The 144,179-nt window shown below is 48.4% G+C and overlaps 1 long non-coding RNA gene across 1 annotated transcript; it reads left to right on the forward strand.

Moving 5' to 3' along the window:
• Positions 1-55,503: 55,503 nt before the first annotated feature.
• On the forward strand, positions 55,504-94,599 carry LOC147096592 (uncharacterized). The gene is made up of 4 exons (XR_015074945.1): positions 55,504-56,043; positions 57,950-58,102; positions 65,868-66,328; positions 94,195-94,599. It is a non-coding gene; the product is annotated as an uncharacterized LOC147096592 (long non-coding RNA).
• Positions 94,600-144,179: the final 49,580 nt, after the last annotated feature.

Raw genomic sequence — 144,179 nt, forward strand, 5'->3', positions numbered from 1 at the left:
AGGGAGGGGTAGGGGGGAATGGTTGGGGGTATGTCCCTTTAAGGTGGTGGAGGTTTTGGAAGTTCTGGGGGTGCATATGGGGTGCAAGAAAGACAGGGAAGAAGTGGATCGATTAAATTGGGAAGCGAAGGTTATGAAAATTAAAAAGATTTTGGGAAGATGGGAAAGAAGGTGGTTGAAAGTACAAGGAAGAGCGACTGGTTTCTGCTCTCCTGCTATCTAAGCTATGATACTTATTGACGGTGGAGGATATTCCTGAGTGGGCAGAAAAGTCCATCCGAGAGGCTTGTGTGAGGTTTATATGGGAAGGGAAACCAGCCTTGTTGGCTTACAATACCATCATTGGATGGAGAAATCAGGGAGGACTCAACTTCCCAGATATTGATTTGAAGAAAAAGTCCTTTAGAATCAAATGGGTGAAGAGATTTCTTCAGAAGTCAAATTCAAGTTTTTGGAAGAGTTGTTTTGAGCATTTTTTAAAACGAAGTGGGATAGGAGGGTAGGGGATATTGTATATGGAATACAATAATAGGTTTTTGAAATCGATTAAACTTCTCCCTCGGTTTTATTCTGGGGTTGTAGAGACTTGGGCCCAATTTTTAAAAAGTGTGCAGTTTATGCCCAAGGGGGCTGAGGAATTTTTAGAACAGCCCTTATTTTTGAACAGGTGGGTCAACATCGAAGGAGAGGTTTTATTTAATCAAGCTTTTATAAAAGCTGGGATTATATCGGTGAAAGATGTATTATACGAGGTGATTCCAGGTTGTTTGCCAGAAGCGATAGTGAGGGACATGGTGTGGGAGGGAGATCAGGAGGTAGAGGAAAAAGCAATAGGAATTATGTATGAGAAGATTGTGAGGGCAATGCCACAGGATTGGATGGAAGAAATAAATGCGGAAATCTCCAAAGGAAGTAAAATGCATCCTGCTTTTCCAAGCTTTGTACTGGAGAAAGGGGGAGAGTTGGTCCAATTTGACAACTGTAATACTCGAGATTTCTATGAGGTATTCAGAGAATGGAGATTCAAGACACCTGCTGGTCAGGAGTTTTGGCAGAGTATATACCCACAGCTGGACTTCAACAGGATTTGGAAGGGAGTGTGGGCGAATTTTAAATGCCCAGAATGGATTGAACTGGATTTCAAATTGGCTCATAACCGGATTTTTACCATGACGTTCTTGTGCAAGATTGGACGAGTGGAGGCGGCAACTTGCCCAATGTGTGGGACACAGGATGAGACTCTGTTTAAGGACAGTATTTTACAACCAATTTTTAAAGTACAATCGATTAATATATGTTACAGGTGACAAATTAAACTTCAGGTTTTGATGTTAAAATGTGATGGCGGAATGGCTGTGCAGGGCAGTGGAATTGATTTGTATCATACAATGTAATGATCACGATGTTGTAAATGTTCTTAATGTTCAATAAAGTATAATATAAAAAAGTGGGCAGCACACTTGCTCTCTGAGTCAGAAGGTTGTGGGTTCTAGTCCCACTCCAGGGACTTGAGCACATAAAGCTAGGCTGACACTCCAGTGCAGTGCTGAGGGAGTGCTGCACTGTTTCTGATGAGACTTTAAATTGAGGCCCCGTCTGCTCTCTCAGGTGGATGTAAAAGATCCCATGGCACTCTTTTGAAGAAGTGTAGGGGAGTTATCCCCGGTGTCCTGGCCAATATTTATCCCTCAACCAACATAACAAAAACAGATTACCTGGTTATTATCACAATGCTGTTTGTGGGAGCTTGCTGAGCACAAATTGGCTGCCATGTTTCCCACATTACAACAATGACTCCACTTCAAAAGTACTTCATTGGCTGTAAAGAGCTTTGAGATGTCTGGTGGTCGTGAAAGGCGCTATATCAATGCAAGTCTTTCTTTCATATATCCGTTTTCAATTTCCCCCCACTCTCTGTATCCTCCTGGTTTTTGACTGTATTCTGTACCTGACATTTGTCGTAAACCTCCTTTTTCTGTTTTATTCTAACGTCTACATCCTTTGTCATCCAGGGAGCTTGAGCTTTGGTCGCCCCATCGTTCCTCCTTATGGGAATATGCTTGGTTTGTACCTGGTGTCAAATTTTGTTTTATAACGCTCCCGTGAAGCACGTTGGGACATTTTACTACATTAAATACGTTCTATAAAAACAAATTGTTGTTAGTGTCTGAAACTAACAAATTCCACAGAGGAAAAATAACAGTATTTTTACTCCCAAATATGAAGTATTTTGTTCCACGAGATTTATCTGCTTTTATTGATGAATTTGAAAAGTCTCTATTAAAACCTGAGCCAGTGTGTTGTGAGACAAAGAGCCTTGTGTCCAATGCGGGGAATAAAGGCCCACAGCCTCCCCGGGCCCCGGGCCCTGAACAAGGGACTGGAGAAACTCGCTGCCCTGCGGATCAATCAGCCAGCACTAGTCCCGCCCCTCGGGCTCCCCGATTGGTTGGAGGACCCACCGCCGGCTCCCTATTGGTCGGAAGCTCCCGTCAATCACCCGGGCGGTGTTAGCTGAGCATGCGCGGACCTTGGCAGCTGCCGCTGACACATCAGGTGAGAGAGCTCAGGGAGCGGGTTAATGAACCCCAGGGGAGGCTGCGAGATTCTCAGCAGCTCAGCTCTGCTCGGTGCTGCGTGAACGGGCTGCTCCACACCCCGGCTGCTCACGGAGAATGTCAGTGCGGAAGGCCCAGTGCAGAAGGCCCAGGGTGGAAGGCCCAGAGGAGAGTGTCCTAGGCGGGGGGCCCAGCACGGAGGACCCCAGGTGGGTGGCCCAGCACGGAGGACCCAGCGGAGAGTGTCCTAGGCGGGAGGCCCAGCACGGAGGACCCCAGGTGGGGGGCCCAGCACGGAGGACCCCAGGCGGGGGGCCCAGCACGGAGGACCCCAGGTGGGAGGCCCAGCACAGAGGACCCTAGGCGGGGGGCCCAGCACGGAGGACCCTAGGCGGGAGGCCCAGCACGGAGGACCCTAGGCGGGGGGCCCAGCACGGAGGACCCTAGGCGGGGGGCCCAGCACGGAGGGCCCCAGGCCGGGGGGCCAGCACGGAGGACCCCAGGTGGGGGACCCAGGGCGGAGGACCCCAGGTGGGGGGCCCAGCACGGAGGGCCCCAGGTGGGGGGCCTAGGGCGGAGGACCCCAGGCGGGGGGCCCAGCACGGAGGACCCCAGGCGGGGGGCCCAGCGCGGAGGACCCAGGGCGGAGGACCCCAGGCGGGGGGCCCAGCGCGGAGGACCCCAGGCCGGGGGCCCAGGGCGGAGGACCCCAGGCGGAGGGCCCAGGGCGGAGGACCCCAGGCGGGGGGCCCAGGGCGGAGGACCCCAGGCCGGGGGCCCCCAGGCCGGGGGCCCAGCACGGAGGACCCCAGGCGGGGGCCTAGGGTGGAGGACCCCAGGTGGGGGGCCCAGCACGGAGGACCCCAGGCGGGGTGCCCAGGGTGGAGCGGCTGGTCGACAGAAGCGGAGTCGGGAGATGCTGTGGGTGAGCATGCTGCACGGTTTCTAAAGTTGAAGAACGGTCTCCGGCCCGAATGAGTTCCAGCGGCCCCGCCTGTGCTTCGTCTGGCGGCAGCTGTGAGGCTTTGTTTCGGTGATGGGATCGGGTTTGTGTGCTGCCATTTTGGTGGAGGAAAGACAGACTGTTCCTATCTATAGTCTGGTGCTTGAACAGCCATAAGATGGGAAAAGAGAACGGGATACAAGTGAAAAAGGAAAATAAAAGACAAAACAAGGTATATCGGCAAGGAATAACCAATGTCTTGATGGCTGGGTCCTGTGAGTGATAACAGCAAGAAGAAGGAAATTTGAGTACTCGTTTTCCTCTTTTACGGGATTTGAGAAAGTGGTCGGCTTCTTTTCTGTGGAAAGGTTGAAGACTGTGGATAAGGATTATGACATTATATGGTTGGATAACATCAAGTGAAGACCAGGAGTTATTAGAGTGCCAATAGGACTGGCGTTGAACTGGTATTACTTGTTTTTGAAGAAGTTTCGGGTTCTGGTTAAAAGTAGTTTACTTGAAGTCTTAAGTGATTTTTTGATATGGTTGTAGGACTTTGCATATTGTGGTGTTATTTAGTGTTAAAGCCTTCCTTAATCGAACGAACGAACGCTCTAGTGAACGCATGCATGCGGATACAAATATATGCACGCACGCACGCATACACAATGGAACTTACGTTCGACCAAATGAAGGGCCCGCTCCCCAGGACGGGGGTCACTCGGTGAGTGTGAGGCCTGCCGGACAGATGACTGAACGCACGCATGCACTCAGGTAGACAAATGATACGCACACATGCACAATGGAACTTACGTTCAGTCGAATGAAGGGCCCTCGCTCCCCAGGATGAAGGCCCGCTTGGTGAGCGTGAAGCCTGCCGGACGGATGAACGAACGCACGCATGCACGCAGATAGAAATGACACATGTATGCAGTCATGCACAATGGAACTTATGCTTGAGCGAATGAACGGACGATTGGAGGAATGAATGATTGAACGATGCCAGTTGGACTGGTGTGTACGGATTCTTGGTTTATTAAAGGACAGGTGAGGTCTCTCTCTCTCTGTGTCCAGGAGGAGAGAGCACATCTGTTGCTGCTGCAGCTACTATTGGGGTGCCAAAGGAGAGGAGAGAGACCAGGAGACCAGACCAGAGCTAACAACAAAGGGAAGCCATAGGGAGGGGTGTTTGCTAGTGGTGTGTGTGGCCTAGTTTTTACAAGAGCCACACACACTCACACACACCCCCTAGATGTTTTCTTCTTCTTCTTTCCTCCCCCCCACTTAAATACAAAGTCTTTATGAGAGTGCACCATGAAACACCCACCTGTAGAAGTTTTCCAACAGTTCTCCCTCCTTCTGAACAGATGTAGGATGTTCATTTTTCTCACCTCTCTCCCTCTCCTGTGTGATGAAATATTCCATTCATCACTGCCTGTGACTGTGGTTGGTTTCAGTTTCATTTCCCTTACCTCAGTTCCGTTTCCTCACCATTGTATTGTATATTGTAATGTATTGTGTGTAGGGCTCTGCTCATACCTGGCCCCTATGTATGCAAGCTCAGCCTGCCTCATATCCAGTACTGCAGGCCTCCGGATGGAAGATACCTCTCTCCACTCTGTGTTACCTTCTAAGTTAATAAAAGCCTTGTTTTGTTTCGCTAACATCGAGTCTCGGAATTATTGAGGCACATCAATTTTATTAACTTATTTTTCAACACAATGGATCAACTCCTGAAACCCGAACGTTTGGATTTGGACCAGCATGCTTCGGACGCATCGGCATGCTTCGGACACTGGTTTATGTGTATGGAATTCTTCCTGGACAATTCCGCAGCCGTCAAAGACGCTACGGATGCTGCGAGTATGAAACTCGGAATTCTGCGGAATTGGGTAAGCCACCGGGTTTACCCCCTCATCCAAGACGCCGACACGTACCTGGCCGCCTGCGACATCTTAAAGGCGCACTACCAGCAGCCTATGAATGAGGTGTATGCTAGGTATCTGCTCGCTACTCGCGCACAGCGACCTGGGGAGTCGGTGGAGGAGTTCCTAGGCACCCTGAAAATGCTTGGCAAAGACTGCAAGTGCCAAGATGTAAAAGCCGCAGTGTACACTGACGAGCTTGTTCACGATGCCTTTATCACAGGCCTCAGCTCCACTTACATCCGGCAGAGACTGCTGAAAAAAACGGGATTGGACCTGAAACAGGCTGCGGACACAGCGCGATCCCTGGATGTGGCCCAGAGAAACTCGGACGCCTACTCTTCAGCCCGCGCCGTCCACGCCACCACGTGTGCACCAAGGGCGCCGCCATCTTGGAAGGCATCTTCCCCGCCCGGCAGCCCGACACCGTCGGGGCCCCGCTCTCCCCCCAGAAGCCCTACGACAGCCGCGACGCGTCGGGGACCCAACTGCTACTTCTGCGGGCAGCCAAAGCACACCAGAAACCTGTGCCCGGCGAAAGGCACCACCTGCTTTAAGTGCGGTAAGAAGGGGCACTTCGGGAAGGTGTGCAGAGGGAACCCCGCCGGAAAACCCTCCACCGCCGCGTGTGCGCCGTGGGAGCGGCCATCTTGGACGCCATCTTGCCCGACCTCGTGGGGTCCGCCATCTTATGAGCAGACAGCATGGACGCCATCTTGTCTTGATCAGGGCCCTACAGTGGCATCGGTCACAGTGCACCAGACCAGGCCGCACCCGCTATCCAAATCAATGGTGGACATCGAGGTAAACGGGTGCCGGGTTAAATGTTTAATTGACAGTGGAAGCACGGAGAGTTTTATCCACCCTGAACTGGCACAACAACTCTCCCTAAAGGTGGTCCCTACTCGGGGTACCATCTCTATGGCTGATAAAACCCAGACATCGACCATTCTGGGTTACTGCACGGTACAATTGTCCATTAACGGAACTGTATACGATAATTTTAAAGTATTAATCATGAAGAATCTATGTGCGAGCGTGATCTTGGGCCTGGATTTCCAGTGCAACCACCAAAGCATCACGCTCAAGTACGGTGGGTCCCAGCCGCCCCTCACAGTGTGCGGTCTGGCTACCCTGAAGGTAAAGCCGCCTTCGCTATTCGCGAACCTTACCCCTAACTGTCGGCCGATAGCGACCAAAAGCAGAAGGTACAGCTGGGAGGGCAGGCGGTTTATCGCGACCGAGGTAGACAGGCTCCTGAAAGAGCGCATTATTGAACGCAGCAGCAGCCCGTGGCGCGCCCTAGTGGTAAGGGGTAGCGAGAAGAAACGGATGGTGATCGACTATAGCCAAACGATCAACAGGTACACCCAACTAGACGCCTACCCGCTACCCCGCATATCAGAAATGGTGAACCAAATCGCCCAATACCGGGTGTTCTCCACCATCGACCTCAAGTCAGCGTACCACCAGCTCCCTATCAGACCAGAGGACCGCCCGTACACCGCCTTCGAGGCGAACGGATGCCTCTACCAATTCCTCAGAGTCCCCTTTGGGGTGACGAATGGGGTCTCGGTCTTCCAGAGGGAGATGGACCGCATGGTCGATGACCACCACTTGCAGGCAACCTTCCCCTACCTCGACAACGTCACCATCTGCGGCCACAACCAGCAGGATCACGACTCGAACCTCGAGAGGTTCCTGAAAACCGCACAAAAACTCAACCTCACCTACAACGAGGACAAATGCGTTTTCAACACCACGCGCCTATGCATACTAGGCAGCGTGGTGGAGAATGGGGAAATCGGACCAGACCCCGACCGATTGCGCCCCCTATGGGAGCTGCCCCTGCCCAACACTCCCAACGCCCTGAAAAGGTGCCTGGGGTTATTTTCTTATTATTCCCAATGGGCTCCCAACTACTCCGACAAAGCCCGCCCCCTCTTGAAAGCATCCTCTTTTCCGCTCTCTGCTGAGGCCCACGCTGCCTTCAAAAGCATTAAGCAGGATATTGAGTGGGCCACGCTACAGGCAGTGGACGAGAACACTCCATTTCAAGTGGAAAGTGATGCGTCTGACTTTGCCTTGGCGGCCACCCTCAACCAGGCGGGGCGGCCCGTAGCTTTCTTCTCGAGGACCCTCCAAGGGCCCGAGATCAGACACTCCTCCGTGGAAAAGGAGGCCCAAGCCATCGTGGAGGCAGTGCGCCACTGGTGCCACTACCTAGCCGGCAAACGCTTCACCCTACTTACCGACCAGCGGTCGGTAGCGTTTATGTTCAATAATAAACAGAAGGGGAAGATTAAAAATGATAAGATTCTTAGGTGGCGGATCGAGCTCTCCACCTTCGAGTACGACATCATTTACCGGCCAGGGGCCCTTAACGAATCCCCAGATGCCCTCTCACGAGGGATGTGTGCCAGCGCCACCGGGGATCGGCTACAGACCCTCCACAACGACCTCTGCCACCCAGGGGTCACGCGGCTATTCCACTTCATAAAGTCCCGTAACTTACCCTACTCGATTGAGGAAGTTCGGTCTCTGACCAGGAACTGCCGCACTTGCGCTGAGTGCAAGCCTCGGTTCTACCGCCCAGATAGAGCCCACTTAATCAAAGCTACACGGCCCTTTGAGTGGCTCAGCTTAGATTTCAAGGGCCCCCTCCCGTCCGTCGACCGCAATGTTTACTTCCTGAACATTGTGGACGAATACTCCCGGTTCCCATTCACCTTCCCCTGCCCAGACATGACCAGCGCCACGGTCATTAAATGCCTCAACAGCCTGTTCTGCCTGTTCTGTATGCCGAGCTACATACATACGGATAGGGGGGCGTCCTTCATGAGTGAAGAGCTACGCCAGTACATGCTGTCCAGGGGGATCGCCACGAGCCGTACCACCAGCTACAACCCCCGGGGTAACGGTCAAGTGGAGCGAGAGAACGGGACAGTATGGAAAGCAGTCACTCTAGCTCTAAGGACCAAGGGCCTCCCTATCTCCCGCTGGCAGGAAGTCCTCCCAGATGTGCTCCATTCGATACGGTCACTATTGTGTACTACCACTAATGCCACGCCTCATGAACGAATGTTTGTCTTTCCCCGGAAATCCACCTCAGGCATATCCATGCCGTCATGGCTCTCCACCCCAGGTCCGGTATTCGTGCGAAGGCATGTGAGGGGCCACAAGACGGACCCTCTCGTGGAGCCAGTGCACCTACTCCACGCCAACCCCCAATACGTGTATGTCCGGCACGCCGACGGAAGGGAGGACACCGTGTCCATAAAAGACGTCGCCCCAGCCAGTAATGACAACAACCACGGCAATAGCAGCAACAACGATCACAGCAACTCTTACCCACCCACTACTCTTTCATCACCCCCGGAAGAACATCGACCAATGGCACCCCCACCAACTACCCCTTCAACAACCCTGGCGGCACCCCCGGCAGAGACCCAGGAGGCTACCGGGGACACCCAGCCGACACCCGCGGCACCACAACAGCCACACCGGTCGCAGAGGACTATCAAACCCCCGAACAGACTAAATCTATAGAAGGGGTGAATGTGATGAAATATTCCATTCATCACTGCCTGTGACTGTGGTTGGTTTCAGTTTCATTTCCCTTACCTCAGTTCCGTTTCCTCACCATTGTATTGTATATTGTAATGTATTGTGTGTAGGGCTCCGCCCATACCTGGCCCCTATGTAAGCAAGCTCAGCCTGCATCATATCCAGTACTGCAGGCCTCCGGATGGAAGATACCTCTCTCCACTCTGTGTTACCTTCTAAGTTAATAAAAGCCTTGTTTTGTTTCGCTAACATCGAGTCTCGGAATTATTGAGGCACATCATCCTGTAATGGAGACCAGTTGGGGAAACAGTGATGGAATGGCTTCCCTTTGTTGTTAGCTCTGGTCTGGTCTCCTGGTCTCTCCTCTCCTCTCCTCTGGCACCCCAATAGTAGCTGCAGCAGCAACAGATGTGCTCTCTCCTCCTGGACACAGAGAGAGAGACCTCACCTGTCCTGTCCTCTCCTCTCCTCTCCTCTCTTCTGGCACAGCAGCAGCACCAGATTCCTGGCTGGCTATCAGGGATCCCGAGGTTCATTTTTTCTCTGTTATTTAAATCTGGTAGTACTTGTTACAACTCATCAATTACATGATAAATCCATTATATTCATTAACCACAATAAGGCTAAGCCTTAAAAAACAGCTTTAAGATTAACAGTACAAATACAATAATACATTTTTCTAGACAAAACCAATGTCAACAATACAGGTACCCATAGTAAAAAACAATACATACCAGTCCTACTGGCAATCTAGTAACTCGTCATTTTTGCTTGGTATAACCTGTTGTCCTTTTTAAAATTTTAACATTCAAGTACAACAGTACTTATACAACTCATCAGTTACATAGTAAATCCATTACATTCACTGACCAATTATGGTCAACAATATAAATACAACAATAAATTTTACAGGTAAATCAATAATATTTACAGTACAAACTGCAACTATTTAATAAACCAAGAATCCGTACACACCAGTCCAACTGGCATCGTTCATTCATTCCTCCATTCGTCCGTTCGTTCGCTCAAGCGTAAGTTCCATTGTGCATGACTGCGTACATGTGTGTCATTTCTATCTGCGGCAATGCGTGCGTTCACTAGAGCGTTCATTCGTTCGATTAAGGAAGGCTTTGACACTAAATAACACCACAATATGCAAAGTCCTACAACCATATCAAAAAATCACTTAAGACTTCAAGTAAACTACTTTTAACCAGAACCCGAAACTTCTTCAAAAAACAAGTAATACCAGTTCAACGCCAGTCCTATTGGCACTCTAATAACTCCTGGTCTTCACTTGATGTTATCCAACCATATAATGTCATAATCCTTATCCACAGTCTTCAACCTTTCCACAGAAAAGAAGCCGACCACTTTTTCAAATCCCGTAAAAGAGGAAAACGAGTACTCAAATTTCCTTCTTCTTGCTGTAATCACTCACAGGACCCAGCCATCAAGACATTGGTTATTCCTTGCCGATATACCTTGTTTTGTCTTTTATTTTCCTTTTTTCCTTTCACTTGTATCCCGTTCTCTTTTCCCATCTTATGGCTGTTCAAGCACCAGACTATAGATAGGAACAGTCTGTCTTTCCTCCACCAAAATGGCAGCGCACAAACCCGATCCCATCACCGAAACAAAGCCTCACAGCTGCCACCAGACGAAGCACAGGCGGGGCCGCTGGAACTCATTCGGGCCGGAGACCGTTCTTCAACTTTAGAAACCGTGCAGCATGCTCACCCACGGCATCTCCCGACTCTGCTTCTGTCGACCAGCCGCTCCACCCTGGGCACCCCGCCTGGGGTCCTCCGCCCTGGGCCCCCCGCCTGGGGTCCTCCGTGCTGGGCCTCCCGCCTGGGGTCCTCCGTGCTGTGCCCCCCACCTGGGGTCCTCCGTGCTGGGCCCCCCGCCTGGGGTCCTCCGCCCTGGGCCCCCCGCCTGGGGTCCTCCACCCTGGGCCCCCCACCTGGGGTCCTCCGTGCTGGGCCTCCCACCTGGGGTCCTCCGTGCTGGGCCTCCCGCCTAGGACACGCTCCTCTGGGTCCTCCGTGCTGGGCCCCCCATCTGGGGTCCTCCGCCCTGGGCCACCTGCCTGGGGCCCTCCGTGGTGGGCCTCCCGCCTGGGGTCCTCCGTGCTGGGCCCCCTGCCTGGGGTCCTCCGTGCTGGGCCTCCCGCCTGGGGCCCTCCGTTCTGGGCCACCCGCCTGGAGCCCTCCGTGGTGGGCGTCCCGCCTGGGGTCCTCCGTGCTGGGCTCCCCGCCTGGGGTCCTCCATGCTGGGCCCCCCGCCTAGGGTCCTCCGTGCTGGGCCCCCCACCTGTGGTCCTCCATGCTGGGCCCCCCGCCTGGGGTCCTCTGTGCTGGGCCTCCCACCTGGGGTCCTCCGCTCTGGGCCCCCTGCCTGGGGTCCTCCGTGCTGGGCCTCCCGCCTATGACACCCTCCTCTGGGTCTTCCACCCTGGGCCTTCTGCACTGGGCCCTCCACACTGACATTCCCCATGAGCAGCCGGGGTGTGGAGCAGCCCGTTCACACAGCACCGAGCAGAGCTGAGCTGCTGAGAATCTCGCAGCCTCCCCTGGGGTTCATTAACCCGCTCCCTGAGCTCTCTCACCTGATGTGTCAGCGGCAGCTGCCAAGGTCCGCGCATGCTCAGCTCACACTGCCCGGGTGATTGACGGGAGCTTCTGACCAATAGGGAGTGAGCGGGGCAGGGCTGGAGGAGCAAGCCGGTGGCGGGCGCTCCACCCAATCGGGGAGCCCGAGGGGCGGGACTAGCGCCGGCTGATTGTCTGATCCGCAGGGCAGCGAGTTTCTCCAGTCCCTTGTTCAGGGCCCGGGGCCCGGGGAGGCTGTGGGCCTTTATTCCCCGCATTGGACACAAGGCTCTTTGTCTCACAACACACTGGCTCAGGTTTTAATAGAGACTTTTTAAATTCATCAATAAAAGCAGATAAATCTCGCGGAACAAAATATTTAATATTTGGGAGTAAAAATACTGTTACTTTTCCTCTGTGGAATTTGTTAGTTTCAGACAATAACAATGATTTGTATTTTCGAATGTATTTAATGTAGTAAAATGTCCCAACGTGCTTCACGGGAGCGTTATAAAACAAAATTTGACACCAGGTACAAACCAAGCATATTCCCATAAGGAGGAACGATGGGGCGTCCAAAGCTCAAGCTCTGTGGTGTATGTGCCTTTAAGACCCCAGGTGTGCGTAATGCCGGTAATTGCCATTTGGGCTATATAAGCCTGTGTATTGTGTATATCCTTTAGAACCCCCCCCCCCAGACTTGCTTAGTAAATACCTATGAACCAACTCCTGTCTTCAGTGTCTTTATCTACACACGGACACTACAGTGGCGACGAAGTGGAAACGGACTTACCTGCAATTCGGCAGCACCTCAAGGACATCGATTCCTCCAGCGTCCAGAAGACTCAAGGAAGTAAGAGAAACTGTGGTTTCACCAGCTGGCCAAGCTGGTGACAGGTACTGCGCTAATCCTTCCTGGGCGTCAGGCTGGAGCTCCAGCGGCGGGCTCTACAGCTGAGACAGGCAGCGAAATCGGAGGCAAGCAATAACGGACTGGGAGGGTGCACTCGAGAGACAGCCGGCGCGGCAAGCAGGTCAGCGTTTAGACCTCCGTCGGGAACGAGTCTCCAACAGTGAATAAACGGAAACCACAGTAAAACAGCGTTGTTATCGGTAGCAGCGGCGGGAAAGCGCGGGAAGCGCCATATCGTTGCTACAGAGAGAGAAAAAAAAGCGCGGGAAGCGCCATATCTTTTCTGAAATGCCTAACTCTGGTAATATTGAGGCTTTTGATGGCGAAATAGAAGATTGGACCACATACGTGGAAAGAGTAGAGGTTTATTGCACTGCAAATGGAATAACAGATGAAAAAAAAGCTTCAGTACTTCTGAACTTAATGGGTGCGAAGACATACGGGCTGTTACGAAATTTAATCACTCCAGCCAAACCAAAGGACAAAACTTTTAAAGAAATTGTTGATACCCTGCAGGAGCATTTAAACCCAACACCGCTGCTGATAGCAGAACGATTCAAGTTCTTCAAGAGAAATCAACACAAGAATGAAAGTAACGCTGATTACCTAACCGAATTAAGAAAGCTATCAAAGTACTGCCAATTCGGAGCAGGACTATCGGATTATCTTCGAGACAAATTTGTTTGCGGTCTCTTAAGTGAAGGAACACAAAAAAGACTGCTTTCTGAAAAAGATTTAACATTGGACAAAGCTTTCAGTATGGCTGTATCATACGAAGCAGCAGCAAAAGGAGCTGCAGAGATACAACAAGAGACACAGGACTTCGGCACCCATAAAATGACACCGGAGTTCGAAAGATGTTATCGCTGTGGCAGATCCACCCATAACCAGAGGGACTGCTGGTTCAAGGGCAAAGCATGCAGACAATGTGGTAAGATTGGACATATTGCATGGGTATGCCAATCTGGACAAATAAATCCACTGACAGAAAACAAAAAATCAATAAAGAAAAGTACAGGAAGGTACAAATGATGACGGACAATAGCTCCGAAGACCAGAATAGCGATAGCGACTCCGGAAACAAGAGACTAAGCTGTCTCAAATTACATAATGTACTTGCCAAAGAGGATTACCAAACCATTTGGGTTACCCTCACAATAGCAGGGTCCCCAGTTAAAATGGAGCTAGATACAGGATCAGCTCTAACCGTAATAAATCGACGAGATTACGAGAGGCTATTTTCGCATATACCTCTAAAAGACACATCCATTATCTTAAAAACATATACGGGGCAGAAAGTCTACCCCAAAGGAAAAATAAGGGTGCCTGTGGTATACAATGGCAAAGAAATACAAAAGTTGTATTTATACATTCTACAAGATGGTGGTCCACCGTTGTTGGGACGTGAATGGATAAGGAAGTTACGTTTAGACTGGCACTCCATTCAGGCACTGACGGTGACCAGTAAGGAAAAAAACAATGATGACATCATACTTGAACGATTAAAAGATATCTGGGCCAACGCCAAAGAAGTGTTTCAAGAGAAACTAGGAACCTTGAAAGGCATCACCGCCTCAATAAAAGTGGAAGATACAGCAATTCCAAAATTTTTTAAGGCAAGACCGGTGCCATACGCGATACGTCCGGCAGTCGAGGCAGAGCTGGAGAATTTGGAAAAGGCAGGCGTATTATCCAAAATAGATTGGAGCGAATGGGCAACACCCATCGTTCCAGTCATGAAAAAAACATTGAAAAATAACTCTGAGGAACAGAAAAAAATTCGCATCTGTGGGGACTTTAAGGTGACTGTAAACCCGGTCCTTCACACGGTACAGTATCCTCTTCCGAGGATAGAAGATATTTTCGCCTCACTATCCGGAGGGAAACGTTTCACAAAAATTGACTTGGCACAGGCATATCTACAGATGGAGGTTGAGGAGACCTCTAAAAAGTATCTCACAATAAACACACGCAAAGGCCTGTACCAGTACAATCGACTGGTTTTTGGAATAGCATCAGCTCCAGCTATCTGGCAAAGAGCTATGGAGCAAGTCCTGCAAGGGATTCCGGGGACTCAATGCTACCTAGACGACATCCTTATAACAGGAGAAAACGACAACGAGCACCTTGCCAATTTGGAGCAGGTGCTCACTAGGCTGAAAGAACGGGGCCTACGAGCAAATCGCCCCAAGTGCGAATTTTTCCAAAATCATATTGTGGCCACATAATTAATAAGGAAGGGTTGCATAAGTCACCTGAAAAAATTGAAGCAGTTATAAAAGCCCCAGCACCTGAAAATGTTTCACAATTAAGGTCATTCCTGGGATTAATAAATTACTATCATAAATTTTTACCGAACTTATCAACTATTCTACACCCTCTTAATGATCTTCTACAGACAGGAGTGATTTGGAAATGGAACGAAGACTGTAAACGTGCCTTCCATAAATGTAAAGACTTAATCACATCCGAGAAAATTTTGGCTCATTACAACCCATCACTACCAATCAGACTGGCGTGCGATGCATCCCCTTACGGCATAGGAGCAGTATTGTCCCATAGATTCCCTGATGGCTCGGAACGGCCGATAGCTTTTGCGTCACGCTCATTGAACTCAGCTGAGCCTAACTATGCCCAGATAGACAGGGAAGCACTCAGCCTGGTATGGGGAGTGAAGAAATTCAACCATTACCTACAGACAAAAATTTACCTTGCTGACTGACCATCAACCCCTCATCTCCCTGGCAAAGGGTGCACATCGACTTTGCTGGTCCATTTATGGACTCAATGTTCTTAATCGCAGTTGATGCACACTCCAAGTGGCCGGAGGTAATAAAGATGTCCTCCACCACCACGGAAAAAACCATCACAGTATTAAGGACCATATTTGCCAGGAATGGGCTGCCGGAACAGATATGTTCTGATAATGGACCGCAATTTGTGTCCGAAGAATTCAGAAAGTTCTTAAAGAACAATGGGGTAAAGCACTACACGTCCGCCCCATACCATCCCACCACCAATGGATTGGCTGAAAGGTTTGTCCAGACCTTCAAGAAAGCCATCAAGGCCATGGGTAATGAAGACATAAAACTTCAGCACAAGGTGGATAACTTCTTATTTGCATATAGGAATGCAACGCATATGGTTACTAACCAAACTCCCGCCATGATGTTCTACAATAGAAACCTAAGATGCCGGCTGGATTTGGTCAAGCCCAACATCCGAAGGGACGTGGAGAACCGGCAGTTTCAGGGCATGAATGAAAGGCCAACTAGGGCCTTCCAGATAGGCCAACCGGTTTTGGCCCGGGACTACCGTACCGAGAAATGGCAGCCTGGAACTATCTGCACACGATTAGGACCACTGATGTATACCATGGACATCGGAGACAGCATAATAAGGCGCCATGCTGACCAAATCATCAAGTCATCCGAAAAGGGACAACCTACACCACCACTCTATACATCTAACGATGAAGTAGAGATACCCATATCTACCTCCGATCCGGTGATACTGGAGCCCGATGAACCCGACACTGGCCTTCAAGCCGAATCAGCCTTGCCAGAAGAACCTACTACACCACCAGAAACTACTACACCCCCGAGGCGTTATCCGGACCGAGTCAGGAAGCCTCCTGAGAGACTAACTTATAATTAATTAATACAGCAATGTATATTATTTTATATATAACATGTAATTAATAATTACTTAAAATATGATGTACTAGTTAGCTAGAAGGGGAGGAATTGTGGTGTATGTGCCTTTAAGAGCAATTATGGTGTATGTGCCTTTAAGAGCCCCAGGTGTGCGTAATGCCGGTAATTGCCATTTGGGCTATATAAGCCTGTGTATTGTGTATATCCTTTAGAAACCCCCCCCCAGACTTGCTTAGTAAATACCTATGAACCAACTCCTGTCTTCAGTGTCTTTATCTACACACGGACACTACAAGCTCCCTGGATGACAAAGGATGTAGACGTTAGAATAAAACAGAAAAAGGAGGTTTATGACAAATGTCAGGTACAGAACACAGTCAAAAACCAGGAGAATACAGAGAGTGGGGGGAAATTGTATAAGGATATATGAAAGACTTGCATTTATATAGCGCCTTTCATGACCACCAGACATCTCAAAGCTCTTTACAGCCAATTAAGTACTTTTGAAGTGGAGTCATTGTTGTAATGTGGGAAACACGGCGGCCAATTTGTGCTCAGCAAGCTCCCACAAACAGCATTGTGATAATAACCAGGTAATCTGATTTTGTTATGTTGGTTGAGGGATAAATATTGGCCAGGACACCGGGGATAACTCCCCTACTCTTCTTCAAGAGTGCCATGGGATCTTTTACATCCACCTGAGAGAGCAGACGGGGCCTCAGTTTAAAGTCTCATCAGAAACAGTGCAGCACTCCCTCAGCACTGCACTGGAGTGTCAGCCTAGCTTTATGTGCTCAGGTCCCTGGAGTGGGACTAGAACCCACAACCTTCTGACTCAGAGAGCAAGTGTGCTGCCCACTGAGCCACAGCTGGCACAAGGGAGAGAATACAAGAAAAGATTAGTGGGTAATGTAAAAGGGAACCCAAAAATCTTTTATAAACATATGAAAAGTAAAAGGATAGTTAAAGGAATGGTGGGGCCGATTAGGGACCAAATAGGAGCTCATCATACGGAGGCAGAGGGCGTGGCTGAGGTACTGAATGAGTACTTAGCATCTGTCTTCACAAAAGAAGAGGATGAAGTTAATGTTGCAGTAGAGGAGGGGGAGTAGAGAAATTGGATAAAGATGGATAGAAAGGAGGTGCTAAATAGGTTGTCATCACTCAAAGTTAACAAGTCACCCAGTCCAGGTGGATGCATCCTAGATTGCAGAGGGAAGCTAGGGTGGAGATAGCAGAAGCTCCGACCACAATCTTTCAATCTCCCTCAGATATATGGGAGTGGTGCCAGATGACTGGAGGATTGCAAATGTTACACCCTGTTTAAAAAAAGGGGAAGAGGGACAAACCTGGTAACTACAGGCCAATCAGTCTAATGTCAGTGGTGTAGGTGGGCATCCTTTACCTGGTTTACGGTAATTTACCTGGTCAGGCAGCCTTTGCCACTGCACTGTGACCAATTCCAATCAGCGGTTTCGAATCGCTAAACCCCCCGCCCCTCCAGTTCTGACTGGAGGAACTTATAATTAATGATATATTAAAAATGGACAAATGGTCTGGATGCAAGAAAGTCAAATTTTATTAAAACTAAAGAAACTACACCACACCATCAAAGTAATCACGGTAAAATTGCTTAACAGGGGAAGGCAGATGGCCAAAACGAGGGATAAATGGCTACAATGTTAACTTTACAATCTTAGCAACATTTCCCTTAAATTACCACACCTTTACTTCTCACTAGATTGTCTTGCTAGTGGGTCAAAGCCTTGCTCACCTGCATTCCAAAGAGTAAAAGAGACAAAAAAGGGACAGAGGACTTCCTGGGCTTAAACTTTATACCCTGACAGTCCCTGCTGTTTTCGCACCGAAAAAGTCCGTGCGCAATTTTGCGCCGAAAAGTCCGAATACACAAGAGAAGGGCTTTTAACTTCCTCCATTCATATATGGAGACATCACGTAGTAGAGTCAATTTCAGTGAATGGATGTGTGTAAACAACCCATTGTGCTTGCTGTCCGATGATTGGCTGATTCAAACGGGCTACTCCCCAGTGTAAACAAGCAGCTTGTAGGTTACCGGACCCGCCCAATACCACAGGGTGACTGACAGCTCGGGCTCCATTCAAACTTACTACAGGGCAGCGCTGAGCTTTTCATATGCTAACAGCCTGTCTGTCCTTTTCTGCTGCCTTTTAAAATTCTGTTTCCATGAGGTCTGTTCAGCCATTTTTATGCCCTGGGCAATTTAAACAGTCCAAAACTCAAGAGTACATCTTTTAATAAAATGTATAATCTTAAAGTGTGCGATTTTCACAAAGTTCTTTGATTCCAGTGTCCAAGTGCTGCCCAGCTTACGAGCTTTTTAACGCAGCCTTTTGCGGTTCTGGGTATGTTTTAAAACATTGTCCAACCCAGAGACAATTTAAATCACACAAGTCTTCGTCCACGATGTGGATTAATATTTCCCCATCTTCGGGGGCTGAGGGGATTTTGCGACCCCTACAGTGGTGGGTGAACGACTAGAGACCATTGTCAAGGACAAAGTTAATTCTCACTTGGAGAAGCATGGGTTAATAAGGGGCAGCCAGTATGGATTTGTTAAAGGTAAATCGTGTCTGATTAACCTGATTGAGTTCTCTGATGAAGTAACAGAGGGTTGATGAAGGTAGTGCAGCAGATGTTGTATATATGGACTTTAAAAAGGCATTTGATAAAGTACCACAGAAGAGACTTACTCTGAAAATAGAAGCAGAGGGAATTAAAGGGCTGATGGTAATTTGGGTATATAATTGGCTAAGGGAGAGGAGGCAGTGAGCAGCGCTGAGGGATGTTTTTCTGACTGGAGGGAAGTATGCAGTGGGCTCCACCAGGGGTCGGGATTAGGACCATTGCTTTTCTTGTTATATATAACTGACCTGGACTTGGGTATAGGTGAACAATTTCAAAGTTTACGGATGATACTATTTACTGTGTTGCCAAGTTTTGTGAGTGTAGTTGTAGCAGACTTCAGAAGGACAGAGACAGACTGTGAAATGAGCAGACACAAGGCAGATGACATTAAATGAGGAGAAGTGTGAAGTGATGCACTTTGGGAGAAACAACAGGGAGAGGCCGTATAATCTAAATGGGACTATTTTGAGGGGGTGCAAGAGCAGAGGGACCTGGGGGTCCATATTCACAAGTCTTTGAAAGTGCCACGGCAAGTTGGTGAGGCGGTTCAGGAAGCGTATGGGATACTTGGCTTTGTAAATAGGGCCATTGAATACAAAAACAAGGAAGTTACACTAAACCTTTACAAATCACTAGTTAGGAACATAGGACAGAAGGAGGCCATTCAGCCCCTCGAGCCTGTTCCGCCATTCAATGAGATCATGGCTGATCTGTGACCTAACTCCATACACCTGCCTTTGGCCCATATCCCTTAATACCTTTGGTTAACAAAAACCTATCAATCTCAGATTGAAAATTAACAATTGATCAAGCATCAATTGCTGTTTGTGGAAGAGAGTTCCAAACCTCTACCACCCTTTGTGTGTAGAAGTGTTTCCTAATTTCACTCCTGAAAGGTCTGGCTCTAATTTTTAGACTCTGCCCCCAGTCCTAGAATCCCCAACCAGCAGAAATAGTTTCTCTCTATCTACCCTATCTGTTCCCCTTAATATCCTGAAAACTTCGATCAGATCACCCCTTAACTTTCTAAATTCCAGGGAATACAACCCTAATTTGTGTAATCCCTCCTTGTAACTTAACCCTTGAAGTCCAGGTATCATTCTGGTAAACCTACGCTGCACTCCCTCCAAGGCCAATATATCCTTCCTAAGGTGTGATGCCCAGAACTGCTCCCAGTGCTCCAGGTGTGGTCTAACCAGGGTTTTGTACAGCTGCAGGGTTTTGGCCTCAGCTGGAGTCTTGTGTACAGTTCTGGGTGCCACACTTTAGGAAGGATGTCAAGGCCTTGGAGAGGGTGCAGAGGAGGTTGACCAGGATGGTACCAGGGATGAGGGACTTCAGTTATGTGGAGAGACTGGAGAAGCTGGGATTGTTCCCCTTAGAGCAGAGAAGGTTAAGAGGAGACCTAATAGAGATGTTCAAAATGATGAGGGGATTTGATCGAGCAAGTAGGGAGAAACTGTTCACTTTGGCAAGTGGGTCGGTAACCAAAGGTCACAGATTTAAAATAGTTGCTAAAAGAACTAGAGGGGAAATGAGGAGAATTGTTTTCATACAGAGGGTTGTTCAGATCTGGAATGCACCATCTGAAAGGATGCTGGAATCAGGTTCCACAGGAACTTTCAAACAGTAATAGACGAGTCCTTGAAGAGGACTAGTTTGCAGAGTTGTGGGGATAAAGCTGGGGTGTGGGACTAAATTGGACAGCTCTTTCAAAGACACGATGGGCCGAATCACCTCCTTCTGTGCTGTTAGATTCTATGATCAGTGTGAAGTCGCTGGTGTCTCTTCAACTCCCCGGAGCTTTTAAAGCTCTTCCCACAGTCAGAACATTTAAAGGGCTTCTCATCCGTGTGAACTCGCTGGTGCCCCTTCAGGTCCCCGGAGCTTTTAAAGCTCTTCCCACAGTCAGAACATTTAAAGGGTCTCTCGTTAGTGTGAACTCGTTGGTGCCCCTTCAGCTCCCCGGAGCTTTTAAAGCTCTTCCCACAGTCAGAACATTTAAAGGGCCTCTCGTCAGTGTGAACTCGCTGATGTGTCAGCAGGTTGGATGACTGAGTGAATCCCTTCCCACACACAGAGCAGGTGAATGGCCTCTCCCCAGTGTGAACTCGCTGGTGTACCAGCAGGCGGGATGACTGAGTGAATCCCTTCCCACACATGGAGCAGGTGAATGGCCTCTCCCCAGTGTGTAGGTGTTGGTGTGTCTTCAAACCCCTGGAGCTTTTAAAGCTCATCCCACAGTCAGAACATTTAAAGGGTCTCTCGTCACTGTGAACTCGCAGATGTACCAGCAGGTGGGATGAATCAGTGAATCCCTTCCCACACACGGAGCAGGTGAACAGCCTCTCCCCAGTGTGTAGGAGCCAGTGTCCCTTCAGCTCCTGGGGGCTTTTAAAGCTCTTCCCACAGTCAGAACATTTAAAGGGTCTCTCGTCAGTGTGAATAAGTTGGTGTCGCTTTAGTTCCCCGGGGCTTTTAAAGCTCTTCCCACAGTTAGGACACTGAAATGGTCTCCCATCAGTGTGAACTCCCTGGTGTCCCTTCAGATACCGAGCGCTTTTAAAGCTCTTCCCACAGTCAGAACATTGAAATGGTCTCTCGTCAGTGTGAGTAAGTTGGTGTCGCTTTAGTTCCCCGTGGCTTTTAAAGCTCTTCCCACAGTTAGGACACTGAAATGGTCTCCCATCAGTGTGAACTCCCTGGTGTCCCTTCAGATACTGAGCACTTTTAAAGCTCTTCCCACAGTCAGAACATTGAAATGGTCTCTCATCAGTGTGGACAAGTTGGTGTAGCTTTAGATCCCCGGGGCTTTTAAAGCTCTGCCCACAGTCAGAACATTGAAATGGTCTCTCATCAGTGTGGACAAGTTGGTGTTGCTTTAGTCCCTTGGGGCTTTTAAAGCTCTTCCCACAGTCAGAACATTGAAATGGTCTCTCCTCAGTGTGAACTCCCTGGTGTGTTTGCAGGTGGGATGAACAAACAAATCCCTTTCCACACACGGAGCAGGTGAACAGACTGTCCCTGGTGTGACTGCGCCGTTGAACTTTCAATGCAGACGGGGAACTGAAGCCCTTCCTGCCGTCCCCACCTTTACCCGGTTTCTCCCTGGTGTGATGGTGCACGTGTCTCACCAGGTCAGGCGATCGGCTGAATCCGCGTCCACACACCGAACACGTGTGCGGTTTGTCTGCGTTGCGATCCCTGCTCTCTCCTTCCATGTGCAAAGGCCGATGATATTCAGGTCCTGATGAATCGAGTGACTGTCAGATCTTGACGTGATGTTTGGTCTGAGCTTCCCGCCTATAACTGCTCCACTTCTATAACCCTGTAAATTGAGATCAGAAAAGGATCAGAGGCAAACTGTTGTTTAATTTTCCCCTTTCCGAACCTAGGGGCAGTGAAGCTGATTTTCAGGCCCCAGCTGCTGCACAGGTTGGTTGAAAGGATCAGCAGTAATGGCGGCGGTAATACCCACAAGGCCCCGGCTCTGCAGAAAGTGCTCTGTTGACTCTGAGTCCCGCGCATGTGCTCATGGCCCCCGTGCTCTCCCTCCTGCTCTAGTCGCCCGTCCCGATCAGTCTGCAACACGTATGCTCAGCACACAAAACCCCGCGGTTGGAACATCGGGCGTGCATGCGGAGCCGCAACATCTGGTACGCGTGAGCGGCTCAGGTGGAGGCGAGTCGGTGTTTCGTCTCAGCCGCCAGGGAGGTGCGCATGCGCAGGACGACCCAACATTCTTCCTGTCAGCAATCACTCCCTCGTTTCTTTAATAAAAACAGAAAATGCTGGAAATACTCAGCAGGTCAGGCAGCATCTGTGGAGAGAGAAACAGAGTTAACGTTTCGGGTCGATGACCTTTCGTCAGAGCTGCTTGCTCTTTAGTGTCAGCCAGTGGCTCAGTGGGCAGCACTCTCGCCTCGGAGTCAGAAAGTTGTGGGTTCATAGTCCCACTCCAGAGACTTGAGCACAAAAATCCAGGCTGACAGTCCAGTGCAGTGCTGAGGGAGTGCAGCACTGTCGGAGGTGCCGTCTTTCGGATGAGATGTTAAATTGAGGCCCTGTTTGCTCTCTCAGGTGGATGTAAAAGATCCCATGGCATTATTTCAGGAAAGAAAGACTTGCATTTATATAGTGCCACCAGATATCCTAAAGTGCTTTACAGCCAATGAAGTACTACAATGAAGTAGTCACTGTTGTAATGTGGGAAAGAGCAGGGGAATTATCCCCAGTGTCCGAGCCAATGTTTATCCCTCAATCAACATAAAAAATGATAGATTATCTGGTCATTATCACATTGCTGTTTGTGGGAGCTTGCTGTGCGCTAATTGACTGCCGCATTTCCTACATTACAACAGTGACTACACTGCAAAAGTACTTCATTAGCTGTAAAGTACTTTGGGACGTCCGGTGGTGGGGAAAGGCGCTATATAAATGCAAGTCCTTCTTTCTTCACTGGTCTCACCAGCGACCTCTTCTGGCGGTTGGTTGATTGACAGACGAGAGTCCGCGCATGCGCACAGGGAGCGGAGGTTTGGGCCGAGTCCGGCACAGCGACCCCTCCCGGTCACAAAGGGTAATGACCGCGCATGCCCAGAGGAGACCAACCCCCCTCCCCCCACTCGGATCCTGCCGGACGGAGTCGGCATGGGGCCATTCCGGGGAAAAGGCCTTGGTGTCAGTTCCAGAGTCACAATCGGTGACGCGAAGTGAGTTTTCTCCGCTCCGATTGGGTGGAGAATGGCGCGGGGTGGATCGGGAGAGAATCGAGAGAAATAGAAAAACCTCAGAGTCCGCGAGGCCCCGGACTGAGCGGCGGCACTTGGACGGTGCACGTGATCTCCTCGGCGACACGTCACCCGGGCCCGCGGCCTGATTGACGGCAGCTTCCGACCAATAGGGAGCGAGCGGGGCGGGGCTGGAGGAGCGAGCCGGCGGTGGGCTCTCCAACCAATCGGGGAGCCCGAGGGGCGGGACTAGCGGCACCCAGTGGGCGGGGCTGGAGGAGCAAGCCACCGGCGGGTCCTCCAACCAATCGGGTAGCCCGAGGGGCGGGGCTTGCGGCACACAGTGGGCGGGGCTGGAGGAGCGAGCCGGCGGCGGGTCCTCCAAGCAATCGGAGAGCCCGAGGGGCGGGACTAGCGCCGGCTGATTGTCTGATCCGCAGGGCAGCGAGTTTCTCCAGTCCCTTGTTCAGGGCCCGGGGCCCGGGGAGGCTGTGGGCCTTTATTCCCCGCATTGGACACAAGGCTCTTTGTCTCAGGCATAGGGTGACGTCGCACTGAAACTTTCCGCTCTCCTTTACAAAGATGGCTCTTTGTCTCAGGCACAGGGTGACGTCGCACTGAAACTTTCCGCTCTCCTTTACAAAGATGGCTCTTTATCTCAGGCACAGGGTGACGTCGCACTGAAACTTTCCACCCTCCTTTACAAAGATGGCTCTTTGTCTCAGGCATCGGGTGACGTCGCACTGAAACTTTCCGCTCTCCTTTACAAAGATGGCTCTTTGTCTCAGGCATAGGGCGACGTCGCACTGAAACTTTCCGCTCTCCTTTACAAAGATGGCTCTTTATCTCAGGCATAGGGCGACGTCGCACTGAAACTTTCCGCCCTCCTTTACAAAGATGGCTCTTTGTCTCAGGCATAGGGTGACGTCGCACTGAAACTTTCCGCTATCCTTTAGAAAGATGGCTCTTTGTCTCAGGCATAGGGTGACGTCGCACTGAAACTTTCCGCTCTCCTTTACAAAGATGGCTGCCGTTATCCTGGGCCTGTAAAGGGAAGAAATCCCCACAACTGCAAACACGGGATCTTCAGGTTATTATTGGGGGCTTGCCTCCTGCACGAGTTGTTTATGAAGCCTCCCCACCCACCTACCGGTCCATTACTCTCTCCGTCGCGATTTTTACCCGCTGCACCATCGCGCTCCCGGCTTCAGCCCCTCTCCACTCCAGCAACGCACTGCGCATGCTCAATATACCGGCCCCTCCCGTGCCTGCGCGCTGGGCTCTTGTAGTCTGGGTGCGGCACGTGGTTCACTGCAGGGAATGCTGGGTAAAAGACCAGATTAGTGAATGGAACATGATTTACTGTGATCAGATTGAGGACTGAACCATGTTCATTCTAGTAGTCATGGTTTGTTTCTGCTGATCTTAATAACTCCTGTATCTGCGCTGGAGATTAATATTCTGTTTAAATAGTGAATAAATAAAGCTCGAGGAACAGCACCTCATCTTTCAATTAGGCACTTTACAGCCTTCTGGACTCAACATTGAGTTCAACAATTTCAGACTTTAACCCTTACTCCCATTTTTCATGCTGTATGATTTTGCCATCCCCATTTGCAACATTTTCCAAGACTCGGTTTCACAGCCACATCTCTTTCCTCAGCAACTGTCTCCGGTTCCAACTTATTCCACGTGGATTCCAACTGAACTTCCACCCTTCCTGTTTCAGATCCACCCAGGATCACTTTCCTGCCTCTTACCTTAGTAATATCTGTTACATCTCCAGCTTTTTCCAGTTCTGATGAAGGGTCCCAGACCTGAAACGTTAACTCTGTTTCTCTCTCCACGGATGCTGCCTGGCCTGCTGAGTATTTCCAGCATTTTCTGTTGTTATTTCAGGGAATAAATAAGCTTTGTTTCAAACACACAGTGTGTCAAATATTTGATTTCTCCATGATAAGAGAAGACGAATTGATGTTCTGCTCCAGACTGTTTAATTTTTGGGCCTTTTCTTACTCTAGATTATTTCCATTCTCATCTCGTTCGCCTTCTACCACATCAAACCCCAAGCTTGATCCGTTTGAGTACACAACTTGTGGGTGTCATAGACTGAACTGTAGTCATAGAGTCATAGAGTTATACAGCACGGAAAGAGGCCCTTCGGCCCATGCCGGCCATCAAGCCCTGTCTAACCTAATCCCATTTTCCAGCGTTTGCTCCGTAGCCTTGTATGCTCTGGCATTTCAAGTGCTCATCCAAATGCTTCTTGAATGTTGAGGGTTTCTGCCTCCACCACCCTTTCAGACAGTGAGTTCCAGATTCCAACCACCCTCTGGGTGAAAAAGTTCTTCCTCAAATCCCCTCTAAACCTCCTGCCCCTTACCTTGAATCTATGCCCCCTTGTTATTGACCCCTCTACTAAGAGGAAAAGCTCCTTTCTATCTACCCTATCTATGCCCCTCATAATTTTGTACACCTCAATCAGGTCCCCCCTCAGCCTTCTCTGCTCCAAGGAAAACAAACCCAGCCTGTCCAGTCTCTCTTCATAGCTGAAGCGCTCCAGCCCAGGTAACATCCTGGTGAATCTCCTCTGCACCCTCTCCAAAGCAATCACATCCTTCCTATAGTGTGGCGACCAGAACTGCACACAGTATTCCAGCTGTGGCCTAACCAGCGTTTTATACAGCTCCACCATAACCTCCCTGCTCTTATATTCTATGCCTCGGCTAATGAAGGCAAGTATCCCATATGCCTTTTTAACCACCTTATCCACCTGTTCTGCTGCCTTCAGGGATCTATGTACATGCACACCAAGGTCCCTCTGACCCTCCGTCTTACCTAGGGTCTTAACATTCATTGTGTATTCCCTTGCCTTGTTAGTCCCTCCAAAGTGCATCACCTCACACTTTTCAGGGTTAAATTCCATTTGCCACTGTTCCGCCCATCTGACCAACCCATCTATATCGTCCTGCAGACTGAGGCTACCCTCTTCGCTATTTACCACCCCACCAATTTTCGTGTCATCTGCGAACTTACTGATCATACCTTTTACATTCACATCCAAATCATTAATGTAGACCACAAACAGCAAGGGACCCAGCACCGATCCCTGCGGTACCCCACTGGACACAGGCTTCCAGTCACAAAAACAACCTTCCACCATCACCCTCTGCCTTCTGCCACTAAGCCACATCCACTGCACTACCCTCATCCACACACCTAGTCACCCCCTCAAAAAATTCAATCAAATTAGTCAGACATGATCTTCCCTTGACAAAGCCATGCTGACTATCCCTGATTCTGCAAGTGGAGACTAATTTTGTCCCTCAGAATTTTTTCCAATAATTTCCCTACCACTGATGTTAGGCTCACTGGCCTGTAGTTCACTGGTTTATTCCTACTACCCTTCTTGAATAATGGTACTACATTAGCTGTTCTCCAGTCCTCCGGCACATCCCCTGTGGCCAGAGAGGTTCTGAAAATTTGTGTTAGAGCCCCTGCAATCTCCTCTTTTGCCTCACACAGCAGCCTGGGATACATCTCGTCCGGGCCTGGGGATTTATCCACTTTTAAGCCTGCTAGAACCGCCAAAAGCTCCTCCTTCTCGATGCTAATATGTTCGAGTATATCACAGTCCCCCTGCCCTATATCTATGTTTACATCGTCCTTCTCCATAGTGAAAACAGATGCAAAAAATTCATTTAGAACCCCACCTACATCTTCCGGCTCCACACACAGATTGCCACTTTGGTCCCGAATGGGCCCTACTCTTTCCCTAGTTATCCTCTTTCCCTTAATATACTTATAAAACACCTTAGGATTTTCCTTGATTTTGCTCACCAGTGTTATTTCATGGCCCCTCCTCGCTCTCCTAATTTCTTTTTTAAGTATCCCCCTGCACTTTTTATACTCCTCCAGGGCTTCCTCTGTCTTTAGCCTTTTGTATCTGCCAAAAGCCCTCCTTTTTTTCCTAATCCATTCTCGTATATCCTTTGACATCCAAGGTTCCCTGGGGTTTTTGGACCCACCCTTGACCTTTACAGGAACATGTTGCCATTGTACGATCTCAATTTCCCTTCTGAAAGACTCCCATTGCTCCGATGCGGATTTTCCTACAAGTAGCTGATCCCAGTCCACTTTGGCCAGATCCTGCCTTATCCTATTAAAATCGGCCTTCCCCCAATTTAGAACCTTTATTTCCGGTCCATCTCTGTCCTTTTCCATGACTACCTTAAATCTCACTGAATTATGGTCACTGTCACCAAAGTGCTCTCCGACTAACACTTCTTCCACTTGGCCGGCCACATTCCCTAGAATTAGATCCAGTACCGCCCCCTCTCTTGTAGGACTTTCTACATGCTGGCTCAAAAAGCTCTCCTGGATGCACTTTAAGAATTCTGCACCCTCTAAGCCTTTCACACTCTGACTATCTGAGTCAATGGGACTCTCTCTGACCTTTCTCCCCAGTCCATCTCCAGGACCAGTGTGTATCTGAGTCAATGGGACTCTCTCTGACCTTTCTCCCCAGTCCTTCTCCAGGACCAGTGTGTATCTGGGTCAATGGGACTCTCTGACCTTTCTCCCCAGTCCATCTCCAGGACCAGTGTATATGACAGCGTCGGCGGGAAACTCGAGTGGCAGAGCGGGGCTATAAAAGGCCCCAGAGACCAGGTAAAGCCTCACAGCGTCAGCGGGAATCTCGAGCGGCAGAGCGGGGCTATAAAAGGCCCCAGAGACCAGGTAAGGCCTCACAGTGTCGGCGGGAATCTCGAGCGGCAGAGCGGGGCTATAAAAGGCCCCAGAGACCAGGTAAGGCCTCACAGCGTCGGCGGGAATCTCGAGCGGCAGAGCGGGGCTATAAAAGGCCCCAGAGACCAGGTAAGGCCTCACAGCGTCGGCGGGAATCTCGAGCGGCAGAGCGGGGCTATAAAAGGCCCCAGAGACCAGGTAAGGCCTCACAGCATCGGCGGGAATCTCGAGCGGCAGAGCGGGGCTATAAAAGGCTCCAGAGACCAGGTAAGGCCTCACAGCATCGGCGGGAATCTCGAGCGGCAGAGCGGGGCTATAAAAGGCCCCAGAGACCAGGTAAGGCCTCACAGCGTCGGCGGGAATCTCGAGCGGCAGAGCGGGGCTATAAAAGGCCCCAGAGACCCAGGTAAGGCCTCACAGCGTCGGCGGGAATCTCGAGCGGCAGAGCGGGGCTATAAAAGGCCCCAGAGACCAGGTAAGGCCTCACAGTGTCGGCGGGAATCTCGAGTGGCAGAGCGAGGCTATAAAAGGACCCAGAGACCAGGTAAGGCCTCACAGTGTCGGCGGGAATCTCGAGCGGCAGAGCGGGGCTATAAAAGGCCCCAGAGACCAGGTAAGGCCTCACAGTGTTGGCGGGAATCTCGAGCGGCAGAGCGGGGCTATAAAAGGCCCCAGAGACCAGGTAAGGCCTCACAGTGTCGGCGGGAATCTCGAGCGGCAGAGCGGGGCTATAAAAGGCCCCAGAGACCAGGTAAGGCCTCACAGCATCGGCGGGAATCTCGAGCGGCAGAGCGGGGCTATAAAAGGCCCCAGAGACCAGGTAAGGCCTCACAGTGTCGGCGGGAATCTCGAGCGGCAGAGCGGGGCTATAAAAGGCCCCAGAGACCAGGTAAGGCCTCACAGTGTCGGCGGGAATCTCGAGCGGCAGAGCGGGGCTATAAAAGGCCCCAGAGACCAGGTAAGGCCTCACAGTGTTGGCGGGAATCTCGAGCGGCAGAGCGGGGCTATAAAAGGCCCCAGAGACCAGGTAAGGCCTCACAGTGTCGGCGGGAATCTCGAGCGGCAGAGCGGGGCTATAAAAGGCCCCAGAGACCAGGTAAGGTCTCACAGTGTCGGCGGGAATCTCGAGCGGCAGAGCGGGGCTATAAAAGGCCCCAGAGACCAGGTAAGGCCTCACAGTGTCGGCGGGAATCTCGAGCGGCAGAGCGGGGCTATAAAAGGCCCCAGAGACCAGGTAAGGCCTCAGAGCGTCGGCGGGAATCTCGAGCGGCAGAGCGGGGCTATAAAAGGCCCCAGAGACCAGGTAAGGTCTCACAGTGTCGGCGGGAATCTCGAGCGGTAGAGTGGGGCTATAAAAGGCCCCAGAGACCAGGTAAGGCCTCACAGTGTCGGCGGGAATCTCGAGCGGTAGAGCGGGGCTATAAAAGGCCCCAGAGACCAGGTAAGGTCTCACAGTGTCGGCGGGAATCTCGAGCGGCAGAGCGGGGCTATAAAAGGCCCCAGAGACCAGGTAAAGCCTCACAGCGTCAGCGGGAATCTCGAGCGGCAGAGCGGGGCTATAAAAGGCCCCAGAGACCAGGTAAGGCCTCACAGTGTCGGCGGGAATCTCGAGCGGCAGAGCGGGGCTATAAATGGCCCCAGAGACCCAGGTAAGGCCTCACAGCGTCGGCGGGAATCTCGAGCGGCAGAGCGGGGCTATAAAAGGCCCCAGAGACCAGGTAAGGCCTCACAGCATCGGCGGGAATCTCGAGCGGCAGAGCGGGGCTATAAAAGGCTCCAGAGACCCAGGTAAGGCCTCACAGTGTCGGCGGGAATCTCGAGCGGCAGAGCGGGGCTATAAAAGGCCCCAGAGACCAGGTAAGGCCTCACAGTGTCGGCGGGAATCTCGAGTGGCAGAGCGGGGCTATAAAAGGCCCCAGAGACCCAGGTAAGGCATCACAGCGTCGGCGGGAATCTCGAGCGGCAGAGCGGGGCTATAAAAGGCCCCAGAGACCAGGTAAGGCCTCAGAGCGTCGGCGGGAATCTCGAGTGGCAGAGCGGGGCTATAAAAGGCCCCAGAGACCAGGTAAGGCCTCAGAGCGTCGGCGGGAATCTCGAGTGGCAGAGCGGGGCTATAAAAGGCCCCAGAGACCAGGTAAGGCCTCAGAGCGTCGGCGGGAATCTCGAGTGGCAGAGCGGGGCTATAAAAGGCCCCAGAGACCAGGTAAGGCATCACAGCGTCGGCGGGAATCTCGAGCGGCAGAGCGGGGCTATAAAAGGCCCCAGAGACCAGGTAAGGCCTCACAGTGTCGGCGGGAATCTCGAGCGGCAGAGCGGGGTATAAAAGGCCCCAGAGACCAGGTAAGGCCTCACAGCGTTGGCGGGAATCTCGAGTGGTAGAGCGGGGTATAAAAGTCCCCAGAGACCAGGTAAGGCCTCACAGCGTCGGCGGGAATCTCGAGCGGCAGAGCGGGGCTATAAAAGGACCCAGAGACCAGGTAAGGCCTCAGAGCGTCGGCGGGAATCTCGAGCGGCAGAGCGGGGCTATAAAAGGCTCCAGAGACCAGGTAAGGCCTCAGAGCGTCGGCGGGAATCTCGAGCGGCAGAGCGGGGCTATAAAAGGCCCCAGAGACCAGGTAAGGCCTCACAGTGTCGGCGGGAATCTCGAGCGGCAGAGCGGGGCTATAAAAGGCCCCAGAGACCAGGTAAGGCCTCACAGTGTCGGCGGGAATCTCGAGCGGCAGAGCGGGGCTATAAAAGGCCCCAGAGACCAGGTAAGGCCTCAGAGCGTCGGCGGGAATCTCGAGCGGCAGAGCGGGGCTATAAAAGGCCCCAGAGACCAGGTAAGGTCTCACAGTGTCGGCGGGAATCTCGAGCGGTAGAGCGGGGCTATAAAAGGCCCCAGAGACCAGGTAAGGCCTCACAGTGTCGGCGGGAATCTCGAGCGGTAGAGCGGGGCTATAAAAGGCCCCAGAGACCAGGTAAGGTCTCACAGTGTCGGCGGGAATCTCGAGCGGCAGAGCGGGGCTATAAAAGGCCCCAGAGACCAGGTAAGGCCTCACACCGTCGGCGGGAATCTCGAGCAGCAGAGCGGGGCTATAAAAGGCCCCAGAGACCAGGTAAGGCCTCAGTGTCGGCGGGAATCTCGAGCGGCAGAGCGGGGCTATAAAAGGACCCAGAGACCAGGTAAGGCCAACCAGTCTCCGAACTCGGAACTCAGAGAGAAGGAGAGAGGTAAAAAGTAATCCAAGTGTGACGTCACCAGAAAGCGGGTAAGTGATTGGTTGGTAAGTATTTCGCTCTTTTTTAAGCTTAAACTCTGTGGTTTATAGTTTCTAAGGTGCGATATTCATCATCTAGAATCGGGGCAGAGGGTATTTAAAAATAATATTAATAAATTTAATTAATTACATAGAATGGGAGATCAGGTGATGTGTTGCTGCTGCAATATGTGGGAGCTGGTGGACACCATTGATGCTCACGGTGATCACATTTGCAGTAAGTGTTGGCTGCTCGAGGAATTCCGGCTCCGTGTTGAAGAGCTGGAGTCCGAGCTTCAAACACTGAGACACATCAGGGAGGGGGAGAGTTACCTGGACTCTGTGTATCAGGAGGTAGTCACACCAATTAGATTAATTAATGCAGATGTAGTCCGTGGCCAGGGTCAGGATGGTGTGACTAGAAGTGAGGCAGGTACGGGGATCCAGGAGGTAGTGTTGGAGGAGCTGCAGCCCTTGCTCTTGTCCAACAGGTTTGAGGCTCTTACTCCCTGTGGGGATGGGAACAGGGACTGCGGGGAGGATGAGCAACCTGGCCACAGCACCGTGGAGCGGGGGGCCATTCAAGTGGGGGGAGTTAAAAGAAATGTTGTAGTGGTAGGGGATAGTATCGTTAGGGGGATAGATAGAGTTCTTTGCAGCTGAGAGCGAGAGTCCCGATGGCTGTGTTGCCTGCCCGGTGCCAGGGTTAAGGACATCTCCTCTGGGCTGGAGAGAAACTTGGAGTGGGAGGGGGAGGATCCAGTTGTCGTGGTCCATGTTGGTACCAACGACATAGATAGGACAAGGAAGGAGGTTCTGCTGAGGGAGTTTGAGCAGCTTGGGGCCAAATTAAAAAGCAGAACCACAAGGGTAATAATCTCTGGGTTACTACCTGAGCCACGTGCAAATTTGGCTAGGGTAAATAAAATTAGAGAGTTAAATGAGTGGCTCAAAGACTGGTGTGGGAGAAATGGGTTTTGCTTCCTGGGACACTGGCACCAGTACTGGGGCAGGAGAGAGCTGTTCCGTTGGGACGGACTTCACTTGGCCAGTGCTGGGACTAGAATCCTGGCGAATCGAATAACTAGGGCTGTAGAGAGGGCTTTAAACTAATTAGTGGGGGGGAGGTTTTAAGAGAGCGAAAAATAAAAATGACAGTGGAGAAGGCAATAGAGCAAGGTAGCAGTGGGGGAATTAAAAACCAGAGCGTGTCAGGAAGAGACAGAATGTATAATGAAAAAGGTAAAGTAGTAAAAGGGGTAAAAGCAGGAATAAATTGTCAGAAAACATATTTGAAAGTTCTTTATCTGAATGCACGCAGCATTCGTAACAAAATTGATGAGTTGACGGTGCAAATAACTACACATGGGTATGATCTGGTGGCCATTACGGAAACATGGCTGCAAGATAATCATGACTGGGAACTAAACATACAAGGGTATTTGACAATTAGGAAGGACAGACAGGAAGGAAAGGGAGGTGCGGTTGCAATGTTAATCAAGGATGGAATCACTGCAATAGTCAGAAATGATATTGGGTCAAAGGATCAGGATAGTGAAACAGTTTGGGTGGAGATAAGGAATAATAAGGGGAAAAAGTCACTAGTGGGCGTCGTCTATAGGCCTCCTAACAGTTGCAACTCTGTTGGTCGGAGGATAAATCAGGAAATAGTGGGGGCTTGTAATAAGGGAACAGCTATAATCATGGGGGATTTTAACTTTCATATTGACTGGACTAATCAAATTGGGCAGGGCAGCATTGAGGAAGAGTTCATAGAGTGTATTAGGGACGGGTTCCCTGAGCAGTATGTTACTGAACCAACCAGGGGGCAGGCAATCTTAGATGTGGTCCTGTGTAATGAGACAGGATTAATAAAAAATGTCCTAGTAAAGGATCCCCTTGGAATGAGTGACCATAATATGGTTGAATTCCAAATTCAGTTTGAGGGTGAGAGAGTTGGATCTCAAACCAGCGTACTAAGCTTAAATAAAGGAGACTATGAAGGTATGAGAGTAGAATTGACTAAAGTGGACTGGGAAAACAGATTAAAGTGTAAGACGGTACAAGAGCAGTGGTCTACATTCAAGGAGCTATTTCACATCTTTCAAGATAAATATATTCCACTGAGGAAAAAGGGGAGTAAAAGAAAAGACAGCCATCCGTGGCTTAGTAAAGTAATAAAGGATAGTATCCAACTGAAAACAAGGGCATATAAAGTAGCCAAATCTAGTGGGAGGATAGAAGGTTGGGAAACATTTAAAAGCCAGCAAACAGTAACTAAAAGATTAATTAAGAAAGGGAAGATAGATTATGAAAGTAAACTAGCAAAAAATATAAAAACAGATAGCAAGAGTTTCTGCAGCTTTATAAAAAGAAAAAGGTGGCTAAAGTGAACGTTGGTCCCTTAGAGGATGGGACCGGGAAACTAGTGGTGGGGAACATGGAGATGGCAAAGATGCTGAACAAATATTTTGTATCAGTCTTTACAGTAGAGGACACTAAAAATATCCCAACACTGGACAAACAGGGGGCAATGGCGGGGTGGGGGGGGGCGGAGGAGCTAAACACGATTAAAATCACTAAGGAGATGGTACTCAGTAAAATAATGGGACTTAAGGCGGATAAATCCCCCGGACCTGATGGCCTACATCCTAGGGTCTTGAGATAAGTGGCGGTAGGGATTGTGGATGCATTGGTGATCATTTTCCAGAACTCCCTGGACTCAGGAAAGGTCCCGGCAGATTGGAAAACTGCTAATGTAACACCCTTATTCAAGAAGGGAAGTAGACAAAAAGCTGGAAACTATAGACCAGTTAGCCTAACATCTGTGGTTGGCAAAATGTTGGAGTCCATTATTAAGGAAACAGTAACAGAGCATTTGGATAAACATAATTTAATAGGACAGAGTCAGCATGGTTTTACGAAGAGGAAGTCATGTTTGACAAATTTGCTCGAATTCTTTGAGGATGTAACATACAGGGTGGATAAAGGGGAACCAGTGGATGTAGTGCATTTGGACTTCCAAAAGGCATTTGACAAGTTGCCACACAAAAGATTACTGATCAAGATAAAAAATTACAGGATTGGGGGTAATATGCTGGCATGGGTGGAAGATTGGCTATCTAACAGAAAACAGAGAGTTGGTATAAATGGTTCATTCTCGGGCTGGCAATCAGTAACTAGTGGTGTTCCGCAGGGGTCAGTGCTGGGACCCTAACTCTTTACAATCTATATTCACGATTTGGAGGAAGGGACCGAGTGCAACATATCCAAGTTTGCCGACAATACATAGATACATAGATACATAGAAGATAGGAGCAGGAGTAGGCCATTCGGCCCTTCGTGCCTGCTCCGCCATTTAATGAGATCATGGCTGATCCTTTAATTCAGTATCCCGTCCCCGCCTTCTCTCCGTAACCCTTAACCCCTTTTGCCCGTAGAAATATATCTAATTCCCTCTTAAATATATTTAATGAGCTGGCGTACACTGCCCTCTGTGGCAATGAGTTCCACAGGTTCACCACTCTCTGAGTGAAGAAATTCCCCCTCATCTCTGTCCTAAATGGTTTAGCCCTTATCCTTAAATTATGTCCTCTAGTTCTGTTCTCACCCGCCAAGGGAAACATTCCTTCTGCATCCAGTCTGTCTAGACCTGTCAGAATTTTATACACTTCTATGAGGTCCCCTCTCAATCTTCTAAACTCCAGTGTGTACATCCCTAAACTACATAGTCTCTCCTCATAGGTCATTCCCGCCATTCCTGGTATCAGCCTGGTGAATCGCCGCTGCACCCCCTCCATGGCAAGAACATCCTTCCTCAGATGAGGCGACCAAAACTGTACACAGTACTCGAGGTGTGGTCTCACCAGTGCCCTGTACAGCTGCAGCAAGGTATCCCTGTTCCTGTATTCTAACCCTTTTGCTATGAAGGCCAGCATACCGTTTGCCTTCTTGACCGCCTGTTGCACCTGCATGCTCGCCTTCAGTGACTGGTGTACAAGAACACCCAGGTCTCTCTGTACTTCCCCCTCTCCCAATCTATTGCCATTTAAATAATAATTTGCCCTCCCGTTCCTGCACCCAAGGTGGATAACTTCGCACTTGTCCACATTATAGTGCATCTGCCATTTATCCGCCCAATCGCCCAGTCTGTCCAAATCGCTCTGGAGCTTCCTGGTCTCTTCCTCTGAGCCCACCCCACCTCCTAGTTTAGTGTCGTCTGCAAATTTGGAAATGCTGCATCCGACTCCCTGATCCAGGTCATTAATGTAAATTGTGAACAGCTGGGGGCCCAGGACAGATCCCTGTGGTACCCCACTTGTTACTGCCTGCCATTCAGAAAATGAGCCGTTTATTCCAACTCTCTGTTTTCTATCTGACAGCCAGTTCCCTATCCACGCCAAAACTTTCCCCTTTATCCCATGAGCCTCAATTTTCCATGCTAATCTTTTATGTGGGACCTTATCGAAGGCCTTTTGGAAGTCCAGGTACACCACATCTACTGGCTCTCCCCCATCTATTCTACCAGTTACTCCCTCAAAAAATTCCAATAGATTAGTCAAGCACGATTTACCCTTTGTAAATCCATGTTGACTCTGTCCTATCCTGTCCCCATTTGCTAAGTGCTCCGCTATTTCATCCTTAATGATGGACTCCAGCATTTTGCCCACAACTGATGTAAGGCTTACAGGTCTGTAATTACCTGCTTTTTCCCTACCCCCCTTTTTGAATAGTGGGGTAACGTTAGCTACCCTCCAATCCATCGGCACTGTTCCCGAGTCTAATGAATTCTGAAAAATCATCCTTAGTGCATCCGCTATCTCTAGGGCCACCTCCTTCAGTACCCTAGGATGCATGTTATCAGGCCCTGGGGATTTGTCCACCTTCAATCCCTTTAGCTTCCTTAACACCATATCCTTAGAGATATTGATTTGCGTCAGTTCCTCCTTTGCCAATGTCCCTATTTTTCCCGATATCCCAGGGAGGTTTTTTGTGTCTTCCTTCGTAAAGACTGACCCAAAGTATGCATTTAGTTGATCTGCCATTTCCTTATTTCCCATTATATATTCCCCCGTATCTGACTGCAATGGACCAACTTTGGTTTTCACCAGTCTTTTCCTTTTGATATATTTATAAAAGCTTTTGGAGTTAGTTTTTATATTTTCCGCCAGCTTGTTTTCGTAAGCTATTTTGCCCCTCTTGATCATGCCCTTTGCCCTCCTTTGCTCTATCTTAAACTGTTCCCAATCTTCCGCTCTGGCGCTTTTTTTGGCTATTTTATACGCCCTATCTTTGGATTTTATGCTGTCTCTAATTTCCCCTGTTATCCACGGTTGAGTCACCTTTTTAGATTTCCTTTTATGCCAGATTGGTATAAACAATTTTTGCAATTTTGTCATTCTATCTTTAAATGTTTGCCATTGTTTATCTACCTCCAGTCCTCTCAGGAACGTTGTCCAATCAGACCTACTCAGTTCCCGTCTCATGGCATCATAATTCCCCTTGTTTAAATTCAGGACCTTAGTCTCTGAGTCAATTTCTTCGCTCTCCATTTCGAGTGAGAAATCGATCATGTTATGATCGCTCTGACCCAAGGGTCCCCGTACAACAAGATTACTGATTAGTCCCTTCTCATTGCACAGTACCCAGTCCAATATAGCCTGTTCCCGAGTTGGTTCCTCGACATATTGATCCAGATAACCATCCCTTAAACACTCAAGGAATTCCTCCTCCTCATTATTTTTACTGATTAGGCTAGTCCAATCTATATGTAAGTTAAAGTCACCTATGATGACAGCTGTGCTCTTATTGCACGCTTCTCTAATTTCCCTCGTGATGCCCTCCCTAACCTCTATTTTACTATTTGGAGGCCTATATACCACTCCTATTAATGTTTTTCGCCCCTCGCTATTTCTTAGCTCCACCCATATAGATTCTGTATTAACTGAGTTAATATCCTTCCTTTCAATTGCATTTATCCCCTCTTTTACTAGCAATGCTACCCCTCCTCCCTTTCTTTTTTGTCGATCCTTCCTAAATACTGAATACCCCTGTATGTTAAGCTCCCAGCCCTGCTCACCCTGCAACCATGTTTCCGTAATCCCAATTAGATCATAATTATTAACCTCTATTTCCACAGCTAATTCATCTACCTTGTTCCTGATGCTTCTCGCATTAAGGTATAAAACCCTCAGGCTTTTTTTATGCTCACATTTTTTATGAATTAGTTTGGCCCTTTGTTTTTTGTTCCTCACCCTTTTACCATTTATTTCTGTCTGCCTTTCACTTTCCTCTATTTCACTACATAGGTTTCTAGCCCCCTGCCATACTAGTTTAAATGCTCCCGAACTGCTTTATCAAAAATTACCCCGAGAACATCAGTTCCATCTCTGCACAGGTGTAGACCGTCCCTTTTGTATAGGTCACACCTACCACAAAACTGGTTCCAATGCCTCAAAAATTTAAAACCCTCCCTCTTACACCACTGCTCAAGCCACGTATTTAGCCTAACTATCCTGTTCTCTGTACTCTTACTAGCACGTGGCACTGGTAGTAATCCAGAGATTACTACCTTCGAGGTCCTACTTTTTAGCTTGGCTCCTAACTCCCTAAATTCTACTTGTAGGACCTCTTCCCTTTTTTTAGCTACGTCGTTGGTACCAACATGTATCACGACAACTGGCTGTTCCCCCTCCCCCTCCAGAATGTTCTGCACCCGCGCCGAGACATCCTTGACCCTTGCACCAGGGAGGCAACATACCATCCTGGAGTCTCGGTCGCGACCACAGAAACCCCTATCTATTCCCCTTACAATCGAATCCCCTATTACTATAGCCCTGCCACTCTTTTTCCCTCCCTTCTTTGCAACAGAGCCAGTCATGGTGCCATGAGCCTGGCTGCTGGTGCCTTCCCCCGATGCGTCACCCCCCCCGACAACAGTACCTAAGACGGTGAACCTGTTGCTAAGGGAGACAACCCCAGGGGATTTCTGCACTACCTTCCTGCCCTTGCTCTGCCTTTTGGTCACCCATGTACTGTCTACGCTGGCCTTAACCTGCGGTGTGACCAACTCACTAAATGTGCTATCCACACCCCTCTCAGAATCGTGAATACAAAGATGGGAGGGAAAGCAGTGAGTGAGGAGGACATAAAAATCCTGCAAAAGGACATAGACAGGCTAAGTGAGTGGGCAGAGATTTGGCAGATGGAATATAATGTTGGAAAGTGTGAGGTTATGCACTTTGGCAGGAAAAATCAAAGAGCAAGTTATTATCTAAATGGAGAGAAACTGCAAAGTGCTACAGTACAAAGGGATCTGGGGGTCCTGGTGCATGAAACACAGAAGGTTAGTATGCAGGTGCAGCAGGTGATCAGGAAGGCCAATGGAATCTTGGCTTTTATTGCAAGGGGGATGGAGTATAAAAACAGGGAAGTCTTGCTGCAGTTATACAGGGTATTGGTGAGGCCACACCTGGAATACTGCATGCAGTTTTGGTTTCCATATTTAAGAAAAGATATACTTGCTCTCGATGCGGTTCAGAGAAGGTTCACTCGGTTGATTCCAGAGATGAGGGGGTTGACGTATGAGGAAAGGTTGAGTAGGTTGGGACTCTACTCATTGGAGTTCAGAAGAATGAGAGGCGATCTTATCGAAACATGAGATTGTGAGGGGGCTTGATCGGGTGGATACGGTGAGGATGTTTCCACTGATGGGTGAGACTAGAACTAGGGGGCATAATCTTAGAATAAGGGGCTGCCCTTTCAAAACTGAGATGAGGAGAAACTTCTTCACTCAGAGGGTAGTAAATATATGGAATTTGCTACCCCAGAGAGCTGTAGAAGCTGCAACATTAAATAAATTTAAAATGGAGGTAGACATTTTCCTAGCAGATAAGGGAATTAGGGGTTACGGGGAGAGGGCAGGGAAGTGGACGTGAGTCTAGATTCAGATCAGCCATGATCCTATTGAATGGCGAAGCAGGCCCGAGGGGCCGTATGGCCTACTCCTGCTCCTAGTTCTTATGTTCTTATGTTTACGGGATGGTTTCCTGGACCAATATGTCGAGGAACCAACCAGAGATCAGGCCATCTTAGACTGGGTATTATGTAACGAGAAAGGATTAATTAGCAATCTTGTTGTACGAGGCCCCTTGGGTCGGAGTGATCATAATATGATCGAATTCTTAATTAAGATGGAGAATGAAATTGTTGACTCACAGACTAGGGTCCTAAATTTAAATAAAGGAAACTACGATGGTCTGAGGAACGAGTTGGGTAGCATTGATTGGGGAATGTCACTCAAAGGGTTGACGGTGGATAGGCAATGGCAAACATTCAAAGACCGCATGGATGAACTACAGAATTTGTTCATCCCAGTTTGGCATAGAAATAAAACAAAAAAGGTGACTCAACCGTGGCTAACAAGGGAAATTAGGGATAGCATAAGATCCAAGGAGAGGACATATAAATTGGCCAGAAAAAGCAGTAAACCTGAGGATTGGGAGCAGTTTAGGATTCAACAAAGGAGTACAAAGGGATTAATTAAGAAGGGGAAAATAGAATATGAGAGTAAGCTTGCAAGGAACATAAAAACTGACTGTAAAAGCTTGTATAGATATGTGAAGAGAAAAAGAACATAAGAACATAAGAAGTAGGAGCAGAAGTAGACCATACGGCCCCTCGGGCCTGCTCCGCCATTCAATAGGATTGTGGCTGATCCGAACCTTAGCCCTGCCGAGGACGCCTGGCCGGCGAACTGGCAAGAGTTGGAGGCCAAAGTCACCACTCGCTTAGGACGCTGGACAGGACTGCTCCGAGTGTTGTCCTACAGGGGTCAAGCGCTGCTCATAAACCAGCTGGTGGCCGCCATGTTGTGGTACCGGTTGGTCACTTTGATCCCTCCCCCTGCGTTTGTCGCCAAGATGCAGAAGAAGCTCATCGACTTCTTCTGGGACAAAAGGAAGCACTGGGTCTCTGCCGTGGTTCTGAGTCTCCCGCTTAGGGAGGACGGTCAGGCGCTGGTGTGCCTTCGCACCCAGGCTGCGACTTTCCATCTTCAGACGCTGCAGAGGTACCTGTACGTCGAGAATCCTCCGAGATGGTGTGCGCTGGCGACGTATTTTTTCCGCCAGCTGCACGGCCTCAATTACGACATGCAGCTCCTGTTTGTGAAAGTGGGCGGCACGCGTGCCAGCCTGCAGGAGCTGCCTGTCTTTTACCAGGAACTGCTATGGGTTTGGAACTATGTCGCTTCCAGGTGGAGCTCTCCCCCATCAGGAATGGCGGCTGTCCTTCGGGAGCCGCTGCTCAGGAATCCGCACCTCCACGACCGCGGGTTCAGGCGGCTGGCGGAGGGCAGGGCTGTGCCTGGCAAGGTGACCAGAGTCGGGGACCTGCTCGATGGTGGAGGAGCGGGCTGGATGGCGCCGGAGGAGTTGGTGCGGCGCATGTCTTGGGCCAACGTCCAGCTCGCGGTCAAAGCCATCGTTGAAAGCGACATTGCTCCCCGGCGCCACAAGGTGTGTCGAGGCGGCTCAAGCACGTGGGGCAATCCCGTCCGAGCTTTCCCCCGTTCGGACGGAATTCCTCATCGGCGCCCGGCCCCGAAACTCCCCTCGGGAACCGGCGCCTCACAACTTGAGCCGTCTCGAGGAAATACCCTCCGTGCCTTTTTCATTCCACACGGAGGTGTTTCCTGTACGGGCTGCTCCTGCACACTCTCCACTTTGCCATCTTCGCCTGCCGTCCGGACACGCCTTGGCGTGCCGTCTTGCCTTGAGGCGGAGGTCCCCAATGGAGGGCTCTCTATGCGGGAGTCCTCCCTTGTTCTATTGGGGACTTGGCCTGGAGGGTGTTGCACGGAGCAGTCCCGTGCAATATATTTTTAAATAGGTTCACGGACTCCCAGGCCGCCTGTTTTTTCTGCGGCCTGGAGGAGTCCATTTTTCATATATATACGGAGTGTGAGAGGTTGCAGCCCCTCTTCCATTACTTGAAGGGGCTGCTCCTCGATTTTTGGTTGCACTTTAGTCCCACGCTCTTGATCTACGGTCACCCGGTGCGGAGGGGAGCGGGCAGGTTGGAGGACCTCCTCGTGGGTCTGCTCCTGGGCCTGGTTAAAAAAGCCATCAATTGGTCCAGGCAGCGGGCGCTCGAGGGGGTCGTCCAGCCGGATTGCCTGCCTCTCTTCCGCGGCCATGTTCGCGCCCGGGTGGCCCTGGAGATGGAGCACGCGGTGTCCGCCGGCACGCTCGAGTATTTCCGCAACCGGTGGGCGCCGCGGGGACTGGAGTGCATAATTGATTTGTACAACCAAATTTTAATTTGATTTGTTAAGGTTTATTTAAAGTTTTATTAGTTACAGTCTATTTGTTTATGTTTGGTTCAACCAAAAGAGTGCCCCTCTGGATCCTTTGGATTGGTGGGAGTCTTACTTATAAGAGCTGGGTTTTACTCATAAGGGCTGTGTCGGTGATGAATGATGGTTGCCCTGTGTTAATATTATGTTCTGTTCTTACTTAATAAAAGCCTTGAATTTTAAGCCTTAACCTCTTGGATTCAGACCATTGTTCGGCACTTCAATTTTATTAAGTAACAACTTTTGGAAGATGGATCGATTATTGAAACCAGAGCGTTTGGATATCGCTCCCCATTCGGCAGATGCGTCGAAGAAATTTACGCATTGGCTTCGATGTTTTGAACACTTCATCGCATCATTCACTGATCCGACGGTTAACAAGTTGGGTCTTTTAACCAACTTGGTAAGCCATCAAACTTACTTCATAATTGAAGATATTACTACTTATGAAGAGGCCCTGGCAGCCCTTAAAGCCCAGTACCTTAAGTCGGTCAACGAAGTATACGCCAGGTATCTTTTGTCTACTCGCAGGCAATTACCCGAGGAATCTCTGGACGATTTCCTGCAGGACCTTAAGGCTTTGGCTAAGGATTGCAACTACAAGGCTGTCTCTGCCATAGTGTATCGGGAAGAAGCCATCCGTGATTCTTTCATACCTGGTCTCCGATCTAATTATATTAGACAGAGATTTCTCGAGAATGACTCGTTAGTTTTAAAAACGGTTGTCGCTACTGCTCGATCATTAGAGGTAGCCCAGAAGAATTTAGAAGTGTATGCATCAGCCCATGCGTCTCTTTCAGCCTCGTGTGCTCCGAGTATGGAGGCATCCATAACACCAAAGGAGCCTCCACTTAATCCTATTGTTGCGGCTGTACCCCATGGGTCTAAGTGTTATTTTTGTGGCCAATCTAAACATCCCAGGCAAAGATGCCCAGCCAGAGAGGCTACCTGTTTTAAATGTAAGAAACGGGGACATTTTAGTAAAGTGTGTAAGGGTAATCCTGTACCCGATGTTTTCTCTGCTGTTGCCTCGGTTACGGTTGACCAGCCCATACTGAGTTCCTTGTCGAAATCTATGATGGACATCAAGATTAATGGTCGTCCTACTGGGTGTTTGATAAACTGTGGCAGTACTGAAAGTTTTATACACCCCAACCTTGTTAACTCCTGTTCATTGAAGGTGTATCCTACTCGAAGTGAAATCGTGATGGCGTCTAAGTCCCTTACTTCGGAGGTAACTGGACATTGTAAAGTCACATTGACCGTTAAGGATACGGAGTATAAGGACTTTAAACTCCTCATATTACCTCAGTTGTGTGTGAACTTAATTTTAGGCTTGGACTTCCAGTGTCAGCATGAGAGCGTCACCCTTAAGTATGGTGGATCCCAGCCTCCGCTCACAGTCTGCGGCCTTTCTACTTTGAAAATAAGTCCACCTTCTTTGTTCATGAACCTTGCTCCTAATTGTAGACCTATAGCGACTAAGAGTCGACGGTGTAGTTCAGAAGATAAAAAATTTATAAAAGAGGAAGTGGAAAGGCTTCAACGGGAGGGAATCATCGAACACAGTAATAGCCCGTGGTGTGCCCAGGTGGTGGTGGTTAAAACTAATGAAAAGAAAAGACTTGTGGTTGATTATAGCCAGACTATAAACTTGTATACCCAATTAGACGCCTATCCTTTGCCTCGTATTTCTGAGATGGTGAACCAGATAGCTCAGTACTGCGTGTTCTCCACCATTGATTTAAAGTCTGCCTACCATCAACTCCCCATTAAAATAGAAGACCGACCTTATACGGCCTTCGAAGCTAATGGGCGCCTGTACCAATTCCTTAGGGCGCCCTTTGGAGTGACGAATGGGGTATCCATCTTACAATCCATCTCCCGTTGGATGGTGGATGAATACGCATTGGAAGCAACATTCCCGTACCTGGACAATGTTACTATCTGTGGGCGCGACCAATGGGAGCATGATCAAAATCTCACGAAGTTCCTAGAGACTGCAAAGAGGTTAAACCTGACCTACAACGAAAACAAGTGTACCTTCAATACTACACGTTTGTGTATTCTTGGTTGCGTTGTGGAGAATGGGGTAATTGGGCCGGATCCTGAAAGATTACGCTGTAGGAGTCTACGTACTCCTAGCAAAAAATACTGAACTCGGAGAGGTTCAACAGAAAAGGTTTAATTGTTGAGACTGCATGTTGAACACAAAAATGGCGTCAGAGACTACACCAAGTCCGACTGCCTTTCATCAGTCCACAGCTTCGACTGCTCCTCCCCCGCTCTGGGCTTAACTATGTTGCAGATCGAGTTTCTTAAAGGTGTGATCCTTCTTAAAGGCATGACGCCTGATTTATAGTCTACAGACCGAAAAGCGGATTGTGTCCTTTCTGTGATCGGTACGCCACACAGCTCCCCCAGAATCCGCTAGTAGGGAGTGTACGAACCGGCGTGGCGGCTTGATAGCACGTCCGGAACGGCTCTTGGCGGTTGGTGTCGGGAGCGGGGCGGTCGGACGCGTCGGGCTCTTAGGCAGTCTGCCCCGCGGTGGGGGTTGGCCCACTTGAACGGGTTCGTCGGGTTCTAGGTGCGCCAGCTTGAGCCGGTCGAACGACACCTTGTCAGTTCTGCCGCCCACTTCGAGGAGGAAGAACTTGTTCCCCGTCTGGAGTACCTTGTAGGGTCCGTCGTATGGGGGCCGTAGAGGTCCTCGGTGGGCATCATGGCGCATGAAAACAAATTTGGCCATGTGCAGGCTAGGTGGTACATAAGAACATAAGAAATAGGAGCAGGAGTAGGCCAATCGGCCCCTCGAGCCTGCTCCGCCATTCAATAAGATCATGGCTGATCTGATCCTAACCGCCAATCCCCTATCACAGAACCATCTCCTGAATCTAACAGAATTAGACACACAAAATAGGAGCAGGATCAGGCTACACGGCCCCTGGGCCCGCTCCGCTACCCACAGTGCCATGACCAATCCGAACCTAGACTCATGTCCAAATTCCTGCCCGCTCCCCGGAACCCTTAATTCCCTTGACTTCTAGGAATCTGTATATTTCTGTTTTAAATTTATGTAATGATGTAGCTTCTACAGCTTTTTGGGGCAGCATATTCCATGGACCTACCACCCTCTGAGTGAAGTAGTTCCTCCTCATCTCAGTTTTGAAAGAGCAGCCCCTTATTCTAAGACTATGCCCCCTAGTTCTAGTTTCACCCATCATCGGGAACATCTTCCCCGCATCCACCCGATCCAACCCCTTCACAATCTTATATGTTTCAATAAGATCGCCTCTCATTCTTCTGAACTCCAATGAGTAGAGTCCCAATCTACTCAACCTCTCCTCATATGTCCATCCCCTCATCCCCGGGATTAACCGAGTGAACCTTCTTTGTACTGACTCGAGAGCAAGTATGTCCTTTCTTAAGTATGGACACCAAAACTGTACGCAGTATTCCAGGTGCGGTCTCACCAATACCTTGTACAACTGAAGCAATACCTCCCTATTTTTATATTCTATCCCCCTAGCAATGAAAGCCAACATTCCATTGGCCTTCTTAATCACTTGCTGCACCTGCATACTAACCTTTTGAGTTTCGTGCACCAGGACCCCCAGATCCCTTTGTACTTCAGTACTTTCCAGTTTCTTGCCATTAAGATAATAACTTGCTCTACGATTTTTCCTGCCAAAGTGCATAACCTCACACTTTCCAGTATTGTATTCCACCTGCCAAATCTCTGCCCACTTACTTAGCCTGTCAATGTCCCCTTGCAGGTTTTTTATGTCCTCCTCACTCACTACTTTCCCTCCCATCTTAGTATCATCTGCAAACTTTGATATGTTACACTCGGTCCCCTCCTCCAAATCGTTAATATAGATTGTAAAGAGTTGGGGACCCAGCACTGACCCCTGCGGAACACCACTAGTTACTGATTGCCAGTCTGAGAATGAACCATTTATCCCAACTCTCTGCCTTCTGTTAGATAGCCAATCCTCTATCCATGCCAGAATATTACCCCCAATCCCGTGATTTTTTATCTTAAGCAATAATCTTTTGTGTGGCACCTTGTCAAATGCCTTTTGGAAGTCTAAATACACTACGTCCACTGGTTCCCCTTTATCCACCCTATACGTTACTTCCTCAAAGAACTCCAGCAAATTTGTCAAACATGACTTCCCCTTCATAAAACCATGCTGACTTTGTCCTATTAAATTATGATTATCCAAATGTCCTGTTACTGTCTCCTTAATAATGGACTACAAAATTTTACCTGCCACAGATGTTAGGCTAACCGGTCTATAGTTTCCAGTCTTCTGTCTACTGCCCTTTTTAAACAAGGGTGTTACATTAGCAGTTTTCCAGTCTGCCGGGACCTTTGCTGAGTCCAGGGAGTTTTGGAAAATTATTACCAATGCATCCACAATCCCTACCGCCACTTCCCTCAAGACCCTAGGATGTAAGCCATCAGGTCCAGGTGATTTATCCGCCTTGAGTCCCATTATTTTACCGAGTACCACTTCCTTAGTGATTTTGATCGTGTCTAGCTCCTCCCCTCCTTTAGCCCCCTGTTTGTCCAGTGTTGGGATATTCTTAGTGTCTTCTACTGTAAAGACTGATGTAAAATATTCATTCAGTGTTTTTGCCATCTCCATATTTCCCACCATTAATTTCCCGGTCTCATCCTCTAAGGGACCAACATTTACTTTAGCCACCCTTTTTCTTTTTATATAACTATAAAAACTCTTACTATCTGTTTTTATATTTTTTGCTAATTTACTTTCATAATCTATCTTCCCTTTCTTAATCAATCTTTTTGTTATTTTTTGCTGTCTTTTAAAGTTTTCCCAATCCTCTATCCTCCCACTAGATTTGGCTACCTTATATGCCCTTGTTTTTAGTCGAATACTATCCTTAATTTCTTTACTTAGCCACGGATGGCTGTCTTTTCTTTTACACCCTTTTCTTCTCAGTGGAATATATTTTTTTGGGAAGTTGTAAAATAACTCCTTAAATGTACACCACTGATCATGTATCATCTTACCCTTTAATCTATTTTCCCAATCCACTCTACTCAATTCCGCTCTCATACCTTCATAGTTTCCTTTATTCAAGCTTAGCACGCTTGTTTGAGATCCAACCTTCTCACCCTCTAATTGAATATGGAATTCAACCATGTTATGGTCACTCATTCCAAGGGGATCCTTTACTAGGACATTTTTAATTAATCCTGTCTCATTACACAGGACCAGATCTAAGGTTGCTTGTCCCCTGGTCGGTTCAGTTACATACTGCTCAAGAAACCCATCCCTAATACACTCAATGAACTCATCCTCAAGGCTGCCCTGCCCAATTTGATTTGTCCAATTAATATGATAGTTGAAATCCCCCATAATTATAGATGTTCCCTTATTACAAGCCTCAACTATTTCCTGATTGATACTCCGTCCAACAGAGTTGCCACTGTTCGGAGGCCTATAGACTACGCCCACTCGTGTTTTTTTCCCCTTATTATTCCTTACCTCCACCCAAACTGTTTCATTATCCTAATCTTTTGACTCAATATCATTTCTCTGTATTGCAGTGATTCCTTCCTTTATTAACATAGCCACCCCACCTCCCCTTCCTTCCTGCCTGTCCTTCCTGATCGTTAAATAACCTGGTATGTTTAATTCCCAGGCATTGTCACCCTGCAGCCATGTTTCTGTAATGGCCACAAGATCATACCTATATGTAGTTATTTGTGCCATTAACTCATCTATTTTGTTATGAATGCTACGTGCATTCAGATAGAGAACTTTCAAAGATGTTTTGTGACACTTAGTTCCTGCTTTTGCCCTTTTTATTTCTTTACCTTTTACTCCATACCTTCTGCCCCTTCCTGACACGCTCTGGTTTTTAATTTCCCCACTGCTACCTAAGTCTGTGACCTTCTCTGGGTTGCTGGTTCGCCGTGGCGGCCGGTGGGTACCGGAGCGAACTGTTGTGCTCGGTTGGCGAAAGCGCGGCATTGCTGGTCAGCCGACCAGGGGGTCGTGGCGGTGGGCAGGAACTCTCCAGGTACGCGCAGCGGCTAGCCGTACACGAGTTCCGCCGCCGAGGCTTGCAGGTCTTCCTTGACCGCGGAGCGTAGGCCAAGTAGCACCCACGGGAGGCGGTCGACCCAAGCCTCGTCCTCGAGGCTGGCGCGGAGGGACGCCTTCATGGACCTGTGGAATCGCTCGCACAGTCCGTTGGCTTGGGGGTGGTAAGCCGTGGTGTGGTGAACGGCCACCCCGAGGTTTCGGGCGATGGCAGCCCACAGATCAGAGGTGAACTGCGGGCCTCTATCCGACGTCATCACAGAATCACAGAAACCCCACAATGCAGATAGAGGCCATTTCGGCCCATCGAGCCTGCACCGACACATATCCCACCCGAACCCCGTAACCCCTACACCAACACATATCCCACCCTATCCCCGTAACCCCACGTATTTAATCCCCCTAACGCTAAGGGTCAATCTATCATAGCCAATCAACCTAACCCGCACATCTTTGGACTGTGGGAGGAAACCGGAGCACCCGGAGGAAACCCACGCAAACACGGGGAGAATGTCTGTGTGGAGTTTGCACAGTCACCCGAGGCCGGATTCGAACCCGGCTCCCTGGCGCTGGTCATGTCGGAGGGGACACCGAACCGAGCGACCCAGGTACCGATGAACGCCCTCGCGATGTCGGCGGTGGTGGTGGACGTCAGTGGAATGGCCTCGGGCCAGCGGGTGGTACGGTCCACGATTGTCAGCAGGTGCGTGTGACCTTGTGATGGCGGCAGGGGGCCGACGAGGTCGATGTGGACGTGGTCAAACCTTCTTTCTGGCACGGTGAACTCCTCGAGTGGGGCTTTGATGTGCTGGTGGATTTTGGCACGCTGGCAAGCTATGCAGGATCTGGACCAGACGCGCACATCTTTGCGCAGGCCGCGCCAGACAAATCGGTTGGCCACCAGTCTAATGGACGCGCGGGTGCCGGGGTGTGAGAGGCCGTGGACGATGTCGAACACCCGTTTTCACCAGGACGCCGGGACTACGGGGCGGAGTTGCGCCAAGGAGGTGTCGCATTTGACTGTGACGGCGGACGGGCCGCAGGCGACATCGGTCAGTCGCAGCCCTGGGAGGGTTGTGGGCGCGGAGAGCAGATCGGGGTCGGTGCGTTGCTCCGCTGCCAGTTGAGCATAGTCCACTGCCAGTTGGGCGCCATGGATGGCGAGGCGGGATAGGCAGTCGGCCACCACGTTGTCTCGACCGGAGACATGCCGGATGTTCGTGGTGAATTCGGACACCGCGGCGAGCTGGCGTTGTTGCCTGGCTGACCACGGGTCCGCAGATTTTGCCATCGCGAATGTCAGGGGTTTGTGGTCGACAAACGCGGTGAAGGGGCGGCCCTCCAGAAGAAATCTAAAATGGCGGACTGCCAGGTACAGTGCGAGGAGCTCGCGGTCAAAGGTGCTGTATTTGGCCTCCGGGGGGCGCAGTTGGTGGCTGAAAAAGGCCAGCGGTTGCCAGGCCCCGTCGACCCACTGTTCGTACACGGCACCGACCGCGTGGTCGGAGGCGTCCGTGGTGAGGGCCACCCTGGCGTTGGGCTGTGGGTGAGCGAGCATGGTGGTGTCGGCGAGCGCCTTTTTGGTCGAGTCGAAAGCGGTCAACATGTCCGCTGACCACTCGATCGTCATTCTGTCTTTCTTACCCCGGAGGGCTTCGTATAGGGGCCGCATGAGGGAGGCCGCTCCGGAAATGAAGCGGTTGTAAAAGTTGATCATCCCCAAGAACTCCTGGAGGCCTTTGATGGTGGTGGGCCGGGGGAACTGCTGGACGGCTTGCACCTTGGCGGGCAGGGGAATGGCTCTGTCCTGCGTGATGTGGTGGCCGAGGAATTCGATCCTGCTGAGGCCGAATTGGCACTTGGCTGGGCTGATGATGAGCCCGTGCTCACTGACCGCTGGAACAGGGTGCGGAGGTGCTCGATGTGTTCCTGCTTGGAGGAACTAGCTACCAGGATGTCATCCAGGTAGACAAAGAGGAACTTCAGGTCCTGGAGGACCGAGTCCATGAGCCGCTGGAAGGCCTGGGCCGCGTTTTTGAGGCCGAAGGGCATTCGGAGGAACTCTAATAACCCAAAGGGGTGATTATGGCCGTTTTGGGAATATCCGTGGGGTGGACTTGCACCTGATGGTAACCGCGCACCAGGTCGACTTTGGAGAAGACTGAGCGGCCGGCCAGTCTAGCCAAGAAGTCTTGAATGTGCGGTATGGGGTACCGGTCCGGCATGGTGGCGTCGTTTAGGCGCCGGTAGTCCCCGCAGGGGCGCCATCCCCCATCGGGTTTGGTGATGATGTGGAGTGGGGAGGCCCAGGGGCTGTTGGAGCGGTGGATGATGCCGAGCGGTTCCATTGTGGCGAACTCGGCCCGCGCGATCTCCAGCTTGGCTGGGTCCAGCCTGCGGGCGTGGGCATACACCGGTGTGCCTGTGATGGGGATGAAGTGTTCTACCCCGTGCTTAGCAACTTTCGCGGAGAAGGTCGGGTTGGTGAGGGCTGGGAACTCAGCCAGGAGTGCTGAGTAGTCGTCCGTTGAGCGGGCGCGGCACTGCCACGCCATTTCGGCGGGTTGTGAGGGGGCCATAGCGCCCGGGATAGGTGACATGGTGTTCATGTCCACGAAGCGGCGCCGAGGCCTGTTGACCAACAGGCCGTGGGCGCACAGGAAATCTGCACCGAGGAGCGGGGAGAGCACCTTGGCGGTGATAAACTCCCAGTGGTAGCGGCGGCCTGCGAGGTCGATGGTGACGGTGCGGGTGCCGTACGTCCGGATGTCGGTGCCGTTGGCGACAGCCAGCGCAGGGCCGCAGCCGCCTCACTGGATCTCGAGGGTGGACGCGGGGATGATGCTGCGCTGCACACCCGTGTCGCATAGGAAACGGCGTCCGGAGGCGCTGTCCGTAACGTACAGCAGCGCGCCTGCTTGCCCCACGGCCATAGTGTAGGCCAATGTGGGGGCGGTTGGAAACGTGCAGGGGTGGCTGCAGCGGCGTGCCCGTGCACCAAACCGGGTATGGAAGTAGCAGTAGCCCTGGGTCGGAGGGCTTGGGGGACGTGGGGGCCTCGTGGCCGAGCTGTGTGGCCACGCGATAGAGGGTGGAGCGCGCGCCGACGCTGTGGAGGCCAGGTCAGGGGAGACGGCGTGGTTGGAGCCGGCGGACAGGAGATTATCGGCTTCATCGGCCAGGGCCTCAAGGTCCATGAGGCTGGACACCACAACCGCCGGGCGGATGCTGGGAGGTAGTTGGCGGATAAAGAGCGTGCGGAAGAGGGAGCCGGACGGTTTCTTGTCGGTCAGAGCAAGCATGTGTGAGAGCAAGTCTGACGGCGTGGAGTCACCGAGGCCCGGGAGGTCGAGGAGGTGGCAGTTGCGCAAAAATTGGGAGGCTGTGAATTTTTTAAGGAGCGCGGCCTTGAGATGTGCGTACTTGCCTTCCTCCGAAGGGTTTTGTAGTGTTGTCCAGACTTTCGTGATTGTGGAGCTGCTCAGGGAGGTGAGGAGGTAGTCGTACATCATTGCGTCGGCGGTGATGCCGCGGAGTCGGAATTGCGATTCGGCTTGAAGGAACCAGGCGGTGGCTAGGTTCTCCCAGAACTCCGGCAGCTTCACAGAAACTGCGTTTGTGTCAGCCATGGTTACGCTTAGGAGTCGTCCTGAGCATCGGGGTCACCAATGTAGGAGTCTACGTACTCCTAGCAAAAAATACTGAACTCAGAGAGGTTCAACAGAAAAGGTTTAATTGTTGAGACTGCATTTTGAACTCAAAAATGGCGTCAGAGACTACACCAAGTCCGACTGCCTTTCATCAGTCCACAGCTTCGACTGCTCCTCCCCTGCTCTGGGCTTAACTATGTTGCAGATCAAGTTTCTTAAAGGTGTGATCCTTCTTAAAGGCATGATGCCCGATTTATAGTCTACGGACCGAAAAGCGGATTGTGTCCTTTCTGTGATCGGTACGCCACAACGCCCACTTAAGGAATTACCTTTACCTCACACTGTAAAAGCTTTAAGAAGGTGTCTGGGATTCTTCTCGTACTATGCCCAGTGGGTGGCTAACTACTCAGATAAAGTCCGACCTCTTATTAAGTCGACGTCTTTTCCGCTGTCGGCGGAAGCTCAGGAGGCTTTTTTTAATATCAAACGGGACATTGAGAAGGCAGTGGTATGTGCCGTGGATGAGAAGATCCCTTTTCAAGTGGAAAGTGATGCATCTGATTTTGCGTTGGCAGCAACTCTTAACCAAGCTGGTAGACCAGTAGCTTTCTTCTCTCGTACATTGCAAGGACCAGAAGTTCGACATTCTTCAGTGGAAAAGGAGGCACAGGCAATTATTGAAGCAGTCAGGTATTGGAGGCATTATCTTGCTGGCCGACGTTTTACGCTCATTACTGGCCAGCGATCTGTGGCCTTTATGTTCAATACTAAGCAGAGAGGCAAGATCAAAAATGATAAGATTTTAAGATGGCGAATAGAACTGTCAACATATGACTATGATATTCAGTACAGGCCTGGAGTATTCAATGAGCCATCGGATGCTTTGTCACGAGGAGTATGTGCTAGTCTGGGTATAGATAAGCTTCAAAGTCTCCACGACGCACTCTGCCACCCTGGGGTTACCAGAATGAACCACTTCATTAAGTCTCACAATCTACACTACTCTATTGAGGAGGTCCGGACAATGACCAGAACCTGTCGTGTTTGTGCTGAATGCAAACCCCGCTTCTATAAGCTGTCCGAGCCAGCTCATCTTATTAAAGCAACTCGACCATTTGAGCGTTTGAGTCTCGATTTTAAAGGTCCCCTTCCATCGAGCGACCGTAATGTCTATTTTCTTAATATTATAGACGAGTACTCTCGGTTCCCTTTTGTTATCCCCTGTCCGGATGTGACCAGTGCTGTTGTAATTAAATGCCTCTGCCAACTGTTTTCTTTGTTTGGCATGCCTAACTATATATATAGTGATAGGGGTTCTGCCTTTATGAGCGAAGAATTGCGACAGTTTTTGCTATCGAAAGGGATTGCAACGAGTAGAACTACCAGCTATAACCCTCGTGGTAATGGGCAGGTCGAGAAAGAAAATGCGACAGTGTGGAAGGCTATCGTACTGTCTCTGAAGTCGCGAGGCCTGCCAACCTCTCGCTGGCAGGATGTCCTTCCAGACATGCTGCATTCCATAAGGTCTCTTTTGTGCACAGCGACGAATGCCACCCCTCATGAAAGGATGTTTAGCTTTCCAAGAAAAGCTACCAATGGAGTATCGTTACCCACATGGTTGACGACCACGGGCCCTGTGCTGTTGCGCAGACATGTGAGAGGCCACAAGACTGATCCACTGGTGGAGGAAGTACAACTCCTCCATGCTAATCCCCAGTATGCGTACATTCAATATCTGGATGGGCGAGAGGATACGGTCTCTATTAAAGATCTTGCACCCGCTGGAGCTCAAAAAGAGTTTGACTCTGAGAGTAGTTTTTAATCATGGTATTGGACCTTTAGAGACACAAACTCTCAGTGTGGAAAACACTGATCATTCTGGGACTTTGAATGAACCGGAGTTAGTACCCTGGGAGGAGCCTCCGCAAGAGTTACGTCATTCCCAGAGGACTATTAGACCTCCTGACAGACTGAATCTATAGCAGGGGGTGAATGTGATGAAATAACTGTGTTCTGGCATTTGTATTGGCTGTTGTGTTGTACTTGTTAATGTCTGGAATGTTTTACAGGTGTAATCACTAATGCTCTGCCCTAGCCCGGCCCCTCTGGATTGGTGTGAGTCTTACTTATAAGAGCTGGGTTGTACTCATAAGGGCTGGGTCGGTGATGAATGATGGTTGCCCTGTGTTAATATTATGTTATGTCCTTACTTAATAAAAGCCTTGAGTTATAAGCCTTAACCTCTTGGATTCAGACCGTTGTTTGGCACTTCAGTAAGGGTAAACCGGGAGAGCTTCTTCTCCCCTCTGATATAAAGGGTTGACGTCCGCCTTATTCCCTATCAATCACTCAGAGTCCTGCGAGGCCTCCCGCCTGATCCATTACACCAAACGCCAGACCATCTCCTCCCGGGAGATCCAGACCGCCGTCCGCCTCCTGCTGCCCGGGGGAACTGGCCAAGCACGCCGTCTCGGAGGGGATGAAAGCAGTCACCAAATACACCAGCTGCAAATAAAGCCTCTCGTTCCTCCCACCTTAAAAACTCAACCCAAAGGCTCTTTTCAGAGCCACTCACGAGATCCAGAAGGGACTACTTATTTTCACTTGACTAATGACATTTGAAATATGGACAGCATAAAGAATGAAACTCTTTTAAAAAATGTTTTATCATCCTTTCTTTATTTAACCCTCACTTTCATTTTTTTGTCGTATGTTCAGATTTTGCTGGTGTGTTTTCGTAATACAGTATATCGTTAATTTAAAATAGATTGAAATTTAACAAATATATAACAAAATGATGCATTGTCACTGCCCTGTTTTGTACAAAGCACTCATTTATAAGCGGGTCGCTGAAAAGCTCAAATGAAATTAAATCTGTCAATTCAGGAACCAGTCATTTTAAAGGATCAATTTGCCATAATTCAAATTTAATAATGAATTATTCAGTCTCACAGATGCCATTTTAATGATTATTCAGTCCCACAGACGCTATAATTTTAATTAAAATGATTATTCAATCCCACAGATGACAATCTTTAGCAGTAATGATTATTATTTAGTCTCACAAATGCCATAGTTTTAATTATTCAGTCCCAGATACCATAATTTTAACGATTATTATTCAATCCCACAGATGCAATAATTTAAACAATAATGATTATTATTCAATCCACATGCAATAATTTAAACAATAATGATTATTATTCAATCCCACAGATGCAATGATTTTAATAACTGGCTAATATTCAGTCCCACAGATGCAATAATTTTAACAATAATGATTATTATTCAATCCCACAGATGCAATGATTTTAATAACTGGTTAATATTCAGTCCCACAGATGCAATAATTTTAACAATAATGATTATTATTCAGTCCTACAGATGCAATGATTTTAATAACTGGTTAATATTCAGTCCCACAGATGCAATAATTTAAACAATAATGATTATTATTCAGTCCCACAGATGCAATGTTTTTAATAACTGGTTAATATCCAGTCCCACAGATGCAATAATTTTAACAATAATGATTATTATTCAGTCCTACAGATGCAATGATTTTAATAACTGGTTAATATTCAGTCCCACAGATGCAATAATTTAAACAATAATGATCATTATTCAGTCCCACAGATGCAATGATTGTAATAACTGGTTAATATTCAGTCCCACAGAGGGCCATCACTTTAACAATAACGAGTCTGATTCACAGACGTGCTCTTATTCTATAAGCCGCCTTTTTCGTTGGTGTCCGAGGTTGGAGCGGATTGAAAAACGCGCCAATCAGAGGCGGAGATTTGCCGTGTTTTCAGCCAATCAGAAGGCGCGGCTGGGCGGGGCCGGCGGCTGCTATAAAAGCCGCAGCCCGGAGCGGGGAGGAGCAGTTGGAGAACAGAGTAAGAGAGGAGTCCGCCTGCCCGGGGAGAAGGGACAGCCCGGAGCGGGGAGGAGTAGTTGGAGACCAGAGTAAGAGAGGAGTCCGCCCGCCCGGGGAGAAGGGACAGCAGTCGGCCGGCACCTTGGGCAACAAGGGCTCGCGGGTGGGCGGGGCTATGACCTCACCCGCGCGCTGAGGCGGTTGAACGGCCGATCAGGAGCCACGTGACCCCGGAGCTGGCGGCGGCCTTTTAACAGTGGGTGGGGCCCCGAGTCGTTTCGGGCTGCGATTGGTGAGCGCAGCTGTCAATCTACGAGTCGCAGCCAATAGAAGAGATGGACTCCGTGAGGGACTTTAAGCGCGGGCTGCGTGACCGCAGTGCGCATGCTCGGTGCTGCTCGCAGTCCCCGGATGAGGCTCCGGTTTGTGGAAGGAGATAAAATGGCGGCGGGACTGAGGAGCGGCGGATGGTGCGCTGAGTGTGGATCAGAGAATCTCCGGCATTTACAGCAGCGCCGGCCTCTCTCGGGTAATCTCTGGGGGGGAGGAGGATCAATTTTTGGTCACTCTTATGCTGGTTTCTGAAACTCTCTCAATCCTCAGGCTTACTATTATTCTTTGCAACATTATAAGCTTCTGTCAATCTAATGCTATCCTTACCTTCTTTAGTTAGCCATGGTTGGATCACTTCCCGTGGAGTTTTTGTTTCTCAATGGAATGTATTTTAGTTGAGAATTATGAAATATTTCTTTACATGCTAGCCACTGCTTATCTACCGCCATACCTTTTAATCTATTTTTCCAATCTACCTCAGCCAACTCGCCCCTCACACCTATGTAATTGGCTTTATTTAAGTTTAAGACACTAGTTTCGGACTTAGGCAAGTCACTCTCTCTCAAAATTAATGTGAAGTTCTAACATATTATGATCACTCTGCCCCACTGGATCCTTTACTATGAGCTTGCTAATTAACCCTGTCTTATTACACAATACAAGTTCTAACATTGTTGGTTCCATGACATTTTGTTCCAGGAAACTGTCCCGAATGGATTCCATGAACCCGTCCTGCAGACTCTTGCTCCACAGCCCTGTAGGTTACGGCTCATCAAGTGTACACCCAAGTACTTTTTAAATGTGCTGAGGGTCTCTGCCTCTACCACCCTTTCAGGCAGTGAGTTCCAGACCCCTATCACCCTCTGGGTGAAAAAAATTACATCTGCTCTGCACCCTCTAGTGGATGGACTGGGGAGAAAGGTCTTTACTAGCCGAGGCATAGAATATAAGAGCTGGGAGGTAATGCGTGAACTGTATAAAACACTAGTTAGGCCTTGGCTAGAATACTGCGTGCAGTTCTGGTCAACACATTACAGGAAGGATGTGATTGCACCAGAGGGTGCAGAGGAGATTTACGGGGATTTTGCCTGGGCTGGGGAATTTTTGCTATGTGGAACGATCGGATAGGCTGGGGTTGTTTTCTTTGGAACAGAGAAGGCCAAGGGGAGACTCGATTGAGGTGTATCAAATTATTAGGGGCCTAGATTGAGTGGATAGGAAGGACCTATTTCCCTTAGTGGAGAGGTCAATAGCCAGGGGGCATAGATTTAAAGCAGATGGTCAAAGGATTAGAGGGGTTTTGAGGTGAGTTTTTTACACCGAGGGTGGTGGAGGTCTGGAACTCACTGCCTGAAAGGGTGGTAGAGACAGAGACACTCATCACGTTTAAAAACTGCTTGGATATGCACTTGAAGTGCCGTAAGCTACCAGGCTATGGACCAAGTGCTGGAAAGTGGGATTAGAGGGGATAGATCTTTGTCAGCCGACTCGGACAAGATGGGCCGAATGGCGGCCTTCTGTGCAGTAAGTTTCTATGATTGTGTAACCCGGGGAGGATGGGCCCAGTGAGATCAGACAGTGTGTAACCCGGGGAGGATGGGCCCAGTGAGATCAGGCAGTGTGTAACCCGGGGAGGATGGGCCCAGTGAGATCAGACAGTGTGTAACCCGGGGAGGATGGGCCCAGTGAGATCAGACAGTGTGTAACCTGGGGAGGATGGGCCCAGTGAGATCAGACAGTGTGTAACCTGGGGAGGATGGGCCCAGTGAGATCAGACAGTGTGTAACCCGGGGAGGATGGGCCCAGTGAGATCAGGCAGTGTGTAACCCGGGGAGGATGGGCCCAGTGAGATCAGTCAGTGTGTTACCTGGGAAAGATTGCCCCAGCTTCGGTTTGCCCAAGGCACAGGGAAATTGTACATTTCTATCCAGAACCTTGGTGATTTGCTGGAAGCCCAGGCGGGCATGGCGGGGATCTGAGAAAAGGGACAACATCAGACCGAAGTACTTGGACCCAAACTTTTATTTTTATGAAGCAGAAGAAATGTCTATATTATATTACTTCACACTGTTGATAGTTATTTTCTGTCCTGCCATAATTAGATTTCCTGGTGAAAGACTGAGTGATTGAGAGGTTCACAGCTGAGAGTAAACTGGGATTGTAGACTGAGGAACGACAGCAGGTGAACCAACACAGGATTGTGAGCACCAACCGGAGAGAACTCTTCCGATTCAGAGATCGATTGGGGGAAAAAGGTCAGAGAGAGTCCCATTGACTCAGATACACACTGGTCCTGGAGATGGACTGGGGAGAAAGGTCGGAGAGAGTCCCATTGACTCAGATATTGAAATAAAAAGTAGATTTGCCTTTCTAAATCTAGGCTTTATTAACTTTAAAAATCCAGTAGCACATCTTTCAACACCCAGTCCCAACCAAGGCTGTAGAGAACTGAATTTAAGATGGCCACCACAAATCACATGACATCAACTACCAATGAGTTTACAGCATATATCTCAAGGCAGGAAACAAACAACCAATTACAATACTTCTTACTAAACATGAAGAATAATCACCACATTCACTCCTCCTTTTAAAATATACTCCAACCTAAATAACCTTTTACAATTTACAATTAATTATTTACAACTAAAACAATACAAATATAATATTTCAACAATTTTAAAACATTACTATCAATTTAAAAGTCCATTTTCAGTCGGTCGACCGGATATCTTGTTCGTGTCGACCTTCTTAACCCTGGTGAAATTCCTTGCCCTCCCACACCAGGAGACACAGAAGTATCTTCTGCAGGAAGGCTATCCATATCCCGATTATCAACGGTTTCCGGATTGGAAATCCCATCAGGAGGTAAACGGGGACGGTCATGAACATCCAGCGAAGGCTGACTAATAGAAGTACAATTATCTGTAATAGGATTGGAAATATTTGTAGTATCTGTAACGACATCCACATTATCTGAATCATGACTATTGTTAATATCCTCAGAAGAGGGCTGGCCACCACAAGGAGCCAAGTCTTTAATTGAAACAGTACTTTCTTTCCCATCTTGGAATCGAATATGAGCATATTGGGAATTTGCCTCCAACAGCTCCACCTCCTCCACTAAAGGATCATATTTTGGCAATCTAACATGGCGTCGAAGCAGCACAGGTCCCTGCATAGTAAGCCATGAAGGTACCGAATATCCCGTAGTAGATCTCCGCGGATAGTTGAAGAGCCTTTCATGGGGGGTCACATTAGTAGCTGTTGAAAGCAATGATCTAATGGAATGCAGGGCATCAGGCAGTACCATTTCCCACTGTGTATTCTTAAGGTTCTGGGATGTCAAAGCCAACATAACTGCCTTCCAGATCACCCCATTGTATCGTTCGCACTGTCCATTACCCTGGGGATTATACGGGGTAGTTCTACTAGTAGAGATTCCCCGACTCTGAAGGTATTCCTTCAACTGGGAAGACATAAAAGAACTTCCCTGATCCGAATGGATATACGCAGGCATCCCAAAAATGACAAAAAGTTGAGTCAGACATTTGATAACTGTAGCAGCTGATACATCTGCGCAAGGAAAAGCAAAAGGGAACCTTGAAAACTCATCCACAACAGTAAATATATATCGATTTTGAGTCGTTGAAGGAAGAGGCCCCTTAAAATCGACGCTCAAACGTTCAAAAGGAGAAGTAGCCTTTATAAGATGAGCTCGTTGAGGCTTAAAGAAATTCGGTTTACACCGAGCACAGATAGAACATGATGAAGTCATCTGCTTGACGTCTTCAACTGAAAAGGGCAAATTCTTACTGCGTACGAAGTGTATCATCCGCGTAACCCCAGGATGGCATAAGGCATTGTGAAGATTAATAAGCGTATCTCCGTGAATCACAGAACAATAAGCCCTCGACAGCGCATCAGCAGCAACATTATCCTTCCCCGGACGATAAACTATATCAAAATGGTAACATGCCAACTCAATCCTCCACCTCATTATTTTATCATTCTTAATCTTTCCAAAATGTTTGACATCAAACATAAAGGACACAGACTTTTGATCAGTTCCCAACGTAAAATGTCGCCCCGATAAATAATGCCTCCATTTACGCAGTGCTTCTACTATTGCATACGCCTCTTTATTGAGGAATGCCTTTTTTCGCTATTGTTCAAGGTACGTGAGAAAAAGGCCACAGGTCTTCCATTTTGGTTCAGCGTAGCCCCAATTGCAAAATCAGAAGCATCCGTCTCAATCACAAAAGGAACCTGCTCCTCAATAGAATGCACAACTGCTCCAAGGATATCCTTTTTAAAATTATCAAAACACGTCCTGGCCTCCCATGATAGAGGATATGTCGTAACCCGAATAAGAGGCCGGATCTTCTGTGAAAAATTTGCAATCCAATTAGAATAGTAAGAAAACAGTCCAACAACTCGTTGCAAAGCCTTAGAATTAGTAGGACAAGGTAAATCAATCAATGGTCGCAGATGTTCTGGGTCTGGTTTAATCTTGTTTCCCGAGATAATGTACCCCAGTAGATTTACCTCAGTGGTCGAAAAGGTACACTTCTCTTTATTGAAAGTTAAACCAACTTTTTCCGCAGCTTGAAGGAATCTTTCTAAATTAGAATCATGCTCCACCCTTGATTTGTCACACACCGTGATGTCATCTAAGTATGAAAAGGTGTCAGAGAGAGAGTCATCACTTATAAAAGCATCCATTGCCCGTTGAAAACAAGCAACACCATTAGTAACACCAAATGGTATTCGGCAAAACTGATACAGCTTTCCGCCAGCCTCAAAGGCCGTATATGGTTGATCCCTCTTAACAATAGGAATCTGATGATAAGCACTCTTTAAATCAATAGTGCTAAAAACCTTATACTGAGATACTTTGTTGATAAGCTCATCAATCTTCGGCAAAGGGTACGTATCTAATTGAGTATACCTATTAATGGTTTGGGAGTAGTCTATCACCATTCGTTTCTTATGTCTCTCATTAGTGGTGACAACTACCTGTGCCCGCCAAGACGAACAACTAGGTTCAATGATTCCTTCCAATAAAAGACGTTGAACTTCAGAATTAATCAATTCTCTATCCTGACTGCTATACCTTCTTGACTTGGTAGCAATTGGCTTACAATCTGGCATCAAATTGGAAAAAAGTGATAATGGAGAAATGGAAGAGGTTAATCCACAAATAGATAAAGGTGGCTTAGTTCCCTCCAAACGAAAGACTGAGAGACTCGTGTAATTGAAGCACATCATGACCAATCAAAATATCCGCACAGAGATTAGGCAGAACAGATAGGCGTATATCAGTATACATATGACCTTGAAGAATCAATTTCACAAGGCAACAACCAGCTACTTGTGAAGTGAGAGTCGTCTGAGCCATACACACCTGATAAGTAACAGGCGAAATTTTCAAACGCTTCTCCTTCGCAAACTGAAGACTTATAGATACGGGCAGTACCGAGAGTTTTATAAGGGCCTTCACTTCTAACCCATTAACTTGGGCCGTAACTATAGCTTTGTTTAGGCCATGAGCAAATGCAGCAGAAATTGATGCAATAAACGCCCTATCTAAAGGCTGAATAGTCGCAGAGGAGGTAATTGAACCTGATGATTTACAAACACGTGCATAATGACCTCTCTTGCCGCATTTACTACACACAGCCTCCCGAGCAGGACACTTCAGACGAGGGTGCCGGACGTTCCCACAAAAATAACACTTCTAAATCCTAGAGGCAACAGCCACCGAAGTAGAAACTGTTTCAGAATCTAGTAAACCACTCCTATTAAGTCCACATAATTCCTTTTCATCTGGAACTGCCGAAACCACAGTTGCAGGCCGATTAAAAAGAGCATAAGAATCCGAACTTCTCTGAGCCACATCCAATGTAGAGGCTTGCTCGAAAGCACTCTTACGATCCAAAGTCTTATTTTCTAACAACCGCTGACTAATTGATCTAGACAGTAATCCATTAAAAGCATCCCGTACCGATTCTTCCTTATATTCTTCTGCTGTCACGGCCTTATAATTACAGTTAGCACTAAGGCGCCGAAGTGCTTGTAAATAAGTATCCAAAGATTCTCCCACCTGCTGCCTACGGGCAGATAGAAGGTGACGTGCAAATACCTCATTCTTTGGTTTAACAAAAATCTTTTCCAATGTAGAAATAGCCAATGCGTAAGTTTCACAGTCCAAAATATACTTATACACATCCGGAGCAATGTAGTTGATCAGCATATTCAGCTTATTTAGAGACTCTTGATCCAACGCACCCAAAAAGTTTTTTAATGTACGATACCAGTGTTTCCATTTATCATCCACTCCTGCAGAATTAGGGTCAGCATTGAATCGTTCCGGTTGAAGATATCGCTCCATTCTAACTTAAAGTTAATAAATTGAAATAAAGAGTAGATTTGCCTTTCTAAATCTAGGCTTTATTAACTTTAAAAATCCAGTAGCAGATCTTTCAACACCCAGTCCCAACCAAGGCTGTAGAGAACTGAATTTAAGATGGCCACCACAAATCACATGACATCAACTACCAATGAGTTTACAGCATATATCTCAAGGCAGGAAACAAACAACCAATTACAATACTTCTTACTAAACATAAAGAATAATCACCACAGATACACACTGGTCCTGGAGATGGACTGGGGAGAAAGTTCAGAGAGAGCCCCATTGACTCAGATACTCACTGGTCCTGGAGATGGACTGGGGAGAAAGGTCAGAGAGAGTCCCATTGACTCAGATACACTCTGGTCCTGGAGATGGACTGGGGAGAAAGTTCAGAGAGAGTCCCATTGACTCAGATACACACTGGTCCTGGAGATGGACTGGGGAGAAAGGTCAGAGAGTCCCATTGACTCAGATACACACTGGTCCTGGAGATGGACTGGGGAGAAAGTTCAGAGAGAGTCCCATTGACTCAGATACACACTGGTCCTGGAGATGGACTGGGGAGAAAGTTCAGAGAGAGTCCCATTGACTCAGATACACACTGGTCCTGGAGATGGACTGGGGAGAAAGGTCAGAGAGTCCCATTGACTCAGATACACACTGGTCCTGGAGATAGACTGGGGAGAAAGTTCAGAGAGAGTCCCATTGACTCAGATACACACTGGTCCTGGAGATGGACTGGGGAGAAAGGTCAGAGAGTCCCATTGACTCAGATACACTCTGGTCCTGGAGATGGACTGGGGAGAAAGGTCAGAGAGAGTCCCATTGACTCAGATACACACTGGTCCTGGAGATGGACTGGGGAGAAAGGTCAGAGAGAGTCCCATTGACTCAGATACACACTGGTCCTGGAGATGGACTGGGGAGAAAGGTCAGAGAGAGTCCCATTGACTCAGATACACACTGGTCCTGGAGATGGACTGGGGAGAAAGTTCAGAGAGAGTCCCATTGACTCAGATGATGTCCCCACACTATTACTGCAGATTTGGTTCCCCCAATCTATACATAGCTTAAAATCCCCCATGATTACTATATTACCCTTGCTACATGCACCTCTAGTTCCCTGAATTATACGCCGCCCTACATTACAACTACAGTTTGGGGGCCTATAATCACCTCCAACCAATGTTTTCTGCCCCTTGCTGTTTCTTGGCTCCACCCAAACTGATTTTTTAACTTTATTTTCGGAGCTAAGATCATTTCTCTCTCATGTCTTTATCCCATCCTTTATCGACATGAGACCAAAACTGTGCGCGGTACTCCGGGTGTTGTCTCACCAAAGCCCTGTCCAATTGTAGCAAGACTTCCTCACTGTTGTATCCCAACCCCTTGTAATAAAGGCCAACATGCCATCCGCCTGCCCAATTGCTCGCGGTACCTGCATGCTAACTTTGTTTCCTGTACGAGAACACCTAAATCTCTCTGAACACCAACATTTAATAATTTTTCACTATTTAAAAAAGGTTCTGTTTTTCTGTTCTTCCTACTAAAGTGAATACGCACACATTTCCCCACATTATATTCCATCTGTCACCTTAGACTGCCCATATCCCTTTGCAGGCTCTGTGTCCCCATAGCTTACTGTCCCACCTAGCTTTGTATCAGCAGCAAACTTGGATCCATTGCACTCGGTCCCTTCATCTAAGTCAGTAATATAGATTGTAAATAGCAGAGGCCCCAGCACTGATCCTTGTGGCACCCCACTAGCCTGCCAAGCTGAAAATGTCCTGTTTATCCCTACTCTCTGTTTTCTGTCAGTTAACCAATCCTCTATCAATGCTAATAGTCATAACGGCACAGAAGGAGGCCATTCGGCCCATCGAGTCAGTGCCGGCTCTCTGTGGAGCAATCCAGTCAGTCCCATTCCCCCGCTCTATCCCCGTAGCCCTGCAAGTTTATTTCCCTCAAGTGCCTATCCAGTCTCTCCTTGAAAACATCGAGTGTCTCCGCTTCCACCACTTCCATCGGCAGCGAGTTCCCGGTCCTCACCACTCGCTGCGTAAAAAGGTTTTTATTCTCATCCCCCCTGTATCTCTTGTCCAAAACCTTAAATCTGTGTCCCCTAGTCCTCGTACCATCCATTAGTGGGAACAGCCTTTCCCTGTCTAGTCTATCCAAACCCGTCATAATCTTGTTCACCTCGATCAAATCACCCCTCAACCTCCTTTGCTCTAATGAAAACAAATCCAGCTTCTCCAACCTGTCCTTGTAGCTAATATATTCCCCTCAACCCCATGAGTCCTTATCTTGCACAGCAACCTTTTATGTGGCACCTTATCAAATGCCTTTTGGCAATCCAAATATTTGACATCCACCAGTTCCCCATTATCTATCCAGCTAGTTGCATCCTCAAAAAACACTAATAGCATGATTTCTCTTTCATAAAACCATGTTGACTCCGCCTGATCATATGATTTTCTAAGTGCCCTCTTACTCCTCCCTTAATAATGGATTCCAGCATTTTCCTGACGCCAGGCTCACTGGCCTGTAGTTCCCTGCTTTCTCTCTTCCCCCTTTCTAGAATAGCGGGGTTACTTTTTCTACCTTCTAATCCGCTGGGACTGTTCCAGAATCTAGGGGATTTTGGAAGATCACAACCAATGCATCCACTCTCTCTTCAGCCACCTCTTGTAGAACCCTAGGATGTCGGCCGTCAGGTCCTGGGGATTTGTCGGTTTTTAGTCCCATTAGTTTCTCAAGTACTTTTTTTCTCGAAGGAACTTAAAGTAATTGATGTCAGTCCTTTCATTAGTCCCTTGGTTCCCTGCTATTTTTGGTACGCTATTTGTGTTTTCTACTGTGAAGACAGATACAAAATATTTGTTTAAAGTCTCTGCCATTTCCTCATTTCCCATTATAATTTCTCCTGTCTCAGCCTCTAAGGGACCAATGCTTACTTTTTGCTACTCTTCATGTTTACTTACTTTCAGAAGCTCCTACAATTTTTAAATGTTTCTTGCTGGTGTACTCAGTCGATTTTTCTCCCTTTTTTATCAATTTTTGGTCATCGTTTGCTGGTTAACAGAATTAAACTTCCCAATGCAATTTCACACGCTAAAGGTCTGCTTCTGTAAATAGCATTCAGGTACATTTATCATTTATTACTCGCTCAGGAACAAAGTTCGAGGTTGATACTATAGAAACTTGGGACCAGACAGCACAGAATGAGGCCATTGGGCACAGCGGGCCTGTACCGGCTCTTTGAAAGAGCAGGCCAATGTGTCCCACTCCCCTGCTCTGTGCCCAGAGCACTGCTAATGTTCTCCCCTTCGTGTGTTTCACTAATTCAGGTTTAAAAGTTACTATTGTCTCTGCTCCCATCACTCATTCAGACATTGCATTCCAGATCATAACACGATGCCTAAAAACAATCTTATCTTACCTCCCCTCTGGCATTTTGTCAATTACGTTAAATCCGTCTCCTCTGTTTACCGACCCTTCTGTCAGTGGGTACAGTTGCTCCTTATTTACTCTATGGAAACGCCTTCATGATTTTGAACACCTCTATTAAATCTCCCAATTAACATTTTTCTGCTCTAAAGAGAACCTGCGAGGAGTTGGCGGCAGCAGCAGCGAGGAGGCATAAATACAGCGGGAGGCCGAGGACAGCGCGGACCTGCGAGAAGTCGGCAGCAGCAGCAGCGAGGAGGCATAAATACAGCGGGAGGCCGAGGATAGCGCGGACCTGCGAGGAGTCGGCAGCAGCAGCAGCGAGGAGGCATAAATACAGCGGGAGGCCGAGGATAGCGCGGACCTGCGAGGAGTCGGCAGCAGCAGTGAGGAGGCATAAATACAGCGGGAGGCCGAGGACAGCGCGGACCTTCAAGGAGTCGGCAGCAGTGAGGAGACAGCTACAAGTCCAGCGAATTCCAAAAGTACAGCAAAATCGAGGAGAGACGTCACAGGACTGCAGGAAAGAGTCTGAGAGCGGGAGCAGTCAAACTGCAAAACCGCTAAAGTGACGTCGCAACCAGGGAAGGAGCTGATTGGGAAGTAGGACCTGGTGAGTATTTCTACAGTCCAGTCGTTAAAGTAAAAGTAAGGTCTCTAGTTTAGCATAAGTAGTGTTTAAAGGGAAGTAAGGTCCCGAGTGTATTTAATATTCTTTAAAGGGAGTAAATTAAGGGTAGGACATGGCAGGGCAGCTCGGCAGTGTGGAGTGCTCCTCCTGTGCTATGTGGGAAGTCGGGGACACTTTCGGTGTCCAGGGCGAACATGTGTGCAGGAAGTGTCTCCAGCTGCAGCTACTCGAAATCCACGTTTCTGAGCTGGAGCTGCGGCTGGAGTCACTGTGGAGCATCCGCGAAGCTGAGATCTTCATAGCTCGTCTAACGAAGTGGTCAGACGGAGTAAAAGAACTAGGAAGGTAGTGCAGGGTCCATCTCCCTCGCCAACAGATTTTCCGTTTTGGATACTGCTGGGGGAGATGCTTTCTTGGGAATGCAGCAAGAGCCCAGTCCGTGGCACTACAAGTGGCTCAGCTGCACAGGAGGGGAGGAAAAAGAGTGGGAGAGCAATAGTGATGGGGGATTCTATCGTAAGGGGAACAGATAGACGTTTCTGTGGCTGCAGATGTGACTCCAGGATGGTATGTTGCCTCCCTGGTGCCAGGGTCAGGGATGTCACTGAACGGCTGTAGGGCATTCTGAAGGGGGAGGGCGAACAGTCAGAGGTCGTGGTTCACATTGGTACCAAGGTCATAGATAGAAAGCGGGATGAGGTCCTGCAACAAGAATTTAGGGAGCTAGGTAGCAGATTAAAAAGCAGGACCTCAAAGACTGTAATCTCTGGATTACTCCCGGTGCCACGTGCTAGTGAGTATAGGAATAGGAGGATAGAGCAGATGAATGCGTGGCTAAAGAGTTGGTGCAGGAGGGAGGGCTTTAGTTTCTTTGATCACTGGCTCTGTTTCTGGGGAAGGTGGGACCTGTACAAGTCGGACGGTTTGCACCTGAACCGGAACGGGACCAACATCCTTGCAGGGAGGTTTGTTAGTACTGTTGGGAGTTTAAACTAACTTGGCAGGGGGATGGGATACAGAGTGGAGCTACAGTAGAGGGTGATGCACAGCCAAATATAGAGGAAAAAACAGGTCAGCCTGCAAGGCAGAGCAAATATGTAACGGCACAAGGGAGCATGGCAAGGCTGGATGGCATTTATTTTAATGCAAGGAGTCTTGCGAGTAAAGCAGATGAATTCAAGGTGTTGATGAACACATGGGAGTATGATATTGTTATCACAGAGACATGGTTGAGGGAGGGGCAGGACTGGCAGCTCAGTATTCCAGGGTATAGAATCTTCAGGCAAGACAGGGGTGTAAAAGAGGAGGGGGTGTCGCAATATTAATCAAGGAGTCAATTACTGCTGTAAGGAGAGATGATATCTTAGCAGGTTCTCAATGATTTATCTCCAGAAGGTTCCTGAACACCGGCGCTAGACTGATTCGCCTGTCGTTCATTGGTTTACCACACGCTCCGTTTTTAAACAAGGGGGTAACATTTGCAAATCCCCAGTCCTGTGGCACCACTCCCCTATCCAAGGAGGATTCAAAGATTGTGGCCAGAGCCTTCCTTCTCTCAGTAACCCAGGATGCATCCCATCCAGACCATGACACTTCCACTTTGAGCGCTGTCAACTGTTTCACTACATCCTCTTGGTCTATTTATATCCTGTCCAATTTCACTACCACCCTCTCCTTCACTGTAACATTAGCAGCATCCTCTTCTTTAGTGAAGGCAGATGCAAAGTACTCATTCAGTACCTCAGCCATGCCCACTGCATCCACCAGAAGATTGCCCTTTTGCTCCTTAATCATCGCACCTTTCCATTGACTCTCCTTTTAGGCTTTACATGTTTAAGAAAGATTTTAATGTTCCCTATTCTATTCCCACTAATCTTTCCTCAGTTTTTCCGTGCCCCTCTTAGTTTGTTTTTGATTTCTCCTCTGTACTTTCTGTATTCAGCTTGATTCCCTACGGTGCTGCTGTTGTTGTCGTGTGTTTATTATACCAGAGTCTGCGTGTGTCAAACAGCAGAAAACTCCATCTTACAAGGTCTCAAATTGGGTTATAACTTAATGCCGGCGAATAACATCAACTTAAGTTTGGAGAAATTACTGATCCGGGACTGAATTGCTTTCACATTTCCACAGTGGGGAAAGGGAAGGACGCTGACTGAGAGTTTGTTAGACACACAGCGGGACACGCGCACACGTGGAGAATTATAATTGTAAAACAGCAGTCAGATCAAACCAGTTATGTATTTAAGAGGTTTCCAGATACTGTAAGACCCCTAAAGATATTACGTCACCAATCTGCTTAAAGTGACCCCACTGTTAATGTTAGTGGAGCAGTGGTGAATGTCCTCCCCTCCTACAGTGCTCATTAGTCAAGTGCTGACACCATGAGCCATGTCCTCGGCTTTATTACAGGAGGAATAGCGAATAACAGCAAGGAAGTGATGTTCAACTGTTAGAACAGACTGGTTAGGCCTCAGCTGGAGTCTGGTTTTCAATTCTGGGCACCACACTTTAGGGAGGATATCAAGGCCTTGGAGACAGTGCAGAAGAGATTTGAGAGAATTGCACGAAGGATCAGGGACTTCAGTTCTGGGGAGAGGCTGGTTTGTTCTCTTTAGAGCAGAGTTGGTAAAACGAAGATTTTATAGAGCTGTTGAAACTCATGATTGGTTTTGATGAGTAAATAAGGAGGAACTGTTTCCATTGGCAGAAGGGTCAGTAACCAGACGATGCAGATTTAAAGTGAGTGGAGAAAGAGCCACAGGCGAGGTGAGGTAACATTGTTACACAGCGAGTTAGTGTGATCTGGAATGCATTGCCCGAGAGGGTGGTGAGGTAACATTGTGTTACACAGCGAGTTAGTGTGATCTGGAATGCATTGCCCGAAAGGGTGGTGAGGTAACATTGTGTTACACAGCGAGTTAGTGAGATCTGGAATGCATTGTCCGAAAGGGTGGTGAGGTAACATTGTGTTACACAGCGAGTTAGTGTGATCTGGAATGCATTGTCCGAAAGGGTGGTGAGGTAACATTGTTACACAGCGAGTTAGTGAGATCTGGAATGCATTGTCCGAAAGGGTGGTGAGGTAACATTGTGTTACACAGTGAGTTAGTGAGATCTGGAATGCATTGTCCGAAAGGGTGGTGAGGTAACATTGTGTTACACAGCGAGTTAGTGTGATCTGGAATGTATTGTCCGAAAGGGTGGTGAGGTAACATTGTGTTACACAGTGAGTTAGTGAGATCTGGAATGCATTGTCCGAAAGGGTGGTGAGGTAACATTGTTACACAGCGAGTTAGTGAGATCTGGAATGCATTGTCCGAAAGGGTGGTGAGGTAACATTGTGTTACACAGCGAGTTAGTGAGATCTGGAATGCATTGTCCGAAAGGGTGGTGAGGTAACATTGTTACACAGCGAGTTAGTGAGATCTGGAATGCATTGTCCGAAAGGGTGGTGAGGTAACATTGTGTTACACAGTGAGTTAGTGAGATCTGGAATGCATTGTCCGAAAGGGTGGTGAGGTAACATTGTGTTACACAGCGAGTTAGTGTGATCTGGAATGTATTGTCCGAAAGGGTGGTGAGGTAACATTGTGTTACACAGTGAGTTAGTGAGATCTGGAATGCATTGTCCGAAAGGGTGGTGAGGTAACATTGTGTTACACAGCGAGTTAGTGTGATCTGGAATGCATTGCCCGAAAGGGTGGTGAGGTAACATTGTGTTACACAGCGAGTTAGTGTGATCTGGAATGCATTGTCCGAAAGGGTGGTGAGGTAACATTGTGTTACACAGCGAGTTAGTGAGATCTGGAATGCATTGTCCGAAAGGGTGGTGAGGTAACATTGTGTTACACAGCGAGTTAGTGTGATCTGGAATGCATTGTCCGAAAGGGTGGTGAGGTAACATTGTGTTACACAGCGAGTTAGTGTGATCTGGAATGCATTGTCCGAAAGGGTGGTGAGGTAACATTGTGTTACACAGCGAGTTAGTGTGATCTGGAATGCATTGTCCGAAAGGGTGGTGAGGTAACATTGTGTTACACAGCGAGTTAGTGTGATCTGGAATGCATTGTCCGAAAGGGTGGTGAGGTAACATTGTGTTACACAGTGAGTTAGTGTGATCTGGAATGCATTGTCCGAAAGGGTGGTGAGGTAACATTGTGTTACACAGTGAGTTAGTGAGATCTGGAATGCATTGTCCGAAAGGGTGGTGAGGTAACATTGTGTTACACAGCGAGTTAGTGTGATCTGGAATGCATTGTCCGAAAGGGTGGTGAGGTAACATTGTGTTACACAGCGAGTTAGTGTGATCTGGAATGCATTGCCCGAAAGGGTGGTGAGGTAACATTGTGTTACACAGCGAGTTAGTGTGATCTGGAATGCATTGCCCGAAAGGGTGGTGAGGTAACATTGTGTTACACAGTGAGTTAGTGTGATCTGGAATGCATTGTCCGAAAGGGTGGTGAGGTAACATTGTGTTACACAGTGAGTTAGTGAGATCTGGAATGCATTGTCCGAAAGGGTGGTGAGGTAACATTGTGTTACACAGCGAGTTAGTGTGATCTGGAATGCATTGCCCGAAAGGGTGGTGAGGTAACATTGTGTTACACAGCGAGTTAGTGTGATCTGGAATGCATTGCCCGAAAGGGTGGTGAGGTAACATTGTGTTACACAGCGAGTTAGTGAGATCTGGAATGCATTGTCCGAAAGGGTGGTGAGGTAACATTGTGTTACACAGCGAGTTAGTGTGATCTGGAATGCATTGTCCGAAAGGGTGGTGAGGTAACATTGTGTTACACAGCGAGTTAGTGAGATCTGGAATGCATTGTCCGAAAGGGTGGTGAGGTAACATTGTGTTACACAGTGAGTTAGTGAGATCTGGAATGCATTGTCCGAAAGGGTGGTGAGGTAACATTGTGTTACACAGCGAGTTAGTGTGATCTGGAATACATTGCCCGAAAGGGTGGTGAGGTAACATTGTGTTACACAGTGAGTTAGTGTGATCTGGAATGCATTGCCCGAAAGGGTGGTGAGGTAACATTGTGTTACACAGCGAGTTAGTGTGATCTGGAATGCATTGTCCGAAAGGGTGGTGAGGTAACATTGTGTTACACAGCGAGTTAGTGTGATCTGGAATGCATTGTCTGAAAGGGTGGTGAGGTAACATTGTGTTACACAGAGAGTTAGTGAGATCTGGAATGCATTGTCCGAAAGGGTGGTGAGGTAACATTGTTACACAGCGAGTTAGTGTGATCTGGAATGCATTGCCCGAGAGGGTGGTGAGGTAACATTGTGTTACACAGCGAGTTAGTGAGATCTGGAATGCATTGCCCGAGAGGGTGGTGAGGTAACATTGTGTTACACAGCGAGTTAGTGAGATCTGGAATGTATTGTCCGAGAGGGTGGTGAGGTAACATTGTGTTACACAGCGAGTTAGTGAGATCTGGAATGTATTGTCCGAAAGGGTGGTGAGGTAACATTGTGTTACACAGCGAGTTAGTGTGATCTGGAATGCATTGCCCGAGAGGGTGGTGAGGTAACATTGTGTTACACAGCGAGTTAGTGTGATCTGGAATGCATTGTCCGAAAGGGTGGTGAGGTAACATTGTGTTACACAGCGAGTTAGTGAGATCTGGAATGTATTGTCCGAGAGGGTGGTGAGGTAACATTGTGTTACACAGCGAGTTAGTGTGATCTGGAATGCATTGTCCGAAAGGGTGGTGAGGTAACATTGTGTTACACAGCGAGTTAGTGTGATCTGGAATGTATTGTCCGAAAGGGTGGTGAGGTAACATTGTGTTACACAGTGAGTTAGTGTGATCTGGAATGCATTGCCCGAAAGGGTGGTGAGGTAACATTGTGTTACACAGCGAGTTAGTGAGATCTGGAATGCATTGCCCGAGAGGGTGGTGAGGTAACATTGTGTTACACAGCGAGTTAGTGAGATCTGGAATGTATTGTCCGAAAGGGTGGTGAGGTAACATTGTGTTACACAGCGAGTTAGTGTGATCTGGAATGCATTGCCCGAAAGGGTGGTGAGGTAACATTGTGTTACACAGCGAGTTAGTGTGATCTGGAATGCATTGTCCGAAAGGGTGGTGAGGTAACATTGTGTTACACAGTGAGTTAGTGAGATCTGGAATGCATTGCCTGAAAGGGTGGTGAGGTAACATTGTGTTACACAGCGAGTTAGTGTGATCTGGAATGCATTGTCCGAAAGGGTGGTGAGGTAACATTGTGTTACACAGTGAGTTAGTGAGATCTGGAATGCATTGCCCGAGAGGGTGGTGAGGTAACATTGTGTTACACAGCGAGTTAGTGTGATCTGGAATGCATTGTCCGAAAGGGTGGTGAGGTAACATTGTGTTACACAGCGAGTTAGTGAGATCTGGAATGCATTGTCCGAAAGGGTGGTGAGGTAACATTGTGTTACACAGCGAGTTAGTGAGATCTGGAATGCATTGTCCGAAAGGGTGGTGAGGTAACATTGTGTTACACAGTGAGTTAGTGAGATCTGGAATGCATTGCCTGAAAGGGTGGTGAGGTAACATTGTGTTACACAGCGAGTTAGTGTGATCTGGAATGCATTGTCCGAAAGGGTGGTGAGGTAACATTGTGTTACACAGCGAGTTAGTGAGATCTGGAATGCATTGTCCGAAAGGGTGGTGAGGTAACATTGTGTTACACAGCGAGTTAGTGAGATCTGGAATGCATTGCCTGAAAGGGTGGTGAGGTAACATTGTGTTACACAGCGAGTTAGTGAGATCTGGAATGCATTGTCCGAAAGGGTGGTGAGGTAACATTGTGTTACACAGCGAGTTAGTGTGATCTGGAATGCATTGTCCGAGAGGGTGGTGAGGTAACATTGTGTTACACAGCGAGTTAGTGTGATCTGGAATGCATTGTCCGAAAGGGTGGTGAGGTAACATTGTGTTACACAGCGAGTTAGTGTGATCTGGAATGCATTGTCCGAAAGGGTGGTGAGGTAACATTGTGTTACACAGCGAGTTAGTGAGATCTGGAATGCATTGTCCGAAAGGGTGGTGAGGTAACATTGTGTTACACAGCGAGTTAGTGAGATCTGGAATGCATTGTCCGAAAGGGTGGTGAGGTAACATTGTGTTACACAGTGAGTTAGTGAGATCTGGAATGCATTGTCCGAAAGGGTGGTGAGGTAACATTGTGTTACACAACGAGTTAGTGAGATCGGGAATGCATTGTCCGAAAGGGTGGTGAGGTAACATTGTGTTACACAGTGAGTTAGTGAGATCTGGAATGCATTGCCCGAAAGGGTGGTGAGGTAACATTGTGTTATACAGCGAGTTAGTGAGATCTGGAATGCATTGCCCGAAAGGGTGGTGAGGTAACATTGTGTTACACAGCGAGTTAGTGAGATCTGGAATGCATTGTCCGAAAGGGCGGTGAGGTAACATTGTGTTATACAGCGAGTTAGTGAGATCTGGAATGCATTGTCCGAAAGGGTGGTGAGGTAACATTGTGTTACACAGCGAGTTAGTGTGATCTGGAATGCATTGTCCGAAAGGGTGGTGAGGTAACATTGTGTTACACAGCGAGTTAGTGAGATCTGGAATGCATTGTCCGAAAGGGTGGTGAGGTAACATTGTGTTACACAGCGAGTTAGTGTGATCTGTAATGCATTGTCCGAAAGGGTGGTGAGGTAACATTGTGTTACACAGCGAGTTAGTGAGATCTGGAATGCATTGTCCGAAAGGGTGGTGAGGTAACATTGTGTTACACAGCGAGTTAGTGAGATCTGGAATGCATTGTCCGAAAGGGTGGTGAGGTTACATTGTGTTACACAGCGAGTTAGTGTGATCTGGAATGCATTGCCCGAAAGGGTGGTGAGGTAACATTGTGTTACACAGCGAGTTAGTGAGATCTGGAATGCATTGTCCGAAAGGGTGGTGAGGTAACATTGTGTTACACAGCGAGTTAGTGAGATCTGGAATGCATTGTCCGAAAGGGTGGTGAGGTAACATTGTGTTACACAGCGAGTTAGTGAGATCTGGAATGCATTGTCCGAAAGGGTGGTGAGGTAACATTGTGTTACACAGCGAGTTAGTGTGATCTGGAATGCATTGCCTGAAAGGGTGGTGAGGTAACATTGTTACACAGCGAGTTAGTGTGATCTGGAATGCATTGTCCGAAAGGGTGGTGAGGTAACATTGTGTTACACAGCGAGTTAGTGTGATCTGGAATGCATTATCCGAAAGGGTGGTGAGGTAACATTGTGTTACACAGCGAGTTAGTGTGATCTGGAATGCATTGCCCGAAAGGGTGGTGAGGTAACATTGTGTTACACAGCGAGTTAGTGAGATCTGGAATGCATTGCCTGAAAGGGTGGTGAGGTAACATTGTGTTACACAGTGAGTTAGTGAGATCTGGAATGCATTGTCCGAAAGGGTGGTGAGGTAACATTGTGTTACACAGCGAGTTAGTGTGATCTGGAATGCATTGCCCGAAAGGGTGGTGAGGTAACATTGTGTTACACAGTGAGTTAGTGAGATCTGGAATGCATTGTCCGAAAGGGTGGTGAGGTAACATTGTGTTACACAGCGAGTTAGTGAGATCTGGAATGCATTGCCTGAAAGGGTGGTGAGGTAACATTGTGTTACACAGCGAGTTAGTGTGATCTGGAATGCATTGTCCGAAAGGGTGGTGAGGTAACATTGTGTTACACAGCGAGTTAGTGTGATCTGGAATGCATTGCCCGAAAGGGTGGTGAGGTAACATTGTGTTACACAGCGAGTTAGTGAGATCTGGAATGCATTGTCCGAAAGGGTGGTGAGGTAACATTGTGTTACACAGCGAGTTAGTGAGATCTGGAATGCATTGTCCGAAAGGGTGGTGAGGTAACATTGTGTTACACAGCGAGTTAGTGAGATCTGGAATGCATTGTCCGAAAGGGTGGTGAGGTAACATTGTGTTACACAGCGAGTTAGTGAGATCTGGAATGCATTGCCCGAAAGGGTGGTGAGGTAACATTGTGTTACACAGCGAGTTAGTGATATCTGGAATGCATTGCCCGAAAGGGTGGTGAGGTAACATTGTGTTACACAGCGAGTTAGTGAGATCTGGAATGCATTGCCCGAAAGGGTGGTGAGGTAACATTGTGTTACACAGCGAGTTAGTGTGATCTGGAATGCATTGCCCGAAAGGGTGGTGAGGTAACATTGTGTTACACAGCGAGTTAGTGAGATCTGGAATGCATTGTCCGAAAGGGTGGTGAGGTAACATTGTGTTACACAGTGAGTTTGTGTGATCTGGAATGCATTGTCCGAAAGGGTGGTGAGGTAACATTGTGTTACACAGCGAGTTAGTGTGATCTGGAATGCATTGTCCGAGAGGGTGGTGAGGTAACATTGTGTTACACAGCGAGTTAGTGTGATCTGGAATGCATTGCCCGAAAGGGTGGTGAGGTAACATTGTGTTACACAGCGAGTTAGTGTGATCTGGAATGCATTGTCCGAAAGGGTGGTGAGGTAACATTGTGTTACACAGCGAGTTAGTGTGATCTGGAATGCATTGCCCGAAAGGGTGGTGAGGTAACATTGTGTTACACAGCGAGTTAGTGAGATCTGGAATGCATTGTCCGAAAGGGTGGTGAGGTAACATTGTGTTACACAGCGAGTTAGTGAGATCTGGAATGCATTGTCCGAAAGGGTGGTGAGGTAACATTGTGTTACACAGCGAGTTAGTGTGATCTGGAATGCATTGTCCGAAAGGGTGGTGAGGTAACATTGTGTTACACAGCGAGTTAGTGAGATCTGGAATGCATTGTCCGAAAGGGTGGTGAGGTAACATTGTGTTACACAGCGAGTTAGTGAGATCTGGAATGCATTGCCCGAAAGGGTGGTGAGGTAACATTGTGTTACACAGCGAGTTAGTGTGATCTGGAATGCATTGCCCGAAAGGGCGGTGAGGTAACATTGTGTTACACAGCGAGTTAGTGTGATCTGGAATGCATTGTCCGAAAGGGCGGTGAGGTAACATTGTGTTACACAGCGAGTTAGTGAGATCTGGAATGCATTGCCCGAAAGGGTGGTGAGGTAACATTGTATTACACAGCGAGTTAGTGAGATCTGGAATGCATTGCCCGAAAGGGTGGTGAGGTAACATTGTGTTACACAGCGAGTTAGTGAGATCTGGAATGCATTGTCCGAAAGGGTGGTGAGGTAACATTGTGTTACACAGTGAGTTAGTGAGATCTGGAATGCATTGTCCGAAACGGTGGTGAGGTAACATTGTGTTACACAGCGAGTTAGTGTGATCTGGAATGCATTGCCCGAAAGGGTGGTGAGGTAACATTGTGTTACACAGTGAGTTAGTGTGATCTGGAATGCATTGTCCGAAAGGGTGGTGAGGTAACGTTTTGTTACACAGCGAGTTAGTGAGATCTGGAATGCATTGTCCGAAAGGGTGGTGAGGTAACATTGTGTTACACAGCGAGTTAGTGTGATCTGGAATGCATTGCCCGAAAGGGTGGTGAGGTAACATTGTGTTACACAGCGAGTTAGTGTGATCTGGAATGCATTGTCCGAAAGGGTGGTGAGGTAACATTGTGTTACACAGCGAGTTAGTGTGATCTGGAATGCATTGCCCGAAAGGGTGGTGAGGTAACATTGTGTTACACAGCGAGTTAGTGTGATCTGGAATGCATTGTCCGAAAGGGCGGTGAGGTAACCTTGTGTTACACAGCGAGTTAGTGAGATCTGGAATGCATTGTCCGAAAGGGTGGTGAGGTAACATTGTGTTACACAGCGAGTTAGTGTGATCTGGAATGCATTGTCCGAAAGGGTGGTGAGGTAACATTGTGTTACACAGCGAGTTAGTGAGATCTGGAATGCATTGTCCGAAAGGGTGGTGAGGTAACATTGTGTTACACAGCGAGTTAGTGAGATCTGGAATGTATTGTCCGAAAGGGTGGTGAGGTAACATTGTGTTACACAGCGAGTTAGTGAGATCTGGAATGCATTGCCCGAAAGGGTGGTGAGGTAACATTGTGTTACACAGCGAGTTAGTGTGATCTGGAATGCATTGTCCGAAAGGGTGGTGAGGTAACATTGTGTTACACAGCGAGTTAGTGTGATCTGGAATGCATTGTCCGAAAGGGTGGTGAGGTAACATTGTGTTACACAGCGAGTTAGTGTGATCTGGAATGCATTGTCCGAAAGGGTGGTGAGGTAACATTGTGTTACACAGCGAGTTAGTGTGATCTGGAATGCATTGTCCGAAAGGGCGGTGAGGTAACATTGTGTTACACAGCGAGTTAGTGTGATCTGGAATGCATTGTCCGAAAGGGTGGTGAGGTAACATTGTGTTACACAGCGAGTTAGTGAGATCTGGAATGCATTGTCCGAAAGGGTGGTGAGGTAACATTGTGTTACACAGCGAGTTAGTGAGATCTGGAATGCATTGTCCGAAAGGGTGGTGAGGTAACATTGTGTTACACAGCGAGTTAGTGAGATCTGGAATGCATTGCCCGAAAGGGTGGTGAGGTAACATTGTGTTACACAGCGAGTTAGTGAGATCTGGAATGCATTGTCCGAAAGGGTGGTGAGGTAACATTGTGTTACACAGCGAGTTAGTGAGATCTGGAATGCATTGTCCGAAAGGGTGGTGAGGTAACATTGTGTTACACAGCGAGTTAGTGTGATCTGGAATGCATTGCCCGAAAGGGTGGTGAGGTAACATTGTGTTACACAGCGAGTTAGTGAGATCTGGAATGCATTGCCCGAAAGGGTGGTGAGGTAACATTGTGTTACACAGCGAGTTAGTGAGATCTGGAATGCATTGCCCGAAAGGGTGGTGAGGTAACATTGTGTTACACAGCGAGTTAGTGTGATCTGGAATGCATTGCCCGAAAGGGTGGTGAGGTAACATTGTGTTACACAGCGAGTTAGTGTGATCTGGAATGCATTGTCCGAAAGGGTGGTGAGGTAACATTGTGTTACACAGCGAGTTAGTGAGATCTGGAATGCATTGCCCGAAAGGGTGGTGAGGTAACATTGTGTTACACAGCGAGTTAGTGTGATCTGGAATGCATTGTCCGAAAGGGTGGTGAGGTAACATTGTGTTACACAGCGAGTTAGTGTGATCTGGAATGCATTGTCCGAAAGGGTGGTGAGGTAACATTGTGTTACACAGTGAGTTAGTGTGATCTGGAATGCATTGTCCGAAAGGGTGGTGAGGTAACATTGTGTTACACAGCGAGTTAGTGAGATCTGGAATGCATTGTCCGAAAGGGTGGTGAGGTAACATTGTGTTACACAGCGAGTTAGTGAGATCTGGAATGCATTGTCCGAAAGGGTGGTGAGGTAACATTGTGTTACACAGCGAGTTAGTGTGATCTGGAATGCATTGTCCGAAAGGGTGGTGAGGTAACATTGTGTTACACAGCGAGTTAGTGAGATCTGGAATGCATTGTCCGAAAGGGTGGTGAGGTAACATTGTGTTACACAGCGAGTTAGTGTGATCTGGAATGCATTGCCCGAAAGGGTGGTGAGGTAACATTGTGTTACACAGCGAGTTAGTGAGATCTGGAATGCATTGCCCGAAAGGGTGGTGAGGTAACATTGTGTTACACAGCGAGTTAGTGTGATCTGGAATGCATTGTCCGAAAGGGTGGTGAGGTAACATTGTGTTACACAGCGAGTTAGTGTGATCTGGAATGCATTGTCCGAAAGGGTGGTGAGGTAACATTGTGTTACACAGTGAGTTAGTGTGATCTGGAATGCATTGTCCGAAAGGGTGGTGAGGTAACATTGTGTTACACAGTGAGTTAGTGTGATCTGGAATGCATTGCCCGAAAGGGTGGTGATGTAACATTGTGTTACACAGCGAGTTAGTGTGATCTGGAATGCATTGTCCGAAAGGGTGGTGAGGTAACATTGTGTTACACAGCGAGTTAGTGAGATCTGGAATGCATTGCCCGAAAGGGTGGTGAGGTAACATTGTGTTACACAGCGAGTTAGTGTGATCTGGAATGCATTGCCCGAAAGGGTGGTGAGGTAACATTGTGTTACACAGCGAGTTAGTGAGATCTGGAATGCATTGTCCGAAAGGGTGGTGAGGTAACATTGTGTTACACAGCGAGTTAGTGAGATCTGGAATGCATTGCCCGAAAGGGTGGTGAGGTAACATTGTGTTACACAGCGAGTTAGTGTGATCTGGAATGCATTGTCCGAAAGGGTGGTGAGGTAACATTGTGTTACACAGCGAGTTAGTGTGATCGGGAATGCATTGTCCGAAAGGGTGGTGAGGTAACATTGTGTTACACAGCGAGTTAGTGTGATCTGGAATGCATTGTCCGAAAGGGTGGTGAGGTAACATTGTGTTACACAGCGAGTTAGTGAGATCTGGAATGCATTGTCCGAAAGGGTGGTGAGGTAACATTGTGTTACACAGCGAGTTAGTGTGATCTGGAATGCATTGTCCGAAAGGGTGGTGAGGTAACATTGTGTTACACAGTGAGTTAGTGTGATCTGGAATGCATTGTCCGAAAGGGTGGTGAGGTAACATTGTGTTACACAGTGAGTTAGTGAGATCTGGAATGCATTGCCCGAAAGGGTGGTGAGGTAACATTGTGTTACACAGCGAGTTAGTGTGATCTGGAATGCATTGTCCGAAAGGGTGGTGAGGTAACATTGTGTTACACAGCGAGTTAGTGTGATCTGGAATGCATTGTCCGAAAGGGTGGTGAGGTAACATTGTGTTACACAGCGAGTTAGTGTGATCGGGAATGCATTGTCCGAAAGGGTGGTGAGGTAACATTGTGTTACACAGCGAGTTAGTGTGATCTGGAATGCATTGCCCGAAAGGGTGGTGAGGTAACATTGTGTTACACAGCGAGTTAGTGAGATCTGGAATGCATTGCCCGAAAGGGTGGTGAGGTAACATTGTGTTACACAGCGAGTTAGTGTGATCTGGAATGCATTGCCCGAAAGGGTGGTGAGGTAACATTGTGTTACACAGCGAGTTAGTGAGATCTGGAATGCATTGTCCGAAAGGGTGGTGAGGTAACATTGTGTTACACAGCGAGTTAGTGTGATCTGGAATGCATTGCCCGAAAGGGTGGTGAGGTAACATTGTGTTACACAGCGAGTTAGTGAGATCTGGAATGCATTGCCCGAAAGGGTGGTGAGGAAACATTGTGTTACACAGCGAGTTAGTGTGATCTGGAATGCATTGTCCGAAAGGGTGGTGAGGTAACATTGTGTTACACAGCGAGTTAGTGAGATCTGGAATGCATTGTCCGAAAGGGTGGTGAGGTAACATTGTGTTACACAGTGAGTTAGTGAGATCTGGAATGCATTGCCCGAAAGGGTGGTGAGGTAACATTGTGTTACACAGCGAGTTAGTGTGATCTGGAATGCATTGTCCGAAAGGGTGGTGAGGTAACATTGTGTTACACAGCGAGTTAGTGTGATCTGGAATGCATTGTCCGAAAGAGTGGTGAGGTAACATTGTGTTACACAGCGAGTTAGTGAGATCTGGAATGCATTGTCCGAAAGGGTGGTGAGGTAACATTGTGTTACACAGCGAGTTAGTGTGATCTGGAATGCATTGTCCGAAAGGGTGGTGAGGTAACATTGTGTTACACAGCGAGTTAGTGAGATCTGGAATGCATTGCCCGAAAGGGTGGTGAGGTAACATTGTGTTACACAGCGAGTTAGTGTGATCTGGAATGCATTGTCCGAAAGGGTGGTGAGGTAACATTGTGTTACACAGCGAGTTAGTGAGATCTGGAATGCATTGTCCGAAAGGGTGGTGAGGTAACATTGTGTTACACAGCGAGTTTGTGAGATCTGGAATGCATTGTCCGAAAGGGTGGTGAGGTAACATTGTGTTACACAGCGAGTTAGTGTGATCTGGAATGCATTGTCCGAAAGGGTGGTGAGGTAACATTGTGTTACACAGCGAGTTAGTGTGATCTGGAATGCATTGCCCGAGAGGGTGGTGAGGTAACATTGTGTTACACAGCGAGTTAGTGAGATCTGGAATGCATTGTCCGAAAGGGTGGTGAGGTAACATTGTGTTACACAGCGAGTTAGTGTGATCTGGAATGCATTGTCCGAAAGGGTGGTGAGGTAACATTGTGTTACACAGTGAGTTAGTGAGATCTGGAATGTATTGTCCGAGAGGGTGGTGAGGTAACATTGTGTTACACAGTGAGTTAGTGTGATCTGGAATGCATTGTCCGAAAGGGTGGTGAGGTAACATTGTGTTACACAGCGAGTTAGTGAGATCTGGAATGCATTGCCCGAAAGGGTGGTGAGGTAACATTGTGTTACACAGCGAGTTAGTGTGATCTGGAATGCATTGTCCGAAAGGGTGGTGAGGTAACATTGTGTTACACAGCGAGTTAGTGTGATCTGGAATGCATTGTCCGAAAGGGTGGTGAGGTAACATTGTGTTACACAGCGAGTTAGTGTGATCTGGAATGCATTGTCCGAAAGGGTGGTGAGGTAACATTGTGTTACACAGCGAGTTAGTGTGATCTGGAATGCATTGTCCGAAAGGGTGGTGAGGTAACATTGTGTTACACAGCGAGTTAGTGTGATCTGGAATGCATTGTCCGAAAGGGTGGTGAGGTAACATTGTGTTACACAGCGAGTTAGTGAGATCTGGAATGCATTGCCCGAAAGGGTGGTGAGGTAACATTGTCTTACACAGCGAGTTAGTGTGATCTGGAATGCATTGTACGAAAGGGTGGTGAGGTAACATTGTGTTACACAGCGAGTTAGTGAGATCTGGAATGCATTGCCCGAGAGGGTGGTGAGGTAACATTGTGTTACACAGCGAGTTAGTGAGATCTGGAATGCATTGTCCGAAAGGGTGGTGAGGTAACATTGTGTTACACAGTGAGTTAGTGAGATCTGGAATGCATTGTCCGAAAGGGTGGTGAGGTAACATTGTGGTACACAGCGAGTTAGTGTGATCTGGAATGCATTGCCCGAAAGGGTGGTGAGGTAACATTGTCTTACACAGCGAGTTAGTGTGATCTGGAATGCATTGTACGAAAGGGTGGTGAGGTAACATTGTGGTACACAGCGAGTTAGTGTGATCTGGAATGCATTGCCCGAAAGGGTGGTGAGGTAACATTGTGTTACACAGCGAGTTAGTGTGATCTGGAATGCATTGTCCGAAAGGGTGGTGAGGTAACATTGTGTTACACAGCGAGTTAGTGTGATCTGGAATGCATTGTCCGAAAGGGTGGTGAGTTAACATTGTGTTACACAGTGAGTTAGTGTGATCTGGAATGTATTGTCCGAAAGGGTGGTGAGGAAACATTGTGTTACACAGCGAGTTAGTGAGATCTGGAATGCATTGTCCGAAAGGGTGGTGAGGTAACATTGTGTTACACAGCGAGTTAGTGAGATCTGGAATGCATTGTCCGAGAGGGTGGTGAGGTAACATTGTGTTACACAGCGAGTTAGTGTGCTCTGGAATGCATTGTCCGAAAGGGTGGTGAGGTAACATTGTGTTACACAGCGAGTTAGTGTGATCTGGAATGCATTGTCCGAAAGGGTGGTGAGGTAACATTGTGTTACACAGCGAGTTAGTGTGATCTGGAATGCATTGTCTGAAAGGGTGGTGAGGTAACATTGTGTTACACAGCGAGTTAGTGTGATCTGGAATGCATTGTCCGAAAGGGTGGTGAGGTAACATTGTGTTACACAGCGAGTTAGTGAGATCTGGAATGCATTGTCTGAAAGGGTGGTGAGGTAACATTGTGTTACACAGCGAGTTAGTGAGATCTGGAATGCATTGTCCGAAAGGGTGGTGAGGTAACATTGTGTTACACAGCGAGTTAGTGTGATCTGGAATGCATTGTCCGAAAGGGTGGTGAGGTAACATTGTGTTACACAGCGAGTTAGTGTGATCTGGAATGCATTGTCCGAAAGGGTGGTGAGGTAACATTGTGTTACACAGCGAGTTAGTGAGATCTGGAATGCATTGCCCGAAAGGGTGGTGAGGTAACATTGTGTTACACAGCGAGTTAGTGAGATCTGGAATGCATTGTCCGAAAGGGTGGTGAGGTAACATTGTGTTACACAGCGAGTTAGTGAGATCTGGAATGTATTGTCCGAAAGGGTGGTGAGGTAACATTGTGTTACACAGCGAGTTAGTGTGATCTGGAATGTATTGTCCGAAAGGGTGGTGAGGTAACATTGTGTTACACAGCGAGTTAGTGAGATCTGGAATGCATTGCCCGAAAGGGTGGTGAGGTAACATTGTGTTACACAGCGAGTTAGTGTGAGCTGGAATGCATTGTCCGAAAGGGTGGTGAGGTAACATTGTGTTACACAGCGGGTTAGTGTGATCTGGAATGCATTGTCCGAAAGGGTGGTGTGGTAACATTGTGTTACACAGCGGGTTAGTGAGATCTGGAATGCATTGCCCGAAAGGGTGGTGAGGTAACATTGTGTTACACAGCGAGTTAGTGAGATCTGGAATGCATTGCCCGAAAGGGTGGTGAGGTAACATTGTGTTACACAGCGAGTTAGTGAGATCTGGAATGCATTGCCCGAAAGGGTGGTGAGGTAACATTGTGTTACACAGCGAGTTAGTGAGATCTGGAATGCATTGTCCGAAAGGGCGGTGAGGTAACATTGTGTTACACAGCGAGTTAGTGTGATCTGGAATGCATTGTCCGAAAGGGTGGTGAGGTAACATTGTGTTACACAGCGAGTTAGTGAGATCTGGAATGCATTGTCCGAAAGGGTGGTGAGGTAACATTGTGTTACACAGCGAGTTAGTGAGATCTGGAATGCATTGCCCGAAAGGGTGGAGGAAGCAGATTCTGTTGTAACATTGAAAAGGGAATTGGATAAATACTTGAAGGGAAAACATTTACAGGGCTATGGGGAAAGAGAGGGACAGTGGTAATAATGGGATCGCTCTTCCAAAGAGTCAGCACCGGTGTGATGGGCTGAATGACCTCCTTCTGTGCTGTATCATATTATGGGTCTATGATGCAGCCTCGCCCAGTCAATGGAGGTGCCTGATGGGCTGAATGACCTCCTGTGCTGTATCATATTATGGGTCTATGATGCAGCCTCGCCCAGTCAATGGAGGTGCCTGATGGGCTGAATGACCTTCTGTGCTGTATCATATTATGGGTCTATGATGCAGCCTCGCCCAGTCAATGGAGGTGCCTGATGGGCTGAATGACCTGTGCTGTATCATATTATGGGTCTATGATGCAGCCTCGCCTTGTCAATGGAGGTGCCTGATGAGGCGATCTTGGCACCGCGATTTCAATCCACCAGCAAATCCCAAGAAGCAGATATTGAAACAATCCAATCTGCCTCCGGCGCTACAGTAATCGGTTACTAGGCACCAGAAGCAGCATCATCGGTTCAATATTGGCCTACAATATAGGTGTTGATAGGAAGACAAAAGTTAACCCATTGCTGGAGATTTGCGATCTGCGATCAGGGAGCTAGGACAGGAAGCACACGAGGATCAGTTTTATGGGATGGACAGTGGAGGCCATGACATGGAAAAGAATGCCAGATGAGACTATATCGAATGCTGTGGGAAGGTGAATGATGGACAAGGAAGGGTTACACACCATGGTCACAGTCACAGAGATTGGAGTTTGTGACAGTTCGGGGCAGATTAGATTTACATCGAAACTGCAGCAGAGAAACAGTCCATTCGGCTCTAGTGGTCTATGCTGTGTTTATACTCCACGGGAGCCTCCTCCCACTCTCATTGCATCTTGACACCGTGTCCACATAGACGTTCGAGGGCGTTAGACTCGTGACACCAATATTAAATAACATTCAGAACGCCGGAGAACCCACCCTCCTGGAGTGGATTGAGCGAGTTTGTCGCACTCCCCTCACTTCAGAAAGAAATGAGCTCATTCACGTTGGACCTAAAAAGGATCGATCAGAGAATGTTCTAAATGGTTAGAAGTTAGGAACTGTGGATGGGCAGAGAGAACGAGGGGTCCACGTAACCTTAACCGCAGAGCGAGGCCGTTCAGGGGTGATGTTAGAAGTTAGGAACTGTGGATGGGCAGAGAGAACGAGGGGTCCACGTAACCTTAACCGCAGAGCGAGGCCGTTCAGGGGTGATGTTAGAAGTTAGGAACTGTGGATGGGCAGAGAGAACGAGGGGTCCACGTAACCTTAACCACAGAGTGAGGCCGTTCAGGGGTGATGTTAGAAGTTAGGAACTGTGGATGAGCAGAGAGAACTAGGGGTCCACGTAACCTTAACCGCAGAGCAAGGCCGTTCAGGGGTGATGTTAGAAGTTAGGAACTGTGGATGGGCAGAGAGAACGAGGGGTCCACGTAACCTTAACTGCAGAGCGAGGCCGTTCAGGGGTGATGTTAGAAGTTAGGAACTGTGGATGGGCAGAGAGAACGAGGGGTCCACGTAACCTTAACCACAGAGCGAGGCCGTTCAGGGGTGATGTTAGAAGTTAGGAACTGTGGATGGGCAGAGAGAACTAGGGGTCCACGTAACCTTAACCGCAGAGCGAGGCCGTTCAGGGGTGATGTTAGAAGTTAGGAACTGTGGATGGGCAGAGAGAACGAGGGGTCCACGTAACCTTAACCGCAGAGCGAGGCCGTTCAGGGGTGATGTTAGAAGTTAGGAACTGTGGATGGGCAGAGAGAACTAGGGGTCCACGTAACCTTAACCGCAGAGCGAGGCTGTTCAGGGGTGATGTTAGAAGTTAGGAACTGTGGATGGGCAGAGAGAACGAGGGGTCCACGTAACCTTAACCGCAGAGCGAGGCCGTTCAGGGGTGATGTTAGAAGTTAGGAACTGTGGATGGGCAGAGAGAACGAGGGGTCCACGTAACCTTAACCGCAGAGCTCGGCCGTTCAGGGGTGATGTTAGAAGTTAGGAACTGTGGATGGGCAGAGAGAACGAGGGGTCCACGTAACCTTAACCGCAGAGCGAGGCCGTTCAGGGGTGATGTTAGAAGTTAGGAACTGTGGATGGGCAGAGAGAACGAGGGGTCCACATAACCTTAACCACAGAGCGAGGCCGTTCAGGGGTGATGTTAGAAGTTAGGAACTGTGGATGGGCAGAGAGAACGAGGGGTCCACGTAACCTTAACCGCAGAGCGAGGCCGTTCAGGGGTGATGTTAGAAGTTAGGAACTGTGGATGGGCAGAGAGAACGAGGGGTCCACGTAACCTTAACCGCAGAGCGAGGCCGTTCAGGGGTGATGTTAGAAGTTAGGAACTGTGGATGGGCAGAGAGAACTAGGGGTCCACGTAACCTTAACCGCAGAGCGAGGCCGTTCAGGGGTGATGTTAGAAGTTAGGAACTGTGGATGGGCAGAGAGAACGAGGGGTCCACGTAACCTTAACCGCAGAGCGAGGCCGTTCAGGGGTGATGTTAGAAGTTAGGAACTGGATGGGCAGAGAGAACTCGGGGTCCACGTAACCTTAACCGCAGAGCGAGGCCGTTCAGGGGTGATGTTAGATGTTAGGAACTGTGGATGGGCAGAGAGAACGAGGGGTCCACGTAACCTTAACCGCAGAGCGAGGCCGTTCAGGGGTGATGTTAGAAGTTAGGAACTGTGGATGGGCAGAGAGAACGAGGGGTCCACGTAACCTTAACCGCAGAGCGAGGCTGTTCAGGGGTGATGTTAGAAGTTAGGAACTGTGGATGGGCAGAGAGAACGAGGGGTCCACGTAACCTTAACCGCAGAGCGAGGCCGTTCAGGGGTGATGTTAGAAGTTAGGAACTGTGGATGGGCAGAGAGAACGAGAGGTCCACGTAACCTTAACCGCAGAGCGAGGCCGTTCAGGGGTGATGTTAGAAGTTAGGAACTGTGGATGGGCAGAGAGAACGAGGGGTCCACGTAACCTTAACCACAGAGCGAGGCCGTTCAGGGGTGATGTTAGAAGTTAGGAACTGTGGATGGGCAGAGAGAACTAGGGGTCCACGTAACCTTAACCACAGAGCGAGGCCGTTCAGGGGTGATGTTAGAAGTTAGGAACTGTGGATGGGCAGAGAGAACGAGGGGTCCACGTCACCTTAACCGCAGAGCTCGGCCGTTCAGGGGTGATGTTAGAAGTTAGGAACTGTGGATGGGCAGAGAGAACGAGGGGTCCACGTAACCTTAACCACAGAGCGAGGCCGTTCAGGGGTGATGTTAGAAGTTAGGAACTGTGGATGGGCAGAGAGAACGAGGGGTCCACGTAACCTTAACCGCAGAGCGAGGCCGTTCAGGGGTGATGTTAGAAGTTAGGAACTGTGGATGAGCAGAGAGAACTAGGGGTCCACGTAACCTTAACCACAGAGCGAGGCCGTTCAGGGGTGATGTTAGAAGTTAGGAACTGTGGATGGGCAGAGAGAACTAGGGGTCCACGTAACCTTAACCGCAGAGCGAGGCCGTTCAGGGGTGATGTTAGAAGTTAGGAACTGTGGATGGGCAGAGAGAACGAGGGGTCCACGTAACCTTAACCGCAGAGCGAGGCCGTTCAGGGGTGATGTTAGAAGTTAGGAACTGTGGATGGGCAGAGAGAACTAGGGGTCCACGTAACCTTAACCGCAGAGCGAGGCCGTTCAGGGGTGATGTTGGAAGTTAGGAACTGTGGATGGGCAGAGAGAACGAGGGGTCCACGTAACCTTAACCGCAGAGCTCGGCCGTTCAGGGGTGATGTTAGAAGTTAGGAACTGTGGATGGGCAGAGAGAACGAGGGGTCCACGTAACCTTAACCGCAGAGCGAGGCCGTTCAGGGGTGATGTTGGAAGTTAGGAACTGTGGATGGGCAGAGAGAACGAGGGGTCCACGTAACCTTAACCGCAGAGCGAGGCCGTTCAGGGGTGATGTTAGAAGTTAGGAACTGTGGATGGGCAGAGAGAACGAGGGGTCCACGTAACCTTAACCGCAGAGCGAGGCCGTTCAGGGGTGATGTTAGAAGTTAGGAACTGTGGATGGGCAGAGAGAACTAGGAGTCTACGTAACCTTAACCGCAGAGCGAGGCCGTTCAGGGGTGATGTTAGAAGTTAGGAACTGTGGATGGGCAGAGAGAACTAGGAGTCTACGTAACCTTAACCGCAGAGCGAGGCCGTTCAGGGGTGATGTTAGAAGTTAGGAACTGTGGATGGGCAGAGAGAACGAGGGGTCCACGTAACCTTAACCGCAGAGCGAGGCCGTTCAGGGGTGATGTTAGAAGTTAGGAACTGTGGATGGGCAGAGAGAACGAGGGGTCCACGTAACCTTAACCGCAGAGCGAGGCCGTTCAGGGGTGATGTTACAAAGCATTTCTTCAGACACAGTGTAGTGGAAATCTAGAACACTCGCCCTCAAGAAGCTGTTGAGGTTCGGTCAATTGAAAATGAGAAACTGTGATTGATAGATTTGTATTAGGCAATGGTATTTAGGGATATGGAACCAAGGCGGGGAGGTGGAGTTAAGATACAGCTCAGCGATGATCGAATTGAATGGAGGAACAAGCTGGAGTGAATGAGTGGCCTACTCCTGTTCCGATGTTCCTGTGCCTCTTTTTATAAAGCCAATGCTCCCATATACGTTTCTAAAAGCCTTATCGTCCTGTCCTGCCACCGTCAAAGATTTCTGTATCTGTACCCCCAAGTTTTACTGTTCCTGCAACCCCTTTAAATTGTACCAGTTGGTTTAAATTGCATCGCCTCATTCTTCCTTCCAAAATGCAGCATTTCACACTTCTCTGCATTAAACTTCACCGGCCATGTGTCTGCCCATTTCACCAGTGTCTCTATTTCCTCCTGAAGTCTTCTGCTGTCCTCCTCACGGTTTACGACTTTTCCGAGATTCGTGTCATCGACAAACTTTTAAACTATGCCCTGTATACCTAAGTCCATGTCACTGAAATAAATCAAAGAGCAGTGGTCCTAATCCCGCCCCCTGGGGACACTGTAAACTTCCCTCCAGTGTGAACAATATCGGTTCACAACTACTGTCTGTTTTCTGTCCCTTCACCAATTTAGTATCCACGCTGCCACTGCTCCTTTAATATCATTGGCTCCAATTTTGTTCACCAGTCTATTATGAGGTACTTTATCAAAGGCCTTCTGAAAGTCCAGAAACAGAACATCAACTGCACTACCTTCATCAACCCTCTCCTATTTCATCCATTGGCTCATTCAAGTCAGCCAGGTTAGATTTGCCTTTAAATAAAATCCATTTTGTCTGTCGCTAATAAACCCATGTTCTTCCAAGTGACGGTTAATTGTGTTTCGGAAATAACACCGATGTTAAGCTGAGTCGCCTGTAGTTATTTGGTTCATCGCGCTCTCCTTTTTTGAACAGGGAAGTAACGTTTGCAGCCCTCCCGTCCTCTGGCACCTTTCCCATATCTAAGGATTGGAAGATTGTGGCAGAGCGGGTGACATTTCTACTTTGAGCCCTGTCGACCGTTTTAGTACATCGTCCGAATCGATTTATATCCTGTCCAATTTCTCTACCACCTCCTCCTTTACTGTACGATTGGCAGCATCCTCTCCTTTAGTGAATACGGAGCCAAAGTGTTAATTTAGTACCTCAGCCATGTCCTCTGCTTCCACAAGATGATTGCCTTTTTGGTCAGTAATCGGCCCCACCTTTCCTTGGACTATTCTTTCACGCTTTATATGTTTATAAAAGGCATTAGTGTTCCCTATTATGTTACCACTAATCATTTCTCATACATTCTCCTTGCCCCTTTGTTGCTTTTGTGTGTTTATTGCACTAGTGGCAGCGTTAGTGAAACAGCAAAGTACTGAATTTTACAAAGACTCAAACTGGTACTGAATTAACAATCACTTTTACATTTCCACAGTGGGGAAAGGAAAGGCTGCTGATTGATAGTTATAATGCACGGGCACACACACAAATGGAGAATTATGATTGTAAAACAGCAGTCAAATCCGCCAGTTGTATATTCATGGTGTTTTCTGAGATCCCAGAGGTTGGGTGATTGGGCAGAAGCGTGGCAGATGCAATATAACGTGGATAAATGCGAGGTTATCCACTTTGGTGTCAAAAACAGAAAGGCAGATTATTATCTGAATGGCAATAGATTGGGAGAAGGGGAAGTGCAACGAGACCTGGGTGTCCTTGTGCACCAGTCGCTGAAGGTAAGCATGCAGGTGTAGCAGGCGGTGAAGAAGGCAAATGGTATGTTGGCCTTCATAGCAAAAGGGTTTGAGTACAGGAGCAAGGATGTCCTGCTGCAGTTGTACAGGGCCTTGGTGAGACCACACCTTGAGTACTGTGTGCAGTTTTGGTCGCCTTATCTGAGGAAGGATGTTCTTACCATGGAAGGAGTTCAGTGAAGATTCACAAGGCTGATCCCTGGGATGGCAGGAATGACGTATGAGGAGAGATTGGGTCGATTGGGCTTATACTCGCTGGAGTTTAGAAGAATGAGGGGGGATCTCATCGAAACTTATAAAATTCTGACAGGTCTGGACAAATTAGATGCAGGTAGAATGTTCCTGATGGTCGGAGAGTCCAGAACCAGGGGTCATAGTCTAAGGATAAGGGGTAAGCCATTTAGGACAGAGATGAGGAAGAATTTCTTCACCCAGAGAGTGGTGAACCTGTGGAATTCTCTACCACAGAAGGCGGTTGAGGCCAAGTCTTTAAATATATTCAAGAAGGAGTTAGATATATTTCTTAGAGCTAAAGGTATCAATGGATATGGGGAGAAGGCAGGGACCGGGTACTGAATTTGGATGATCAGCCATGATCTCATTGAATGGCGGAGCAGGCTCGAGGGGCCGAATGGCCTACTCCTGCTCCTATCTTCTATGTTTCTATGTAAACGGAGCAGGCTTGTGGTTTGATGTGGTAGAAGGCGAACGAGATGAGAACGGAAATAATCTAGAGTAAGAAAAGGCCCAAAAATTAAACAGTCTGGAGCAGAACATCAATTCATCTTCTCTTATCATGGAGAAATCAAATATTTGACACACTGTGTTTGAAACAAAGCTTATTTATTCACTGAAATAACAACAGAAAATGCTGGAAATACTCAGCAGGCCAGGCAGGATCCATGGAGAGAGAAACAGAGTTAACGTTTCAGGTCTGGGACCCTTCATCAGAACTGGAAAAAGCTGGAGATGTAACAGATATTACTAAGGTAAGAGGCAGGAAAGTTATCCTGGGTGGATCTGAAACACGAAGGGTGGAAGTTCAGTTGGAATCCACGTGGAATAAGTTGGAACCGGAGACAGTTGCTGAGGAAAGAGATGTGGCTGTGAAACCGAGTCTTGGAAAATGTTGCAAATGGGGATGGCAAAATCATACAGCATGAAAAATGGGAGTAAGGGTCAAAGTCTGAAATTGTTGAACTCAATGTTGAGTCCAGAAGGCTGTAAAGTGCCTAATTGAAAGATGAGGTGCTGTTCCTCGAGCTTTATTTATTCACTATTTAAACAGAATATTAATCTCCAGTGCAGATACAGGAGTTATTAAGATCAGCAGAAACAAAACATGACTACTAGAATGAACATGGTTCAGTCCTCAATCTGATCACAGTAAATCATGTTCCATTCACTAATCTGGTCTTTTACCCAGCATTCCCCGCGGTGGACCACGTGCCGCACCCAGACTACAAGGGCCCAGCGCGCAGGCGCGGGAGGGGCCGGTATATTGAGCATGCGCAGTGCGTTACTGGAGATGGAGAGGAGCTGAAGCCGGGAGCGCGATGGTGCAGTGGGTAAAAATCGCGACGGAAGGAGTAATGGTAGGTGGGTGGGGAGGCTTCATAAACAACTCATGCAGGAGGCAAGCCCCCAATAATAAGCTGAAGATCCTGTGTTTGCAATTGTGGGGATTTCTTCCCCTTACAGGCCCAGGTTAACGGCAGCCATCTTTGTAAAGGAGAGCAGAAAGTTTCAGTGCGACGTCACCCTGTGCCTGAGATAAAGAGCCATCTTTGTAAAGGAGGGTGGAAAGTTTCAGTGCGACGTCACCCTATGCCTGAGACAAAGAGCCATCTTTGTAAAGGAGGGCGGAACGTTTCAGTGCGACGTCACCCTATGCCTGAGACAAAGAGCCATCTTTGTAAAGGAGGGTGGAAAGTTTCAGTGCGACGTCACCCTATGCCTGAGATAAAGAGCCTTGTGTCCAATGCGGGGAATAAAGGCCCACAGCCTCCCCTGGCCCCGGGCCCTGAACAAGGGACTGGAGAAACTCGCTGCCCTGCGGATCAGACAATCAGCCGGCGCTAGTCCCGCCCCTCGGGCTCCCCGATTGGTTGGAGGACCCGCCGCCGGCTTGCTCGCTCCCTATTGGTCGGAAGCTGCCGTCAATCAGGCGGCGGGCCCGGGTGACGTGTCCCCGAGGAGATCACGGGCACCGTCCAAGTGCCGCCGCTTGGTCCGGGGCCTCGCAGACTCTCAGGTTTTTCTATTTCTCTCGATTCTCTCCCGATCCACCCCGCGCCATTCTCCACCCAATCGGAGCGGAGAAAACTCACTTTGCGTCACCGATCGCAACTCTGGACCCGACACCAAGGCCTTTCCCCGGAATGGCCCTGCGCCGACTCCGTCCGGCAGGATCCGAGTGCGCAGGCGCAGCTCCGAGTGGGGGAGGGGGGTTGGTCTCCTCTGGGCATGCGCGGTCATTGCCCTTTGTGACCAGGAGGGGTCACTCTGCCGGAGTCGGCCCAAACCGCCGCTCCGAGTGCGCATGCGCGGGCTCTCGTCTGTCAATCAACCAACCGCCAGAAGAGGTCGCTGGTGAGACCAGTGAAGAAAGAAAGACTTGCATTTATATAGCGCCTTTCACCACCACCGGATGTCCCAAAGTACTTTACAGCCAATGAAGTACTTTTGAAGTGTAGTCACTGTTGTAATGTAGGAAATGCGGCAGTCAGTTAGCGCACAGCAAGCTCCCACAGACAGCAATGTGATAATGACCAGATAATCTATCATTTTTTTATGTTGATTGAGGGATAAACATTGGCTCGGACACTGGGGATAATTCCCCTGCTCTTTCCCACATTACAACAGTGACTACTTCATTGTAGTACTTCATTGGCTGTAAAGCACTTTAGGATATCTGGTGGCACTATATAAATGCAAGTCTTTCTTTCCTGAAATAATGCCATGGGATCTTTTACATCCACCTGAGAGAGCAAACAGGGCCTCAATTTAACATCCCATCCGAAAGACGGCACCTCCGACAGTGCCGCACTCCCTCAGCACTGCACTGCAGTGTCAGCCTGGATTTTTGTGCTTAAGTCTCTGGAGTGGGACTATGAACCCACAACTTTCTGACTCAGAGGCGAGAGTGCTACCCACTGAGCCACTGGCTGACACTAAAGAGCAAGCAGTTCTGACGAATGGTCATCGACCTGAAACGTTAACTCTGTTTCTCTCTCCACAGATGCTGCCTGACCTGTTGAGTATTTCCAGCATTTTCTGTTTTTATTAAAGAAACGAGGGAGTGATTGCTGACGGGAAGAATGTTGGGTCGTCCTGCGCATGCGCACCTCCCTGGCGGCTGAGGCGAAACACCGACTCGCCCCCACCTGAGCCGCTCACGCGTACCAGATGTTGCGGCTCCACATGCACGCCCGATGTTCCAACCGTGGGGTTTTGTGTGCTGAGCATGCGTGTTGTGGACCGATCGGGACGGGCGACTGTAGAGCAGGAGGGAGAGTGCGGGGCCATGAGCACATGCGCGGGACTCAGAGTCAACAGAGCACTTTCTGCAGAGCCGGGGCCTTGTGGGTATTACAGCCGCCATTACTGCTGATCCTTTCAACAACCTGTGCAACAGCTGGGGCCTGAAAATCAGCTTCACTGCCCCTAGGTTCGGAAAGGGGAAAATTAAACAACAGTTTGCCTCTGATCCTTTTCTGATCTCAATTTACAGGATTATAGAAGTGGAGCAGTTACAGGCGGGAAGCTCAGACCAAACATCACGTCAAGATCTGACAGAGTCGCTGGATTCATCAGGACCTGAATATCATCGGCCTTTGCACATGGAAGGAGAGAGCAGGGATCGCAACGCAGACAAACCACACACGTGTTCGGTGTGTGGACGCGGATTCAGCCGATCGCCTGACCTGGTGAGACACGTGCACCGTCACACCAGGGAGAAACCGGGTAAAGGTGGGGACAGCGGGAAGGGCTTCAGTTCCCCGTCTGCATTGAAAGTTCAACGGGGCAGTCACACCAGGGACAGTCTGTTCACCTGCTCCGTGTGTGGAAAGGGATTTGTTTGTTCATCCCACCTGCAAACACACCAGCGAGTTCACACTGAGGAGAGACCATTTCAATGTTCTGACTGTGGGAAGAGCTTTAAAAGCCCCAGGGAACTGAAGGGACACCAGGGAGTTCACACTGATGGGAGACCATTTCAGTGTCCTAACTGTGGGAAGAGCTTTAAAAGCCCCGGGGAACTAAAGCAACACCAACTTATTCACACTGACGAGAGACCCTTTAAATGTTCTGACTGTGGGAAGAGCTTTAAAAGCCCCCAGCAGCTGAAGGGACACTGGCTCCTACACACTGGGGAGAGGCCGTTCACCTGCTCCGTGTGTGGTAAGGGATTCACTAATTCATCCCACCTGCTGGTACATCAGCGAGTTCACACTGGGGAGACGCCGTTCACCTGCTCCGTGTGTGGGAAGGGATTCACTGATTCATCCCAACTGCTGCTACATCAGCGAGTTCACAGTGACGAGAGACCCTTTAAATGTTCTGACTGTGGGAAGAGCTTTAAAAGCTCCGGGGAGCTGAAGGGGCACCAGCGAGTTCACACTAACGAGAGACCCTTTAAATGTTCTGAGTGTGGGAAGAGTTTTAAAAGGTCCGGGGACCTCAAGCTACACCAACACCTACACACTGGGGAGAGGCCGTTCAGCTGCTCTGTGTGTGGGAAGGGATTCACTGATTCATCCAACCTGCTGGCACATCGGCGAGTTCACACTGGGGAGAGACCGTTCACTTGCTCCGTGTGTGGGAAGGGATTCAGTCACTCATCCAACCTGCTGACACATCAGCGAGTTCACACTGACGAGAGGCCCTTTAAATGTTCTGACTGTGGGAAGAGCTTTAAAAGCTCCGGGGAGTTGAAGAGACACCAGCGACTTCACACTGATCATAGAATCTAACAGCACAGAAGGAGGTGATTCGGCCCATCGTGTCTTTGAAAGAGCTGTCCAATTTAGTCCCACACCCCAGCTTTATCCCCAGAACCCTGCAAACTAGTCCTCTTCAAGGACTCGTCTAATTACTGTTTGAAAGTTCCTGTGGAACCTGATTCCAGCATCCTTTCAGATGGTGCGTTCCAGATCTTAACAACCCTCTGTATGAAAACAATTCTCCTCATTTCCCCTCTAGTTCTTTTAGCAACTATTTTAAATCTGTGATCTTTGGTTACCGACCCACTTGCCAAAGTGAACAGTTTCTCCCTACTTGCTCGATCAAAACCCCTCATCATTTTGAACACCTCTATTAGGTCTCCTCTTAACCTTCTCTGCTCTAAGGGGAACAATCCCAGCTTCTCCAATCTCTCCACATAACTGAAGTCCCTCATCCCTGGTACCATCCTGGTCAACCTCCTCTGCACCCTCTCCAAGGCCTTGACATCCTTCCTAAAGTGTGGTGCCCAGAACTGTCCACAAGACTCCAGCTGAGGCCAAAACCCTGCAGCTGTACAAAACCCTGGTTAGACCACACCTGGAGCACTGTGAGCAGTTCTGGGCATCACACCTTAGGAAGGATATATTGGCCTTGGAGGGAGTGCAGCATAGGTTTACCAGAATGATACCTGGACTTCAAGGGTTAAGTTACGAGGAGAGACTACACAAACTAGGGTTGTATTCCCTGGAATTTAGAAAGTTAAGGGGTGATCTGATCGAAGTTTTCAGGATATTAAGGGGAACAGATAGGGTAGATAGAGAGAAACTATTTCCGCTGGTTGGGGATTCTAGGACTAGGGGCATAGTCTAAAAATAGAGCCAGACCTTTCAGGAGTGAAATTAGGAAACACTTCTACACACAAAGGGTGGTAGAAGTTTGGAACTCTCTTCCGCAAACAGCAATTGATGCTCGATCAATTGTTAATTTTCAATCTGAGATTGATAGGTTTTTGTTAACCAAAGGTATTAAGGGATATGGGCCAAAGGCGGGTGTATGGAGTTAGGTCGCAGATCAGCCATGATCTCATTGAATGGCGGAACAGGCTCGAGGGGCTGAATGGCCTCCTCCTGTCCTATGTTCCTAACTAGTGATTTGTAAAGGTTTAGTGTAACTTCCTTGTTTTTGTATTCAATGGCACTATTTACAAAGCCAAGTATCCCATACGCTTCCTGAACCGCCTCACCAAGTTGCCGTGGCACTTTCAAAGACTTGTGAATATGGACCCCCAGGTCCCTCTGTTCTTGCACCCCCTCAAAATAGTCCCATTTAGATTATACGGCCTCTCCCTGTTGTTTCTCCCAAAGTGCATCACTTCACACTTATCCTCATTTAATGTCATCTGCCTTGTGTCTGCTCATTTCAGTCTGTCTCTGTCCTTCTGAAGTCTGCTACTACTACACTCACAAAACTTGGCAACATAGTAAATAGTATCATCCGTAAACTTTGAAATTGTACACCTATACCCAAGTCCAGGTCATTTATATCTAACAAGAAAAGCAATGGTCCTAATTCTGACCCCTGGGGGAGCCCACTGCATACCTCCCTCCAGTCAGAAAAGCATCCCTCAGCACTGCTCACTGCCTCCTCTCCCTTAGCCAATTATATACCCAAATTACCATCAGCCCTTTAATTCCCTCTGCTTCTATTTTCAGAGTAAGTCTGTTATGTGGTATTTTATCAAATGCCTTTTGAAAGTCCATATATACAACATCTGCTGCATTACCTTCATCAACCCTCTGTTACTTCATCAGAGAACTCAATCAGGTTAATCAGACACGATTTACCTTTAACAAATCCATACTGGCTGCCCCTTATTAATCCATGCTTCTCCAAGTGAGAATTAATTTTGTCCTTGACAATGGTCTCCAGTCGTTCACCCACCACTGTAGGGGTCGCAAAATCCCCTCAGCCCCCGAAGATCGGGAAATATTAATCCACATCATGGATGAAGACTTGTGTGATTTAAATTGTCTCTGGGTTGGACAATGTTTTAAAACATACCCAGAACCGCAAAAGGCTGCGTTAAAAAGCTCGTAAGCTAGGCAGCACTTGGACACTGGAATCAAAGAACTTTGTGAAAATCGCACACTTGAAGATTGTACATTTTATTAAAAGATGTACTCTTGAGTTTTGGACTGTTTAAATTGCCCAGGGCATAAAAATGGCTGAACAGACCTCATGGAAACAGAATTTTAAAAGGCAGCGGAAAAGGACAGACAGGCTGTTAGCATATGAAAAGCTCAGCGCTGCCCTGTAGTAAGTTTAAAAGGAGCCCGAGCTGTCAGTCACTCTGTGGTATTGGGTGGGTCCGGTAACCTATAAGCTGCTTGTTTACACTGGGGAGTAGCCCGTTTGAATCAACCAATCATCGGACGGCAAGCACAATGGGTTGTTAACACACATCCATTCACTGAAATTGACTCTACTACGTGATGTCTCCATGTATGAATGGAGGAAGTTAAAAGCCCTTCTCTTGTGTATTCGGACTTTTCGGTGCAAAATTACGCACGGACCTTTTCGGTGCGAAAACAGCAGGGACTCTCAGGGTATAAAGATTAAGCCCAGGAAGTTCTCTGCCCCTTTTTTGTCTCTTTTACTCTTTGGACTGCAGGTGAGCAAGGCTTTGACCCACTAGCAAGACAATCTAGTGAGAAGTAAAGGGGTGGTAATTTAAGGGAAATGTTGCTAAGATTGTAAGATTAACATTGTAGCCATTTATCCCTCGTTTTTGCCATCTGCCTTCCCCTGTTAAGCAATTTTACCGTGATTACTTTGATGGTGTGGTGTAGTTTCTTTAGTTTTAATAAAATTTGACTATCTTGCATCCAGACCATTTGTCCGTTTTTAATATATCATTAATTATAAGTTCCTCCAGTCAGAACTGGAGGGGGGGGTGGTTAGCAATTCGAAACCGCTGATTGGAATTGGTCACAGTGCAGTGGCAAAGGTAAATTGCCGTAAACCAGGTAAAGGATGCCCACCTACACCACTGACATTAGACTGATTGGCCTGTAGTTACCAGGTTTATCCCTCTTCCCTTTTTTTAAACAGGGTGTAACATTTGCAATTCTCCAGTCATCTGGCACCACTCCCATATATCTGAGGGAGATTGAAAGATTGTGGTCGGAGCTTCTGCTATCTCCACCCTAGCTTCCCTCTGCAATCTAGGATGCATCCACCTGGACTGGGTGACTTGTTAACTTTGAGTGATGACAACCTATTTAGCACCTCCTTTCTATCCATTTTTATCCAATTTCTCTACTCCCCCCTCCTCTACTGCGACATTAACTTCATCCTCTTCTTTTGTGAAGACAGATGCTATGTACTCATTCAGTACCTCAGCCACGCCCTCTGCCTCCGTATGATGAGCTCCTATTTGGTCCCTAATCGGCCCCACCATTCCTTTAACTATCCTTTTACTTTTCAGATGTTTATAAAAGATTTTTGGGTTCCCTTTTACATTACCCACTAATCTTTTCTTGTCTTCTCTCCCTTGTGCCAGCTGGGGCTCAGTGGGCAGCACTCTCTAGGTGGGAGGGGCTAGGAGTGAGCCAGGTGTGACTGGTGCCTAATTGCAGCTGGGTGTTGGAGGAAGTTTTGTAAAAAGCTGGTGGAGGGTTTTGGGGTTTTGTTTTCAGGTTTTAGGGTCTTTTTGGCCCACAAAAAACAGCCAGATGGCTGCTGAGGGGTCCGGAGTGCCGGGCCCCTCAGAGGACAATATTCCCGAGAGGAATTTTATTAGGGAAGAAACTGTGGTGGGAAGGGGGAAAAAAAGACCCAAAGATTTGGGCCGGGACCTCAGGAGGTTTGGTAAAGAAAATACGGTGGTGGTGCAATGTGAAGATAAGAAGATTCGAGCCTGGGATATAATCCAGGCGGTTCATGAGGACTGTGGTGAGGGAAGCTGTTTTGCCTGCCGACCAAAACCAAATGTGGGATTTGAGGTGACGGTCAGTGGCCGTGAGGAGGTGGAAAAACTGCAGCTCAGTCTGAAAGTTGGGGTGAAATTTTTGGAGGTGACTCTGCTATATTCAGAGGAGGTGGTGGTTTCATTTTTGAACTTGCCTGTGTACATCGAGGACGAAGTGCTGAGCAAAAAGTTGGAGTCGTGGGACATTAAAATCTGTTCCGAAATAAAGAGGAGGTACTATCCGGGAACACGGGTAGCAGACGGAACCCGGTATGTAAAGGTGCAGTTCCCAGAGGGGGTGAGGTCTTTGCCTTACAGTATGAAGTTCGAGACACTGAAAGGAGTGCAGTACTTTCGTGTGCTGCACGATAACCAAGTAAAGGTGTGTTACTATTGTCTGGGACATGACCATCTCGTAAGAAACTGTCCAGATTTGTATTGTTACAATTGCGGTGAGTCAGGACATATCGCGCAGAGCTGCAAGGCGGAGAGCTGTGGGGTGTGTTGTAAAGGCCCCACCTGCTGTGAGTGTGTGGCAGAAGGGAGCAAAATGAGTGATGAGGAGATGGGAGAAGGAGCAGGAGAGGAGTGTGGAACGGCCGGAGGTGCGGTGCAGTCGGAGGATACAGCCGGTAAAATGAAGCAAAAAGGAGCACAGGACGAGGCATAGGTTGGCGGAGATCGAGATGGAGTTGGCAGAAACCACGGCGAGTGCTATGGAGGGGAACAAAGACAGGAGCGGGCAGCAAGGGTCGAGTGCAGACTCGAGCCTTAGTGCAGTTCGGCTCCCCCTGGGGAGTCTGGTGTCTGCGGGGGGAGAGGAGGCAGGAGCGGGGTGTGTGGTGGAAGTGAGTGCTCCGGGGAGAGGCAGGGAGTCGGATATTTTGGTGAGCGGGAGGAGGCAGGGCGGGGAGAGGGTGCAAGAGGCAGGAGCCTTAAAGGGACAGCAGAATGGGATCGGCGAGATAGGGATGTCAGAAGGGAACAATTTAGGTGTGCCATTGTCCCATGGAGTGAGGGAACAAGGTGCAAGGGTCAGAGGTAGAGATGTGGTCGAAGGGGGCGGCACAGTGGGAGAAACTGCGATAGCAGGAAGACTCTATGGGAGATGAAGTATCTGACGGGGAGCAGGATTATGTATCTGATGGGGAGCAGGCACAGGGGGACAGAGACATGGAAGTCGGGGATGGGGTGGCATCATGTGGAAAGGGAAAGGTTAGTGAGGGGCAGAAGGAGGGAGAAAGGGCAGCTCCTGGGTCCAAACTTAAGGCAAGGAAGAGCCTGAAACAGCAGGGAGGGGTCAAACAGGAGGGGAAAAAGAGCCGGAGGCTACAGGAAAAAGCAACAGCTGCCCGAAAAGTTGAGAAGGAGCATGAGAGGAGGGAAGAGCCAGAGATTAAATGATGGGGAGATTATTGGGCATACTTCCCTTCTTTGGAGCCATGATTACATTGGTCTCGATCAATGTGAACGGACTGAGGGGTGAGAAGAATTTACAGCAGTTGTTGCAGGGTTTTAAAGGCATGGACTTGTTGTGTCTGCAAGAAACCTTTTGGGATGAGGATATTCTAGAAAGAGTTCAGAAGGTTTGGAAGGGAGAGGTGTTTGCAAGTTGTGTAAACAATAACCGTAGAGGGGTGGCTGTTTTGGTGAGTCCGTCCATTGAAGAGAACGTTGCCTTGGTGGACAAGGACACTGAGGGGAGGTTTTTACGGCTAAGGGTAAAATTGGAGGGATTTAATTGTGATCTTTTTAATATCTATGCACCGAACGACCATTGCAAGCATCGCAAGTTTTTTCGGGGGTTATTCACTGAAGTGGCAGAGGTGGAAAATCCTTGTATAGTGGGGGATTTTAATGTATTTTTATCTTGGATGGACATTTCAGCTCAGATGACCTTTAAGGATGATAACTCCAGAGGGATGATTATAAAAATGATGACAAATTTAAATTTGAGAGACTTATGGAGGGACCGGAACCCCATAAAAAGGGAGTTCTCCAGAGCAGGTTGGGTGGGTGATGTTTTAAAACAGAGCCGAATAGATTTTGTGTTAATGCGGGAAGGGTTAAGTTCAGAGGTGATGGAGATTTATTATAAAAAAGTATTTTTTAGCGATCACTTGGCTTTGGTTCTTAGAATTAGGAACAGCAGAGTTAAGATCGGTTCAGGGGTGTGGATTTTAAACAATCAATACCTGAAGGAAAGTGCTTATAAAGAAGGGATTATAAATATAATAAGGAATGCTCAGAAGGAACTTTTGTTCTTGAAAGAAAGAAGAGTTTGGTGGGACAATTTCAAATATGAGGTCAAAGTTTTTTCGGTACGTTATGGGAAAAAGAGGGCGGCAGCTAACCGGCATCGAGAAGAGAATATAAACAAAAGGTTTACAGATGTTTGTAAAGCAGTTGACGGAGGGGATAAGGGAGCAGAGACTAAGTTCCGGGTGCTAAAGGAAGAGTGGGAATTATTGCAAGCTGAAAAATGCAAGGGGGCCATTCTCCGTGCAAAGGCTAGAGATGCATTGGAGGGCGAAAGATGCACTAGATATTTTCTAGAGCAAGAGAAGCTGCGACAGAGATTATCGTTAATTGAGGAGTTGAAGGTTGGGGAGAAGATCATTCATGAAAGTGAGGAGATTTTGGAGGCGGCTAGCAGCTTTTATCAAGAGCTATATACAAAAGAAGACATTTCCAATTTGGAGATGGAGAAGGTTACAGCTTTTATTGAAAAGGGTTTAAAGGAGGATGAGAGAAGCATGTGTGATAAAGAAGTAGGATTAGCGGAAATAAAAATAGCAATAAGTGGAATGAAGGGGGGGAAAAGCCCAGGGTCCGATGGACTAAGTGCAGAATTTTATAAGGAATTTTTTGAGATTTTAAGTCCATTGCTCTTAGAAGTTTTTAAGGAAATTAAAATTGAGGGAAGCCTGGCCCCATCTATGAGGAGAGGTATCATAAGCTTAGCTTATAAAAATAAAGGGGATAGACAGGATCTGAAGAATTGGAGGCCCATCACACTATTAAATGTGGATTATAAGATCTTGGCGAGGGTTATGGCAAATCGTTTGAAGGAGGTGTTACCGGAGATAGTTTGGCCCTCTCAGTCCTATGGAGTCATAGGCCGGGACATCGCAGACGCTGTGGTCTCAATCCGAGATGCGATAAAGCTCATGGAAGAGAGTGGGAGGGAGGCTTATGTATTAAAGATAGATCAAGAGAAGGCCTTTGATAGGGTCTCTCATGAGTTTTTATTGAAGGTTTTGGAAGCATTTGGTTTCAAGGAAAATTTCATTCAGCGGATAAGGATTTTTTATTCAAACATATTTAGCTGTGTTAAATGTAATGGTTTTTTATCTAAGTATTTTCCAATACAGAGATCAGTGAGACAGGGTTGTCCCCTGTCCCCACTGCTGTACACATTGGTAGCAGAACCATTAGGTTACATGATGCGAAAGAAACAAGGTGTAGTTGGGATTGTGGTACCCAGTTCTGGGCTGGTGTCAGTGATACACCAATATGCAGATGACACAACCTTAACATTGAGAAATGGGGAGTCAGTGAGGAAAGCTATGGAGGTAGTGGAGGAATATTGTAGAGCTTCAGGTGCCAGAGTGAATTATAGTAAGTCCCAATGCCTGGTTGCAGGGAGGGGTAGGGGGGAATGGTTGGGGGGGTGTCCCTTTAAGGTGGTGGAGGTTTTGGAAGTTCTGGGGGTGCATATGGGGTGCAAGAAAGACAGGGAAGAAGTGGATCGATTAAATTGGGAACCGAAGGTTATGAAAATTAAAAAGATTTTGGGAAGATGGGAAAGAAGGTGGTTGAAAGTGCAAGGAAGAGCGACTGTGGTTTCTGCTCTCCTGCTATCTAAGCTATGGTACTTATTGACGGTGGAGGATATTCCTGAGTGGGCAGAAAAGTCCATCCGAGAGGCTTGTGTGAGGTTTATATGGGAAGGGAAACCAGCCTTGGTGGCCTACAATACCATCATTGGACGGAGTAATCAGGGAAGTCTCAATTTCCCAGATATTGATTTGAAGAAAAAATCCTTTAGAATCAAATGGGTGAAGAGATTTCTTCAGAAGTCAAATTCAAGTTTTTGGAAGAGTTGTTTTGAGCATTTTTTAAAACAAAGTGGGATAGGAGGGCAGGGGATATTGTATGTGGAATACAATAATATGTTTTTGAAATCGATTAAGCTTCTCCCTAGGTTCTATAAGGGGGTTGTAGAGACTTGGGCTCAATTTTTAAAAAGTGTGCAGTTTATGCCCAAGGGGGCTGAGGAATTTTTAGAACAGCCCTTATTTTTGAACAGGTGGGTCAACATCGAAGGAGAGGTTTTATTTAATCAAGCTTTTATAAAAGCTGGGATTATATCGGTGAAAGATGTATTATACGAGGTGATTCCAGGTTGGTTGCTGGAAGCGATAGTGAGGGACATGGTGTGGGAGGAGGATCAGGAGGTAGAAGGAAAAGCAATAGGAATCATGTATGAGAAGATTGTGAGGGCAATGCCACAGGATTGGATGGAAGAAATAAATGTGGAAATCTCCAAAGGAAGTAAAATGTGTCCTGCTTTTCCAAGCTTTCTACTGGAGAAAGGGGGAGAGTTAGTTCAATTTGACATCTGTAATACTCGAGATTTCTATGAGGTATTCAGAGAATGGAGATTCAAGACACCTGCTGGTCAGGAGTTTTGGCAGAGTATATACCCACAGCTGGACTTCCACAGGATTTGGAAGGGAGTGTGGGCGAATTTTAAATGCCCAGAATGGGTTGAACTGGATTTCAAATTGGCTCATAACCGGATTTTTACCATGACGGTCTTGTGCAAGATTGGACGAGTGGAGGCGGCAACTTGCCCAATGTGTAGGACACAGGATGAGACTCTGTCCCATTTACTGGTGTTATGTCCACAGTTAAATGACTTTAAGTACTATGTTCGACAGTTGTGTGAAGCTTTTTTGCTGGGTGGGGACCGAACAGCGAGAATGGGAATCCCGTGGGACTCAATTTTGAGATGGGGATTGCAGGAGAGTCTGCCAGAGTCTAGCGGAGTGGCAATTAATTTAATGTTCAGTTTGGCTAGATTCGTGATTGTGCAAAGAAGGAATGCTCTGTTTTTTAAGGGGAGGAGAATCAATCTAAAAGAGTATTTTAAATATAAGCTAAAAGACCATTATAAGGCTCTGTGGATGTTTTATTCAGAAAGGAATTTAAGGACAGTATTTTACAACCAATTTTTAAAGTACAATCGATTAATATATGTTACAGGTGACAAATTAAACTTCAGGTTTTGATGTTAAAATGTGGTGGCGGAATGGCTGTGCAGGGCGGTGGAATTGATTTGTATCATACAATGAAATGATCACGATGTTGTAAATGTTCTTAATGTTCAATAAAGTATCATAAAAAAAAAGTGGGTAGCACACTTGCTCTCTGAGTCAGAAGGTTGTGGGTTCTAGTCCCACTCCAGGGACTTGAGCACATAAAGCTAGGCTGACACTCCAGTGCAGTGCTGAGGGAGTGCTGCACTGTTTCTGATGAGACTTTAAACTGAGGCCCCGTCTGCTCTCTCAGGTGGATGTAAAAGATCCCATGGCACTCTTTTGAAGAAGAGTAGGGGAGTTATCCCCGGTGTCCTGGCCAATATTTATCCCTAAACCAACATAACAAAAACAGATTACCTGGTTATTATCACAATGCTGTTTGTGGGAGCTTGCTGAGCACAAATTGGCTGCCGTGTTTCCCACATTACAACAATGACTCCACTTCAAAAGTACTTCATTGGCTGTAAAGAGCTTTGAGATGTCTGGTGGTCGTGAAAGGCGCTATATAAATGCAAGTCTTTCTTTCATATATCCTTTTTCAATTTCCCCCCCACTCTCTGTATTCTCCTGGTTTTTGACTGTATTCTGTACCTGACATTTGTCGTAAACCTCCTTTTTCTGTTTTATTCTAACGTCTACATCCTTTGTCATCCAGGGAGCTTGAGCTTTGGACGCCCCATCTTTCCTCCTTATGGGAATGTGCTTGGTTTGTACCTGGTGTCAAATTTTGTTTTATAACGCTCCCGTGAAGCACGTTGGGACATTTTACTACATTAAATACGTTCTATAAATACAAATCATTGTTATTGTCTGAAACTAACAAATTCCACAGAGGAAAAATAACAGTATTTTTACTCCCAAATATTAAATATTTTGTTCCACGAGATTTATCTGCTTTTATTGGTGAATGTTAAAAGTCTCTATTAAAACCTGAGTCAGTGTGTTGTGAGACAAAGAGCCTTGTGTCCAATGCGGGGAATAAAGGCCCACAGCCTCCCCGGGCCCCGGGCCCTGAACAAGGGACTGGAGAAACTCGCTGCCCTGCGGATCAGACAATCAGCCGGCGCTAGTCCCGCCTCTCAGGCTCCCCGATTGGTTGGAGGACCCGCCCCGCTCGCTCCCTATTGGTCGGAAGCTCCCGTCAATCACCCGGGCAGTGTGAGCTGAGCATGCGCAGACCTTGGCAGCTGCCGCTGACACATCAGGTGAGAGAGCTCAGGGAGCGGGTTAATGAACCCCAGGGGAGGCTGCGAGATTCTCAGCAGCTCAGCTCTGCTCGGTGCTGTGTGAACGGGCTGCTCCACACCCCGGCTGCTCACGGGGAATGTCAGTGCGGAGGGCCCAGTACAGAAGGCCCAGGGTGGAAGACCCAGAGGAGAGTGTCCCAGGCGGGAGGCCCAGCATGGAGGACCCCAGGCGGGGGGCCCAGCATGGAGGGCCCCAGGTGGGGGGCCCAGCACGGAGGACCCAAGGCGGGAGGGCCAGCACGGAGGGTCCCAGGCGGTGGGCCCAGGGCGGAGGACCCCAGGCGGGAGGCCCAGCATGGAGGACCCCAGGCGGGAGGGCCAGCACGGAGGGTCCCAGGCGGTGGGCCCAGGGTGGAGGACCCCAGGCGGGGGTCCCAGGGCGGAGGACCCCAGGCGGTGGGCCCAGGGCGGAGCGGCTGTCGACAGAAGCGGAGTCGGGAGATGCTGTGGGTGAGCATGCTGCACGGTTTCTAAAGTTGAAGAATGGTCTCCGGCCCGAATGAGTTCCAGCGGCCCCGCCTGTGCTTCGTCTGGTGGCAGCTGTGAGGCTTTGTTTCGGTGATGGGATCGGGTTTGTGCGCTGCCATTTTGGTGGAGGAAAGACAGACTGTTCCTATCTATAGTCTGGTGCTTGAACAGCCGTAAGATGGGAAAAGAGAACGGGATACAAGTGAAAAAGGAAAAAAGGAAAATAAAAGACAAAACAAGGTATATCGGCAAGGAATAACCAATGTCTTGATGGCTGGGTCCTGTGAGTGATTACAGCAAGAAGAAGGAAATTTGAGTACTCGTTTTCCTCTTTTACGGGATTTGAGAAAGTGGTCGGCTTCTTTTCTGTGGAAAGGTTGAAGACTGTGGATAAGGATTATGACATTATATGGTTGGATAACATCAAGTGAAGACCAGGAGTTATTAGAGTGGCAATAGGGCTGGCGTTGAACTGGTATTACTTGTTTTTTGAAGAAGTTTCAGGTTCTGGTTAAAAGTAGTTTACTTGAAGTCTTAAGTTATTTTTTGATATGGTTGTAGGACTTTGTATATTGTGGTGTTATTTAGTGTTAAAGCCTTCCTTAATCGAATGAACGAATGCTCTAGTGAACAGGTAGACAAATGATACGCACGCATACACAATGGAACTTACGTTCGATCGAATGAAGGGCCCTCGTTCCCCAGGATGAAGGCCCGCTTGGTGAGCGTGAAGCCTGCCGGATGGATGAACGAACGCACGCATTGCCACAGATAGAAATGACACACATGTACGCAGTCATGCACAATGGAACTTACGCTTGAGCGAACGAACGGACGAATGGAGGAATGAATGATTGAACGATGCCAGTTGGACTGGTGTGTACGGATTCTTGGTTTATTAAATAGTTGGTTTGTACTGTAAATATTATTGATTTACCTGTAAAATTTATTGTTGTATTTATATTGTTGACCATAATTGGTCAATGAATGTAATGGATTTACTATGTAACTGATGAGTTGTATAAGTACTGTTGTACTTGAATGTTAACATTTTAAAAAGGACAACAGGTTATAACAAGCAAAAATGACGAGTTACTAGATTGCCAGTAGGACTGGTATGTATTGTTTTTTACTATGGGTACCTGTATTGTTGACATTGGTTTTGTCTGGAAAAATGTATTATTGTATTTGTACTGTTAATCTTAAAGCTGTTTTTTAAGGCTTAGCCTTATTGTGGTTAATGAATGTAATGGATTTATCATGTAATTGATGAGTTGTAACAAGTACTACCTGATTTAAATAAAAGAGAAAAAATGAACCCCGGGATCCCTGATAGCCAGCCAGGAATCTGGTGCTGCTGCTGTGCCAGAAGAGAGGAGAGGAGAGGAGAGGACAGGACAGGTGAGGTCTCTCTCTCTGTGTCCAGGAGGAGAGACCACATCTGTTGCTGCTGCAGCTACTGTTGGGGTGCCAGAGGAGAGGAGAGACCAGGAGACCAGACCAGAGCTAACAACAAAGGGAAGCCATTCCATCACTGTTTCCCCAACTGGTCTCCATTACAGGAGAGGGAGAGAGGTGAGAAAAACGAACATCCTACATCTGTTCAGAAGGAGGGAGAGCCGTTGGAAAACTTCTACAGGTGGGTGTTTCATGGTGCACTCTCATAAAGACTTTGTATTTAAGTGGGGGGGAGGAAAGAAGAAGGAGAAGAAAACATCTAGGGGTGTGTGTGAGTGTGTGAGGCTCTTGTAAAAACTAGGCCTCTCTCTTTGTCTCTCTCTCTAAAGAGGCCTCTCATATCCATCAATTGCCCGTTGAGCACAAGATTCCTGGCTGGCTATCAGGGATCCCGCTGGGACACAGGAGACGTACGCCCGGGAAATGTAAAGGCGGTCAATTCTGGACCTTCCTCCTCCAGACCTCACGTAAGTGAAGGTGCTGGAGTCAGGATGGAGATTTCGCCAGATGTCCACCAAGTCGAAGGACCCGACCAGGTCCCTCAACTTCTCCACCAACACCAGGCTGTGCGGGGGACCCGAACGGTCCCTCGCCTCGAGGGTGCAATTAAAATCTCCCCCGAGGATGACGCACTCGCCGACGTTGATGGAGCCCAGAAGAGCGGACACTTCTTCAAAGAAGCACACTTGCTGCGCACCGGTCGCAGTGACCTGACGCAAGCGGCCCGGCACGTGCTCCTTGACCAACAAGATAACCAGCCTAAAATGCAGGGCCAGCAAGATAGCCACCCCGCTGGAATAGTTGGAGAGGTGACTCATGCTGACCCCTCCTTGCCACTCCAGGAGCCACGTGGCCTCGTCCTCCGGAACGGTGTGGGTTTCTTGCAGGAAGCACACCGCATACCTCCCGTCCCGGAGGACCAAGAAGTTATTAAATCTACGGCGCGCATCTCTGCTGCCGTTGATGTTGAGGCTGGCTATGGTTATCTTCATGACAAGAGCATAGTGCAACCTCTACTTAACCTAACGGGAGGAGGGAGAGCGGCCGCTATTCGACCGCCACTCCCTCAGCAGCCCAGCGAGGAACTTGTTGATCCGACGCTGCTCCCGTGGCCCCGCGCCCTCATCCCGCCCATGGATTTGACAGTGGCATGTACGGAGCCGACGAGCAGCACCAGATCCGACCATCTGTCTAGGGCCTTGGAGGCAGGACAGTTCTTTCATACGTGCCCCACCTCCTTACAGGCGTGGCACTGCACACTGTCCGACGTCGAAAAGACGCGGTGGGCAGCCTCCTCGTGGCACATGATAAAAGCGCCCTCAGTGTCCTCCTCCTGGGCCAGCTGAACAAAAAGCTGGTGCTGGAAGGAGAAGACATGCCGGAGGCTGGCCTCCCTGCATCCGAGCGGGATGGGTGTGATCCCCGACCTCAACTCCCCCAGTTGACGTAGGTGGGGGGAGGAGGAGCTCAGCCAAAACAAAGGGCGGGACGTTTGACAAGAGGATCCTTTGCGCGGTGGCCTCGAGAGGATCCACCAGCAGGAAGGTGCCGCCCATGGTGAGCCCATTGATTACAGCCAGGGACACCGCCCACTCCGATGCCAGGAAGAACACCGCCTTGCCGTACATTTTCGAGGCAGCGATGATGGCTGAAGGGCCGACAACCCCAGCCATGGCCTTCACGCATGCCTCGATAGTCATGTTGGGGTGAGTGTAACTCTTCACCCCGTGTTTTTTAGTGATGAGGCGGAATGGTGACGGGGCAGCAGAAGCAGCGGGAGCAGCCGTGGCCATGGCTGCCACACTTGTGTATGATCTTGCTGGCCCCATCACCAGCGATGATGTGGTCGCCATCGTGGGGTGCTTATTATAAAGGGCTACACCCACCCAAGTCACAGGCCTGGTGATGTTAATGGCCTCAGTGGTTGTTTTCCCTGAGCAGCGGGAGCTTTAAAAGTGAAGGCACACCTCTCCCCTTGTTGATTAAATTGGGAGAGGGGCTTTCTCTCCTCTGCTCAATGGGCAATTAATAGATATGAGGTGCCTCTTTAGAGAGAGACAAAGAGAGAGAGAAAGGGGGGTGGGAAGGAGGGAGGCCGCAGGGGCTGGGTCTCCACTCAAGATGGTGGGTGGGTGCTCGCAGGGGTGCACTCTCTGAAAAATAAGTCTCTATTGATGGTCTTCTTGTGGGGGAGAAGATGTCTTCACCTGGGAAAATAAAGCTGGAGATGCCCAGGCTCAGTCCACCACCAGGTCTTAACAATGTGATAATTAAATGATGACTTTGCCTGGGCAGCTCCAGCTGTCCCAGGCCAAGCAATAGGGAGGGGTGTTTGCTAGTGGTGTGTGTGGCCTAGTTTTTACAAGAGCCACACACACTCACACACACCCCTAGATGTTTTCTTCTCCTTCTTCTTTCCTCCCCCCCACTTAAATACAAAGTCTTTATGAGAGTGCACCATGAAACACCCACCTGTAGAAGTTTTCCAATGGCTCTCCCTCCTTCTGAACAGATGTAGGATGTTCGTTTTTCTCACCTCTCTCCCTCTCCTGTAATGGAGACCAGTTGGGGAAACAGTGATGGAATGGCTTCCCTTTGTTGTTAGCTCTGGTCTGGTCTCCTGGTCTCTCCTCTCCTCTCCTCTGGCACCCCAATAGTAGCTGCAGCAGCAACAGATGTGGTCTCTCCTCCTGGACAGAGAGAGAGACCTCACCTGTCCTCTCCTCTCCTCTCATCTCTTCTCTTCTGGCACAGCAGCAGCACCAGATTCCTGGCTGGCTATCAGGGATCCCGGGGTTCATTTTTTCTCTTTTATTTAAATCTGGTAGTACTTGTTACAGCTCATCAATTACATGATAAATCCATTACATTCATTAACCACAATAAGGCTAAGCCTTAAAAAAAAAAAACAGCTTTTAGATTAACAGTACAAATACAATAATAAATTTTTCCAGGCAAAACCAATGTCAACAATACAGGTACCCATAGTAAAAAACAATACATACCAGTCCTACTGGCAATCTAGTAACTCTTCATTTTTGCTTGGTATAACCTGTTGTCCTTTTTAAAATGTTAACATTCAAGTACAACAGTACTTATACAACTCATCAGTTACATAGTAAATCCATTGCATTCATTGACCAATTATGGTCAACAATATAAATACAACAATAAATTTTACAGGTAAATCAATAATATTTACAGTACAAACTGCAACTATTTAATAAACCAAGAATCCGTACACACCAGTCCAACTGGCATCGTTCAATCATTCATTCCTCCATTCGTCCGTTCGTTCGCTCAAGCGTAAGTTCCATTGTGCATGACTGTGTACATGTGTGCCATTTCTATCTGCGTGCATGCGTGCATTCGTTCATCCGTCCGGCAGGCTTCGTGCTCACCAAGCGGGCCTTCATCCTGGGGAGCAAGGGCCCTTCATTCAGTCGAACGTAAGTTCCATTGTGTATGCGTGCATATCATTTGTCTACCTGTGTGTATGCGTGCGTTCGTTCATCCGTCCGGCAGGCCTCACACTCACCGAGCGACCCCCGTCCTGGAGAGCGGGCCCTTCATTCGGCTGAACGTAAGTTCCACTGTGTATGCGTGTGTGCGTGCATATATTTGTATCTGCATGCGTGCGTTCACTAGAGCGTTCGTTCATTCGATTAAGGAAGGCTTTAACACTAAATAACACCACAATATACAAAGTCCTACAACCACATCAAAAAATCACTTAAGACTTCAAGTAAACTATTTTTAACCAGAACCCGAAACTTCTTCAAAATACAAGTAATACCAGTTCAACGCCAGTCCTATTGGCACTCTAATAACTCCTGGTCTTCACTTGATGTTATCCAACCATATAATGTCATAATCCTTATCCACAATCTTCAACCTTTCCACAGAAAAGAAGCCGACCACTTTCTCAAATCCCGTAAAAGAGGAAAACGAGTACTCAAATTTCCTTCTTCTTGCTGTTATCACTCACAGGACCCAGCCATCAAGACATTGGTTATTCCTTGCCGATATACCTTGTTTTGTCTTTTATTTTCCTTTTTCACTTGTATCCCGTTCTCTTTTCCCATCTTATGGCTGTTCAAGCACCATACTATAGATAGGAACAATCTGTCTTTCCTCCACCAAAATGGCAGCGCACAAACCCGATCCCATCACCGAAACAAAGCCTCACAGCTGCCACCAGACGAAGCACAGGCGGGGCCGCTGGAACTCATTCGGGCCGGAGACCGTTCTTCAACTTTAGAAACCGTGCAGCATGCTCACCCACAGCATCTCCCGACTCCGCTTCTGTCGACCAGTCGCTCCGCCCTGGGCCCCCCGCCTGGGGTCCTCCGTGCTGGGCCCCCCGCCTGGGGTCCTCCGCCCTGGGCCCCCCGCCTGGGGTCCTCCGCCCTGGGCCCCCGCCTGGGGTCCTCCGCGCTGGGCCCCCCGCCTGGGGTCCTCCGCGCTGGGCCCCCCGCCTGGGGTCCTCCGCGCTGGGCCCCCCGCCTGGGGTCCTCCGCGCTGGGCCCCCCGCCTGGGGTCCTCCGCGCTGGGCCCCCCGCCTGGGGTCCTCCGCGCTGGGCCCCCCGCCTGGGGTCCTCCGTGTTGGGCCTCCCACCTGGGGTCCTCCGTGCTGGGCCTCCCGCTGAGGACACTCTCTGGGACTTCCACCCTGGGCCTTCTACACTGGGCCCTCCACACTGACATTCTCCGTGAGCAGCCGGGGTGTGGAGCAGCCCGTTCACACAGCACCGAGCAGAGCTGAGCTGCTGAGAATCTCGCAGCCTCCCCTGGGGTTCATTAACCCGCTCCCTGAGCTCTCTCACCTGATGTGTCAGCGGCAGCTGCCAAGGTCCGCGCATGCTCAGCTCACACTGCCCGGGTGATTGACGGGAGCTTCCGACCAATAGGGAGCGAGCGGGGCAGGGCTGGAGGAGCGAGCGGGCGGCGGGTCCTCCAAATAATCGGGGAGCCCGAGGGGCGGGACTAGCGGCACCCAGTGGGCGGGGCTGAAGGAGCGAGCCGGCGGCGGGTCCTCCAACCAATCGGGGAGCCCGAGGGGCGGGACTAGCGGCACCCAGTGGGCGGGGCTGAAGGAGCGAGCCGGCGGCGGGTCCTCCAACCAATCGGGGAGCCCGAGGGGCGGGACTAGCGGCACCCAGTGGGCGGGGCTGGAGGAGCGAGCCAGTGGCGGGCCCTCCAACCAATCGGGGAGCCCGAGGGGCGGGACTAGCGGCACCCAGTGGGCGGGGCTGGAGGAGCGAGCCGGCGGCGGGTCCTCCAACCAATCGGGGAGTCCGAGGGGCGGGACTAGCGCCGGCTGATTGTCTGATCTGCAGGGCAGCGAGTTTCTCCAGTCCCTTGTTCAGGGCCCGGGGCCCGGGGAGGCTGTGGGCCTTTATTCCCCACATTGGACACAAGGCTCTTTGTCTCACAACACACTGGCTCAGGTTTTAATAGAGACTTTTTAAATTCATCACTAAAAGCAGATAAATCTCGTGGAACAAAATATTTAATATTTGGGAGTAAAAATACTGTTATTTTTCCTCTGTGGAATTTGTTAGTTTCAGACAATAACAACGATTTGTATTTATAGAACGTATTTAATGTAGTAAAATGTCCCAACGTGCTTCACGGGAGTGTTATAAAACAAAATTTGACACCAGGTACAAACCAAGCATATTCCCATAAGGAGGAAAGATGGGGCGTCCAAAGCTCAAGCTCCCTGGATGACAAAGGATATCGAGGTAAGAATAAAACAGAAAAAGGAAGTTTATGACAAATGTCAGGTACAGAATAAAGTCAAAAACCAGGAGAATACAGAGAGTGGGGGGAAATTGAAAAAGGATATATGAAAGAAAGACTTGCATTGATATAGCGCCTTTCACGACCACCAAACATCTCAAAGCTCTTTACAGCCAATGAAGTACTTTTGAAGTGGAGTCATTGTTGTAATGTGGGAAACACAGCAGCCAATTTGTGCTCAGCAAGCTCCCACAAACAGCATTGTGATAATAACCAGGTAATCTGTTTTTGTTCTGTTGGTTGAGGGATAAATATTGGCCAGGACACCGGGGATAACTCCCCTACTCTTCTTCAAAAGAGTGCCATGGGGTCTTTTACATCCACCTGAGAGCAGACGGGGCCTCAGTTTAAAGTCTCATCAGAAACAGTGCAGCACTCCCTCAGCACTGCACTGTCAGCCTAGCTTTGATGGGCTCAAGTCCCTGGAGTGGGACTAGAACAACCTTCTGACTCAGAGAGCCACAGCTGACACAAGGGAGAGAATACAAGAAAAGATTAGTGGGTAATGTAAAAGGGAACCCAAAAATCTTTTATAAACATATGAAAAGTAAAAGGATAGTTAAAGGAATGGTGGGGCCGATTAGGGACCAAATAGGAGCTCATCATACGGAGGCAGAGGGCGTGGCTGAGGTACTGAATGAGTACTTAGCATCTGTCTTCACAAAAGAAGAGGATGAAGTTAATGTCGCAGTAGAGGAGGGGGAGTAGAGAAATTGGATAAAAATGGATAGAAAGGAGGTGCTAAATAGGTTGTCATCACTCAAAGTTAACAAGTCACCCAGTCCAGGTGGATGCATCCTCGATTGCAAAGGGAAGCTAGGGTGGAGATAGCAGATGCTCCGACCACAATCTTTCAATCTCCCTCAGATATATGGGAGTGGTGCCAGAGGACTGGAGGATTGCAAATGTTACACCCTGTTTAAAAAAAGGGAAGAGGGATAAACCTGGTAACTACAGGCCAATCAGTCTAATGTCATTGGTGCAGGTGGGCATCCTTTACCTGGTTTACGGTAATTTACCTGGTCAGGCAGCCTTTGGCACTGCACTTTGACCAATTCCAATCAGCGGTTTTGAATCGCTAAACCCCCCCCCTCCAGTTCTGACTTGAGGACCTTATAATTAATGATATATTAAAAACGGACAAATGGTCTGGATGCAAGAAAGTCACATTTTATTATAACTAAAGAAACTACACCACACGATCAAAGTAATCACGGTAAAATTGCTTAACAGGGGAATGCAGACGGCAAAAACGAGGGATAAATGGCTACAATGTTAACCGTACAATCTTAGCAACATTTCCCTTAAATTACCACCCCTTCTCACTAGATTGTCTTGCTAGTGGGTCAAAACCTTGCTCACCTGCAGTCCAAAGAGTAAGAGACAAAAAAGGGGGCAGAGGAATTCCTGGGCTTAATCTTTATACCCTGGGAGTCCCTACTGTTTTCACGCCGAAAAGGTCCGTGCGCAATTTCGCGCCAAAAAGTCCGAATACACAAGAGAAGGGCTTTTAACTTCCTCCATTCATACATGGAGACATCACGTAGTAGAGTCAATTTCAGTGAATGGATGTGTGTAAACAACCCATTGTGCTTGCTGTCCGATGATTGGCTGATTCAAACAGGCTACTCCCCAGTGTAAACAAGCAGCTTGTAGGTTACCGGACCCGCCCAATACCACAGGGTGACTGACAGCTCGGGCTCCATTCAAACTTACTACAGGGCAGCGCTGAGCTTTTCATATGCTAACAGCCTGTCTGTCCTTTTCTGCTGCCTTTTAAAATTCGGTTTCCATGAGGTCTGTTCAGCCATTTTTATGCCCTGGGCAATTTAAACAGTCCAAAACTCAAGAGTACATCTTTTAATAAAATGTACAATCTTAAAGTGTGCGATTTTCACAAAGTTCTTTGATTCCAGTGTCCAAGTGCTGCCTAGCTTACGAGCTTTTTAACACAGCCTTTTGCAGTTCTGGGTATGTTTTAAAACATTGTCCAACCCAGAGACAATTTAAATCACACAAGTCGTCGTCCACGATGTGGGTTAATATTTCCCAATCTTTGGGGGCTGAGGGGATTTTGCGACCCCTACATTTCCCCACTTGGATACTTCCAACTTGCTTGTAGTATCCTCTTGAAGAAGTGAGCAAAATTTTCTGACCCCCCCCACAAACAATCATCCCCTGTATTTACCTATAGCTACCTATCACTGATTCCCCGACCCGTCTATTACCCTCAAATCCGAGAAAAACCATGGTACGGTAGGCATCTACAGATACATCAATTACAAAATGTTACAATAAGGGGTCTCATACCCCTGCACCACTTGTTACATTATAACATATTACAAAATGTTGCAATCTTGGTTATACAATGTAATCAAAATGATCCCAAGCACGGAGAGGGTCCAACGCCTCTGCAGTGCTTGGAACTGTAAAACAAAATACAAAATCTTCATTAAACATTTGAAACAAAATGCTGAAATAAACCCCAACCATCACGTGCCAATGATGGGTCGTGAAATTCGAGTGGGTATTGCTCCTCCCACCCGGGCAGTAAATGTTCCCTCCATCCCCCCTTTAATGGTCTTAAACTTTTAAAACATACAGAATGGATTTTACAGAAGTCTGATCCACCAGCCCCGAGCCGTTCCCTTGTCCCTTTGTGGAGGCGGGGTACCCCTCATGTTTCACAGACCGAGACCGGGGAGTATAGGATTGTGACTCCCAGTCCCTCCCCCTCCAGTCTTCCCTCGACTGGCTGCAGAAAATGATGGGTGCCTGTGTGGCGGCTCTCACTGGCCCCACACTCAAACTTGGATCCCAGATCCGGCCACCCACTCACCCTTCCCAGCCACACTTACACTCTAACTTTACCCGTGGGCCCCGGGTGAGTTCCTCCCTTCCCCGAACGCACCCACGCGACTCTTGGGTCTCCCCCTTCCCTTTACAATCTTTCCCGGGCCACCACCACCCACTCCCGGGGAACGCGTCCCTATCTGACAAGGCGCCCGCACTTCCCCACCATGACTCCTCAATAGCGAGGTCTCCCGCAAGTGAAATTCGGTCAGGATAGTGCTGGGTTGGGGCCGTGCCCCACCCAGCTGGGGCCATCTCTTCCACGTAGGATGAATAGGCAGGTTCCTCCGGACCCTGTCCGGTTTCTCCCAAAGGTCGCTGCGGGGTCTCCTCCTAGATTCGTCCAGTGGCGAGGTGATCCCCAACATTCTGTATAACTATACCTTCATTTGATGCCCAGCTCGGGCTGAGCAAACAGGGCTGCTCCTTTGTCCACTCTCCTGCAAAAGAACTTAAAATGCAGCCAGGTCTCTCACTGACCTGCTGTCTTAGGTGGAGACATGGTCGGGTCCCTCGACCTCGGACCAAAATACAAGCATTTGGCACACTTATAAACTTAAACCTTGAACTTAAACTCAAAACTACTAGTTACATTCTAAACTTAAAATTTAAACACCTTAAAAGCAAGCTATAAACATTGGTAACTTAACACAAAGCTATAATACAAATGCCGCCCATCTCCGGATGGCCAGGTTAATCTCTGGTGTCACTGTCGCAGATTACTGCTGCCTGCAGCAAAGCTGGACTGCCTCCTGCTTCTGGTCCCTGGCAACTTATGGCTGCTAGTTGGGGACCTCTGTGATCAGTTTCCTCCCGGGCTCGGGAGATTGCTCCTTGTGGCGGGTACTCTGGTGACCATCTTATCTTGGGCTTGTGGACCCGCTGAGACCTTCTGAGGGGCGTCTCTGTGGGGGAAACTTTGGCTGACGGACCCTGAGCTTGGGTCACAGCCCTAGCTGGCTGGGAGCCTTCTCCCCCTGATGCAAACAGCCCGCACTGTTTAATATACCTGGCAGCCTGCCAGTAATCCGGGTTTGTCTCCTTTTCCCTACCCACTCCTGTACTGGGGGCAGGTATCCCCTCACCACCCGCTGCTGGTGGCTGAAAATCTTCCTCTCCAGGTCCAAAACCTGGTACCAGCTCCTTCCATATGTCCCCTGCAAGAGGAATTGCTATCCCTTCCTCCCAGAGTCCCACACCATAGGGGGAACCACTCTAGAAGCGGGCTGGGAAGCTTGTCCCTTTAACCAGGTGACTGCGCCTGCGCGAGAAAACTGAAGAGGAGCCGCTGTGGTCACGGGCTGGGGAACTGCACCTGCATGAACAGGCCGTTCAAAAGACTGGGGAATTCCTGTCTCCAGACCGGTGACTACGCTTGAGCAGGCAGTCTCTTCAAAAGGCGGCTCCTCCCTGGAGCCCCCCAAGCGATTTTCTGTGAATGAACTCACAGCAGCCTGCAGATTTCTACTCTCAGGCTGCGGTTTCTCTGTTTCTGAACTAAATAACTGCTTCAAATTTAAACTTTGGCCAAAACTTAGGTCCCACTGGGGCGGGGAAGTGTCCCAATTGGTAGGCCGGACAACTTTTCCCTTGAAACAAGCCACAGCGCCTGTCTTTACAGCCTGTGAACTTGAACTTGTATGGTCAGATTTATACAATTTACATTGGTTGGTGTGGAACCACTTTGTGCACCGGGGTAGTTTTACTGCATAGACCATGGGGTTGGCCCTATCAACTATACTATAGGGTCCCATGTAGAGTGGCTCTAAACTTCCCACCTGGGAATAGTTTCTTACCATCACTAGGTCTCCTATCTCCCACTGGTGGCTCTTGCTAGGCTCGAGCAGCGGCCGGTTATTCCAATGATGCTTCCCCATGCTGTCTGCTGCCTGCACATAAATTACCCCCGCCTGCTCCTGACCGGTGAATCCCGATAGTATGTATGGAACCCCGTTAGACAGAGGTGAGGTGGTGGGATTATCCATATGGATCACGGCGCATGATGCCCCCGTATCCAATAGATAAGTCCCTGTAACCTTCTCTGTCTCCATCTGTACGAGCGGTCTCTTCCATTCATCGTACCGGAGATTACACAGACGGACAGGCTGCGCGGGCTCCAGTCATTGTGGGGAGGCAGAGGTGGGCGAGGGGGCTGCAGCACCACTGATTGCTGCTACCTTTCCCTGATTGGCCCTGAGGAAAGATTTTATCGACTCCATGATGGACTCGACTGTATCGGGAGAAGTTTCTGTCTCTGCCTTCTGAGTTGGGCCTTGGGGGTCCTGGCTTTATCATCTCTCCCAGGCTTTTCACAATCCCGGTGCCAGTGGCCATCCTCCCCACACCTGTAACAAGTGACCTTGTTCTGGGAGGGATGGCTCCCCTCCTGGCGCCACTCTTTCTTGTTTTGAGCCCCAGGTTTAACCTCGTGGACCTTACCCTTTTGCTGGGGGGTCCCACTATTCCTACCGTTCCTATATGCTACTGTGAGCTGCCGGATTACAGTCTCTTCGGTTGCTAGGGGGTCTCGGTGGTCAAACCAAGTATCAGCCTTTGCTTTTATCTGGGGCAGGCAATTGGACACCAGGCAATGAAACCATTGGGTCCGCTGCCGCTGGTTCAGGTGTGCCCTATCTTGTCCCCCTGTACACGCACTGTTGTAGACTGGCCACAGCCTGTCTGCAAATGCCTGTGGGGTCTCCCCTTCCTTCTGCAGAGTTTTCCCTATGCGATCGAATGCACTGCCGTCGTTCGCACCCATGGCTTCCAGTGTTTCCTCCTTTAGGTCCTCAAAACCCTTCTGCCCTCTCTTAGCCTCATCTGAAAGGGTCTGATAGAGCTTACTATCTACAGAGAAAAGCAACATTTTGGCTTTCTCTTCGTCATCACAGCCGTTAACACAGGCTGCCTGTTCTATCTCTTGGAAGTGCATTCAGGGTTTCCCTTTTCGGAGAGCAGGGGAATATGTTTCACCAGGCCTCTGAGCTGTTGGGTATCATAGGGTACCAGATAGGTATGCTGAACAGCCCCTGGGTCATTATCGTTCACGGGCAGACCATACCTCCGTTGTCGGAGGGGGTACACTGGTCCTGGTCCCCGCCTGCCTAGTGGGACTTGCTGGCATTCTCCTACCACCCCATTGTCCACCCCTTCTTGCTGCCAGAGCTCCTCAAAACTCGGAGCTGTGGGCTGCGGTCTTGGGCTCTCTAATTCCCTAGCCAGCTCTGTTCTGGGTGCTGCCTGTGGGGCAGTTTGATTTGGGCTGCTGGTACTGTCCGACGGACTTCCCTTCGGACTTATGAGACATATCATCCCTTTAGTCCTTAATAACACCATACCCAAACTCTCTATCTGTCTGTTACATGGGGTATGATCTGCTCCACTAAATCTTTGGTCGCAGGCCAGCTTATAAGCTGCCTTTACCTCCCTAACCTTTTCCTCCTGCTGTTACTTCTGAGGTGAGGTGGGCATTCTCTTCCCGCAGTCTCATCTCGTTACTCTTTGCTTCTGTAATTTGGCACTTTAGGAACTCTATCTTGTGCCTCGTGTGGCTTTTGCCCTCAGTAGCTTCTTGGGTGAGATGTGCGTTTTCCTCCTGTAGCCTCATCTCACTGTCCCTAGCCTCTGTGACTTCCTGCACAAGGCGCTCGATCTCTGCCTGGCATTTTGTGACCTCTAGTGTGAGGCGTGCATTTTCTTCCCACACCCTCATCCCACTATCTCTGGCCTCATTCACCTCTCTTATGAGGCGTTCTACGTCCGCCTGGCATTTTTCAAACACTGACTCCCGATTCTTGGCCTCTGTAACCTCCTCCTGCACCCTCATCTCACCCTTCTTAACCCAGCCACCTATACTATAATAGGTCAGCTTACATGCTGCCGCTAACTTCTGCAGGGCTACCCACAGACTGAAAGCAAGAAAAGCAAGAGCTGATGCTTTCTCTAGATCCAGACCACTTATCCTTTCAAAAACTTCCTCCAGTCCTGCCGTGGTCGCCAATTTGTAGGTGGGCATCCTTTACCTGGTTTACAGTAATTTACCTGGTCAGGCTGCCTTTGCCACTGCCCTGTGACCAATTTCAATCAGCGGTTTCAAATTGCTAAAAAAAACTCCAGTTCTGACTGGAGGAACTTATAATTAATGATATATTAAAAACGGACAAATAGTCTGGATGCAAGAAAGTCAAATTTTATTAAAACTAAAGAAACTACACCACACAATCAAAGTAATCACAGTAAAATTGCTTAACAGGGGAAGGCAGACGGCAAAAATGAGGGATAAATGGCTACAATGTTAACCGTACAATCTTAGCAACATTTCCCTTAAGTTACCACCGCTTTACTTCTCCCTAGATTGTCTTGCTAGTGGGTCAGAAGCCTTGCTCACCTGCAGTCCAAAGAGTAAAAGAGACAAAAAAGGGGGCAGAGGACTTCCTGGGCTTAATCTTTATACCCTGGGAGTCCCTGCTGTTTTCGCGCCGAAAAGGTCCGTGCGCAATTTCGCGCCGAAAAGTCCGAATACACAAGAGAATGGCTTTTAACTTCCTCCATTCATACATGGAGACATCACGTAGTAGTCAATTTCAGTGAATGGATGTGTGTTAGCAACCCATTGTGCTTGCCGTCCGATGATTGGCTGATTCAAATGGGCCACTCCCCAGTGTAAACAAGCAGCTTGTAGGTTACCAGACCCACCCAATACCACAGGGTGACCGACAGCTCGGGCTCCATTCAAACTTACTACAGGGCAGCGCTGAGCTTTTCATATGCTAACAGCCTGTCTGTCCTTTTCTGCTGCCTTTTAAAATTCTGTTTCCATGAGGTCTGTTCAGCCATTTTTATGCCCTGGGCAATTTAAACAGTCCAAAACTCAAGATTACAGCTTTTAATAAAATGTACAATCTTAAAGTGTGTGATTTTCACAAAGTTCTTTGATTCCAGTGTCCAAGTGCTGCCTAGCTTACGAGCTTTTTAACGCAGCCTTTTGCGGTTCTGGGTCTGTTTTAAAACATTGTCCAGCCCAGAGACAATTTAAATCACACAAGTCTTCATCTACGATGTGGATTAATATTTCCCGATCTTCGGGGGCTGAGGGGATTTTGCGACCCCTACAGTGGTGGGTGAACGACTAGAGACCATTGTCAAGGACAAAATTAATTCTCACTTGGAGAAGCATGGATTAATAAGGGGCAGCCAGTATGGATTTGTTAAAGGTAAATCGTGTCTGATTAACCTGATTGAGTTCTCGGATGAAGTAACAGAGGGTTGATGAAGGTAGTGCAGCAGATGTTGTATATACGGACTTTCAAAAGGCATTTGATAAAATACCACATAAGAGACTTACTCTGAAAATAGAAGCAGAGGGAATTAAAGGGCTGATGGTAATTTGGGTATATAATTGGCTAAGGGAGAGGAGGCAGTGAGCAGTGCTGAGGGATGTTTTTCTGACTGGAGGGAGGTATGCAGTGGGCATAACCTGGACTTGGGTATAGGTGAACAATTTCAAAGTTTACGGATGATACTATTTACTATGTTGCCAAGTTTTGTGAGTGTAGTAGTAGCAGACTTCAGAAGGACAGAGACAGACTGTGAAATGAGCAGACACAAGGCAGATGACATTAAATGAGGATCAGTGTGAAGTGATGCACTTTGGGAGAAACAACAGGGAGAGGCCGTATAATCTAAATGGGACTATTTTAAGGGGGTGCAAGAGCAGAGGGACCTGGGGGTCCATATTCACAAGACTTTGAAAGTGCCACGGCAAGTTGGTGAGGCGGTTCAGAAAGCGTATGGGATACTTGGCTTTGTAAATAGGGCCATTGAATACAAAAACAAGGAAGTTACACTAAACCTTTACAAATCACTAGTTAGGAACATAGGACAGGAGGAGGCCATTCAGCCCCTCGAGCCTGTTCCGCCATTCAACGAGATCATGGCTGATCTGTGACCTAACTCCATACGCCCGCCTTTGGCCCATATCCCTTAATACCTTTGGTTAACAAAAACCTATCAATCTCAGATTTAAAATTAACAATTGACCGAGCATCAATTGCTGTTTGCGGAAGAGAGTTCCAAACTTCTACCACCCTTTGTGTGTAGAAGTGTTTCCTAATTTCACTCCTGAAAGGTCTGGCTCTAATTTTTAGACTCTGCCCCCAGTCCTAGAATCCCCAACCAGCGGAAATAGTTTCTCTCTATCTACCCTATCTGTTCCCCTTAATATCCTGAAAACTTCGATCAGATGACCCCTTAACTTTCTAAATTCCAGGGAATACAACCCTAGTTTGTGTAATCCCTCCTCGTAACTTAACCCTTGAAGTCCAGGTATCATTCTGGTAAACCTACGCTGCACTCCCTCCAAGGCCAATATATCCTTCCTAAGGTGTGGTGCCCAGAACTGCTCACAGTGCTCCAGGTGTGGTCTAACCAGGGTTTTGTACAGCTGCAGGGTTTTGGCCTCAGCTGGAGTCTTGTGTACAGTTCTGGGCACCACACTTTAGGAAGGATGTCAAGGCCTTGGAGAGGGTGCAGAGGAGGTCGACCAGGATGGTACCAGGGATGAGGGACTTCAGTTATGTGGAGAGATTGGAGAAGCTGGGATTGTTCCCCTTAGAGCAGAGAAGGTTAAGAGGAGACCTAATAGAGGTGTTCAAAATGATGAGGGGATTTGATCGAGCAAGTAGGGAGAAACTGTTCACTTTGGCAAGTGGGTCGGTAACCAAAGGTCACAGATTTAAAATAGTTGCTAAAAGAACTAGAGGGGAAATGAGGAGAATTGTTTTCATAGAGGGTTGTTAAGATCTGGAACGCACCATCTGAAAGGATGCTGGAATCAGGTTCCACAGGAACTTTCAAACAGTAATTGGACGAGTCCTTGAAGAGGACTAGTTTGCAGAGTTCTGGGGATAAAGCTGGGGTGTGGGACTAAATTGGACAGCTCTTTCAAAGACACGATGGGCCAAATCACCTCCTTCTGTGCTGTTAGATTCTATGATCAGTGTGAAGTCGCTGGTGTCTCTTCAACTCCCTGGAGCTTTTAAAGCTCTTCCCACAGTCAGAACATTTAAAGGGCCGCTCGTCAGTGTGAACTCGCTGGTGTGTCAGCAGGTTGGATGACTGAGTGAATCCCTTCCCACACACGGAGCAGGTGAACGTTCTCTCCCCAGTGTGAACTCGCCGATGTGCCAGCAGGTTGGATGAATCAGCGAATCCCTTCCCACACACAGAGCAGCTGAACGGCCTCTCCCCAGTGTGTAGGTGTTGGTGTTGCTTGAGCTCCCCGGAGCTTTTAAAACTATTCCCACACTCAGAACACTTAAAGGGTCTCTCGTTAGTGTGAACTCGCTGGTGTCCCTTCAGCTCCCCGGAGCTTTTAAAGCTCTTCCCACAGTCAGAACATTTAAAGGGCCTCTCGTCAGTGTGAACTCGCTGATGTGTCAGCAGGTTGGGTAAATGAGTGAATCCCTTCCCACACACAGAGCAGGTGAACGGTCTCTCCCCAGTGTGAACGCGCTGATGTACCAGCAGGTTGGATGACACAGTGAATCCCTTCCCACACACAGAGCAGATGAACGGCCTCTCCCCAGTGTGTAGGTGTTGGTGTTTCTTGAGCTCCCCGGAGCTTTTAAAACTCTTCCCACAGTCAGAACATTGAAAGGGTCTCTCGTCAGTGTGAACTCGCTGGTGTACCAGCAGGCTGGAGGGCCGAGCGAATCCCTTCCCACACACGGAGCAGGTGAACGGTCTCTCCCCAGTGTGAACTCGCTGATGTACCATCAGGTGGAATGACTGAATGAATCCCTTCCCACACACGGAGCAGGTGAATGGCCTCTCCCCAGTGTGTAGGTGTTGGTGTCTCTTCAAACCCCTGGAGCTTTTAAAGTTCATCCCACAGTCAGAACATTTAAAGGGTCTCTCGTCACTGTGAACTCGCTGATGTACCAGCAGTTGGGATGAATCAGTGAATCCCTTCCCACACACGGAGCAGGTGAACGGCGTCTCCCCAGTGTGAACTCGCTGATGTACCAGCAGGTGGGATGAATTAGTGAATCCCTTACCACACACGGAGCAGGTGAACGGCCTCTCCCCAGTGTGTAGGAGCCAGTGTCCCTTCAGCTCCTGGGGGCTTTTAAAGCTCTTCCCACAGTCAGAACATTTAAAGGGTCTCCCGTCAGTGTGAATAAGTTGGTGTTGCTTTAGTTCCCCGGGGCTTTTAAAGCTCTTCCCACAGTTAGGACACTGAAATGGTCTCTCATCAGTGTGAACAAGCTGGTGTCCCTTCAGTTCCCTGGGGCTTTTAAAGCTCGTCCCACAGTCAGAACATTGAAATGGTCTCTCATCAGTGTGAACAAGCTGGTGTCCCTTCAGATACTGAGCGCTTTTAAAGCTCTTCCCACAGTCAGAACATTGAAATGGTCTCTTATCAGTGTGAACAAGCTGGTGTCCCTTCAGATACCGAGCGCTTTTAAAGCTCTTCCCACAGTCAGAACATTGAAATGGTCTCTCCTCAGTGTGAACTCCCTGGTGTGTTTGCAGGTGGGATGAACAAACAAATCCCTTTCCACACACGGAGCAGGTGAACAGACTGTCCCTGGTGTGACTGCGCCGTTGAACTTCCAATGCAGACGGGGAACTGAAGCCCTTCCTGCCGTCCCCACCTTTACCCGGTTTCTCCCTGGTGTGACGGTGCACGTGTCTCACCAGGTCAGGCGATCGGCTGAATCCGACTCCACACACCGAACACGTGTGCGGTTTGTCTGCGTTGCGATCCCTGCTCTCTCCTTCCATGTGCAAAGGTCGATGATATTCAGGTCCTGATGAATCCAGCGACTCTGTCAGATCTTGACGTGATGTTTGGTCTGAGCTTCCCGCCTGTAACTGCTCCACTTCTATAACCCTGTAAATTGAGATCAGAAAAGGATCAGAGGCAAACTGTTGTTTAATTTTCCCCTTTCCGAACCTAGGGGCAGTGAAGCTGATTTTCAGGCCCCACCTGCTGCACAGGTTGGTTGAAAGGATCAGCAGTAATGGCGGCTGTAATACCCACAAGGCCCCAGCACTGCAGAAAGTGCTCTGTTGACTCTGAGTCCCGCGCATGTGCTCATGGCCCCCGTGCTCTCCCTCCTGCTCTACAATCGCCTGTCCCGATCGGTCCGCAACACGCATGCTCAGCACACAAAACCCCGCGGTTGGAACATCGGGCGTGCATGCGGAGCCGCAACATCTGGTGCGCGTGAGCGGCTCAGGTGGGGGCGAGTCGGTGTTTCGCCTCAGCCGCCAGGGAGGTGCGCATGCGCAGGACGACCCAACATTCTTCCTGTCAGCAATCACTCCCTCGTTTCTTTAATAAAAACAGAAAATGCTGGAAATACTCAGCAGGTCAGGCAGCATCTGTGGAGAGAGAAACAGAGTTAACATTTCAGGTCGATGACCATTCGTCAGAACTGCTTGCTCTTTAGTGTCAGCCAGTGGCTCAGTGGGTAGCACTCTCGCCTCTGAGTCAGAAAGTTGTGGGTTCAAAGTCCCACTCCAGAGACTTGAGCACAAAAATCCAGGCTGACGCTCCAGTGCAGTGCTGAGAGAGTGCGGCACTGTCGGAGGTGCTGTCTTTCGGATGAGATGTTAAATTGAGGCCCTGTTTGCTCTCTCAGGTGGATGTAAAAGATCCCATGGCATTATTTCAGGAAAGAAAGACTTGCATTTATATAGTGCCACCAGATATCCTAAAGTGCTTTACAGCCAATGAAGCACTACAATGAAGTAGTCACTGTTGTAATGTGGGAAAGAGCAGGGGAATTATCCCCAGTGTCCGAGCCAATGTTTATCCCTCAATCAACAGAAAAAAATGATAGATTATCTGGTCATTATCACAGTGCTGTTTGTGGGAGCTTGCTGTGCGCTAACTGACTGCCGCACGGTGGCATAGTGGTTAGCACTGTTGCCTCACAGCGCCAGGGACCCGGGTTCGAATCCGGCCTCGGGCGACTGTCTGTGTGGAGTTTGCACATTCTCCCCGTGTTTGCGTGGGTTTACTCCGGGTGCTCCGATTTCCTCCCACAGTCCAAAGATGTGCAGGTTAGGTTGATTGGCTATGATAACTTGACCCTTAGTGTTAGGGGGATTAAATACGTGGGGTTACGGGGATAGGGTGGGATATGTGTCGGTGCAGGCTCGATGGGCCGAAATGGCCTCTATCTGCACTGTTGTGATTCTGTGATTCTGTGATTACAACAGTGACTACACTGCAAAAGTACTTCATTGGCTGTAAAGTACTTTGGGACGTCCGGTGGTGGTGAAAGGCGCTATATAAATGCAAGTCTTTCTTCCTTCACTGGTCTCACCAGCGACCTCTTCTGGCTGTTGGTGGATTGACTGACGAGATTCCGCGCATGCGCACACGGAGCGGCGGTTTGGGCCGAGTCCGGCACAGCGACCCCTCCCGGTCACCACGGGTAATGACCGCGCATGCCCAGAGGAGACCAGCTCCCCCTCCCCCACTCGGAGCTGCGCTTACGCACTCGGATCCTGCCGGACGGAGTCGGCGCGGGGCCATTCCGGGGAAAGGCCTTGGTGTCGGTTCCAGAGTCGCGATCGGTGACGCGAAGTGAGTTTTCTCCGCTCCGATTGGGTGGAGAATGGCGCGGGGTGGATCGGGAGAGAATCGAGAGAAATAGAAAAACCTCAGAGTCCGCGAGGCCCCGGACCGAGCGGCGGCACTTGGACGGCGCACGTGATCTCCTCGGGGACACGTCACCAGGGCCCGCCGCCTGATTGACGGCAGCTTCCCACCAATAGGGAGCGAGCGGGGCGGGGCAGGAGGAGCTAGCCGGCGGCGGGTCCTCCAACCAATCGGGGAGCCCGAGGGGCGGGACTAGCGGCACCCAGTGGGCGGGGCTGGAGGAGTGAGCCGGCGGCGAGTCCTCCAACCAAAATAACAACAGAAAATGCTGGAAAAACTCAGCAGGTCAGGCAACATCCGTGGAGAGAAATTTGAGTTGACGTTTCGGGTTTGACCCTTCCTCAAGTTTCTCTCCACGGATGTTGCCTGACCTGCTGAGTTTTTCCAGCATTTTCTGTTGTTATTTCGGATTTCCAACATCTGCAGTATTTTGCTATCGAGTCCTCCAACCAATCGGGGAGCCCGAGGGGCGGGACTAGCGGCACCCAGTGGGCGGGGCTGGAGGAGCGTGCCGGCGGCGGGGCCTCCAACCAATCGCGGAGTCCGAGGGGCGGGGCTAGCGGCACCCAGTGGGCGGGGCTGGAGGAGCGAGCCGGCGGCGGGTCCTCCAACCAATCGGGGAGCCCGAGGGGCGGGGCTTGCGCCGGCTGAGGGGACAGAGGAGGCTGACGGGAGATTTAATTTAAATGAATTTAATTTCCCGCCTGCTCCAACCGCCCACCCTGCAACGTCACGACGTCGCCAGCGTGCACCGACTGACACTGAGCTCTCCACCAATGAGCGAGGGGAGGCGGAGCCTGGAGGACCGACCGAGGGGCTTTGGTCCTCCAACCAATCGCGGCGAAGGAGGAGGCGGGGCCTGGGATCGGCCCGCCGCCATTTTGTAAAGGGGCCTGGTCAGGATCTGTGAGCCTGGGAAAGTTTATTTTTAATGTTCCTTTCCCATGTTGCAGCTCAAAATAATTTTATTTTACAGAAGATACTTGTTTTAAAAGGAGAAACATAGAAGATAGGAACAGGAGTTGGCCATTCGGCCCCTCGAGCCTGCTCCGCCATTCAATGCGATCATGGCTGATCATAAAAAACGCAGTTCATTTTTAAATTGATGAAACAGAATCAAGAAACCCTGGGGAGCAAATGTGAGTAAAAATATTTTTTCTCCCTCAATTAATTTTTTAAATATTAATTTTCTGCGTTTTTAATTATTAATTTCAAGCACTTTAAGAGAATATGGGCGTGGTGGGGGTTCTCTTAAAGGGACAGGCCCTCTCTTTTTCTATGAGTTTTCATTAAAGGGACCGCGTCCCCATGGATGACCAATTTTAAAGGGACAGCGTCTCCCTTTTTATATAATGTATATTTAAGAGACTGACATTTAAAGTAGGGCAAATCCTCTGCTCCTGTGAGTGCTTGGCGAGAAATCAGGTGCTGTTTGCTCTCTCCCCCTCCCAATTTTCTGCCAAGGGACAGAAAGCAGAGAGTAGTGGGGAACGGTTTCTTTTCAGACTGGAGGGAGGTAAACAGTGATGTTCCCCAGGGGTCGGTATTAGGATCAATGTTCCCTCTTTTTTTGAGGTGCCTGTCCCCTTTAACGGGCTGCACGACCCATTCAAATTTCCGCGCATGCGCGTTTATTCCATTTATAGGGCGGTGAGCCGGCTGCGCGGGACCTCCAGACCGCTGCGTGGCCGCGCAACTTAACGTGAACATTGATTCAGACCACTGCTTTTTTTGATATATATTAATGACCTGGACTTGGGGATCCAGGGCAAAATTTCAAAATTTACAGATGACACAATACTCGGAAATGTAGCAAACAATGAGGATAGTAACAGACTTCAGGAGGATGTAGCCAGACTGGTGAAATGGACAGAAACGTGGCAGATTAAATTTAACGTAGAGAAGTGTGAAGTGATTCACTTTGGCAGGAAGAATGAGGAGAGGCAATATCAACTAAATGGTCCAGTTTTAAAGAGGGTCCAGGAACAGAGAGGCCTCGGGGTGTATGTACACAAATCTTAGAAGGTGGCAGCACAAGTTGAGAAGGCTGTTAATAAAGCATACAGGATCCTTGACTTTATTAATAGAGGAATAGAGTACAAAAGCAAGGAAGTTATGCTAAGCCTTTATAAAACACTGGCTAGGCTTCCGCTGGGCACCACACTTTAGGAAGGATGTCAAGGCCTTGGAGAGGGTGGAGAAGAAATTGACGAGAATGGGACCAGGGATGAGGGACTTGAGTTACGTGGAGAGACGGGAGAAGCTGGGGTTGTTCTCCTTAGAGCAGAGAAGATTAAGAGGAGATTTAATAGAGTTGTTCAAAATCAGGATGGATTTTGAGAGAGTAAATAAGGAGAAACCGTTTCCAATGGCTGAAGGGACAGAAACCAGATTTAAGGCGATTGGCAAAAGGCCAGAGGTGCCATGAGGAGATTTTTACACCAAGTTGTTGTGATCTGGAATGCGCTGCCTGAAAGGGCGGTGGAAGCAGATTCAATATTATAATTCAAAAGAGATTGAGGTAAATACTTGAAGGGAAAACATTTACAGGGCTTTGGGGAAAGAGCAGGGGGAGTGGGATTAATTGGATCGCTCTCTCAAAGAGCCGGCACAGGCACGATGGGCCGAATGGCCTCCTTCTGTACTGTATCATTCTATGATGCTATTCTACACAGACACACACACATACAGTCAGACAGACACACAGACACAGATACTCACTAAAATATAGTCAGACACACACTCACATTTTTTCTGCATGAACTTTTATTATTAATTTCAAAGACTTTACGAAAAAGGTGGGAATGGTGGGCGGAGGGCTCTTAAAGGGACAGGGACTCTTCTTTTCAAAGTGATTTTCATTAAAGGGACCGAGTCCCTCCTTGCCTGTGGAGGGCCAATTTTAAAAGGACAGTGTCTCGAAATCAGGTGCTGTCTGCGTGTGCACCACCTCCTCCCAATTTCCTGCCAGGCAATCCCTGCAGGCACCACTCCACTCTAGGAGTGGCTCCTAGAATCATACAGCACAGAAGGAGGCCATTCAGCCCATCGTGCCTGTGCCGGCTCTTTGAAAGAGCTCTCCATTTAGTCCCACTCCCCCTGCTCTGTCCCCATAGCCCTGCAAATGTTTCCCCTTCAAGTGTTTATCCAATTCCCCATTGAACGTTATTATTGACTCTGCTTCCACCGCCCTTTCAGGCAGCGCATTCCAGATCACAACAACTCGCTGCGTCAATAACATTCTCCTCACCTCGCCTCTGGTTCTTTTGTCAATGACCTTAAATCTGTGTCTTCTGGTTACCGACCCTCCTGCCACTGGAACCAGTTTCTCCTTATAAGCTACAGCTATACAAAGCCCTGGTTAGACCCCAGAGAGTCATAACGGCACAGAAGGAGGCCATTCAGCCCATCCAGTCTGTGCCGGCTCTCTGTAGAGCAATCCAGTCAGTCCCACTCCCCCGCTCTATCCCCGTAGCCCTGCAAGTTTATTTCCCTCAAGTGCCTATCCAGTCTCCCCTTGAAAACATTGAGTGTCTCCGCTTCCACCACTTCCATCGGCAGCGAGTTCCAGGTCCTCACCACTCGCTGTGTAAAAAAGTTTTTCCTCACATCCCCCCTGTATCTCTTGCCCAAAACATTAATTCTGTGCCCCCTAGTCCTTGTACCATCAACTACTGGGAACAGCCTTTCCCCGTCTAGCCTATCCAAACCCATCATAATCTTGTACACTTCTATCAAATCACCCCTCAACCTCCTTTGCTCCAATGAAAACAAATCCAGCTTCTCCAACCTGTCCTTGTAGCTAAGATCCCCCATCCCCGGAATCATTCTGGTAAATCTCCTCTGCACCCCCTCAAGGGCCTTCACATCCTTCCTAAAGTGTGGTGACCAGCACTGGATGCAATACTCCAGTTGTGGCCTAACCTTCGCTTTATAAAGGTTCAGCATAACGTCTCTACTTTTGTACTCAATACCTCTATTTATGAAGCCCAAGATCCCATATGCTTTGTTAACCACTCTCTCACTATGTCCCGCCACCTTCAGCGACCTACGCACATTAACTCCCAGGAACTCCCTGGAGCACTGTGTACAGTTCTGGGCACCGCACCTCAGAAAGGATATACTGGCCTTGGAAGGAGTGCAGCACAGATTCACCAGAATGTTACCCGGGCTCCAAGGGTTAGATTATGAGGAGAGATTACATAAACTAGGCTTGTATTCCCTGGAATCTAGAAGGTTAAGGAGTGATTGAGGATTTTAGGATTTTGAAAGGAATTGGTAGAGTAGATAGAGAGAAACCTTTTTCTGTCGGTGGGGGAGTCGAGGACAAGGGGACATCACCTTAAAATCAGAGCCAGGCCATTCAGGAGAGAAGTTGGGAAACACTTCTTCACACAAAGGGTGGTAGAAGTGTGGAACCTTCTCCCACAGGAAGCAGTCGATGCCAGCTCAATTAATCATTTTAAATCCCAGAGCGATAGATTTTTGCTAGACAAGGGAGCAAAGGGATATGGAGCCAAGGCAGGTGGGTGGAGTTAAGACACAGATCGGCCATGATCTCATTGAATGGCGGAACAGGCTGGAGGGGCCGAATGGCCTCCTCCTGTTCCCATGCTCCTATTTACTCTATCAAAACCCTTCATGTTTTGAACACCTCTATTAAATCTCCGCTGCACCTTCTCTGCTCCAAGGAGAACAATCCCAGCTTCTCCAGTCTCTCCACGTAACTGAAATCCTCTGTGTATTTGTCGTGGGGCAGCAGGCTATAGGAAACAGCTTTCTTAAGAACATCAGAAATAGGAGCAGGAGCAGGCCATTCGGCCCTTCGAGCCTGCTCCACCATTCAATAAGATCATGGCTGATCTTCTACCTCATCTCCACCTTCCCACCCAATCCCCATATCCCTCGATTCACCGAGAGTCCAAAAATCTATGTCTCAGCCTTGATTATACTCAATGACTGAGCCTCCACAGCCCTCTGGGGCAGAGAATTCCAAAGATTCACCGCCCTCTGGGTGAAGACATTTCTCCTCATCTCAGTCCTAAATGGCCGACCCCTTATTCAGAGACTGTGACCCCTGGTTCTAGACTCCCCAGCCAGGGGAAACATCCTCCCTGCATCTACCCTGTCAAGCCCTGTAAGAATTGTGTATGTTTCACTGACATCACCTCTCATTCTTAAAAATTCCTGGGAATATAGGCCCAGTCTCCTCAATCTCTCCTCACAGGACAATCCCCCCATCCCAGGAATCAGTCTGGTGAACCTTTGTTGCACTCCCTCTAAGGCAAGTATATCCTTCCTTAGGTAAGGAGACCAAAACTGTCCACAATACTCCAGGTGTGGTCTCACCAAGGCCCTGTATAATTGCAGTAAGACTTCTTTACTCTTATACTCCAATCCTCTTGTTATAAAGACTAATGTACCATTTGCTTTCCTAATTGCTTGCTGCACCTGCGTGTTAACTTTCAGTGCCTGGTGTACAAGGACACCCAGGTCCCCCTGAACACCAACATTTCCCAATCTCTCACCATTGAAAAAATACTCTGCTTTTCTATTTTTCCTACCAAAGAGGGTTGGAGTATAAAAGTAGGGAAGTCCTGCTACAACTGTACAGGGTATTGGTGAGACCACACCTTGAGTACTGCGTACAGTTTTGGTCTCCGTATTTAAGGAAGGATATACTTGCATTGGAGGCAGTTCAGAGACGATTCACTAGATTAATTCCAGAGATGAGGGGGTTGACTTATGAGGAAAGGTTGAGCAGGCTGGGCCTCTACTCATTGGAGTTTAGAAGAATGAGGGGTGATCTTATTGAAACATATAAGATACTGAGGGGGCTCGACAGGGTAGATGCAGAGAGGATGTTTCCCCTCGTGGGGAAATCTAGAACTCGGGGGCACAGTTTCAGAATAAAGGGTCGCCCTTTTAGAACTGAGATGAGGAGGAATTTCTTCTCTCAGAGGGTCGTAAATCTGTGGGATTCTCTGCCCCAGAGAGCTGTGGAGGCTGGGTCATTAAATACATTTAAGGTGGAGAGAGACAGATTTTGGCAAGTTACGGGAGTGAAGGGTTATGGGGAGCGGGCAGGGAAGTGGCTTTGAGCCCAAGATCAGCCATGATCTTATTGAATGGCGGAGCAGGCTCGAGGGGCCAAGTGGCCTATTCCTGCTCCTATTTCTTATGTTCTTGTGTTTAAAGCGGATAACTTCACACTTCTCCACATTATATTCCATCTGCCATGTTCTTGCCCATTCACTGAACCTGTCGATATCCCTTTGCAGCCTCTTTGTGTCCTCCTCACAACTCACTGTCCCACCGAGCTTTGTATCGTCAGCAAACTTGGATACATCGGTCCCCTCATCTAAGTCATTGATGGAGATTGTGAATAGCTGAGGCCCCAGCACTGATCCTTGCGGGACCCCACTAGTTACAGCCTGCTAGCCCGCAAATGAGCCGTTTATTCCTACTCTCTGTTTTCTGACCGTTAACCAATCCTCAGTCCATGCTAATATTACCCCCAATCCCATGAGCCCTAAGTTAGTGTGACAGCACCCTGGGAGGAAAGGGCACCTGCTCCTGATCACCACCCACTTAACTTGACAAGGTCGGACTGTCTACACCACAACTCCAGATATCCACAGCCATGCCTCAGCTGTCCAGAGCCTTGCTCAGGCCCCATCCGGAGGACTGCCTTCAGTTTCAGGCACCGCACCTCAGAAAGGGACACACTGGCCTTGGAGGGGGTGCCGGGCAGATTCACCTGGAGGACACCGGGGCTGAGAAGGTCTCATTATGGGGACGGAACCATCGAATGAAACAGCACAGAAGGAGGCCATTCGGCCCACCGTGCCTGTGCCGGCTCTCTGGTCGAGCTCTCCAATTAGTCCCACTCCCCCCTGCTCTTTCCCCCTCGCCCTGTCAATGTTTCCTCTTCAAGTATTTACCCACTTTTTTGAAAGTTACTGTTGAATCTGCTTCCACCGCCCTTTCAGGCAGCGCGTTCCAGCTCATCACTGGCTGTGTTTAAAATCTGTTTCCTCGTGTCGCCTCTGGTTCTTTTGCCTGAAATCTGTGTCCTCTGGTTACCGACCCTCCTGCCACTGGAAACAGTTTCTCCTTATTTACTCGATCCAAACCCTTCATGGTCTTGAACCCCTCTATCAGATCTCCCCTTAACCTTAGCCAGGCAGGTGGAAGGGGTATCAGTGGGAGAGCATTGTGGGGGTAGTGATCGTCATTCAGTTAGATTTAGGGTAGTTCTGGAAAAGGACACAGATAGACCAGGAATAAAAGCTCTCAATTGGGGAAAAGCCAATTTCACTGAGCTGAGATGTGATTTAGCCAAAGTGGACTGGAAGCAGCTACTTGAAGGTAAATCCGTGTCGGAGCAGTGGGAGGAGCGAGTGAGGGTTCAGCGAAAGGATGTTCCCTTAAAGAAAAAGGGTGGGACCAACAAGTCTAGAGCCCCCTAGATGTCAAGGGGCAGACCGGGTAGGATAAAGAACAAAAGGGAGGCTTCTGACAGTCCCTGAGGGCTCAATCCCACAGAATCCCCAGAGGGGTGGAGAAAGGGCAGGGGGGAAATTAAACAGGAAATGAGGAAAGGGTGGGACCAACAAGTCTAGAGCCCCCTAGATGTCAAGGGGCAGACCGGGTAGGATAAAGAACAAAAGGGAGGCTTCTGACAGTCCCCGAGGGCTCAATCCCACAGAATCCCCAGAGGAGTGGAGAAAGGGCAGGGGGGAAATTAAACAGGAAATTAGGAAAGGGTGGGACCAACAAGTCTAGAGCCCCCTAGATGTCAAGGGGCAGACCGGGTAGGATAAAGAACAAAAGGGAGGCTTCTGACAGTCCCCGAGGGCTCAATCCCACAGAATCCACAGAGGAGTAGAGAAAGGGCAGGGGGGAAATTAAACAGGAAATTAGGAAAGGGTGGGACCAACAAGTCTAGAGCCCCCTAGATGTCAAGGGGCAGACCGGGTAGGATAAAGAACAAAAGGGAGGCTTCTGACAGTCCCCGAGGGCTCAATCCCACAGAATCCCCAGAGGAGTGGAGAAAGGGCAGGGGGGAAATTAAACAGGAAATTAGGAAAGGGTGGGACCAACAAGTCTAGAGCCCCCTAGATGTCAAGGGGCAGACCGGGTAGGATAAAGAACAAAAGGGAGGCTTCTGACAGTCCCCGAGGGCTCAATCCCACAGAATCCACAGAGGAGTAGAGAAAGGGCAGGGGGGAAATTAAACAGGAAATTAGGAAAGGGTGGGACCAACAAGTCTAGAGCCCCCTAGATGTCAAGGGGCAGACCGGGTAGGATAAAGAACAAAAGGGAGGCTTCTGACAGTCCCTGAGTGCTCAATCCCACAGAATCCCCAGAGGAACAGAGAAAGGGCAGGGGGGAAATTAAACAGGAAATTAGGAAAGGGTGGGACCAACAAGTCTGGAGCCCCCTAGATGTCAAGGGGCAGACCGGGTAGGATAAAGAACAAAAGGGAGGCTTCTGACAGTCCCTGAGTGCTCAATCCCACAGAATCCACAGAGGAGTAGAGAAAGGGCAGGGGGGAAATTAAACAGGAAATTAGGAAAGGGTGGGACCAACAAGTCTAGAGCCCCCTAGATGTCAAGGGGCAGACCGGGTAGGATAAAGAACAAAAGGGAGGCTTCTGACAGTCCCTGAGGGCTCAATCCCACAGAATCCCCAGAGGAGTGGAGAAAGGGCAGGGGGGAAATTAAACAGGAAATTAGGAAAGGGTGGGACCAACAAGTCTAGAGCCCCCTAGATGTCAAGGGGCAGACCGGGTAGGATAAAGAACAAAAGGGAGGCTTCTGACAGTCCCCGAGGGCTCAATCCCACAGAATCCCCAGAGGAGTGGAGAAAGGGCAGGGGGGAAATTAAACAGGAAATTAGGAAAGGGTGGGACCAACAAGTCTAGAGCCCCCTAGATGTCAAGGGGCAGACCGGGTAGGATAAAGAACAAAAGGGAGGCTTCTGACAGTCCCCGAGGGCTCAATCCCACAGAATCCCCAGAGGATCAGAGAAAGGGCAGGGGGGAAATTAAACAGGAAATGAGGAAAGGGTGGGACCAACAAGTCTAGAGCCCCCGAGATGTCAAGGGGCAGACCGGGTAGGATAAAGAACAAAAGGGAGGCTTCTGACAGTCCCCGAGGGCTCAATCCCACAGAATCCCCAGAGGATCAGAGAAAGGGCAGGGGGGAAATTAAACAGGAAATGAGGAAAGGGTGGGACCAACAAGTCTAGAGCCCCCTAGATGTCAAGGGGCACACCGGGTAGGATAAAGAACAAAAGGGAGGCTTCTGACAGTCCCTGAGGGCTCAATCCCACAGAATCCCCAGAGGAGTGGAGAAAGGGCAGGGGGGGAAATTAAACAGGAAATGAGGAAAGGGTGGGACCAACAAGTCTAGAGCCCCCTAGATGTCAAGGGGCAGACCGGGTAGGATAAAGAACAAAAGGGAGGCTTCTGACAGTCCCCGAGGGCTCAATCCCACAGAATCCCCAGAGGAGTGGAGAAAGGGCAGGGGGGAAATTAAACAGGAAATTAGGAAAGGGTGGGACCAACAAGTCTAGAGCCCCCTAGATGTCAAGGGGCACACCGGGTAGGATAAAGAACAAAAGGGAGGCTTCTGACAGTCCCCGAGGGCTCAATCCCACAGAATCCCCAGAGGATCAGAGAAAGGGCAGGGGGGGAAATTAAACAGGAAATTAGGAAAGCAGAAAGCATGAAAAAATATCGGCAGGTAAGATCAAGGAAAACCCAAAGATGTTTTATAAATACATTCGGAGCGAGAGGATAACTAAAGAAAGAGTCGGGCCTATTAGAGACCATGAAGGTAATCTATGTGTGGAGGCGGAAGACACGGGTATGGTCCGAAATGAACACTTTGTGTCTGTTTTCACAAAAGAGAGGGACGATGCAGACATCGCAATCAGGGAGGAGGCGTGTGAAATATTAGGTGAAATAATCACAGTGAGAGAGGAAATAGTAAGGGCTTTAGCATCTTTCAAAGTGGATAAATCCCCAGGCCCGGATGAAATGTATCCCAGGCTGTTAAGCAAAGCAAGAGAGAAACATAGAAACATAGAAGATAGGAGCAGGAGTAGGCCATTCGGCCCCTCAAGCCTGCTCCGCCATTCAATGAGATCATGGCTGATCATCCAAACTCAGTACCCTGTCCCTGCCTTCTCCCCATATCCCTTGATCCCTTTAGCCTTAAGAAACATATCCAACTCCTTCTTGGATATATTTAATGAATTGGCCTCCACTGCCTTCTGTGGTAGAGAATTCCACAGGTTCACCACTCTCTGGGTGAAGAAATTCCTCTCATCTCAGTCCTAAATGGCTTACCCCTTATCCTTAGACTGTGACCCCTGGTTCTGGACTCCCCGACCATCGGGAACATCCTTCCCGCATCTAGTCTGACTAGAACATAAGAACATAAGAAATAGGAGCAGGAGTAGGCCAATCGGCCCCTCGAGCCTGCTCCGCCATTCAATAAGATCATGGCTGATCTGATCCTAACCTCAAATCTTCTATCACTCTGCATCCACCCGAACCCATGTGATCTCCTGGGAGAGGCGAAAAACCAGATAGAGACCCAATGGCCAATTTGGGAGAAAAAAATCTGGGAAATTCCTCTCCTACCCATCTAGGCGATCGAAACTCGTCCAGGAGATCACTGTCCCTATATTTTCTACAGTACCTACCTTCTGTAAAAGGTGATCTCCACCCCAGCCAGGAACAGGAATAGAACCATCTCCTGAATCTAACAGAATTAGAACACAAGAAGTAGGAGCAGAACCAGGCTACACGGCCCCTGAGCCCGCTCCGTTACCCACAGGGCCATGACCGATCCGAACCTAGACTCATGTCCAATTTCCTGCCCGCTCCCCGTAACCCTTAATTCCCTTTACTTCTAAGAAACTGTCTATTTCTGTTTTAAATTTATTTAATGATGTAGCTTCCACAGCTTTCTGGGGCAGCAAATTCCACAGACCTACTACCCTCTGAGTGAAGAAGTTTCTCCTCATCTCAGTTTTGAAAGAGCAGCCCCTTATTCTAAGATTATGCCCCCTAGTTCTAGTTTCACCCGTCATCGGGAACATCCTCCCCGCATCCACCCGATCCAACCCCTTCACAATCTTATATGTTTCAATAAGATCGCCTCTCATTCTTCTGAACTCCAATGAGTAGAGTCCCAATCTACTCAACCTCTCCTCATATGTCCATCCCCTCATCCCCGGGATTAACCGAGTGAACCTTCTTTGCACTGACTCGAGAGCAAGTATGTCCTTTCTTAAGTATGGACACCAAAACTGTATGCAGTATTCCAGGTGCGGTCTCACCAATACCTTGTACAACTGAAGCAATACCTCCCTGTTTTTATATTCTATCCCCCTAGCAATAAAAGCCAACATTCCATTGGCCTTCTTGATCACTTGCTGCACCTGCATACTAACTTTTTGAGTTTCGTGCACCAGGACCCCCAGATACCTTTGTACTGCAGTACTTTCCAGTTTCTTGCCATTAAGATAATAACTTGCTCGATGATTTTTCCTGCCAAAGTGCATAACCTCACACTTTCCAGTATTGTATTCCATCTGCCAAATCTCTGCCCACTTACTTAGCCTGTCTATGTCCCATTGCAGGTTTTTTATATCCTCCTCACTCACTACTTTCCTTCCCATCTTTCTATCATCTGCAAACTTTGATATGTTACACTCGGTCCCCTCCTCCAAATCATTAATATAGATTGTAAAGAGTTGGGGACCCAGCACTGACCCCTGCGGAACACCACTAGTTACTGATTGCCAGTCTGAGAACGAACCATTTATCCCAACTCTCTGCTTTCTGTTAGATAGCCAATCCTCCACCCATTCCAGAATATTACCCCCAATCCCATGATTTTTTATCTTGAGCAACAATCTTTTGTGTGGCACCTTGTCAAATGCCTTTTGGAAGTCTAAATACACTACGTCCACTGGTTCCCCTTTATCCACCCTGTATGTTACATCCTCAAAGAACTCAAGCAAATTTGTCAAACATGACTTCCTCTTCATAAAACCATGCTGACTTTGTCCTTTTAAATTATGTTTATCCAAATGTCCTGTTACTGTCTCCTTAATAATGGACTCTAAAATTTTACCAACCACAGATGTTAGGCTAACCGGTCTATAGTTTCCAGCCTTCTGCCTACTACCCTTTTTAAATAAGGGTGTTACATTAGCAGTTTTCCAATCTGCCGGGACCTTTGCTGAGTCCAGGGAGTTTTGGAAAATTATTGCCAGTGCATCCACAATCCCTACCGCCACTTCCCTCAAGACCCTAGGATGTAAGCCATCAGGTCCAGGGGATTTATCCGCCTTGAGTCCCATTATTTTACCAAGTACCACTTCCTTCGTGATTTTAATCGTATTTAGCTCCTCTCCCCCTAGAGCCCCCTGTTTGTCCAGTGTTGGGATATTCTTAGTGTCCTCTACCGTAAAGACTGATACAAAATAATTGTTCAGCGTTTTTGCCATCTCCATGTTTCCCACCATTAATTTCCCGGTCTCATCTTCTAAGGGACCAACATTTACTTTAGCCACCCTTTTTCTTTTTATATAACTATAGAAACTTTTGCTATCTGTTTTTATATTTTTTGCTAATTTACTTTCATAATCTATCTTCCCTTTCTTAATCAATCTTTTAGTTATTTTTTGCTGTCTTTTGAAGACTTCCCAATCTTCTATCCTCCCACTAGATTTGGCTACCTTATATGCCCTTGTTTTTAGTCGGATACTATCCTTAATTTCTTTACTTAGCCACGGATGGCTATCTTTACTTTTACACCCTTTTTTCCTCAGTGGAATATACTTTTTTTGGAAGTTGTAAAATAATTCCTTAAATGTACACCACTGATCATGTACCGTCTTACCCTTTAATCTATTTTCCCAGTCCAATCTAATCAATTCCACTCTCATACCTTCATAGTCTCCTTTATTCAAGCTCAGCATGCTTGTTTGAGATCCAACCTTCTCACCCTCTAATTGAATATGGAATTCAACCATGTTATGGTCACACATTCCAAGGGGATCCTTTACTAGGACATTTTTAATTAATCCTGTCTCATTACACAGGACCAAATCTAAGGTTGCTTGCCCCCTGGTCGGTTCAGTTACATACTGCTCAAGAAACCCATCCCTAATACACTCAATGAACTCATCCTCAAGGCAGCCCTGCCCAATTTGATTTGTCCAATTAATATGATAGTTAAAATCCCCCATAATTATAGCTGTTCCCTTATTACAAGCCTCAACTATTTCCTGATTAATACTCCGTCCAACAGAGTTGCAACTGTTCGGAGGCCTATAGACTACGCCCACTAGTGTTTTTTTCCCCTTATTATTCCGTATCTCCACCCAAACTGTTTCACTATCCTGATCCTTCGACCCAATATCATTTCTCTGTATTACAGTGATTCCTTCCTTTATTAACATAGCCACCCCACCTCCCCTTCCTTCCTGCCTATCCTTCCTGATTGTAAAATAACCTGGTATATTTCATTCCCAGTCATGGTCACCCTGCAGCCATGTTTCTGTAATGGCCACAAGATCATACCCATATGTAGTTATTTGTGCCGTTAACTCGTCCATTTTGTTACGAATGCTACGTGCATTCAGATAAAGAACTTTCAAAGATGTTTTGTGACACTTAGTTCCTCCTTTTTCCCCTTTTACTACTTTACCTTTTACTCCATACCTTCTGTCCCTTCCTGACACGCTCTGTTTTTTAATTCCCCCACTGCTACCCAAGTCTATGACCTTCTCCGTAGTCATTTTTATTATTTGCTCTCTAGAAACCTCCCCCCGACTAATTACTTTAAAGCCCTCTCTACAGCCCTAGTTATATGATTCGCCAGGATTCTAGTCCCAGCACTGGCCAAGTGAAGTCCGTCCCAACGGAACAGCTCCCTCTTGTCCCAGTACTGGTGCCAGTGTCCCAAGAAGCAAAACCCATTTTTCCCACACCAGTCTTGGAGCCACGCATTTAACTCTCTAATTTAGAATTTTATAAGTTTCAATGAGATCCCCTCTCATTCTTCTAAACTCCAGCGAATATAAGTCCAATCGACCCAATCTCTCCTCATACGTCATTCCTGCCATCCCAGGTATCAGCGTGGTGAATCTTCGCTGCACTCCCTCCATGGCAAGAACATCCTTCCTCAGATAAGGAGACCAAAACTGCACACAATACTCAAGGTGTGGTCTCACCAAGGCCCTGTACAACTGCAGCAGGACATCCTTGTTCCTGTACTCAAACCCTCTCGCTACGAAGGCCAACATACCATTTGCCTTCTTAACCGCCTGCTGTACCTGCATGCTTACCTTCAGCGACTGGTGCACAAGGACACCCAGGTCTCGTTGCACTTCCCCTTCTCCCAATCTATTGCCGTTCAGATAATAATCTGCCTTCCTGTTTTTGACACCAAAGTGGATAACCTCACATTTATCCACATTATACTGCATCTGCCATGTTTCTGCCCAATCACCCAACCTGTCCATATCATCCTGGAGTTTCTCGGCATCCTCCTCACAGCACACACGCCCACCCAGCTTTGTGTCGTCTGCAAACTTGGAGATATTACATCTAGTTCCCTTGTCTAGATCATTAATATATACTGTGAATAGCTGGGGGTCCGAGCACCGATCACTGCGATATCGCTCTAGAATTCTTTAAAATAGGCTTTGCTGACTCATCACCGTGGAGCAGGGGGGCCATTCAAGTGGGGGGAGTTAAAAGAAATGTAGTAGTGGTAGGGGATAGTATCGTTAGTGGGATAGATAGAGTTCTTTACAGCTGAGAGCGAGAGTCCCGAAGGCTGTGTTGCCTGCCCGGTGCCAGGGTTAAGGACATCTCCTCTGGACTGGAGAGAAACTTGGAGTGGGAGGGGGAGGATCCAGTTGTCGTGGTCCATGTTGGTACCAACGACATAGATAGGACAAGGAAGGAGGTTCTGCTGAGGGAGTTTGAGCAGCTAGGGGCCAAATTAAAAAGCAGATCCACAAGGGTAATAATCTTACCTGCGCCACGAGCGAATTTGGCTCGGACAAATAAAATTAGAGAGTTAAATGCGTGGCTCAAAGACTGGTGTGGGAGAAATGGGTTTTGCTTCCTGGGACACTGGCACCAGTACTGGGACAGGGGGGAGCTGTTACGTTGGGACGGGCTTCACTTGGCCAGTGCTGGGACTAGAATCCTGGCGAATCATATAACTAGGGCTGTAGAGAGGGCTTTAAACTAATTAGTGGGGGGGAGGTTCCTAGAGAGCAAATAATACAAATGACAACAGAGAAGGTCATAGACTTAGGTAGCAGTGGGGAAATTAAAAACCAGAGCATGTCAGGAAGGGGCAGAAGGTATGGAGTAAAAGGTAAAGTAATAAAAAGGGCAAAAGCAGGAACTAAGTGTCACAAAACATCTTTGAAAGTTCTCTATCTGAATGCACGTAGCATTCGTAACAAAATAGATGAGTTAATGGCACAAATAACTACATATGGGTATGATCTTGTGGCCATTAAAGAAACATGGCTGCAGGGTGACAATGCCTGGGAATTAAACATACCAGGTTATTTAACGATCAGGAAGGACAGGCAGGAAGGAAGGGGAGGTGGGGTGGCTATGTTAATAAAGGAAGGAATCACTGTAATACAGAGAAATGATATTGGGTCAAAAGATCAGGACAATGAAACAGTTTGGGTGGAGGTAAGGAATAATAAGGGGAAAAAAACACTAGTGGGCGTAGTCTATAGGCCTCCGAACTGTGGCAACTCCGTTGGACGGAGTATCAATCAGGAAATAGTTGAGGCTTGTAATAAGGGAACATCTATAATTATGGGGGATTTTAACTATCATATTAATTGGACAAATCAAATTGGGCAGGGCTGCCTTGAGGATGAGTTCATTGAGTGTATTAGGGATGGGTTTCTTGAGCAGTATGTAACTGAACCGACCAGGGGGCAGGCAACCTTAGATCTGGTCCTGTGTAACGAGACAGGATTAATTAAAAATGTCCTAGTAAAGGATCCCCTTGGAATGAGTGACCATAACATGGTTGAATTCCATATTCAATTAGAGGGTGAGAAGGTTGGATCTCAAACAAGCGTGCTAAGCTTGAATAAAGGAGACTATGAAGGTATGAGAGCGGAATTGAGTAGAGTGGATTGGGAAAATAGATTAAAGGGTAAGACAATACATGATCAGTGGTGTACATTTAAGGAGTTATTTTACAACTTCCAAAAAATATATATTCCACTGAGAAGAAAAGGGTGTAAAAGAAAAGACAGCCATCCGTGGCTAAGTAAAGAAATTAAGGATAGCATTCGACTAAAAACAAGGGCATATAAGGTAGCCAAATCTAGTGGGAGGATAGAGGATTGGGAAAACTTTAAAAGACAGCAAAAAATAACAAAAAGATTGATTAAGAAAGGGAAGATAGATTACGAAAGTAAATTAGCAAAAAATATAAAAACAGATAGTAAGAGTTTCTATAGTTATATAAAAAGAAAAAGGGTGGCTAAAGTAAATGTTGGTCCCTTAGAGGATGAGACCGGGAAATTAATGGTGGGAAATATGGAGATGGCAAAAACACTGAATGAATATTTTACATCAGTCTTTACAGTAGAAGACACTAAGAATATCCCAACACTGGACAAACAGGGGGCTAAAGGGGGGGAGGAGCTAAACACGATCAAAATCACTAAGGAAGTGGTACTCGGTAAAATAATGGGACTCAAGGCGGATAAATCACCTGGACCTGATGGCTTACATCCTAGGGTCTTGAGGGAAGTGGCGGTAGGGATTGTGGATGCATTGGTAATAATTTTCCAAAACTCCCTGGACTCGGCAATGGTCCCGGCAGACTGGAAAACTGCTAATGTAACACCCTTATTTAAAAAGGGCAGTAGACAGAA

This window comes from Somniosus microcephalus, unplaced genomic scaffold (genome assembly GCF_052327205.1).
Source record: "Somniosus microcephalus isolate GS21.2 unplaced genomic scaffold, FLI_Smic_1.0 unresolved_chr1, whole genome shotgun sequence".
Lineage (NCBI taxonomy): Eukaryota > Metazoa > Chordata > Chondrichthyes > Squaliformes > Somniosidae > Somniosus > Somniosus microcephalus.